The 144,179-nt window shown below is 37.3% G+C and overlaps 1 protein-coding gene and 1 long non-coding RNA gene across 2 annotated transcripts; one reads left to right on the top strand and one right to left on the bottom strand.

Annotated features, from left to right (window-relative positions):
• Positions 1-30,005: 30,005 nt before the first annotated feature.
• Positions 30,006-71,442, bottom strand: ELL2 (elongation factor for RNA polymerase II 2). The gene is made up of 12 exons (XM_083354566.1): positions 71,161-71,442; positions 62,212-62,259; positions 55,873-55,994; positions 51,006-51,169; positions 49,116-49,375; positions 45,241-45,365; positions 45,029-45,122; positions 41,380-41,944; positions 38,008-38,074; positions 34,039-34,210; positions 33,316-33,360; positions 30,006-31,391 (listed from the first exon to the last, which is right to left on the bottom strand). Exons 1-12 carry the CDS (start codon positions 71,290-71,292, stop codon positions 31,275-31,277), a joined length of 1,911 nt encoding a protein of 636 aa, XP_083210692.1. The 5' UTR covers positions 71,293-71,442; the 3' UTR covers positions 30,006-31,274.
• Positions 71,443-71,530: 88 nt separating this feature from the next.
• LOC310633525 lies at positions 71,531-117,156 on the top strand. Its single transcript, XR_014491019.1, has 4 exons — positions 71,531-71,632; positions 95,868-95,951; positions 109,666-109,884; positions 114,137-117,156. It is a non-coding gene; the product is annotated as an uncharacterized lncRNA (long non-coding RNA).
• Positions 117,157-144,179: the final 27,023 nt, after the last annotated feature.

The raw sequence follows: 144,179 nt of genomic DNA, 5'->3' as shown, positions 1-144,179 counted from the left end.
TTTCAGTGCTAGATATACTCATTTTCCTTTTTCAGACTTCAGTTGTTCCTCGGTCTCAGGATTAGAATCAAATCAGGTTGAGAGCAACAGAGGATATGTTGGTCCAAGCTCCTTCTGTTGGCAGCTGCAGAGATTTCTTTGTGATAGAAGGATATTTTCTGCAGTGGAAATGATTTATTCATGGAGTTTCTCCACTTAACTTAGGTCTGAAAATTCATGTTTCATCTGCAAATGAAATGCAAGCTTAGCAGATTTGGACAATAAGTCCAGGTTAGCAAGTAGTTTTCAAAGGTCTGATGCAACTTCCTGAGAGCTCCAAAAGTTGCAATATTGTACAGGCAGTCTTCAACTTACGACCACAACTGAACCCGAAATTTCTGTTGCTAAGCTAAACATTTGTTAGCTGGATTTTGCCCCACTTTATGACCTTTCTTGCCACAGTTGCTAAGTGAATCACTGCAGTTGTTAAATTAAAAAAACATGGTTGTTAAGGGAATCGGTCTTCTCTATTGACTTTGCTTGTAAGAAGGTTGCAAAAGGTAATCACATGACCCTGGGACACTGCAATCATCATAAATACAAGTCAGTTGCCAAGCTTCTGAATTTTGATCACATGACCATGGTCCAATGGTTGTGGAAAAACAGTCATGTCACTTTTTTAGTGCTGTTGTAACTTTGAACGGTCATTAAATGTAAGTTGAGGACTACCTGTAATATGTACATATTGTAATATGTAATTTGTAAATTGTATTTTGTTATATGACAGATAAGGGATGACGAAATGCATATAATTGTGCATTAGTATATTTAATTTGGTTAAATAGAAATGAGAATGCAATTGCCATTAATTTTTCTCCTTGCCCTACTTTTTGAGTGTGGCTTGAGACATTCGGCTCTTACGCTAATGTAGATATCAATAGGGCACTACCTTGCCTTTCGAGAAAGAATCATGCAGAGTTAAATAATGTGTATATTATGTTTCAGGCCATATAACAGTTTTCTAAAATTTTAGTAATTGATAGGCAAGTAAGACCCTTAGATAATATAATATAATATAAATAAAGGAAGCTTGAGCTGTGGAAACATACATAAATATTTATTCTGCAACTGAAAGTTTGTTGCCCCCTAAATAAAAGTTTAAAAAGGTAACAAAATTCCCACATCACAATATCTGGTCTTGTTCCTTATAGAAGCTCCACTCCCACAAGATAAGGCAGTACCGATCAACACAATCATCTCAAACAAAGCACATTCATCCCCACCCTGTTACCAGTGCCAAAAACAGACACTTACAATAAAACATAAATGAAAGTAAATCACCACAGAAATGAGATGTCTGAGGAAAGAAGTGATAAAATCAGAAATGAGATCATAAGAGAAAGAATTGGCATAGAAACAATTTTAAACTACATACAAAACGAGCAAATAAAGTGGTTTGCTCACCTGGAGAGAATGCCATGGGATTCCATACCGTACAAGGCATATACAAAAAAGAGGAAAATGTCAAACACCAGGCAGACAGAGAAGAAATGGAGAGACAAAGTGTGTCCACACTACAACAGCACCAAATAACAATGGTTGAGGCCACCAGAAGAGCAAGAATCAGAACTTTGTATCTCCCACAACATGTGAAGTGGTAAAAGAGGAAATAAAGAAGGAGTTCCTTTTAGGAATTATAGCCTGTATCAGAAAGTTATATTATGGTTCAATATTATTTCTATGGGTAAAAAATAATTATTTTTCAGGCTTTATTAATAAATAGTGCAATCTTGCTTTTCACTACCTTCCCCAGATGAAAATAAACTTTGGACTTTTCTAGTAATCTATTAATTTCTTTAGAGGTTAATGAGAATCCATGATGGGTAAAACTGGAGATGTTGCAAAACATGCTGGTTTTGCTCAGCAAGAACATTAGTAAACATGAAAACATTAGGATTTGCTTGAACATGAGTAAAATTTTCATGATTGCAGAATCTTGAGGACCACAGTGTCTTGACTTGTATGCTAGAAAGTTTAATCTTTTCCTGAAGATCCTTTTGAAGTAGAGATTTACACATGTCCAATGTTCAAGTTTTAAAAACTATTAAAAAAGCTTGGCTTGTATGTGACTTCTGAAAAAGACCATTTTCTTAGCCTTTAGCTCTGTTTGCTCTTAAACTGACATTTTTTTCTTTTTAATATATTAATAAAGCAAATATCTTCCAGGAGGGGACAAATGGATCCAATACCACTTTCTTTTTCCCTCAGAAAGCTCTGGATAACATTAAATACTTCTAAGAATTTAAGGAGGTTTGTGAAAATATAAAATCATAGCGGGTTGTTCCACCCAGTTTTTCAACTTGAACATAATATTTGGGTTTCTTTTTCTCAGATAAAAAAATAAAATAAAAATAACTTTAAAAACATATTTGAATCAGAAGGTAACCCAAATATTTAAAAGACATCCTATTCTGTGATTTTTGTGTGCGATCAGAAAATATTACTTGGTGGAAGGAAACAACCTTGCTCGTAGCAAGTGAAACTGTGGGTTTTGGTATCATCACCACACAGATGATACCAACTGCACATCTTAAACTTGGACTACACAGGTAAGATTGTAATATATTGACCCACCATCTGGAGACTAGGTCTAAATTGTGGGGAATGGACTTCAGCTCAATCCAGCCTGGTTATTGGGCCCTCCAGGTTGTGTATATTATAAATATTGATTTTGGATGTGGCCACACCTTCCTATTTGGGACTGAAGAAAATTTTAATGTATTCTATTTTTTAGTATTTTTAGCAAGTCAGAATCTACTAATTCTGATTTCAAAGCAACTAAAGAGAAATCTTTTAAATAAATAAAAATTCACAATGAAGGCTTTTCAAATAATTTTAAAATAAAATTATTTGCATTGACTGTTATTAACAATTGGACCACAGCTAATAGAAAAACAATCCTTCTCCTCAACACAGCCAGCCTGCTGTTGAGCTTTATTCTGGAGGAATGAATATTCTGTAGACAGAATGGGAATGGTGAAGCATCTCAGAGAACGTGGGCGATGGATTAAGATGCCAATCTATCAATGGAGCAATTTTAGTTCTCATAATTCTCATAACTAAAATGCTGCAAGGACTTGCCACAGCTAAAAATAACTTATCATTGTATGTCAGCGTAGCTATTGCAACTACTTATTGTTGAAACAAAATGCATAATAAGTACATTCAGTTCTCTCTCAGGTTCTTGTGGTGTGTGATTTTCCATTTCGCTATGGATTTGGTTCCCTAAATGTGTTCTGGGGTTTTGCAATCCTCAAGGGATCCATGCTGATGCCTCCTTCTCATTTCTCTGTTGCCTTCATGTGGTGACAGTCCTATTGGCATCTATCAGGTTAGTCTGGTACTACAATGAGAGACAGTGAATAGAACAGACAGAAGATGATATGTAATATACAATTTCAGGCATTTTTGATGGAAACTAGAAAATAGGTAGAAGACACAGGAGAAGCAGAACCCAAAACCAAAATGCATGTTTCATGTCAATAATCTTTTCCTCTATTTTCATTCCTATAGGTTTTGATAAAATTAATTTAGATGACATGCAGTAATTTATTTTTGCCTTGCATGGATGAGCCGTTATAGCAAGGAATAAAAAAAGAGGAAAAACATTCAAATGTTGGGTTCCTCTACAAAAGAATCCCCCTTTTTTAAATTTATATTTTTACAAATAACCTATACCTTAAATCCAAAGCCTACCAAACAGTCATCAGACCAATATCAATGTATGGAATGGAAAACCAGCAATGGAGAAACATTGAACACACCCTCCAAACGTAGCAGGTCATGGTGGTCACTTGGTACAAGACAATGTAGACAAATGAAAACAAGAGGAATATCCTGGGCATTATCCCCAGGCCTCATTACTGAGGGGGGGGGGAAGAGAATTGCCCTGCAATTTTTCTGCTACAGAGCAAAAAAAAAAGTTTAGAACAAGAACAGCTTCAGAGTTAAATCTGGAAGGCTGATAGCAAGAAGGATGGTTGAAAATATATAGGTTTGACTAACTAAAAGATGCCATGCATCTGCAAAGCTCAGATAGGGATCTTCTTCAGACCATTCAGAATGGAGATCTCAGTGCACACTCTCATATCCATTGGAAAATAACACCCTCAAGAAGCTTGTGAACCCCAGATCTCTCAAGGTTCTGTTTCAGAGGCTAATTAGGTTTATATTCCTCCACCTGGTGATCAGAAGTCATGTCAAATGGAAAGAAGCAGATGGTGGTGGTGATGGAGGGAAACAGGACTCCTGGTTCTTCTAATGGAAACTTCTTGAGGGACAATCTACCTTGCTATGAAAGGGTCACTTAAAATATCTTTTTAAGGCACGTACAGGACTTCCTCTTTCTATAGCAGGGGTCTCCAAACTTGACAAGTTTAAGACTTGTGGATTTCAATTCCCAGAATTCCTTAGCTACTTGTATTGAATGTATTCCTTTGTGGGCTGTTCTAAGTTCCTATTGGAGAGATTCTTCCATAACAGCTTCTTTGAGCTAGTTTACAATAAGGTTGTTTATAGTAATTTGAGTTAGTTTAGAGTACTTTAAAATTTTATATTTTATGTGCTATATTTGCTGTTAACTTTAGGTACCTTATGGGTTGAAAGGCATAACAGGAGCTTTATCTTGTTGTGGTGGGTAGGGCTTGTGTGCTCTGTAGAAGAGCCAGATGAAACTTGCTCCAAACTCATTTATCTATGGTGAAAATACATCAAGTGAATTTTATGCTGGGTTGAGTGTCACCCGGCTCAACAAGACTTGCTTTGAACACTATGGCTCCTGGATGCTCAGTGAAAAATATGCTCCCTCTGCTAGGCAACCAGGGCACAGAGTTGTCAGGCGACTGGAAGATGAGTGAACAAAATGAAAAATCTGGACAAAGGAAGAAAATTACTCAGTTATGGAAGTTTATTATAGATCTGAGCTGACAAACCATGGATTTCAGTCACCTAGCTATGGAAATCAATGAACAAAGACTTATGGACAAGAGGCGTGTTATTTTGAAGCACAAGCTCTTCGCTAATTCAGAATTACAAGAGATTGCAAACAGAGCAGCACAAGATCAAGGCTCAAGTGTAACTGATAATAGAAATAATTTAGAAGTGGAACAACAAGTAGTGTAAAAAAGGAAGGAAATCAGAGAAGTGGATAAGGAACAAGAAGCAAGAGCTGGATTAGATATTGAAGAACCAACAGAGCCAAACTAGCTGAAAAAAATTAAGACTCAGATGGAAAACACGGAAAGAATTTGATTGCCAAAACTGGATCAAGTTAGTAAGAGATATTTGGTTAAATTATTGAAGAATAATTCAGTAATGTGAATGAAGATAACCAGACTATGCCAACAGAAATGTGTATATATATACAGCTAATGTGTATATATATATATATGTGTATATATATATATATACACATGTGTATATATATGTGTGTATATACACATATGTGTATATATATATATATGTATATATATGTGTATATATATATATATATATATATATATATATATATATATATATATATATATATATATATATATGAAAATCCACATAGAAAATCTGTCTGGAATTAAAAATAAAGAGAATTCAATTGGATTTAAGAAATTTGAAGAATTTGAGGAAAGGAAACCTGAAGAATAAATTCAGGTTTAGTTAAATCAGAATTAGCTTGACAACAAAATATGTTCTGGGGAAAAAATGAAATTGCAGTAACGATTGAAGAGCTAAAACAAAGATTTGTAGCTATTGCAGAGAAAATAAAGTGAAATGATAACTCAATAATGTAGTTTCAACAAAATTCACAATTTTGAGCAAAACAGCATCAGTTTTATAAGACTCTTGAAAATGGACATAGTGCTACCGGAAGTGAAAAACCTAACAAAGAAAATAGCCTGAAATTTTGGAAGTACTTGTGGGAAAACAACAAGAAGCACAATGAGAATGCAAAGTGGATCAAGCAGGTTGAAAGCACTGTAAAACTGACTAGAATGGAAGATGTTCAAATAACAAAAGAAATGGTGCAAAAACAAGGAAAGAAGATCAAAAACTGGAGTGCCCCTGGTTTAGATGAACTGCATGGATTCTGGTTGAAATCACTAATAAGTTTGCATGCAAGATTAGCAAACCAGATGAATCAGCTCCTGGAAACCCCAGAACATGAAAAATGGCTAACAACTGGAAGAACTTTTTTGATTCAGAAGGATGCAGAAAAGGAAAATAAACCTTAAAATTACAGGCCAATGACTTGTCAACAACATAAAAATTACTTACAGGCATTATTGCAAACCAAATTTATGGATATCTAGAAAACAAGGATTTGCTACCTGTAGAACAGAAAGGGTGCTGCAAAAATTCAAGAGGAACCAAAGACCAACCGATGATTGATAAACTGGTTTTGAAGAATTCAAAGAAAAGACAAACAAATTTGTTCATGGCCTGGATTGATTATAAGAAAGCATTTGATTCTGTTCCACACAGCCAGACTGAGCAATGCTTAGACATTTTTGGAATTAGCAGCAACATCCAGAAATTCCCGAAGACTTCCATGAAGCTATGGCAAACTAGGTTGCCTGTGGAGAAGAACTTGATGAAGTTGAAATCAAACAAGGAATCTTCGAAGGTGATTCATTGTCACCTCTGTTATTTGTATTTTCAATGGCGCCACTAACAAGCATTCTGAACAAAGCTAACTGTGGCTATGAATTGGCTAAAAAAAGGTCTACACGGATGAATTAAAACTGTTTGGAAAAACAAAAGCTGAATTGAGCACACTGCTGAAAAGCACTGAGGAGTTCTTGAAAGTGAACAGGTCAAGATCTTGTGGGACTTTTGAATTCAGACAGACAGACATCTGGACCACAACATGCCTGACATGACTATTGTGGAAAAGAAAAAAGTCTGATTCATTGATATTGCAATAGCAGGTAATGCATGAATTGAAGAAAAACAACTAGAAAAAATAATGAAATATTGCAATCTGCAAATGGAAATTGAGCAATTGTGGGAGAAGAAATCAATGGTTGTACCAATAGTAATAAGAGCCCTTGAAGCAATACCCAAAGGGCTGCCTAGATACATGGAAATTTTGAACTTATCAGACCTGAATATTCTGACTTTGCAAAAAAGCCAGCTTACTTGGAACTGCCTATGTACTCAGATGTTACTATAAGGACCCACTTCAACTAACCACCCAAGAAAGCAGAACTCTTGAAACAGGCATTGTCTCAAAAGGATACTTTTATTAGGGGTCAGTGACAGTAGGGAAACCAAGGTGAGAGCTGGGGAAAAACCCGTGCAAACAGTATAGTTAAGCTAGCAATATTCCTTCCCCCACCAAAGTCATAATGTCCATTTGCAATCCAGCCAATCTACAGGTGGCACTAACTCTGGCCAGCTGGTAACAGTTGGCCTGCATATCAAGGTCTTCTCCAGCTTTTGTTTTTCTGTAACTGTCTCCCTGATAAGGGAGACACATTCCTTTCTCAAGATGACAGAGGCAGAGGAGGGAAAGTAGAAAGAAAAAGTTATCCCAAGCAAAAGCATGCTCTCCCTCCCCCCAGCAGAATGGCAGGTCCCCAAAGTAGAATAACTAAGCAGGAGAAACAATGAAGGTTTGGGGACCTGACAATTACCTTAACAGCTCTTAGGTTAGGTTAGGACTTGAACTGTTAAGTTTTTACCCAACCCAGTGTGAATCAAATTAAAGATTAAATATATAACAATAACAACAACAATAATAATAACTCTAATAATTAGAGGTTGATCACAAAGGGTTAAAAGGGTTTTCATTGACTTCCCTTTCCAGATCTAAATTTAAAGAAAGTAAAGACACAGGAGGTGAAACAAATATTTACTTAGAATCAAGCAGAACTGAGGAAATATGCATATTTTTAAGACAGTATATTAAGAGAATTTGCAGCCAACATATGCAAATTTCCCCAGGACCTATGAAAAACTTAGAGGAATCAACAATATCATATGCTTCTACCCCAAACCTTTTTGGAAGTTGGGTGCATATACTGGCCAGGAAATTTGAAGAACTTTATGCATAGTCTTTATGCATAGTCTCTAGGAGGCAACATGAATATACCCAATAGATTATTCTTATGCACAAAGAATCATTAATGAAATTTAATGCTGATTTACCGGTAGTTCATCTATTTCAGACATGTCAAACACAAGGCCCGGGGGCCGGATCTGGCCCGTGAAGTGGTTTCATGCGGCCCACGAAGCCATCCTGGAAACAGTGAGGGAACGGCCCCCACTGCCTTGGCCCTGGCCCAGAGACCCTCCTTCTGCCAGAGACCCTCAGATCTGTCCCACTCCTGCCCAGGCCCCCATAGGCACCCTTGATGCGAAAGATGTAGAACTGGCCACGCCCACCCACTAGGCCATACGCACTCTAGCCATGCCCACCCAGTAGGCCACGCCCATCCAGGCCACACCCACCCGGCCCCCTGAGGGCAACTGCAATGCTGATGCGGCTCTCAATGAAATTGAGTTTGACACCCCTGATCTATTTAAATTATGTAATGCCATTTTTCCCTGCAGATGGCAGCATTGTTCCATTGTGTTACATTTTCTAATTTCTTCAAGATAGAAAAATACTGCAATTGATCAGTGCTAACTAACCTAACTTACTAATAACAGCTATTGCAAAGTTTAATGAAGAGTTTTAGTTTGACCAATTTACACCCAATTTTACCTAGCAGAATATTCAGATAGAAATAAAATAGAAATAAAACAAATAAAATGAAAACATTTTATAATTCAGAAAATAGTAATCCATGTTGCAATCATGTTTCACATAATCTAATTCTTTAGGCTCCTGATCTAATACTGGTAATGCTTGGTATGTTCCATTAATGGCCCTGGACAGACATTCACATCTATTAGTGTCCACTGATCTCAGGAAAACCTATGAGTTTGTAAACATCTGCAATCACATTCACATCAAATGTTTACATAATGTTCACTACCATATTATAGACAGAGGCTGATAGATTGTTTTTTGGGGGAAAATAATAGGAGAAAAAGTATCCAGTAGATTCCAGTCAAAGTAAACAGGGATTAAGAGTTTATGTGGCATTTATAATCCATGGGATCTATGTAATTTGGGTGTGGGCAATTTGTAGTATTTGAGATGAAGTTACCACCAGCACTGGAGAGCTAAAGCCAGTTTGGTTACTGATCAAAGAAAAGATGCGTAGTGCTGAATCATAGTTGGAGAGCCATGGGGTTTCTACTCTTCATTTAATTGGTAGTTACATAGCTATTTCCTGTATAACAGGGGTCGGCAACCTTTCTTTGTTGGTGGTCTGGTGGGAAAGGAAGGGACGGGCACCTTTATGCACACATGCGCACACATGTAAATGTGGATGCGTGCGGACGAATGGGGCCGTGAGCAAATGGGGCTGCTAGTAATGGCCCAACTCTCCTAGCACCCATGAGAGGCTCGGGGCTCTCCTAGCGCCGGTGACAGGCGGCTCGGGGTTTGGCTAGTCCTGGTGTGAGATTTGCACCTCAGCTAGTGCTGGCGCAAGATTCATGGCTTGGCTAGTGCTGGTGCAAGTGCCAGCCACTCACGCAGCCCAGTGGCCAAGAGGCCACTGCCTGGTAGTGGGCCGTGGCCCATAGGTTGGGGAGGTCTGCTGTATAACATCTGAACATTTCCTAAAAGCATTCCTAAAAGCAATGCAATAAATATGTTTATTTAAAGGATGTACATCACAAGTTAGCAACAGAGAGCTTATAGGCCATGGAGCTTTTGTTATCCTTCGAAAGAGAATGTGCCTTCCCCAAAATTAATTGTGTTACTTTTAAGACCAAACTGCAGAATTTGTGAGTGGTGTGTCAAATCTGGATTTTGTACACCCCGGATAGGATTATTTTTCCTGGTGGGAGAAAACAAAACATTGTTACGCCTCTGGGAAGAGTCTCACATAGCATTTCAGCCTGTTCAACCAGTAAACCTTTTGCAATGTTCATGCTTGGAAGGTTAGTCAAATTTAATTGGTTGTTTTTCTTCTTTCCAACCTAACAAAGGAGGAGGAGATGACTCCTGTCTGTACATCCATCAGAAGAATACTGAATAGAATATGACCAGATTTGATGATTTTGGGTTGGTGGGGAGAACAGTAAAAGAAAGATCAAGTTTTAAAAATGGGCTGAATTGGACAAGGCCATGGGGCAAATCTCCCTTCAAATTCCTTCAGGGCTTATGTATAGGAGTTAGCAAGAGACTTAAAATATTGTTGCCTCCTCCATTCTAAGCTCCTTCCACCTGGTCAAGTGGAAGCAGGAGAATGTGTAGCCTGCCCTCAGCTTCTCAGCATACCCATATACACAAATGTCTGCTCAACGCTTGGAAAAAATGTCAGAAGTCATGCTTTAAATGCTTTCCTTGCCTTATTTGTATCCTCCCTGTTTTATTTTTTTACAATAGTTCTGTGAGATGAAGTATAGTATGTTGAGAGAGTTTGGCCCCAGGCAACACTTAATAATCTTCATGGTGGAATTACGGGGATACTTAAATCTCATTTGTTGCATACAATTTTCCTTGTCTTTCTCCTCTCTGCCTCCTATCTCCATATGTCTAGAAAACATGAAGTTATGTCACACATACAAGGTTAAAATCCTCAGGATAAAGAACTTATTAATAACCAGCATCCATCTGTAGTTTCAATGATTTTGGCATGCATGGAAATATATTCTCTTAACAAACCTAAATATTAATTTACAAATTATATTTGAATAAAACAAGAACAGACTGGCATTCTGAAAACAGACACTGCCTTAGATTATCAGTCCAGCATCGTAGCTCACCTTAGCCAGGTACTCTTCAACCGTCATGTTTCTGTACTCCCCATTGGACCAGGAAATTACAGTTTTCTTCAAGGGTGAAAGCCTATGTAGTTTTTTTTTTTAAATAACACAAACTACATTTTTCTGCATAGAGTGCAGCTCTACCCCACCCCACCCCCAAGCGCCAGTAGCTGATATGGCCTTCAAAGAGCTCACTAAGACCATTAAGTCTAAAGTTTAAAATAATACTGTGAACATTTGTTTCATGAAATAAATAAAATTATAAATGCCAAGTAGAGGGGGATGTGTTGCTGAAAACATGTTTTCTTTATGAGTCAGTAACTAAGAAAAGCTTGGCTACCTTCCTAGATTATTGGCTGCTTCCTAGATTATTACCTCTTCTTTGCCCTCGAGTTAGATATGAAACAAAATTCTATTACATGAAGGAAATCCCATGCCCTTAATTGACACTACAGCCCCAGGAGCAATACTATTTTAATTAAAACAATTTTATATGTTCCCTTTAAATACTTATATATTGAAGCTGAAATGATTACATACTTCAAAATGTCTTCACAGAACTCTGATTCATACACATGTGATTCTGTTGCCAGTCTATCAACATCCAGGAGACAGGTCTGTGCATCAATAGAACAATCAATATACAATGAAGTATTCCAGTGTTAATGAACAATGAAGTTGCCATCAATGTAGGAAATACCATTCTTTTCTGTTTATGTGCAATATACTCCATGTTATAAGTAAATGGAATCATAATACAAACATTGGGAAAAGTCACAAATCATTGAACATTAGGGTAACAATCAGTAAGTTATAAATAAATAATGTTTATTTTTGAGATATACCAAGGTCAAACATTTTAGAGGTCCTCTGATATCTTACTATTTCGCCACTGGGAAAAAACCTTTCAAACAAACTGTCATCGACTAAGTGTGCTTTCATCATTGATTCCTGAAGTATTGTACCTTGACCAGACACAATCTTTCTCATGTATGTATCTGTTTTCTGTCCGTCTGTCTGTCTGTCTGTCTACCTGCCGGTCTGTATGTCTGTATCTCCCACATGGATATGAAGTGATACATTAACAAAGTGTCATCTGGTCTAAGCCATCTACAGTAGAAAAAAAATAAAATAAAGCACAAAATTCTATTATTTACATGGCAAACTGGTAGAAAAAATGTTCATTTTTACACAATTTTTGTCTCAGTTTGAAAGCTTCTATTCTACTACCACAATTCCTGATCTGCAAATTCCATATCCTATTTTCTTTTTTCCTATTCTCTCTGGATTTTTGTTTTAAAAGAACCCTAAAATTTATCCTAATTAGCCAAGTTATTCAAAGTATATTTAAATAAAGGGAATGGAGTGTGGAACCAGGTTGATTCATCTTCAAATCACTCAGGGGTTAAAACCACTAGGAGATAATAAATGACACATTATATCTGAAAGTAGTTTACTCAGAATATTTGGGAGAAAAAAGAATGGGTAGAAGACAACTAGATATTCCTTTTGAATTTGTTTGATGAGGAATGGAATGAAAAAAAATAAATTAAGAGATGCATGAGTTTTTGTTTATGCGCACACACATACAAACAAACATATACACAGAGTTAGGTAACTAAATATTATCTAATTCTTTCTCTATAATTATTAAGTATTATCACTGTATAGGAATTTGGGCTTCTTTAGCATTGAAATAAATACTAGGTGATAATAAATAAAATGCAACTCAGATTAATTTAGTACATCCTTGAAGAGCACACACTTCCTGAATGACAGGAAGCCATTATTTTTGTCCACAACAAAATATTGTGGACTCATAATCTTACATGGCTTTGGGTTTTAAGAAGCCCTATCACAAACCCTGAACCTGATGTACAAAAAAATTCTACTGCTGTTCTTTCAGATCATGACCACAGTGATTCCCTGGGCCTTACAGCCCTCAAAATTATAGTTTTGTGGTGTGTATGTGTGTAATACAGAGAGGAAGAAAAACAAAATTTCTAAAACACTTCAGTGTCAACCTCTGTTTCAGTCTTGGACAACAATTGCGAAATCTATGCTTAATTGTATCCACTGAACTTTTGTTTTTCATGTGCAATATTTGCTTTTAAAATATAGTATTTTTTTCAAAGAGTTTACACTATTCATGATGATGCAATAGGATGCCTTTAGGGAACCAGGCAAATAGGGCAAAGCAGTTTGGAAAGGATTGGGAAAAATATGACATATATACATGGGGTATGTATATGTTGCACAGCAATTGTGATTCCAAGTATTTTTCATGGTAGTGGGGATAGGTTTTTTTATTAACTCTTTTAGAAATAATGAGTTCAGTGCTAGTGAGAAACAGAAGACAGTTACAATATGGTTAATAGTTATATTTTCATTTAATTATAGGAGTCTGAGAAATCTTGCTAATTTTAACATTATTTATTTATTTGCATTGTATGTCTGTGGGTTCAGCTATTGCAGCCAACCATGGTCACTGATATTACTATAACATTATGGGGAGTTTACTCTGGAGCAGTGCTCTTCAAGCTTGGCAACTTTAAGAGTGTGGATCCTCAACTCCCAGAATTTCTACCCAGTATGGGGAATTATGATTAGTGCTTTTTTAAATTAAATATTTTTCCATTTAAACGATCTTTCTTCTCAGACATCGGTACCTGATTTCATCTACCATTGCCTCATGTTTTACTTGAAAAGTCACCTCTTCCTACTACATGGGATGGAGGGAGCAAGGTGGAGTAAAAATGTGTGTTTGTCAAAATTTACAGAGATTACAATCCATAGGATGGAAACAACAAAAGAGGCAGTATCACAATATCTGAGATCAAGCATCATCTACAATAACACTATTAAAAACGAATCATAATTGTGGCAATCTTGTGCATATCCCAGGATGATTTAGACTATATGCAAGCCAGTAGCTAATTACAAACAGGCTTTGCAATCTTCTGTCCTCCTACACATTCAGTGAAATTTCCTGATTTACCAAGTTTGAATACTGAGATTGGGCTTTCATAAATGTGCTCAATTGTTTGTCATCAGCTTCCTTGCTTTTATAGCAATGCCCTATTTTTAATGAGCTGACGCTTACTTCTAATGACTGGTCTTCTCCCTGGGAGGCGAGTAGCAGCAGAGAAAATAAGGTATGAAGTTGGGTTTGCTGAGGAAGCAGATTTACTCATGTGAACTAGAAATGATGCTCTTCTGGATTTGAAAGACATATTTCAACCTTTGGACATTGTTAAACTATCAAATTGGTAATGAGGAATGAGAACTGTAGTACAGCTACAATTTCTACATCTCCAATCTGTGTACGTATAATTCATTGCAATCACAATCCAGATAGGACCTTCAACTTAAAAACACATATACAAACATTTATTTTATGGAGAACTATTTATGTAAAAGAGTCAGTTTGGTGTAGTGTTAAGGCACCAGGCTAGAAACTGGGAAACATGAGTCCCAGTTCCACTTTAGGCACACAGTTAGCTGGGCAAGTCCTTTTAATTCAGCCTTAGGAAAAAGGCAAAGGAAAAACTATTTCCAAAAATATTCCCACAAAACACTGCAGGGACTATGCAGTCAGTCAGCAGGAGTTAATACTGACTTGATATAGATAGATTAGACAGATAGACAGACAAATAGACAGACAGATAGATATAGACAGATAGATAGATACCCCTTAATTAAGAACTGTGATGAATGCATGGTTGCCATCAGGCTATCCAATGCTTAGTGTAAGTATCTTTAAGCTGATCCTCTTCAGTTGTGTGATGCTATATCTCTAATTTGACCCAATAGGATGGACAATGCTCATTGAGAGAATAAGAATTTTAATCTATTTAAAAAGATACCAGAGTAGGAAGACTAACCTAATGGAACAAACTGTATATGACCTGAAGTTACTGCATTCCACAGGGATCCTTGGGGAGGACCAGTACAGCAAGTGATGTCACATGAATCATGTACAAATTATGCTGTTTGCATTAGTTGTGTTTGCCTGTGACATCCTTGCAGCTTATACTTATTATTTTCATGACCTTTAGGATTTCTATGTCCACCATAAGCAGCAGTCGATGAAATAAATGCTGACTGAGTCTCACTAAGCCATGGCTTATTGAATAGGCCACTATTAGCTAACTTCACACTTTGTACTAATCTATAAGTCATGGCTCGCATGATTTGCAAACTCAGCTATGGTGTACATCACATTACTTTTAAAAAAGGAAATTAACATGGGAAGGATATAGACGTATGTTTTGTAGGTCTTGGCCAATGAGCCAAAAGTGTGTAGCAGTAGCCAAAAAAGATATACAATCCTGGGTTGTATAAACAGAGACATAGAATCAAGATCACCCATAGTATTAATACTTTATAAAACCCTAGTAAGACCACACCTGGAACACTGCAGCCAGTTTTGGTCACCATATCACAAAAAAGATGTTGAGAGTATGGAAAAAAATCAGAGAAGAGCAACTAAGATGATCAAAGGCCTGGAGACTAAAACATTTGAAGAATGGCTGCAGGACTTGGGTTTGGCTAGTGTACAGAAAAGAAGAAATAGGCGAGACATGATAGCAGTATTCCAAGTACTTGAGGGGCTGCCACAAAGAAGAGGGGGTCATGTTATTTACCAAAGCACCAGAGGGCAGGACAAGAAACAATGGCTGGAAACTGATCAAAGAGAGAAGCAACCTGGAATTAAGGAGAAACTTCCTGACAGTGAGGACAATTAACCAGTGGAGCAGCTTGCCTCCAGAAATCGTGGGCGCTCCATCACTGGAGATTTTTAAGAGGCTAGACAGTCACCTGTCTGAGATGGTATAGGTCCTCCTGCTTGAGCAGGGGACTGGACTAGAAGGCCTGCAAGCCCCCTTCCAGCTCTATTCTATTCTATTCTATTCTATTCTATTCTATTCTATTCTATTCTATTCTATTCTATTCTATTCTATTCTATTCTATTCTATTCTATTCTATTCTATTCTATTCTATTCTATTCTATTCTATTCTATTCTTGAAGTTATGCTGATCCCATGTAGTAAGCAGAGAAGCTTCTTTGTACTGCCTATAATTCTCCAGTTACTATGTTTAAATGGTCCTAAAATGTACAGCTGAATCTTCTAGCACTTCTAATCTTCTAACACTTGGTTATTGTTGAAACACTTCCTATTAGCTACATCATGATTAGACTTGCTTGGCATCAGGGCTTTCAAATGACTACTGGAACAGTTCATGAGTCAGCAGTCTTTAGGATTCCCTCCCACTGAAGAAGATGAACCAGGAAAAAAAAGGCTGCCTTATATGAACAGGATTTAGAACTACCTAATTAAAAGGGCTTATGATACTGCTGCCTTGATTAATTTATGTGTACATTTAATATTCTGCCAACCTGATTTTCACCTTTATATAGGTGACCCAGGAACACAAGAAAACAGTAAAAGAGAATCAATGAAACATGTGGCTCTTGGCACAACTTGTCGAGTGCAGGATATGTATTGTCTGCTTAATCAGTCCAGTTTCATTCCTGGAGACCCCTCCCATTTTGACCCCTCTCAGTTTTAATTCCTTTCCAGCCAGCATTGCTTATCTATTAAGCATGAGGTCTCCCTTTAAACATGATGAATTTCTTAAGGAATTTCTCTCCCCCCCCTTTTTTTGCAAAAGGGTGAACAGTCCAGCTGCTATGAACATCCCATCAGTTGCCCTAGAAAGGCCACCCCACTTAAATGTCCTGTCAATCACAGGATATCAAACTGAAAAATATATATTTTTATTTGTGATTGTTTATTCTTGTTCTCTGATGAAACTCAGACCCTATAGGATTATTTTGTTACTTTGAGGGACCCAGCCCCTTGCATTTATTTGGATCCCCACATTCTTCTAAGGCTGCCAATAGTTTCCTTTTGTATGGATGGACAATTTCAAGTGCATAAGAATCCATAGATGGAAAATGAACTTGATTTTGGTTTGTAACAGGTTCAAACCCAGTCATGAAATTCACCAAGTGATTTTGAGCTAATCTCCAGTTAGGGTTTATTATGAGGGTGAGAGAAGTGGCAGGATATCATATCTCACAAAATACTGACATTTTTATTCTCCTCGGGCTCCAGGAAATAGTGGATACCAATGATGTTGACATAGAGTTAGACCTAAGAACATCCAACAGAACTGAAAGCTCAATAGACGTAGATTTAAAAGCCCTGCATTTTCTCCAATAAAATATGGTGATGATAATAGTAGCTAAATGCCATTATCAGCTTCAGTCATTAATTCAACCCCAATATTCCTGAGCTGGGTGGACCTGGGGTCTTCAATTATTTAATGAGATTATTATAATTTATTGTAAGATGGGATTCATGTTTTGCATTAAACCATAAAGTAGTCTCTGTGGTTTTGGTTTAGTATCCATCCATTGTGATTTTAAAATTATTTCTAGAGCTGGGATAATCAGACTTCTTCTCCAGGCCAAGGGCTGCAAAATTAATTTTCTTCCTATTTCTTCATCTAATTCAGGGGTGTCAAACTGCTGGCCCGCCGGCTGGATGCGTCATCCAGAAGCCGTGCCTACCCCATTGCCCGCAATGGCAAAACCATCCCGATACATTGCGCGACATCATGTGACGTTGCGAGTTTGACATGTCTGATCTAATTAGTCATATCTGACTTTCAGAAGCATTATAGTTAAATTCTATCCATTCTTTCCTATGTTTTAGAATTTAATTTTCAATTTTTTAGCACCTCCAATCATTCCTTCAGCATCCATCTAGACATGGCTCATGCTTCATACTTTTCATGTGCCAATCTTTTTATTTTCTTCTAGTGCCAACAGTTTCTTTTTGCTAGGCTTCATCAGCATTTCAGCATTTCAAGGCTGTTTCCCCTTTTGTATTTTTTTTCTTAGACTATTAGTAGCGTGTAATTAAACTGATTAAATGCATTCTGTCACATAAGAAAAAAAATTCCCTACACTGTTGTCCATTTACATTTAATGGGGAAACACAAGGGTTTCAGATTTCTTGAGCCTAAACTGTAGTTTGGGCTCTAAATTGGTGCCCTCTGAATCTTATCAGGATTTGAATGTCTAATAATACACTTTTCATAAAAAATATATTGGATTGGAAGTTTTTATTATTTGCCTGCAAGTCACTTGGGTAGCAGGCAGTGCTTTTTTTGTAAAAGAAAAAGGTGCCGGAACTCACACATGTCATACAACCCGCCTTGCCTACCCTAAAAGGTTCCATCCAAAAAAGGTGCTGGCACTCCGTTCTGAGCGTTCTATGAGAAAAAAAGCCCTGGTAGCAGGAATGAGCTATTGGCCTAAAGTCCAATTAAATATATGGTACAGTGTTTACCAAGTAAATATCTGTAGTATAAATCCTACCCACATCCCACTAATGACTAACTTCAGATTTATTTTATATAAAAAAGATTTATTTGCAATAAGTTTGTAATGAAAGCCTGCATTATTTACAAATGAAGAATAATGGAACAAAAACGCCCTTGGTCCATCAAACATATCACAGCGGAGATATGTTGAGTAAATTACCTGATGGCTAAAAATAAAGATACATATTTTTTTTAAAGATAGCAACATAAAAGAAATTGAAAAGTTAAACATTGCTTTTTTTAAAAAATTGCTAGCTTGTGCCCTGGCAGACCCAGGGGAAACAGAAGTGTAGACGTGCATCTTTAGAGAGCTAAATTAAACTCTGGAGAACTTGATAACCATGTGGCTCTTGCATGGTGACAACTTCCTCCTCCCCTCTTCCCCCCCCCCCGACATTGGATCATTGCTTCTTACCTATTTTAGAGGGTGTAAGAAGTGAAGTGAGGGCAAAGTAGAACGAAGGAGAGAAGGAGGGAGGAAAAAGAGAGCACTGCCTCATTTGGTGCTCAGAGCAACTGAAAATATCTTACCTCCACACACAGCAACAGGAAAGTAGGGCAGCAGCTTGTTGATCTTGCCAGGCCCTTCATGATATCCCTTAAGCTGAGAAGAAACAGCTGTGGGCTCATGGACTGAGGGCACTGCAATGTGGGCCAATGCATACACCTGCCCTTCAGTTGCCCAACATGGAGCCATTTCTTCTCCGCCTGAGAGCTGTGTGCCTAGCAAGATGGGCAAGTTGCTGCCCTATTTCTGGGAGTTGGTTCTAAATGAAGAAACCAGACTAATGTTCATTCATTACTTATTCGGTTATTACCTATATGGGGCTATTATTAGGAAGAATTAAGATAGCAAAATTAAGCCTGATTTGGACTATAGCACCTTTGATTATTAATGGTTAATTTATATAACTGAATGCATTTCCTGCATTCCTAGTTACATGGATTACAATTATTTTCAGCTGAATGCACATAGAATCTCTCTCTTCAGCTCTTTGTATTCAGTGTGGAAAACCAGGGTGAAGTTAGGTGAATTGGGGGAGGGAAGGAGTGGGTGTGGGTTTGATACAGTATCTCAACTGCTTCCCCACAGTTAGAACATAGAACATAGAATAATAGAGTTGGAAGGGACCTCGCAGATCTTCTAGTCCAACTCCTTACTTGAGCAGGAGACCCTATATCATTTCAGACAAATGGTTATCTAGCCTCTTTTTGAAAGCATCCAGTGATGGAACACCCACAACGTCTGAAAGCAAGTAATTTGATTGCTCTCACCATTAGGAAATTTCTCCTTAGTTCTAGGTTCCTTCTCCCCTTGGTTAGTTTCCGACCATTGTTTCTTGTCTTACCTTCTGGTGCTTTGGAAAATAGTTTGACCTCCTTGTCCTTGTAGAAGCCCCTCAAATATTGGAACAGTGCTATTGTGTCACTCGTACTCCTTTTCATTAGACTTGACATACCCAATTCCTGTAACAGTTCTTTGTATGTTTTAGCTTCCAGCCCCCTAATCATTTATGTTGCTTTTCTCTGCACTCTTTCCAGAATCTCAACATTTTTTATATTGTGACAAGAACTGGATGCAATATTCCACCTTTGGTCTTACAAGGCTTGCAAAGCAATACTAGAACTTAACATGATCTTGATACTATCCCTCTGTCTGCCTGTCTGTCTATGTTTGTCTGTCGATCCATCTATCTATCTATCTATCTATCTATCTATCTATCTATCTATCTATCTATCTATCTATCTATCTATCTATCTACCATCTATCCATCCCTCTATCATCTATACATCCCTCTATACCTCTATCTATCTTTTCCTCTAGCCTACATCAACTTTTTTGGCTGCTGCTGAACACTGTTGGCTCATAACTAAATAATTGTCCACTAAGATTCCAAGATCCCTCTCACAGTTACTGACATTAAGCCAAGTTTCTTCTAAGCCAAGTTAAGCCAAATTAGAATTTAAATCTTGTGTCCCAGTTAATTTCTTTACTTCTTTCTCCATCAATTCGTGTTTATGTATGTGCGGGCTCTTAAACTGCAACCCTGCAAGTCGACACTATCTTGATTTTAATGTTTGTATAGCACTTAGTACAAGGTTAGTACTTTACTATAGAGGTTGCTATTATTACAGACATTGAAATTATTTGCATCATGGAGGTTAAGAGAACATATATAAATCTGAAATTCTCCTTCCTTTGCCTTATTTTTATCAACACATCCATCTCTATTGCTCATTTTGAAAGACAAAAAAAATTCAGTGCAATTAATGCAATTGCACAGTACAGTTAATGCAACTGTGATAGGCAACTAGGCCAGTTCAGGAAGATGTCTGAAAATGTGCTTGATCTCTAATCAAACTAACCACACTGTGTGCCTCCAAAGGTTTCTGCCCTATTTCATACACTTTAAGGGCAAAAAATGGCATATATTGCAGGAAAGTCACGAGTAATGAAAGAAAACCCTGTTTTGGGAGAAATCTGTCCATGAATACAATTTTTTGTAAAAAAAGTTCTTCTGTTCTAAAGATTAACAAACCTATTTTTTAGGTGGAAAAAGATAATATATGGCCAATCAGCTTGTTGGCATGAGGCCAGTTTTTCATTAATCAGTAAGCATTACTGTATGCACCAAGTTCTTTGCTGTTTAGAGACCTAATTGTCAGGCTTTATGAAAAGACAATTAAGTCTTCTGCACCTTTTTCTATGGCAATGCTAGAGGTAAACAGCCACCAGTAAGAAATCTTTGATTTGTATAGTCTAAAGCAGACTAGACACAAATATATATGCACTAAGAAAGTTCTAGAAAACTTCACTGAACAAAAAGCAGATTGTGAAACAGCACATTTGTAACAGTGGATAAAATCTCTCTGGAATTTATGCTCCACAAATACTATTACATGGAATCTTGTATGACTCCACCTTACTGTACAAAACACTAATATTGTAGATGGACACAATCAATGCAAAATTTACTGTAAATAAGATGGAATTGGAAGCAGGCAATATAAGAATCCAGCTATGGGACAGCAATTACAGGAGAAAAATCTGCATAATTTTACAAAGGAAGCAAACTTTACATACTATATCTTTCTGGTTTTATACTGAAGAAGAGTGCCACTTTAATGGCATTTATTAGCATATTATATGTACCATGAATATGTTATTCCTAAAAAACTGATGAGTGTGACAGTCTAAAAATCATATCAAACAATGAGTCAATGCTACAAACAACATGAAATGCATCTAGAGTTTCAAACATGTTTCCAATTTTTTTGAAGTGCAGCGTCTTCCAGCTTGGACTACAATTTTCTAGTAGCAAAATTCTACCATGTGCCTTTTTAATCAGAGAATTCTGCAAGTGTATCTCTGTGTTTGTGTGTGCATGTTCTCTGGCGGGAGATTATTGGGTCAGTGATCAGAACACACAGACTAAATTGATTGATTGATTTGACTTTTTTTTAACCCACTGGAAAAAAAAGAGCCCTGTGCTTTTCCAAATACTGTAATCTGGCCTGATCTCTTTATTTGTCCTTTGCTCTGAAAAAGGCAGTTGCTTCCTTATTCAATGAAATATAGGAACATGTTCTAAAGTTCATTTTCCATGTTGTGCTATGAGGTTTCAAAATGCTAAGACTAAGAATCTGTGCAATTCATTACAGGCAACATCACTGCTGCAACATTTTAATATCGCAATACATAACTTTTAAAGTCACAATGTTTCACCAGTGCCTACGCAGCAATCTATGGCTCCTGGCATAACATCCCTGAATATGTAGGATTTCTTGTGTTCCTTTCTCTGATTTTGTTGTCTAATCCTATGGTTGAGGTTAATTAAGGGAAACAGGGCAACCACACCTCAAAACATAGGCCGTGTCTAGAACTGATTTAATCTCATTTGTAAAAATTGTTCTGGGGGAAAAAATCACCAGTAAAAGTGGGACAGATGACTCTTTCCTCATTTCTCTCCTGGCAATGCTAGTTTTGGAGACTGCTGGATAGGGAGAAAGTATTTAAACTTAAAAAAGAACTAAATCCTGCTTTAAAAAATGCATGGTCATGATGAATCCCAATTATTATTGGTATTATTAGCAAAGTAGTCTTATGTAGGTCCAGTTAAGACATTTACTTGGTTATTACTGCATCATTGCCCTGGCCTCAGATGTATCCTTTCTGAGTGGGAACAAGAACATAGGCTGGAGAGAGGCACAATTAGTTCTTAATAGAACTAATTTCATTGGTCCCTCAGTCTAGCGCCAAAGACTCTGACCTGACATAATATACTGTAGCCTCCACAACTGAAGAAGCAATGGTGCTGCTGAATTCAGAGCAAAGGGCAAGTAGTAAATAAGTGTCAAGTCACATTGCTTGGAAAAGCACATTGGGAATAGTCCTCTGCTGTAAAATAGTCTCCTCAGGAGAAGACTATCATTCCTGGATAGTTCTGTTTCTGCAGTCAATTCTGGTCATCATTAGCTATATGTGGGAAATAGGCATTCAAATACTGGTGTAATTTCTATGACAGTTTTACATTAAGTTTTTTGTTGCTGAAGTCTAATTAAGCTTGCTTTAAATTGCAAAGTTCATTTACTTCTGTTAAAACTTTGATAATACTTTGTAATAATATAGAACACTTTAGAATGTGTTTCTAAAAATATTTTGGAATGTGTGTGGGATATACGGTAAGTATAGCTCTTGACTGTAATTCTCGAAAGGAATTATATCTTATCTTGTGCTCAGAGAATTCTAGAATGTAAGGCTTGGAAAGCATCTTGGAGATCATGAAAAATCACTGTCATTGGCCATCCAGTCTTAGGTTAAGTATTTTCAGCACAAGACAGTCAACCACTTCGTGAGACAGTCTGCTCCACTGTTAAATAGCTGTTATGGTTGGAAACTTTTTCTGATGTCCCTCAAAATCTCCTGCCTTATAATTTGAAACCATTTTTTTCTTGTCTAAATTCCTGGAACAATGCAGAGCAAGTCTGTCCTGTCTATAACATGGAAATCCTTTGGATTTATGGAGACAGATTATCATGTCTCCCTGTGGTCTTCTTTTCTTCAGACTAAACTCATACTTTTCTTCTAAACCTCTGATTATCTTGGTTCTTTCTTCTGGAGATGTTCCAATTTGTCAATATCCTTTCTAAAATACAGTGCCTAGATGTGGATGTAATCTTCTAGTTGTGATCAGATCAAGGCAGAAGAGAAAAGAGCAACTCTGTAGAACAAAGCTTTACTTTGGAATAAAATGAGTTAAACAATGTGATTTATCTCTTCACTGAATTCATAATTTGCTTTTCTGTTCTGCTGAGTTGTTCTGAAGGGGAATCTAGAGGACAGCACAGGAAAGTTACCTTGTTATGAAATTTCTTTTGCTTTCTCTTGTAATAAGGTATACTATTTCCACTATACTTCAAAGCTGATTGTATAAATGAATTAGGATGGTAGTGCCAATTCAACTGGAGTTTTAAAATTCTTTCTCACAGACCACTAAAATGAGTAATTAAATTATTGATCTTTCCCATATGGTAAGTACACAATATGGCATTTTCATTATGAAACAGACACAGTACTAATGTAACAGTATACATAAAACATTTGTTTGTGCAGCATTTAGGATTTGGGGACCTGAGATGGAAATAGCAAGAGACAAAGATAATATTATCTGATGAATAAGAGCTAGTGATCAGTCACGTTCTCCTTCCTGTATCCTAGGACTATGCAATGCTTTAGATTTAATTTGGATGATATGTTTTGAAAGTGCAGGTGAACAAACACGGCTTGTGTCAGCAAGTCATGAAAGCACTGTGCTTTTTTTCACAACAATGCAGCTGTGGTAGGGAGGTTTCAATAGCAGGCATGCTAGAAGCAAATGTAGCAGCCTCAATGACTGCGTATATGTTGCCATTGTACTCCCATGTCTTCTAAAATACCTCAGCTAAATTAAATCGAAAAAATGTAGAGACTTAATAAATACCACTGTTAAAAAACTAAGATCTGGCCATTTAAATGAAATAAAATAGCATGTTCCAAGCAAATGTATAATGAATTGCTGCATGATTTCCATTTTCAATTCTGGCTTCATTGGCTCGTAAAATGCAAGTAGAAAAATAGGGACCACTATGGTGGGAAGGTAACAGCATTCCGTGCGCCTTTAGCGTCTAGTCATGCCGGCCACATGACCACGGAGACGTCCTTGGACAAGCACTGGCTCTTCGGCTTTGAAATGGAGATGAGCACCGGCCCCTAGAGTCGGAAGCGACTAGCACGCATGTCTTCCATGTAAAATTCTTTGTCAGCAAAAATAAAAATTTGTATACACACACACACACACACACAACCTGCACATTCGGTATTATCTCTATAATCAAAATTATTCAAATACATTAAGTATGTCTTAAAAGTGGATTATGCAGGTGGCATACGTTTACCTGGTCACCAGAATAGTAACTGACAAAATTACCATCTGTCAATTGCAATAGACAGCTTTACTTGGAACAGTTTAAATCTTGTGATGATACCTTTAACACACTATCAAACAACAACATTTGCCTATTCCAGGTCTTTGGAAAGGAGTCAGTAGGGGGATAAAAACGCCAAATCCAGTATGAACATCTGTGTGACCAACCATAAGAGTTGCTATGATGTGAAAATGTTAAGCTATGTTTTCCCTTTAATGGGATCAGAAGGCTACAAGAAGTGAAGCCAGCAGTTGGAATAAGAAAAATAAAGCCACCAATGAGAAAACAGATTATCCATAAATTTTACAGGACACGTTTGCAAAAGGAATTACAACTTTTTTCAATACTATGAAGTTGAGCTAATAGCAAATCTGTTATCATTGAAATGTGAGAATGGTGTAAGAATATAAGCCAGAACCAATTTGAGAGGGATGCAAAGGACTCATATGGACATGTCAAAATTCTCAAGCCAACTATGTTACAAATCTAGGTTTTTATACCATTCTACTAATTTAAAAACAATAACTGAAGCAAGACTCAAATGATACTAGAAAAAAAATGACCAATTATCCAGAAAATTTAACCTAAATAAGACATTAATTTGGAGTTTCTGACATGGATTGAGTTCAACAAAAATTCAGTCAAATGTCAGAAATATAGGTTCACCTCTATACTGATACTGATATAGGAAGACTGTCAATCTGATAATCAGAAAGTGCTATTATCCTACTAATTTAGGTATCCTATGCTTTCATAATCGTATCAATTGAATCAACTGGTATGTGATTTCAATTACCCAGGTAATACTAGGCAGTTTACATATCAACATTTTTCTTAACAAAATAAAATATAAAAATTTGGCATACTGTGTCATATTGTGCATCAGGGAAGGGCACCTATGTCATATTCCCAAATCAAACATTGTCTGGGCACTGGTACTGACAGAATAAAGAGAGAAAATATTTTTGTTTTCTATCATGAATACAGGTGAAACTCGAAAAATTAGAATATCGTGCAAAAGTTCATTTATTTTAGTAATGCAACTTAAAAGGGGAAACTAATATATGAGATAACTCATTACATGCAAAGCAAGATAGTTCAAGCCGTGATTTGTCATAATTGTGATGATTATGGCGTACAGCTCATGAAAACCTGAAAGCCACAATCTCAGAAAATTAGAATTTTGTGAAAAGGTGCAATATTCTAGGCTCAAAGTGTCCCACTCTAATCAGCAAATTAAGCCATAACACCTGCAAAGGGTTCCTGAGCCTTTAAATGGTCTCTAAGTCTGGTTCAGTAGGAATCACAATCATGGGGAAGACTGCTGACCTGACAGTTGTGCAGAAAACCATCATTGACACCCTCCATAAGGAGGGAAAGCCTCAAAAAGTAATTGCAAAAGAAGTTGGATGTTCCCAAAGTGCTGTATCAAAGCACATTAATAGAAAGTTATGTGGAAGGGAAAAGTGTGGAAGAAAAAGGTGCACAAGCAGCAGGGATGACCGCAGCCTGGAGAGGATTGTCAGGAAAAGGCCATTCAAAAGAGTTGGGGACTTTCACAAGGAGTGGACTGAGACTGGAGTCAGTGCATCAAGAGCCACCACACACAGATGGATCCTGGACTTGGGCTTCAAATGTCGTATTCCTCTTGTCAAGCCGCTCCTGAACAACAAACAACGTCAGAAGCGTCTTACCTGGGCTAAAGAAAAACAGACCTGATCTGTTGCTCAGTGGTCCAAAGTCCTCTTTTCTGATGAGAGCAACTTTTGCATCTCATTTGGAAACCAAGGACCCAGAGTCTGGAGGAAGAATGGAGAGGCACACACTGCAAGATGCTTGAAGTCCAGTGTGAAGTTTCCACAGTCTGTGTTGATTTGGGGAGCCATGTCATCTGCTGGTGTTGGTCCACTGTGCTTGATTAAGTCTAGGGTCAACGCAGCCGTCTACCAGGAGATTTTGGAGCACTTCATGCTTCCTTCCGCAGACAAGCTTTATGGGGATGCTGACTTCATTTTCCAGCAGGACTTGGCACCTGCCCACACTGCCAAAAGCACCAAAACCTGGTTCAATGACCGTGGGATTACTGTGCTTGATTGGCCAGCAAACTCGCCTGACCTGAACCCCATAGAGAATCTATGGGGCATTGCCAAGAGAAAGATGAGAGACAAGAGACTGAACAATGCAGAAGAGCTGAAGGACACTATTGAAGCATCCTAGTCTTCCATAACACCTCAGCAGTGCCACAGGCTGATAGCTTCCTTGCCACGCCGCATTGAGGCAGTAATTGCTGCAAAAGGGACCCAAACCAAGTACTGAGTACATATGCATGCTTATACTTTTCAGAGGTCCGATATTGTTCTATGTACACTCCTTGTTTTAATGATTGCATGTAATATTCTAATATTCTGAGATTGTGGATTTAGGGTTTTCATGAGCTGTATGCCATAATCATCACAATTATGACAAATCATGGCTTGAACTATCTTGCTTTGCATGTAATGAGTCTATCTCATATATTACTTTCCCCTTTTAAGTTGCATTACTGAAATAAATGAACTTTTGCAAGATATTCTAATTTTTCGAGTTTTACCTGTATGTGATATGAAAATTGTGATTTCTTAACAAGGTGTTCATTAGAGAAAAATACAATTCTTTGTAATTGGCTACAGGTTTTCCCTCATGTTACTTTCTTGCCAGTGAAACATACCAGAGATTTAGCTTTCAATCCTCATCTTACCCAGAAGGGAGGCCTTAAGAAAGATTGGTGTTCCCTGGGCAGAGCCAGGAGCATGGATGGCTGTGTGTGTGTGCCACCTCTTGAGTTCCCAACACACTGCAGGATTTGGTAAAAACTTTTGTTGTTGTTAGCTGCGAAGTTGTGTCCGACCCATTGCGACCCCATGAACAATGTTCTTCCAGGCCTTCCTGTCCTCTACCATCTTCTCGAGTCCATTTAGGCTCACGCCTACTGCTTCAGTGACTCCATCCAGCCACCTCATTCTCTGTCGTCCCCTTCTTTTCTTGCCCTCAACCTTTCCCAGCATTAGGCTCTTCTCCAGTGAATCCTTCCTTCTCATTAGGTGGCCAAAGTATTTGAGTTTCCACTTCAGGATCTGTCCTTCTAAAGAGCAGTCAGAGTTGATCTCCTCTAGGACTGACCGGTTTGATCGCCTTGCAGTCCAAGGGACTCGCAGGAGTCTTCTCCAGCACCATAGTTCAAAGGCTTCAATTCTTTGGTGCTCAGCCTTTCTTATGGGCCAACTTTCACAGCCATACATTGCAACTGGGAAGACCATAGCCTTGACTATATGCAGTTTTGTTGGCAGGGTGATGTCTCTGCTTTTTAGTGTGCTGTCTAGGTTTGCCAAGGCTTTCCTCCCCAAGAGCAAGCGTCTTTTAATTTCTTGGCTGCAGACCCCGTTTGCGGTGATCTTGGAGCCCAGGAAAATAAAATCTGTCACTATCTCCATTTCTTCCCCCATTTGCCAGGAATTGAGAGGGCCGGATGCCATGATCTTGGTTTTCTTAATGTTTAGTTTGAACCCAACCTTTGCACTCTCCTTCTTCACACACAACAAGCAGCTCTTTAGTTCCTCTTCACTTTCTGCCATTAGAGTGGTATCATCTGCATATCTTAGGTTGTTGATATTTCTCTCAGCAATCTTAATTCCAACTTTTGATTCATCTAGCCCTACCTTTCTCACGATGTGCTTTGCGTATAAGTTAAACAGGCAGGGCAACAGTATACAGCCTTGCCAGACTCCTTTCCCAATTTTGAACAAATCAGTGGTTCAGTTCTCACTGTTGCTTCTTGACCCGCATATAGATTTCTCAAGAGACAAATAAGAAGGTCTGGTACTCTCATCTCTTTAAGAACCTGCCAGAGTTTGTTGTGATCCACACAATCAAATGCTTTAGCATAGTCAATGAAGCAGAAATAGATATTTTTCTGTGGATCACAACAAACTCTGGCAGGTTCTTAAAGAGATGAGAGTACCAGACCTTCTTATTTGTCTCTTGAGAAATCTATATTTATTTTATTTTATTTTATTTTATTTTATTACATTTATATACCGCCCTTTCCCGAAGGACTCAGGGCGGTTTACAGGGTAATTAAAAACCAAAATACAAAAGTTAAAAACAAGTTTAAAAAAAAATTAAATTTGTCCCTGTATAAATAAAACCCCAGTTAAAATAAGATTAATCCTCAGCCTGGGCCAGAGAGCTCGAAGAGCCAGGTCTTCAGGTCCCGGCGGAATGAATGGAGGTAGGGGGCAGTCCTCAGCTCCACTGGCAGCTGGTTCCAAAGGGCAGGCGCCCCCACTGAGAAGGCCCTATCCCTGGGTGTCGTCCGCCGGCAATCTCTTACCGGTGGCACCCTGAGAAGACCCTCCCTGTGGGAGCGCACTGGACGAAGGGAACTTGATGCTGGCAGCAGGTGTTCCCTCAGATATCCCGGACCCAAGCCATTTAGGGCTTTATATGCGGGTCAAGAAGCAACAGTGAGAACTGAACACGGAACCACTGATTGGTTCAAAATTGGGAAAGGAGTCTGGCAAGGCTGTATACTGTTGCCCTGCCTGTTTAACTTATACGCAAAGCACATCGTGAGAAAGGTAGGGCTAGATGAATCAAAAGTTGGAATTAAGATTGCCGAGAGAAATATCAACAACCTAAGATATGCAGATGATACCACTCTAATGGCAGAAAGTGAAGAGGAACTAAAGAGCTGCTTGTTGTGTGTCAAGGAGAGTGCAAAAGTTGGGTTCAAACTAAACGTTAAGAAAACCAAGATCATGGCATCCGGCCCTCTCAATTCCTGGCAAATGGGGGAAGAAATGGAGATAGTGACAGATTTTATTTTCCTGGGCTCCAAGATCACCGCAAACGGGGTCTGCAGCCAAGAAAACTCCCTAGCTTTCTCCATGATCCAGTGTATGTTGGCCTTAACTAGGGCTTATTTTTGGGGTAGGGCTTATATTAGACCTACCCCCAAAAATCAAGCTAGGGCTTATTTTGGGGAAAACATGGTGGCTAGAAGGGGACAACAGAGAATGAGGTGGCTGGTTGGAGTCATTGAAGCAGTAGGCATGAGCCTAAATGGACTCCAGAAGATGGTAGAGGACAGGAAGGTCTGGAGGAACATTATCCATGGGGTCGCAATGGGTCGGACACGACTTTGCAACTAACAACAGAATTGTGCTGCCTTGTAAGATTAAATAATACACTAACTCAAATTCTCCTGTAAGTTATATTCTAGCAAGCAATACATGACAACAGAGTTGATGCTGAAGACAAGTTTATTAAAGATACTACCAAAATTTTTGGCAAACATTAAAAAAAATTAGATTTGTAAACATAATGCTTCCCTTTTCAATTGGCAGCACTTTGAAAGAAATATATTAAGACAGAAAAGACAAATATAAGTCTAAGTTTTGACCAAATAACTTATGTTCCCACATGATAAAATTATGGTTTAATTAAATTAAACCAATTAACACCATGAAATGAAAGTTTGTGCTGTTTGATGATCACAGTATTTTGTAGTTAAATACATCTTTGTTATATTCCTGATCCTCAGGAAAAAAAATCTTTAAATATACATTTCATGTAGGCAATAGCTTCATTGCATATTTCTCTTCAAAAAATACTTTTATAGCAGTATATAAATAGGTCACCTACATGTTTAATTTTATAATTTTGTTCCAAACTATAGAATTATTTTTAGAGCATCAATTCATCTCTGGTAAGAAAGCTGACAAATTTGTCCTGTACTAACACTTGTTAGTTACATCAACCTGAACATTTGGCCTATGTACCATTCCTGCCCCCATATTGTGTATGCATACCATTCTCTCTCTCTCTCTCACACACACACAAACACACACACACACTCACACACACAGTAGGCCACAGAATGCCTACACAGAGGGAAGCAATGTACTTATGGTAAAATTAATTAAGTAAGTATATTTCAGGTACATAAGAAAACACCATAAGGCAACCACTGTAGTGGGGGTTGAAATCACAGGAATAAGTGTTTCTTGTTGATAGGTGTATATATATATATATATAGATATATATAAAAGTTATATACCACCTTTTAACCTTCCCCGAACAACATATCTTTTTTGTTTTATTTTGTGCAAATTTTAAAACTCTGTACCATTTAAGGCAAATAGTTTCGCATTCAGAAGAAAACAATTCAGAAAATAGACCTGTAGTTATTGAAAAGCTTTTTTTTAACTTCAACTTTTTTCATTTGAAAAATGTGTACAATCTCAGAAGTATAGAGCCTGGATCCCCATTACCCAATGGTAAAATGATTTCCATGGATAAACAAGTAAGAGTTAAGGAAAAGGGGACCAGAAAAAAGCAGCTTCAACTATGCAGAGAAGCAACATCCTCCCCATCAACAAAACAACAAATTCAGACTGCTAATGCTCCTGCTGCCTTAGAGAATGTTCACTTATTTTTAAATCTTTAGAATAAGCTGTATGGAATTTTAAATAAATAATCTTTAGTTTATTCACATCTTCTGGTCCAGAGCCCTAGTGCCAGGACCCTGCTTGTTGTTGGTCAAATTCACCTATACGTCTTTTGATATGAGCCAACTTGTTATGAAGATATTCGCATCTGTACTTTTCTTCATGGTAGTTGGGACTAGACTGTAACAGCAAATAAAAATAAAGTAAATTTTTGACAAAACATCATTCTTTTAAACAAATTACATAGCTTTATTTTTAATAAACAATGCCAAAGCAGCTAAAAATATCATTACTATATTTCATACATCACACAACAAATACAGAAGTAAGATAAATTCATTAATTTCAAAATAGTAAAAAATAGCATTTTCTGAAATTTACTTTAAAGAAAAGAATATGTAGTGTATATATAGTCAAATTTCATTGAGGAGAGGTTTTAATGGTTTCATACTTATGATTTATCTGATTTAATATATCTATGGATGGAATTGCATCTTTCCAGAAATATTTTTGTTTTGAATTTCTGAAAAAATGATTCACTGTGTTAATGCTGACTGGTACAAAAGTATAGGCTAAATCTATGGGTGAAAACATTACTACTTCCATATTGCTATGTGCATTTATGGGGAGGTACAATAAATATGAATTTATTCAGAAATATATTATGTAAAGTTTGAAAAACATGAAGCATGATAAAAAAATGTTGAGTGTTTCCAAATACCGTTGGAGAAAAAAGGGTTTAACAAGCTTAAATGCTTAAATTATATTCTTTAACTTAGCATGTGATTTAGACTCTATTTCTGGAGTCTTCCCACAGAAACCAAAATTTTGTTTAGAAATATATCTTAGCAGGAGTCACTTTGTTAGATTTATATTCCTTGTATCAAAGATCTGCTTGTGGTCACTTGCATAAAATTGGGGAGGTTTTCCTATTTTTCTCACTTTCTTTATCTGTTTCCACAACGTATACATATATGCCCCAACTGAAATTTCTGAGTTGGGACAACTAGATTTATGCAATTTCATTGGTCTCATTCTCAGCCCCTTTTCCTCTAATGTTGTGGTTACCTTCAGATATTAACAAATATTTAAGTTAGCTTCACACAATTTTGTTCTTTAAAAGTTTCTATGGCAACTATATCTTTCTTCGGTCCTGACCAATACTGTACCCAGGACTAAGAAAATGATGGCAATATCAAGTGTATTTAAAGTGTTCCTTTAAATTTAAAGGCTTCCTTTAAGTTTAAATCATTTATCAGAAAGGGACATATGGCTAAGTATATTATTAAAACCTCATTTCTAAAATGCTCCATTCAAACTCATTTATTTTTAATTTCAGATTAATACAAAATCTAGTATTATTTTACTAAAAATATACTTGTACCCTAACCTTCTGAAAATACTCAGCTTGGTAGAAACATTCTGAAAATAAATGTGCATATAATGAAGTAAATTGGGGGAATTAGGCAAGAACAGTTTGCAATCAACATAGAGCCTTAATGAGTGTACTGTATATATGTATACAGTATAGTGGAAAGTCATAGCCCTAGTGATACAAGAAATAGAATGAAAAATTTGTTCATTATTGTTCTACAACTCCTTTTCCAGAGAATATACAAACCCTAAAATATACTAGCAATGTGAAAGTTTCACTAGTTCAACCTCCTCTTTGTTTTTTATACCCTCCATCCAAATAATCTCTATTGAAACTCAGCAACAATTTACAGAAACAGCACTGCAATGACGCACCTAGAAGCTGCTGTATGGTTTTATCTATGCGTCTTTATATTTCCCACAAATATAAGCAACACAAAATTTTTACCCAGATTAAGAAACAACATAACATTAAGCCATCCCCTTTACTGAAATGATAAAATGGCTTCTGTTACACTAAGCTTGCTTCTCAGTCTGACTAAGCTTTTCTAGCTGCTACTTTAAATACATTACCAGCTAAATATTTCCCAGGACATTTTTTATATTTTTAAAAGTAGATTTAAATCAGATCAAAGAAAAATGGAACTTATACAGGTATACAAATTAGACTATAACAACGCTAACTTAAAAATCCATACGGTGTATCATTTTTAATAGCAATTACACCAACCTGTTTAATCTTCCGATATTCTTGTAAGACTTCCTCATGAAGGATCTAGAAGTTTGAAACAATTATAATTCAATGGCTATAAAGTTCAGATAAATCTGTAGCACTTTAAATTTAATTTCATAAAGATGTACATCCAATTTTTTTCCTGGGATTTTACAGCTATCACATGATCCTGGGGAAGGATGTGGTTGCTTAAATACAGTATATAGTATGTAGATGGGTGCTATATTCACACCCCTGTGTGCACCAAAGCATTTTTTGGAATTGAATCAATACAATTTTATAACTTTTAATTATTAACAGTTTCTTTGAACTAAGTATGCAGTGTAATTCAATATTTTGACTACTAAAAGTCTTGTCAGAAATATAATAATAAATAAGCAAGCAAGCAAGCAAGCAAGCAATGCAATCTAATTATACCACTGTTGCAGGAGCCTTAAAGAAAAGAAAGCAAGATTACAACATTACAATATATAAATCAAGTCTACATAGTAGGAATCACTAATAATTAAATATTCTTCAATAAATATTTTTTTATGAAGGTTTCTTTGTAGGAATTGTTCATTCATTCATTCTTTTGTTCATTCAGCCACTCCATGGATTCTTTTAAAAAAAGCAAAAATAACTCGACTTCTGGACATTTGTGTAATCCAGTATTATTATCTTAGTCACAATGTAGACTTTCATGAAGCGAGTTTTAACAGTTGAAAAGGCAACCTTTACCTGATATTCCTTAGATCCTGGAGACAGTAGTTTACGCTGTGCATCTAGTTTCATAAATCTCCTAGTTACACTCTCCATCCTTGCATGTAGGGTTCTGTACTCATCATATTCTGCATTAAAATCATCCTTGTAACTTTGACGTTGCTCATATGAGACAATTGCTATGTATTTGCTGTTGCAAATAAAAAACAATGTTTTTATAATATTTCCATGTCCTAGATATTGCAGTAATTCTTCAAATCATTATCTAATACATCTATATTCCTTAATCCATAACACTCATTGCATAATTATTATTAACTAAATGTTATTTTCTATACTTTAGATATAGTTCATTCTTTCCAAGGCTTCATACAATGCCACCTAATAAAGGTAACAGTTAAGATGATTCAGATAAGGTTCCAAGAACATTTAAAGAGAGTTAATTCTTTAATCTCTCTGGGAATGTATGATCAAATTTTATATTTTCTAGAATTAATATAACTGAATCATTTAATTTCTAAAAAAACAATTCTCATTAGGTCAACAAAGTTAATAAAAAGCCCAACTTATTTAAAGCAAAGAAACTAGGCGGTGAACAAAGAAAGCTGCCCCGACGACTCTGGAATGATGGTGGTCGTTTTGTTCGGTTTGGGGAACACCTTCTAACCCAACAGGAGAAATGCTGGCCACACCTCACTGGTCAGCCCAAGCTACTTGCAGCCGAAGTCCAAAGGGACTAACCAGCACAACAGTGAACAGCATGCTTGAAACTGGGTGAGGAATTTGATCCTTCTCTCTTCTATTTTATACCTAATTTTCTGGAAAAGATCCTTAAGAAGCAAACTTACTGATCTGGAAAGCAACTTGGCAAAAGAAGATCAAAGTTGGAGTCAAGAGATGTAATTCAACTTATCAAATGGAATATTATATGACTAAGCATTTGTTTGAATGTGGTTTATATATATATATATATATATATATATATATATATATATATATATATATATATATATATATGCATCTATATCTATATGTATCTATATCTGTATCTATCTATATCTATACCCCCCCCTCTATCTATCTATATATATATATGTAATTTTTTTGGATTGCTAACAAAGAATTAAAGGGAGACTGATAATTAATTAATTCTTTGTTAGCAATCAAAAAAAATTTACACAAATATGAGCTGTCACTGCTGTGACTTCTCTCTCTCTCTCTCTCTCTCTCTCTCACACACACACACACACAAAAGATTATTAGATGGTATATTATAGGCAGTGCTTTTTTTGGAAGAAAAAAAAGGTGCCAGAACTCACATCTTGTTAATCTTTTATTTACCTTTTGCATGTAGTCAATCACTGTACACACACCCACACACATCAGTTGTGTAACAAAACATAATGGTCACCCACAGTAAGCACTCAGCACGTGACCACATGACCAATCACAAGCCAAGCAATGCCCCAAGCCGAGCAGCCAGATGAAGTATGCATGCATTGGACGTGACACACAAGCAGCCTGCATGCACTGTTTTAATGATTTTTCCACTGACCTGCTACTCTCGACAGGGTGATTCAAGTCCATGTGGACCAAACATCAAATTTTCAAAAGTTACTTTTAAAACTTAGAAAATCTGTCAAAAAAAAAAAAAAGTGCCGGAACTCCGTTCCGGTGAGTTTTATGACAAAAAAGCACTGATTATAGGATTAAATATTGTTGGAATATAGCCAAAAGATAAAGCTTGTAAAGGGGCCCTATAGTAAGAGGAATAAGATATATAAGTAGTATAATATTTTTAGAATATATGAAATGTTAAAGCATTGAGAGGGTCTATTTAAATGAAATGTTTGGATATTTAAAGGTAATCAATTTTGAGAAAACTATGACTGATAAAGAGTGGTTTGAATACTGAGGGAAAACTAAGCTTCAATAAGAATCTTGAAAGCAGGACATATAATGATTTAATAAGATGACTTTTATATATACAGTGGAAATTAGCCGATTAAAACATGTTATATGTTTATATGCATAAATACTAAAAATGCTTATATTCAACTTGGTTTGTACTGAAAATATTAAGAATTATGTTTAATGTAGACAAAAGGAGAATATTACAGGGAGAAGAGAGGATCAAGAAATATATTACCAACATATTAGTTGTAGAAATTATCATTGATTGTTTTAAATACATGAACCCAGACAACACACTGTTCACAAAGCACTAAGATTGTTATTGTAAAAAATTAATAAAATATGTTTTTAAAAAGGAAATAATTATCCAACTGTATCAGAACACTCAAGACTTCCTTTATATGGAAGCCCTCAGCTCCAATAATGCAGCCAATACTTTTCAGTACTTGCTGCACTGCTGTCTTTAAACGATTACAGATTTTTTTTAATGGGGCCAGCCACTTCTGTTTCTTGTATTTCAAACTGACAAACATAAAACTATAAAGATGTGTGTTTCTTAAAAGCCCTCCTAAAAGCTGATTTTTTCCGAGTAACAGTCTTCTAGTTCTAATGACTTACTCTAAACCTGAGTGAAGTCTTAACAAATAGCGTTCCTGTTTACTGTTTCCTATGTTTCTGTCCATTTCATCTATTTTTTTTTGTAGTAAATCTGTTGATATAAGAACCTTCAATCTTTATGAAATGCCACATGAATTAGTCAACCCATTTAGAAATGCCAACAAACAAAAACATTGTTCTACGTCTATTTTCAGAAAATATACTTTCCTTGCATAATGTTGTAAGGATGAAAAACAAAAAAGCAACATGCAACAGTCTGTCAGTATTGGTTAAAAGCAAACTTCCAGTGATTTATCTCTTCCATCAATGCTATTAATGTTATCATTATTAGAATTATGCAAGGTTTAAAATGTTATATAAATGCAAGATAAATTTTCCCAAGTGGTGGTGGTGGTGGTGCAGAAACAGGGCTCAATTCTATTTGTAGCTGATATGCTAGATATATACAAGCACTATCATTCTAGGGATAAGGGTCCTGTAGAGTAGCATAACCACCGCTGAGCCAGACAAGTGCACATTAAAATTACTAGGAAAGTTATGCCAGCCTGCCAACTCAAGCTATTTAAAAAGACAAATCACTGGGGAAGAGCAGAAAATGTATACACTTTGAGAGCAAGCAACTAAATTTCATTTTTAATGCATGCCATTGTGCCCACAGTAAAAAAAGACAATAAACGTTATCTAAAATAACATTCCTTTTTTTTTGGCAAAAGTTTTATTCAGTTTTCCTTTTTGAAAGCTCCTTCTGTATAGGGAAAAGTAATTTACTACAAATATCTGGACACAAATTGGGAGGAAAAATGACCGAATTCTGTACTATCGTCAAGGTGATACCGGTAGCATCAGAAGCCAACTTGTCTTGCTTGGCAAGCTGTCCAAACGCTTTAGCGAATAGTTATTTTGTAAAAGCCAGTGGTAACAAAAGCAAGCACTTCAGTCTGGAATACTATTTGTGATAGGTGGCATGTATACTAAGAAGTTTTTCTATATACCATAAATTGCATAATTGTGCAACATTTTTATGCAGGTGTGAAATAAAAACCCTGGTAATTCTTACATTTTAAATGTTCATCACTCTAGGCCACAGTCTGCAACCCGCGGCTCCGGAGCCGCATGCGGCTCTTTCAGCCGTCTCCTGCGGCTCCCAGTCCTCTGCCATGTGCAGTCCAAAAAAAAAAAAAAAGTGGGACTAAAAAGTTCAACCAATCAATTTAAATATGCAGGGTAGGTGCATATCTTGCCTTGGCTCCACTCTTCAGTCAAACCCTGTTCTGCACATGCGCGCATGTATGTGCATGTGCACACATTTTTTATGGCTCCCAGTTTTTCCTTTTGTGAGGGAACTGGTTCCGAGTGGCTCTTTCACTGTTTCAGGTTGCTGACCCCTGCTCTAGGCAATGCTGCAAAAACATGTTTTTTACTGCCCCACCCCTTTCTCCAAGATTAGTCACTTACACAAAGAAGTCTGGTAGTTCACTTGTTGAAAGAGGTTCTGTAGCGGCAGTGCGTGTCTCTTTAACACCTATAAAAATAGAAGTTTCAAACTTTGATAATGTTCAAACTTGATTATGACACTACTCCTTTTTACAGATTAGCTTTAAGCAAGAATTAAGAGCAGCTTTTCCTGCTAATCTATTTATACCACAAGATGTATGGCAAAATTTTAAATAGCCAGGGGCAAAAATGCAAATGTAGAAACAGTTTCAGCCTGCATACAATATCCCAACTTACTAGACAAGTCTCTCATAAGTTGCAGCATCTCCCCAGCTATTCAAAAATTTGACATATGTTGGAATTTTTACCCAAACGTCCAGCAGAACTGCAATAAAAAGGAGTGGAATGCTTAGTGTCTTGCTTTTCATGGATTTTTCTCCTTCATCCAATAACATAAAAATTATGTTCATGCTAGATTGTCATGTAATTTACCACAAAATAATATACAGAAATGAGAATGCATAGTATAAGGTGGATCCATTACAGTAATCTTTAAAGTGGCAGGGTTAAAATAATGGTCTGGGTTCCAAACAAGTTTTTGTATAAATGAGATGTGTCAACACTTTCAATTTTGCTGCAATATCATGAAATGCTAAATACTGGAAGAAGAAAACACCAATTATATAAGGGATATCTGTATATTTTTCTTTTAAAGTGTATGTAGCTATCTTCGATAGTTTGGAGTATTATTTTGTGTTATTAAACAAGACTATCAAAGTATCCACAACCTATCTAAGACAACCATATCAAGAGCTCCAGTTAATAAAAGACCTATTATATCAATTCAGTTATAAATTTGTACCGATTTCTTATTATAACTTTTCACTTAATGTAAGAAGTTTGTTTTTAAAAAAATATTTTTAGTCACTAGAAGTTGTTGGTGTTCAATAAGTAAGCAGCTACTACCTTTGTTCTCTACCTATTGTTTTCTACCCATTGGATCTTTCTGAAAAAGCAGAAGATAATCTTTAGCAAAAATAGTACAATACAAAGATGGTGTTTACAATTATCAGTAGAATGCTGTATTTAAGTTCTATCTTGAGATCAATTTTATTTGCTAAGACAGAGTTCCCCAAGCTTTCCAGCTTTGTGGCCCGACGGGGAGTGGAGAGGGGATAGTTCCGTGTGAGTGGCAGGCAAGCGCATGCTTGCATCTCCATTTGTGCAAGGAGTGGGCATGCACAGCTTGTGCAAATGGGGATGCATGTGTGCACATGTGCCTGCCACTTCTGCGGCCCAGTTCCAAACAGCTTCAGGCCTGGTAGTGGGCCACACCCAAATCAAGCCTGCCTCGAGGCCTCTTCTCTGATTAGGAGTTGTAATAGACTTAATCATATCATAATAGTAAAGTTGGAAGGGACAAGGGGCTTATTTTGTGTTCTGATTCCAAACCCCCTCCCATGTTTTCTTGGGAAGAAGCATGGTTCTGGTGAATGTTTATTTTTAGATAAGCACCAAAACTAAACTAAACTTGTAAACTACTGCATAGGAGATATTTTTACTGGTAATATTATTCCTCTCCTTTGCTGAGAAATAAGAGAAACTTAGAATCACAAATGCATGATTTGAGGTTTGGAGAGCAATTGACTGCACAGAGATTTAGTTTTTAATGGGTTTTTTTGTGTGTAGTTAAGAGTTAAGGTAAATAATAAGACATTTAGAAGTGAGCAGCAGAAGACCAAATTTAAAACTGATCAATGTGAAACTGCTAAAATGTATAAACTTTTATTGAAATTTGAAACAGAAGAACAAGTGAAAGACTACATGATAAAATGGGCTAAGAACTTTGGATATTATTTAGTGATGGAACAGTGGAAAATATGTGGGTAAAAAGATTGAAATTTACATTATGGTGTAACTTAAAATACATTTTTTACATAAAATGATGTATTATAGACCATTTATAAAATGATCTATCATTCAGAAAAAATGTCTAGAACGCATAAAGGCACTTCAAATTTATGTTGAAAATGTGGACAACATGAGGGGTCATTTTATGATGCATGGTGGACGTGTAAAAAAATCAGAAATTTCTGGTTTTAAATACATATATTGTTAAAAAGGTTAGCATTCAACTTAAACCAGAAATTTTCTTGCAGGAATTAATGGATAATCAATTTGAAAAGGAGCCATGGAAAATTACTTTTATGTACGATTACTGTGGCGAGACAATTATATGAGCAAACATTGAAACAATCTTAAATATCCACAATGGAAGAATGGTTGGTGAAGATAACAGAGTTAGTAGATATGGCAAAATTAACTTATTTTATTAGAGAAAGATCAACAACTACATTTATCTGTGACTGGAAACCCTTATGGACTTTTTGCTGAAAAAAAGAGAAAAATGAACTTACAATTTATGGGTTTAAAAATTAGAAAGGGTAGTTATTTAAAGAAAGAAATTATGATGTAGCCTTAGGGAGAGGGGTAAAATATAAATACACTTATAATCATTATTAAAATGTTTGGAAGCTGCTTCTTTATAATCTTTCTATTTTTTCTGACTTTTTCTATTTTTTTCTTACATTCACTGTTCTTATTTTTTTTGTTTCCCCCCCAATACTTGTATTGTTTTGATCTTGTTAAAAATTTCTTCAATAAAAATTATATTAAAAATTATTCCTATTCTTTCCTATTAAATACAAAATAAACGTGATTTGTTTATAGAATGGAACATTTAAATTCAAAAGATGGTTATAAATCATTCCATTATTTATAGTGGTTACTTTACTAGTTAAATAATCTAATGCAGGGGTTCCCAACCGGGGGTGACTCTGGGGGTGTGAGACGATATTCCAGGGGGGTGCAAAAACTTGGGTTTAGAAGTTTCAAAATTATAATGTATATGCATAATTATTTTGAACTTTTGTAAGGGGTGTGAGAATATATCAGAAGCGTTCTAGAGGTGTGGGGTATAGAAAAGGTTGAGAGCCGCTGATCTAATGCAACCACTTAAAATAATTAAGATTAAATGATTTTAAACAGCATTTTATAATTAACTGGAAAAAAGAGATAACATTTGACATTTCTATTCATGTAAATTTGCACAGGAATTTGTTCTAATTAGCCTTTCAAATTCAGGAAGTACACATTAGATTCCTATGCCATTACTGCAACATGAGTGATACCTTCATGAGTTGTTACCACCACCACCACCCCGGCAATAGAAATGGTTACATTCTGGAATCAAGTGGGATCAGAGGTATCAACAACCTATCTCTAGTCTTTCCTGTATACAGATATTGGCAAAATGCTCTCACATAGCAATGCTAATGTAATAATCTGGCTTAGCTCCCTCACAGTTCAAAGTGAGATGCAAAAACAATATACCTTCACTCATTTTCTGACTGGAATTCTTCAATTTGGTAATTTCTTGGCTTTCACAGTCTCTCATTTTCTCATCTTCCTTCCCAGTGTTATGGTCTTTTATTTGGTCCTTCTCCTTATGCTTCTTCGATTTCTTTTTGGACTTTTTGTACAGTAATGAATGTTTTTCATCTGTAGACTTTGGGCACACTGACAGATTTTCAGAAGGTGCTGGGATTTCCAGTGGAGTCCTGGAAGTGTATTTTTGATGCTGGTCCTCATAAATATTGCCATTCTGGCTTAAGGTATCAACAGGCAGGTCTTGGGTACCCCGACCTTCGGGAGTGCTTGGGGAATTGGAGTTAGAACTTGCAGTCTGGGGAGGATTTGAAACAGTGAGACAAGTTGAAACAAATGGTGGAGCAGCTGGTGCTGCAGCAGGTGGTGGTGGTTGAGAAGTTTCAGCATTTTTTTCACCAGAAGTAGGCAAATGGCTACTTAATGTTGGTTGAACTCTATTGGTAAGATGAGATATCCTTGGTTTTTTACTCATTAACGGATCAATAAAGTCAGAATCCAAAAGCCGTTTCTGCAATAAAATGTCATACATATGGTTAGTTTTCTCTTCATTAAAAATTCAGTTTAAATTGTAGACCCTGCAATTACTAGGTTGTTTTACCCTGGTGAGGAATAAAAAGAATGATAAAAATGAAGAATAACTAGGAAGAATATTAGTTAGACATTTATAGTTGATTGCTAAACTGGGATATTAACTGGAAATCACTAGTGGTCCCTGATGTAATGAATGAATAAATAATGTTTCTATTATTTTTCCTGTGGGCTGAACTTTTGGAATTACAATACAGGTGCTTGCCTTAATCATATTCATATAACAAAGCTGGCCCAAGCCATCTTCTTGATACGCAGCATCAAATCTCAGTCCTTCTTCACGCCATGTATAAAGTCATCATGCTTGACTGTGAAGCTGATCTTATTTTAAAAACAAAGATTGACTCTGTGCCCAAGAAGATAAGGATACACATTCTGGCTGTGTGCTATTTATTAATTCAGAAGCACCTTGATGCTACTTCAAGATACTTTGTTGTGGGATTGCTAACCTAAAAAAAAACAACAATGGCAAGCACATGGCAACTTAAGTAAACTGGTTGGCCTTAGATCAGTAGGCACAGGGATTATTTCAGGATAATGCAGAAGCTTCCAACAGCTTTATACTCCAGAATTCAGTCCTATTTTTCAGGGGAGGCACAAGACAGTGAAACCAGCAAACCAAAGAGACAAATCCCTCCACTCTTATATGCCTTTCTGTTATATGCCGGGATGATCCTTCATAAAACAGCTGATATAGAAAAAGTTTTACGAACATTACATTTAAATTTCCAGTATACATCCATAACTCATGTGGAAGTACTGAGTATACCTTGTTCGTTGTTAAGAAAGGTTTCAAATAAAAAGAAAAGTAGTACTGTGCTTTTTAAATTAAAATTATTCTTTGTACAAAGGATCGTTATAGTATAATACAACTTAGGAAATAAGATTTTTAATATTTGTAGACAAATCAGAAGCAGACATGCATACACACTTCACGTTGTGGCTCTCATGTTGACATAAAAAATGAAATGCCGTGAGAGCCAGCTATCATTTGATGCAACACTGATGTGGCAATAGCTAAGTTGCAAAACATGTTCCTAACTCTGAAGGTAATGGGATATGTCCTAACGCTCCACATATAGGATGAAAAGAGCTTTGGACTGCATCTCTAAATAAATCAGTTTTAAAGAAATAAGTGAAACATATAATACAAAGTCTAGCCTTTGGTGAGATGGGCAACATATAAATTTAATAAATACTGTATCAAATAAAACATTCCAAAAATCAAACAAAAATCTATTTGGAAAGTAATGGAAACTGGGGATTTTGCTACACTAATTAATCTCATTTGTAACTGTAATTATACAATTTCTATTCCAACTGAAACAGTACTGTGCTTAAAACAGTTTTTACCACATGTACAGTATGTAGTGGTGAACATGACATTTAGCCAAATTATATACTAAACTGGACTTAAAGATTAAAGGGTAGGTTGTTTTTTTTCCAAAACAGAGTCTGAAGCCTCCCTGGGTTTCATTCGTGATTGAAGAAACACACTCTAACTGCAGAAATGAATTTCAATCCAGGTTCCTCATACAGCAAAAATATCAAATATAATTTGTGATTGATATCTCTAATTCCTAATTGGTGGTGGGGTTTTTTTTTAATGAAAGGATCTGCAATGATAGTGTTTTGGGAAAGTAAATTGAATTAACACATAGCACAACAGTCCCAGTGCTTTCTGCTAGTTTTCTCTTTCTAAAGCAGCGTTTCCCAACCTTACGAACTTGAAGATGCGTGGACTTCAACTCCCAGAATTCCCCAGCCAGCTATGCTGGCTGGGGAATTCTGGGAGTTGAAGTCCACGCATCTTCAAGTTCCTAAGGTTGGAAAACGCTGTTCTAAAGGCAAGAATTTTAGAAGAGGTTTGATGTAGGACCTGAGGAGTGGGTTCTTGTTTGGAAATAAATGGATGTTAAAGTTCGTTTTTCTTTCAATTACTAGTTTCATATCCATTACCAAAGCTGTTTTAAGAATTTTCTGTGGGTTTATGGTCATAGCATAAAAGAAGCATCAAGAAGTTTTATTATCCAAATTCCAAAGTCTCTGAATCTGTCCTTCAGAAATTTGCCATGTATCTTGCTTAGGGACTTTTATGAGGCACTTCATTTTCATAGAATTAGTCAAAAACAAAAGTATACAATACAGAGAAGGAACAAGGAATAAACTACCATAATCCTTCTGAAATATGGTATGTTTCTTGGGTAGGTTCATTTCTCCCTATTATATTCTCATAACCATCAGCCTTTGGAAAGGATCCTGACTACTTTTTTCTTTCTTTTTAAATGTATTATATTAATGCCATCTTGGAAGGATTTGTATCCTCAAGCTCAGGATATAAACTGATAGCCCAAATTCATCTGCAAGAATACTTCAGAGATGTTGTGGTAAGGATGCTTATCTATGTGTTAAATTCTTATGGGATTACCAAATCTTGCAAATGACGTTTGTTGTGACACTTGAAATCTTATGAAATATTGCTATAGCCTCAGCAGGAGTAATATATTTGCAAATTTTATTCAGTTCTTCTAAGATACGAAATATCTATTGGTAATTTCATTTTACTTTTTAAAATTAACATTTAAAGGAACTTAGTATTATTTCTATTGCACTAATTTTGATGAATTAATAGGTTTCCTTCAGCATGTACTGCTACAAAACCAATAATTTTCATCATTATATCAAAAAGAGAAATGCTATTGTTAACTGTCAGTATCTACTGAAATTGATTTACAGATGTAAATATTAATACTTTGAAAATATAACATATCCTTCTTTCAGCCAAACTATTTGTGCTTCTTCTGTAGTGCTGCCTATATTAACTAGCAGCAGGTCTTTCAATCCAACCCATATAAGCAACAGGACTGTACACAAAAGATCTTAAGTTCAGATAAAGTCTCCATCACTCATGCATATATCTTCTCCAAATGTTTCCTTCCTCCCATCAACTTTTGTCACGTGTTATTTAGTACACGATATAGAATTAAAGTGACAAGGAAAATACCTGAGAAGGGGAAGCAGATGCAACCTCTTTGACAGTACTCAAAGGAGATCCCAAGTTACTGGTGGTGGTGGCATTCTGAGATGAATGTAGTTTTCTGTAAAGATTATCCACATTCAGTATTACGAAGAAAATCAAAATGCCCTAAACTAAATCAAGATTGTAATTTAATTTTTCTGGATGTCTACACAGGATGTGAAAGGGCTTGAACTTACCGAGAAAGTATTAATTCCAGTGACTGTCTATCTATTTCATTATATCCAGGCCAATCTTTTTGAACTTCCTTATAAACATATTCTTTCAAAGTGTAAGAGTTGTCCTTTGGATTCAGATTGGCTACCTATAGATTAGAGATACAAATACAAATGCTTAAAATTAACTGCAAGATGAAGTATCTGAAAATATTACACTTAGTATCTTGAAGTTTAATAAATTAATTTTATGGTTATTATGGTCCATAATTAAATATTTAATTGGTAAATTATTAAAACCATGTTCATCAACAACAAAGATTTCTAAACAAAAAGAAGAAACATAAAATCCACTACTATAGTTTTAATATGTTTTTCAATAGAAAACCAGTACTAATAGAATAATAGAAAGAAGCCATTCTATTAATCGTGGATCTACTGCAGGGTCACACTTCTGGAAAATTACCTAACCTGAGAGGATTACTAAAATCTTTCCCATGAATGCTGGATTTAGATTTTAAAGAAGAAGGCAACTCAACGGTGATTCTGCCTTACGAATTAAGTGAGCCTGGATTTCTGGCATGGTGGCTTCAACAACTTCAGCTTGTCATAGCCTAGAGGCAGTCCTTCAGCTTTCAGTGCTTCCTGCAAACTGTCGGGATTCTTTACTCCCTCTGGACCAAGGAAGGAGCTGGAATCTAATCCATTTGATCATTGGACAGCTGCTCCTTGTGAGTGAATTGCAAAAACAGAGGTTCCAGTAAACAGTCCACAAGTGAAAAGGTTTGGGGATGAGGAATACTATGTTGTTCAAGTTTGAGGTGCACACACATTTCTAGATTATTTTTGGATTTGTAATCTTGGACAGAGTCTTCTCTTCAGTGGATAAGGATTTCTTTTTCTGTGTTTTTTGGGACTATTGAATCTTAGAGATGTATTAAATTAACCTTTGTTAAAATTTCTCAAAAAAAGCAGAGAAAGCAAAATGATATCAAAAAATATTGGGGAAAACATCAGGCTTCCCTTTAATTATAAAAATAAAACTTTATGTTTTTGGTGAATCTGTAGTTTTAAACTTATAATTCATAATCTGAGGGAAATAGATGATATAGAAATAGGAAATATAAATGATTTAATTTAATTTAATTTAATTTAATAATTTGATTTCTATACTGCCCTTCTCCCGAAGGACTCAGGGCGGTGAACAGGGCAATACACAATAAAAATCGAATACAAAAATTAAAAAGCCATTAAACATCATGCCCATAAAATCAATCCATATTAAAATTAAAACTAGTTTTAAAAACCCAATGAATGAATGAATGAATGATTTTTATGTGGACTTTGTCTTCCTATAGTACCTCTTGTCCTACTCTACCTGACTGGATTGGCCTTGATTAGGAATATTATAATTAGCTCAGTCTGTGCACTGTGGACTGATTTAGTTTTAGACACTTTGGCTGACATCTGCTGGCAACTGCTGATAATTATAACATTAAAGTTGCACTTTAATTTTTTCCTGGCTTTATTTTGTTTTTATTTGCTTGATCATTTTAGAATGGCAGCATGTATAGTATGATAAATCAGAAAACCCTCCATTGAGTAGCCGCTGAAGGAGAAAAGGAAATGCCAGTTAAATCTATATTAATTAAATGTTTGAGGAACTAGAAGCTACATTGCCTGATTCACATGACTTTAAACTGGATACTAAGTTTTAATCATTTGAAAGCAAGTTTGAAAAAATGGGCAACATGGATAATTTTGTAAAACAAATGTCTGGAAAAAATGAAACAAGTATCAGGAGAAATAAAGCAAACTAATGACAGATTAGAAATTCTAGAAATAAATCAGAAATCTGAGATATAAAATTTGAAAGAGGATTGGATAATTCGGCTTTAATTGTAGTTTGGGAGAAAAAGTTCTATCTGAGATTTAGAGCTATTTCAGAGGTTCCAAAGTATATCAGAAATAAGATGGTTCAGGCTGTCAAGATCTTTTAGACTAGCAAAAGAATGACTTTGAAGAGTAAATTGAAAAAGTGTATCAAATCAATTCATTTGCTACAATAAGACATGTGCCAAGATATATTTTAATACACTTTATAAGGAAAAGGATAAGAGAAGTTTTCAACAGAATTCCATATCAAAACTTAAAATTGACAATGAAGAGATAATCATCTTAAATAAAATTCCCATCCAAATTTTACAAAAAAGAAAAGAGCATTTTTTAATTGAAACACTTAAGTGGAAAACTATCCCATTTCATTGGGAAAAATTAGAAGGGATAACTTTTACTTTTCAACAAGAAAGATTTTCATTAATATTGTTCAAAGGACCAGATATTTTTTTGAGGAATTTAAAGTAGATTTGCAAGACACTCAAAAGGAAAGCAGACTGAGAATATCGATATGAAATTTGACAAAAAAGCAGAGTTGTATAAGATAATGAAAATGATAATTTAGAACCTAGTGGTGCAAGCACAGATTTATCTAACCCTAACCCTAATCGAGTTTTTTGTACTACCCCAATTAAAATCATAATAAGTGATAACTGATATCAGTTATTAATAATAGCTGATCAAGTTAGTAGATTTGTCAGGGTGGAAATTCAATTACAAGAATGTGAAAACTGTGTTTTGGGACTTTATAAACAACTTATGGAACAATTGATAAACCTTTCATATAGAATTGTTGCCTGGTGGGTGACTGGAACAGTGCTGTTTTCTCCACAGTTAGGAAGGGTTTTTTTCTTCCCATACTTTTGTTCCCACATCAGGGAACAAAATTAAAAATTAAAAACACCCCAGGAAAATTACTACTTTTTTATTTGATGGACATTTTACCATGTTTCCCTGAAAATAAGACCGGGTCTTTTTTTTGGGGGGGGGGCTCCAAAAGAGGCACCAGGTCTTATTTTCGGGTGGTCTTTTATACTCACCTCCGGCACCGACAACCCCACCTAGCCGGTCCACTTCTTCTGATCGAAGTTACAGCTTCATTCTGAAGCTGCATTCCGGCCTGCATTTTGCAGTCAGGTCTTTCCGGAAGGCCTATGCAGCCGAGTGCCGAGCTATAGATTCAATCCATAGCTCGCTTCTCAGCTGCAGTTTCCTTCTGGAAAGGCCCGTGACTGAGAAATGTAGGCCTGGCTGCTAGGTAATTGGGTGCGGGGCGTGTGAGGCAGGTCTACCCCCCCACCCCCGCTTGATTTTTAGGTGTGTGCCTCGCCCCAAATTAGAGCTTATTTTTGGGGTAGGGCTTATATTAGAGCCACCTCAAAAGTCAAGCTAGGGCTTATTTGCAGGGTAGGCCTTACTTTCAGGGAAACACAGTAATATTAATAGAAATATAGAGACATAAAATGATAACTCTGGAGATTATAGTTATTTTTCAGGAAGACATCAATCATTCTCAAGAATAGATATGATATGGATTTCCAAAAAACCTGTTATTCAGGCTCTAAGTTTTACCAAAGAGTTTTTCTGATCATAACCTGGTGAATTTGGTTTTTAAAAAGAAACCCACAACTTTTAGACAGAAATTAAATGAAACATCATTACTGGAAGACTAGACAGTTAGATTGGAAAATGAAATTTTGTGTATTCCATTTATCTTTTTGTAATGCATTCACTATTGTTTAATTTAGGGTATACAAATAATAGCAGAGTAAAAAAGGAAGAATGGGGGATAAATAGAAAAAAAGAATCAAGATAGTTCAAAATATAGATATAATATGCCTGCAATGTCAAATCTTCAGTGCTATATGGATGAATTTCAACATGGTCAAATTAAACCACAAGCTCATTTTGATCTCAGCAAAATACCATTTTTGAACCAATCCATCATAATTGATACAAGTTATAAAACAAAGGAGAAAGCAGAAGTGTAAATAAAATTTTACCTGCTGAAGAATAGCAGCAAGGGAATTCCTATCTTTTTGACTAACGCCATCTTTTAATAAGCGGGCAAGAAGTTCTGGTTTCTTGTAAGTCTTCAGTGCCAATAAGTGAATTATTCTATCCTTATAAGGCCGCTGTGAAATACTGTTGTTTGTATGGGTCTTTCGTATTGTACTTGCAGGGTTGATGGGGGTAGACCTTTTCCTTTCAGGAACTGCATCTGGAATACTTTGTGGTGCTTTTCGAATTTGTACTCTTTTACCTACAAGCAATAAAAACAAAACTTTTTTATATCTTTATATCTCAGAAAAACCTGAAGTTTATTTCCCAACAAAACTGAAAAAGAAATTAACTCAAATGCAGAAATATAGAGTTTTAAATATATTTAGAAATTATGAAGTTTACATGTTTAATTTATATAAATCATAAATTCACTTCATGACTCTCATTGCTCGTCAGAAATAATCATCTCTGATAATTTCAAGCACTATAATGTCTAACCAGCAACCAAACAGAATTATGAAATTATATTCTTTAGTGACAGCAACATGTAATTAAATGGAATAATCAAAAGCTATTTTTATTGGCCAAAACCTATGGGGCTCCTAATAGTTCAATAGTGCTTCAAAAATAGTAATTTAAGAATGCATGAGCTAATAGATGACTAGCTGAAGAAAAATGAGACACAAATTTCTGCTCCCTAATCTCTTAGAATGAGCTTAAATGGACTCCAGAAGATGGCAGAGGACTGGAAGGCCTGGAGGAACGTTGTCCATGGAGTCGCAATGGGTCAGACATGAGTTCGCAACTAACAACAACAACAACCTCTTAGAAATTCAAGACAATCCACAATTGTCTTCTATTCTCAAAACACTTAGAATCATAAGAATGCCATTTAATCACTACCCTACCCTTAAAGTCTTAATGCAAGTCTTGAAATAATAAGTGAAAAAAACCTCATATTTTAATTCCCATTTCACCAGGGAATTTGCCATAACGAGGGAGACAGGAAAAAAGTGTGTCCCCTTCCCTAATCCATATTCTTACTTTCTCTTTAGTGAGTTTTTCTGCTTATATGCCAAAGAGAGAGGGAAGAGAGTAAGTGATAGAGCGTGTGCATAGCTCATACTGTGGGAGCTGAAAACCTGTCACCTCAACTTTATCCTATTACAGAAGAACAGTAAGACAAAGTTATGTAATGGGAGAGAAGTAAACCATCATCAAAAACTCAGGTTTTTCAGAGAAAATGCCAGATGACTGTGGCTTCTAAAAGCGATATGAAAGTGGCTTTGAATTGGCAGTTTTTTTGTTGGAATTACAATTCAAGTAATACTATTTGACTATAGAAGAAATTAAAGACTGTTTAGGAATAGTATAGTCAAAAATTACTTACAAAATTGATACTATAATGTAGAAGAAGAACAGATTTTTTTGGATAAAACAGAGTAAGGCTGATCTGAATGGGGATCTGGACTTCAAAAAAAATGGCAGATTACAAAAGTAACTAAAAAAGATGTTATGGATTTATGAAAAAGATGGGACAATGGATTTACAAATGAAGCCAGTTGATGACTGGATAAGTAAATAATTATTAATAATTATTACTTTTTAAAAAAGTAAATAGTAGTATTAATTATTAGTAATAATTAAAATAATAAAATATTTTAATAAATAAAGGAGACATACAAATAGTACAACCGAAGAATGATCTGGAAAGCTTTCTTATATTGGATTTACAAAAGAAACATGTTAAACTACTGAAACTATTACTGAAAAGAGCAAAGAGAAAACGACAAAAAATCAACTTTACAGAAATTACAATATATTGGGTATTAAATGATACATTAATTAGAATTTAAGCAATTGTAGAAATGAGAAAAATGCAGTCATACCTACATATGGTCCACCTGGTTTTATGACTTTTGTACTTCGATTACGAGACTCTTCTTCTGCCTGGGTCATACGTTCTCTGGTCATTTGGTAAGAATCATTTGTTGCACATACAGTAATTTTATCCTGTATAAATCCTAGGCAACTGAGCTGTGATGATCCAGTACTAAGCAATAAAGGAAGAAAACAATTTTATTTGCAACAAATATGCAAAATGTATTATTATTATTATTATTATTATTATTATTATTATTATTACTACTACTACTACATTATATTATTGTATTAGTAACACATTATTGTATATTAATACAATATTAACAACAACAATAATAATAATAAAAGTTGGAAGGGTCATCTAGTCCAACCCCCTGCTCAGGCAGGAAACACTGTACCATTTCAGACAAATGGCTGTCCAGTCTCTTCTTAAAAACGTCCAGTGTTGGAGCATTCAACGCTTCTGGACGCAGGTTGTTCCACTGGTTAATTGTTCTAACTGTCAGGAAGTTTCTCCTTAGTTCTAGGTTGCTTCTCTCCTTGACTAGTTTCCATCAGTTGCTTCTTGTCCTGCTTTCAGGTGCTTTGGAGAATAGCTTGACTCCCTCTTCTTTGTGGCAGCCCCTGAGATATTGGAACACTTGCCCTTCTCTTCATTAAACTACACATACCCATTTCCAGCAACCATTCCTTATATGTTTTAGCCTCGTCCCCTAATCATCTCTGTTGCTCTTCTCTGTGCTCTTTCTAGAGTCTCAACATCTTTATTACATTGTGGTGACCGAAACTGGATGCCAAGTTTGGCCTTACTAAGGCATTGTAAAGTGGTATTAATACTTCACGTGATCTTGATTCTATCCCTCTGTTAATGCAGCCTAACACTGTGTTGGCTTTTTTGGCAGCTGCAGCACACTGCTGGCTCATATTTAAGTGATTGTCCACTAGGACTCCAAGATCCCTCACAGTTACTACTATTGAGCAAGGTACCACCTACTATACCTGTACATTTGGTTTTTATTGCTTAAATGTAGAACCTTACTTTGTCCCAATAACATTTAATGTCTTTCTATACAGTTAATGGTAGTTATCAACTGTAAGGTACTATTCTGCTTTTTGCCAGTAATATAGGAATATCTGTAAATTTCAGCAATCTTTAAAAATGTCTATATGGCTTTAACTAGAAAGTAATTAGCTATTAAATCAAATGAAGTAATTTGCTACCAATATTAAATGAAATGAAATATAAAATGATTTATGAAAGCAAATTAATATTACTGAAATCAATTTCACTTGGATAAGGCTTTTTAAAAAGTTATTCCTGTTGTTGACGATCAAGGAACTGGTATTCCTTTCTGAATCTGGAGGAACCATACACTGATTATGAATTACTACCATGTTATTCAGTGACAATAGTAAGTAATCATCACAATATTTTATGATGAAAAATCAAGACTTTGTTTTAGAACGTATTTTATTTTGTTTGTCCTTAAAAATAAACTAGACTGAACTATTGGTGAATACATAAGCATATCTATGCTATTATCTTTCTGTTATCTTCAAGGCTTATTTTTTAACTTTTTAATCTACTTGTAATGTATTTCATCTCAAGCATTTGGAAAGAAGATGTACATTAATAATGTTTAAATAAATAAATAAGCATTTTTCACAAATGCTGATCACAGATATTTATTTCTGACTGATCTTTACCAGAGTGCTGGTAAAATTTCAGGATTATTTTGGCTTTGAGTTAAAGAACTGATTTCATATTTCTAATTCTACATTTCAATCTTAAAAAACTTATTTCCTTAAAGGATGCTTATGACTTACATCCTCCATACTCTATTATATAATAGCAGTATTTATATTACTTCAAGTCAAGTAATTTTCTGTACAAAATAACTGTTGAAAGACGGCAATGTGAAGCTTAAAGAGTGATTTAGTTCAAAGGAGATTAAGTCAGTTAGATTTTTGATTATAATAAAATCTTCATATTATAGTGAGGCATTAAAGCAGGCATGTCAAACTCGCAATGTCATGTAATGCCGCGCGATGTATCAGGACTTTTTGCCCATTGCTGGCAATTGGGTGGGTGCGGTTTCGGCGTGACGCATCCAGTCCACCAGCCGGCAGTTTGACATGCCTGCATTAAAGGAAATAAAAAGCCCAGGAATTACTTTAGAAAGACTGGAAAGTGATTTGGAGTTTTGATAGATTTTCTTATGCTTACTACTTTTGCAGCCTCGAACATTATTGCAGCTTTGCCTAACAAATGCAGAAGAGGAGGCTTCAGTGATACAAGAGGCTTTCTTGTGGGTTGTTTTATTTTCCCCCCAAAACTCCTCCTATCAAGGAACCTAGAGGAGGAGAACTGCTCTGCTGCTTGTGTCTCAGATTCTGCTAGAATACCATAAAAATGACAGTAACTTGCTGATCATGTAAAAATTAAGGAAGGTGAAACTTGTTTGATCCGCAGATGCAAGATCACCAAGAAATACCAGGGTAGATAGAACAAAAACCCTAATAATGGTAAACAATTTCTATACTGTTCCCAATAAAACTACATGGGTGTATGCATAAGAATTGAATTTGATTCACAGTAGACCACCTTATCGTCTACTAGAATTCATTTAGGCAATGGGGGAAGAGAGAAAAAAAGTGACTCAACTTGATTCTTCTTTTTTCTGGATTGGATATGTACTTTCTTGTGTAATTCTCTACCTTGCTCGAATCTATTTAAATCTAAAGCAAAGATCCCCAACCTTTTGGGCACCAGGGACCGGTTTCTTGGAGAGAGGTTTTTCCTTGGACTGGAGGGGGTATGGTGTTGTGTGCTGCCTGCATCCCACGGATTGGGCTTTGCTTGTTTGTGCAGCCAGGTTGCTGGCATGCTGTGGCCCGGTACTGGTCCACGGACCAGGGGTTGGGGACCACTGATCTAAAGGATAAGCCTTTTATACTTATCCTTCATTAACTCTCAAATTACTTTATTTGACCCACCCTAGTGACTACTTTGGAGTTCTTTGGCTCTTTCATTTTTAACCACCATTCCTTCATAGACTATTTCTTCATACACATACTGAATTGTAACTACTAGTATTTCTTGATTTGATGACTATTCAGAGTTACAGTGGTCTCAGAAATGGTGCTTTATGGCCCTTAAAGCACTTCTGGCTGTTGTCAAATGTCTCCCCCAGTCACTTGATTCAGCCACTTGTTAATAGGCTCACATTTATGATTGATTGCAGCAATTTGTGGTTAAAAAAAAGTCCATTTGGAGAAATCCTTAAGCACTAGTAAGACTGCATGATTCACTTAATCATATTTCAGAGTTATGACGGTGTGATTCTTTTAATGACCACTGTAAAAAACAGTTGTAAAATTGGATCTGGTCACCTGGGTGCCTCTTACAACTGAAATTCTGGTTCCAACTGTGGTTGTAACTCAAGGACTACCTGTACAATAGTGATAACACATCATTTTTTTCAGAATTAATTTCTGAAAAATATATTAAATATATTATTTCTAGCGATTAGCTCTGGCTAGAAGGTCCCAACTTAGAATAGTAAAATCACTCAGAAGAGGACAGGCACTTTAACTTTTAGTAAGAGTTTACATTTAAGCAGTATTTTGGGAAAAAAGAATAGGTCATTTTTTAATTTGTTTCAGCATTTGTCTGTTGTTTTGGACTATATGGAAATTATCAGGACATATTTTCCTCAACCTGTTATTTTTCTGTTAGAAAAGCTGCAGAAGAAATATTTCAATAATTTATTACTGTGAAATCCCTGAACTGATCTGGCAGGATATAAAGATCTACCATTCTTTACTTTCATCCCATCCTACCCCTACATTTCAATCTTTTCTGATTCCGGTCGCAAGTTGGTTTAGATTTAATCAATCTCCTATTCAAGTTAAATCTCAGTTTTGAATATTAAATCTTGGACTCTAGTGTTAATGTAATAACTATATTTTTACTTGGCTTTCCTGCATCAAGTTAGGTAGTCGAGTACATCTTTCTTTGAATTAAAGGTACTGAAAGGTATAGGAATAAGTATTAGATGAGCAAAATGCAATGAATCTTCCTTTTTAAATACATTTTAGGTACATTACAAAAGGTATCATCTAACAGAAATAATGCCTTCATCTATAAAAGTATATTTCAGAAACAAATACTGCATATGAATTTTACATCTTTTACATTTTTCTTGAAGCTATGTAAACACTACTGTTAGCTTTTAATTTTGTTGTATTTGCTTATATATTTGTTCCTTCCTTTCTATCTTTTTTTTATTATCAATGTTCTGATTCTCTTCATCGTAGTAAAAATTCCTAGATTCCAAAAAAGGTAGTCTGATACCATCAAAATTAAGAACCACAGCATTTTCTCTCAAATTCCAGATGTTTTTAAGTATACATTTAATGTATGTAACATACACACACACACACACACACACACACACGTACACACACACAAACACACACGTTTGATCATATAATTATTTCATCCTGGATGCATGCTCCATTTCTACAAGGCTGAGAAATAAAATAGTTCTTTCTCACTGTGAATGTCAGCAATGTGTGTACTGTTACAAACGGAAGAAATTGCAAAGTAGACAACATAATTTGTCATATGTACACAACAAAGGGGGACCAGAGGGAGAATTGGCATTTTCCATAGACAGAATAATGAGATCTAAACAAGACGATTTCCCTAACTGTATTTTTCAAAAGACTACAATTTTAGAACTAGGGTTTACACTTAGTATTTGCTGTGTTGAATTCTTTTTGACTGCTCATTGCAACAAGGCTACAGACATCAGCAACAATTAAACAAAACAATTTCACTTTTATTCCCATTAGTAAATCCTTTACCTTGAAACAGTTTGCTGGACACAGTCAAAGCTTCCCTGAGGATTATCTTTGCCAACATTTGACAGATAGAAATCAAAGGTATGGACTTCATTTGGGACATCAGTTTTGGGAATCTTTACAAGCTGAAACACAAACAAATACAAATCTTTATCTATAATGCTATAATTATGAAACTAAGCAGATACTTTTTCATATTTACAACTAATTTACAATTAGGACTTAATAGGATTCTGATATAATAAATCAGACATGTCAAACCCGTGACGTCACGTGACGCATCGGAACTTTTTCCCCATTGCTGACAATGGGGTGGGCACAGTTTTCTGATGACACGTCCGGCCCGCGAGCCGGCAGTTTGACACCCCTGTAATAAATGAAACCTTAGTCTGCCATTGATATATCCATTGAGCCCAAGAAAGAAATGGAATTTAATTCAAACATTTAATATTTAAATTCAACAAATTATCTTTGGGGGTATAAAACTTCTAACAGTATTATTTTTACATTTAGAAATATTGTAAGCAAGCTGCCTCTTCCACTGAGAAAACTTAGAACAAATAATTCAAGCAATTTTGTCGACTCTTATCCCTGAAGATACCAAACATATAACAGTAGTCCTAGAGCCTGCTTTTTCATAAGGATGTGTTTGCAGCATATTTCCTTCTCTTCTGTTGATGGACAAAAAAAATAATAATCAGATACCATAACAAGTCAGTCCTATTTGTAATATATTGCAAAAATTTGAGAGATTACGAGAATATAAGGCACTGATGCCAGAACCTTTTATTACTTCTCATACAGACACCCATAACCATAGGAGAAATTAAGTTGGCTGATAACGTCATATAATATCTTATGTCAGATCTCTGGATAAATTCTTCCATTTGATTTAAGGAGATATCAAGCAATAAAGGGAAAACAAGCCAAAGCTGCTACTCCATAACGCATACTTTTAAATATGTGCATACGTATCAGTAAGCAATGCTCCCCCAAATCTTTTAAAAATATATCCAGAATATCACGTTGAATTTTTTAAAAAATACCAAATGTATTGCTCTTCATTTCAGCATAAATTATTCCACAGAGAGGCGAACACATTTTTTCTAATCTAAAACCACTCCCTTAGTCAAAATAAGAATCAACCAATAAGTTGGCAGCCATCAGTCAATTATATTGCTGAGACAGAAGAACATGCCTGTATATTACTTCATAGTTTACTTGACAAGAACTGAATGGGTGTAAGATACCATTGTTTATGAAACCTATGTGAAACAGTTGTCTCAAAGAAGGCAAATGATAAGCAGTAGGCTGAGGTAAGCAATACCTGTGTTTCACAAGCTTGATCTGCATCCTAAGCTAGTCTACTGCATTCAGTGTCTGAAAGTTTTGTTGAACTACCAGAATTCAAGTAATAAATGACTGCCAATCTATGTAGTTGGCTTCTATACATATTTATATAGGGAGGGGCTTTTCCTCAATAATATAGAACACACTTTATATACCTAAAAGAAAAATTCTTTTCTTTAGTATATTCAGATAATATTGAGAAAAGCCTGTCTGAGAAACTGCTCCTGCTGATCCTAAGATAAGTAGCTATGAGTAATCTATGTTTGGGGTGGGAGCGTTGCATACACAAAGAAAGAAATGATCTGCTGTAACTATATTTTCCAAAGGTTACCATAAAAAAATGTTCTCAGAAGAGCATTAGTTGCAATTATAGATAATACCCTTTACTGTTCTATTATACACAAAAAAGAATAGCTGAAATGACAATAAAAACTAAACATATTTGCATATTATGATTGATAGCACAATATGGTTCCAGATTTGATAGTGAATATTAACAGGCACAATCCAGCATCAACAATCCATATAACAAGAACAGAGAAATTGCAATGTGAACTTGTTTATAAAAAATAAAGAACTGAAATTTAACATGTTGAATAGGTAACATTCTAAAAGTCTTTAAACTAATATGCTATAAATTACAAGTATTATTTTGTAGCCTAATTTTTGCAAAAAAATTATTGCTGAATCTTCTGGTTATAGGAAAGATAAGAGTAATATGATCTGCACACTTGATGACTGACTGATCAATGTACAACTCTGGTTAAACAATAACTTGAATTCACAAGTAGGGATAGAAGTACAGTGGATGGAAACTAACCAAAGGAAGAAGCAACCTAGAACTAAGGAGAAATTTCCTGACCATTAGAACAATTAACCAGTGGAACAACCTACCTCCAGAAGCTGTGAATGCTCCAATACTAGGAAGTTTTTAAGAAGAGAATGCACAACCATTTGTCTGAAATGGTATATGGACTAGAAGACCTCCAAGGTCCCCTCCATCATCATCATCATCATCATCATTATTGATCATCTCACAGTCGGCCAGATGTTCAGACTGGATTTGGCATTTTTGTCTATCTATCGAGTCCTTACCAAAGGCCTGGGATAGGCAGATGTGGATGTTTGATGGTATTATAGATATCGTCGCAGGATGGAAGCAGTTCCTAGTAAGGCCACCTTTTGCAAAACTAATGGCGAATTTGTCAATGCCACTGGTGTTCAAGTGGTGCTCCAGTTGAATTTGGTATTGCACCCAAGGCACCTATTACTATTGGTACTACCCTTGCTTGCCTTTGCCACAGTCTTTCTATTTGTAGGTCTTTGTATTTTGTTATCTCCTCCTCCTCTTTTTATTATTATTATTATTATTATTATTATTATTATTATTATTATTATTATTATTATTATTATTATTATTATTTCTCACCCTTATCCTGATATTTGATTTCGTTTTGCTCTTTCCCATTATTTAACACTGGTATTGCTTTAGAATAAGAATTATGGTCTGTTTTGGGTGAATTCCAAACCTATGGCAATTTATGAAAAATCTGGGGCAGAAAGAACCAGAAACACAATTTGTTCTACTTGAAAGGATTTTCCAAAACTCTACCCCCAATATTTTGATTTGGGTAGTAGAACAACTGATTGTGAAGATACTTGATAGGAAGGGGAAAAGGGGAAATAATGTACTTAGCTTATATGAAAATTGTGATTAATCCACCATTGGTTATATCTATCGTAGCCTTTTGGACAAGAGATAATGTAAAAGGGGGGGGGGGGAGATATAAATTTTTCACTTTATTTTAAACAATATATTTTTAACAATATATCCCATTGAAATAATAAATTATACTAATAAATTATTTTAACTAGTTTTTCTATATGAAAGACCAGTGCTTTTTTTGTAAGAAAAAATATGCCTGAACTCAGCCTCCCCCCCAGCCATTCCTTGATTGGCAACCTTTTACTCCCCTCCCGAGCCAGACTGCCATGCTAAGGTGGATGGGATGGGTGGGGTAGGCCCAGTCCCCCTCTGTTGTTTCGAAGCCAGGGGGGAGTGATGGTGAATGACTTCGCTGCCACTGTGCGCTGCTGGAGGGGCTTTCTTTAAGCTTTGCCCCAAAGATCACCTGCCTGGGCGCAGCCGCCTCCACCTTGTCCTCCACCAACTCTCCCGTGGCTTGTGCCATGACCGGGTGGCACAAGCCTCCCCAGCCGCCTCCCTCCACCAGTCCTTTGTCACCTGTCTCATGGAGAATGGAGAACATAGCAACTCTGCGCAGGGATTCAGAGAAGAGAACAGCAATTGCTTGCTGCCCTGCATTGCCCCACATCTCCCTTCTGGAAATGGCAGCCCTGTTTCCTGCCGGTTCTCCTCCTGGCGCAGCTCCTCCCTCTTCCTGATAACATTTCTTTCCTAACCTGCTTTCCAACTCTGGCGTGTTTCTCTTCTGCTGCAGGGAAACGTTCAATCTACTTGAAAAGTTCAGTCAGACCTTCCAACTTCTTGTGAGATCTTTTTTTTTCCGCCAGAAGTTGGAAGGTCTGATTGAACTTTTTTTAGTTGCAAATTCCGTTGAAAAAAAAGTGCCGGAATGTTGTTCACTGCATTCTATGACAAAAAAAAAAGCCCTGTGAAAGACATTTTTCTACATGCCTGTTTTCTTCGTATCATTTCTCTCCATAAGGGGTAGTCCCATTCAGTTTTGATCCTACAGTATTGAATGTATATAGTTTAGTATACCACTGTGGGATGACCTTTTCCCCTTTTGGCATCCTTATTTATATTCTGCTTATGTTCTATGTTTGACTCTTGTCATGCACAAGACTCAATCTACTCTGCTATAAAATTAAGCAGCCAATATTTGACCCCGCTAAGGGCTACCTTGACTGAAACTTCTCAGTATGCAAATCAAGAATGGCATATAAACAATGAGGAAATAGTTTGAGCAAGCAATTTCAATGGTCAAAAGGGTATGTATTCCACTCTTCCTCATACTTATTTCTTTGAAACATGACAAATTTCATCTCCCCATAAATATCTAATTATCATGAGAATTTCATCATGTGCAAAGTACTTTAATTTAATAAACTATATTTTAAATAAGCAGATCACATATACAATCAAACAGCCTATATTCATTACCCCATAATAGTCTGTTTCATGTTTTTCCCCTAGTTCAAGCAAAAAAAAAGATCTGCACCATTTTATATAATGAGAAAATGTTTTCTAAAATAATACTTGGAACCAGGAACTACTAGAATGGGCTACCACCAGACCAATCTGGTGCATGAAAGGCTATTTCTGTAATATTAAACACAATCCTTGAAACAAATTAATCACTCTATAACAGATCCAATAGGAATACTGACTAGTGAGGCTTATTACTCATGGTAACAATTATTATAACTATCACTATGAGCCTAACTAATTATAAAGTCCAAGCCAAGAGGGCTGTGTAACTCCTTGAAAGTAATTTAAAGATGTTCAAAATTAATAGAAGAGTGGTCTGCAACTTTTAAAAACAGCTGCACCTCTCCCCAAATCACGAAACTGTCCTCTTTAATTGCCACATATTGGGAAACAACACAGCTGTTTCAATTTTGAAACTTAATATAAAGTACTATACAGCTATAAAAGCCAGTACATAAAAATTCCCAAAATGGTCTGAATGTTTTTCATGCAAGCAATAAATAACTCAGATCTGTTTTGAGGATAAAATACATGTGAAATTTAGTTATTGATATCATTAAAAGCAAATTCATGAATACAGGATTTTTCATGTATGTGTGTGCTTTTTATTTAATTTTTCTTCTAGTAATCATAGCCATAACATTCAAAGCATCTCATCCTTATAGAAAAAAGCTAATCTTCTATTCCATATTTCCAAAAAGAATTAAGAAAATGCAGATAGCCAAGAGACAGACAACAAATAAATAATCCGGTAGCCGTCATATGCATACACCTGATATTTATAGACACCTATTAACATGAATATGCTTACATGCCACATTTTATTGTATTTTACTCATGGGTTATAATTATTATTTTACAACATTTTATAACATCTTATTACATGCAGCTTGTGTAATTTTGGTCACAGTTTATGTTCTATGTTAAGTATTACTTGAGTTCATATTAGGCAGAGAGGGAAAAGTGTAGAAAAAGAAAACTGCCAATTATTATATTAAAAATAAATACAAGAAGAATTTGGTCACATATGTAACTAGAGTCCATGTTGTTTCTAATTTAATGCCTGACATCTTTCTCCTAAATATTTAAACATTTGTCAAAAAATAAGTAATATGGCTGATAAAAATGTTCATATGGATAATAGCATGAGAAACATGACAGACAGTTTTTTTCCACAGTCCAACTGATCAATATTTCAACTGATATATTGTAAACAAAAAACTTTAAAGAAGTAGCATAAGCCGGTGTAAATAGTAAATAGTAAAAAGCCAATATTAAAGATATATCCAGCAATTATCAGAAATAATTACATAGCAAAACTTACAGGAATTTTGACTAATTTTAATTTTTTCAATGCCATTCTGCCTCCCAATTTTTAAACTTACAAACTATTTACATTCAAAATCAATTAAAAATTGCCAAAATAACAAGTACAAGAAATTGCCATGAACCAGTTGAATAAATAAATCAACCAGGTGTCTCTGAGTTTTAGTCTAACTTAAGGTGGGCCACACACTCTTAACTGAACCCACTTTATAGGGATCTTGGAGGTAAATGGGAGAAGGAAGCATTACTGTCTGACAAAATTAAGATATAAATTTAATAAATGAAGAAATCAAATGCTGTACTTTATCATTTGATCACAGTAAGATTATAAAACAGGAAATATTTTCAAATATACTTTTATACATAACATATTCAATACATAAAATAATTTAAAACAGATGTAGCTTATTACTTAATATAACCTACTTTAACTGTAGCTAGATAAGGATTTTTTAATAAAAAATACATACCCCCTGAAGCCCTTGAAATTGTATTGAAGGTCGAGAAGGAATTAAATTCTAAAGGAAAAAAAGTAAGATTGTTACAAAACTTAAAAAGTAAAAAATATTTTAGCAAAACACTATAAAGGATTATGTAAGTAATGCATACTTAACAGAAGTATGTTAAAAAGTACCATAAGAAATTATATACTAATTTCTAATATTATAGAATTTAGATATGGAATTTCTGAAATAACCTGTTTTACTTCTAGTTAAAATAGAAATACTGTACTGATGCAAAACAAATAAAATTTAATTCATTTGGTTTGAATGTAAAAGACAAGCTATTAATTTGCTATTAATATTAACTAATCTGGGATTTATTTGAATAGTTGCTAGACACATAATATTAGTTTTAGAATGCTCACACAATGAATAGCATTTAAAATATTAAATAGTAAATACTTGTTAAACTGTTATAGAGTTCTCTCTTTCTCTCTCTAATTACCTAACTGCATATACAGTGTCTATTGTGGTAAAAGGAAACCAGTAATGAATATAAAAAAAACAGAAGGAATGGCTTTGAGAATACTAAAGTCAATACAAAAAGTTGATAAAGCAGCAATATCTAATTATTAAAGAATTTATTTGTCCCTCAGGAACTATAATTTTTGTTAACACAAAACTCAGACTATAAACCAGCAAATTATTTCTATGTACTAAATCTCTGTTCAAAATTGTTTTTGACTGTTTGATTTCTATAGCTACCCCTCTCAATAAGTGACTTTGGGCGGCATACGTAATTTATATGCTGCCTTTCATATTAATGAAATATATTGAAGAAAAAATACTTATTTTAATTGGGTTTTGATGACAATTATGGCAATGCAAATCTTTCAAAAGAGATGCTGATAAACACTTGGGAAGGTATACAAAGCACATTTCTCAAAATGTTAACATAACTACATCTTTTTCCTGACTCCTACAGCAGTTTTAGAAGCTATTCCTGTCTGTCTCCCCATTGGTAATTGCTTTGCTAGGCAAAATGTTAGCTGTATGAGCTTGGGGAAAAAACAGCTTCCTTAACATTTAAAACAGTTAAAATAGCTATATATTGTGAATACCTCTTTTGAAGAATTTAAACAGCCCTAATAACAAAAACTAATTTAGTTATTTCTTTTAAAAAATACTTCACAGCACCTCAATCATTTCAGAAAAATCAATCAATAAATAATTCAACAGCTATAAAAATGAAATATTTTATATTTTTGTATTGTTAAAATTAATTTACAGTATTAGAAAAACCAATTGTAAGAAATTTACTTTAAAAAGTAATCTCCCCTCTCCTTAGCTTCAAACCCAGGGCTTTTTTTGTTAGAATGCACCGGAATGGAGTTCCAGCACCTTTTTTCGATGGATTTTCCAGAGTTGCATTCTTTTCCTATTGTTTACCTTCCTATCCTGGTTTGTTTTTGAAAATGCCCTGCTGGCGATATGGTCCCTCCGGCACTGCCTGCCTCCTCTAGGAGGAGCCATGAGGTGCTGGAGCACCACAGCCAGAGCGTGGTTTGATTGGCTGGGTCAGACCATGTGGTGTGGAAGCCGATGGTGGTGGTGGTGGTTGGAGACACATAAACACGGAGGCCATCTTTCATGAGAGGGTGAGTGAGCCTTTTGCCTTCCCTTACAGAAGGTGGGGTGTGAGGTTAAAAGGAGGCGAAGTGAGAGGAAGGAAAGGCAGCTGGCGTGCAAGCTTGCCCGACAGCGAAACTTTGCTGTTTCAGTTCCTTGGGTAATTCAAAGGTTGGGATGTCTACAAAAATCTCTTTTTAGTCTTTTATACTTTATATTCAAACTGCAGAGGGGAAGAATAAGAATAAAGCCAATCTTGTGATTTTGAGGTATTAATAATATATATTATGTATTGGTCAGATGTACAGGTAGACCAACAGTATGAGGTTTAATCAGATCTATTTATTAAATTGGGTTTAACTTAAAGGGTAAATTAAAAGTAATCTGTTCACTGACAAAGTTTCAACTTTAATTTGTTTCAAGTCAATATTCATATTAAACTCCAAATTTAAATTTTTCTTAATTTTTCAACTTATTTAATTCAATCTTTTACAAGCAACCAAATTTTGTTTTATTGGGCCAATGTCATTCCACATAGAAAGCTGACATTTCCACTCATTAAACTAAATGGGTATGCCAATGGTAAATGTCCAAAAGATTAATAAAATGCCTTCTTGTAATTTAAAGCCACACAGTGCATGGTAAAATTAATAGTACTAACTTATCTTGAATAAAATCCTAGTCTTTTAGATACACTAAAAATTGAAGGGTGTTTTTTTTTCCAACTACAAAGGTAAACTTTGTAGGATAGGCAAGGCAGGTTGTATGACGTGTGTGAGTTCCAGCACTTTTTTTTAAAGAAAAAAAGCACTGTTCAAACCTATAAGCTATCTCCTCCCCACAAAAAGGCCAATTTCTAGAATTTAACTCAAGCAACTTTAACCACTGACAGAGATAGGCAATGGAGTGTTTTGTGTGTGTTTGTGTGTGTGTGTGTGTGTGTGTGTGTGTGTGTGTGTGTGTGTAGGGCTTGGCTTCAAGAGCAACACTAGAAAATGTAGGTTTGGTTTTCAACTACAGCAAACTAGTAAAACTTTAACTATTTTATCATAGAAAACAAACTTCATAAAATGCATTTGTATCCTTCCAACTTCTTTTTGCAGCTCTGTCAGTGAACAGAGTTGAACTGGAATACCAAAACAAGGGTGGGCAACCTGTGATTGCACACAGCCTCCACACAGCTCCCAGCCTCATTTCTGCAGCTCCAAAGGAGGTTCTGTATTACTTATAACATAATCTCATTCTACTCAATTTTAATCTGAATGTAAAAAAGAAATGCTGCTTATACAACAAATTTTAATAAATTAACAATTCAGTCCTATGGATATTAAGAACATAACTGGTTTGCTAGATCAGGCAAAAGCCCATAAAAATGTAGCTTTCAAAAAATCAGATGAGAAATATCTAATTCCTGTTACTGTTCCCTTTGAACAGTATTTAGAGCATACTGTCCCCAATCTCAAGACAAATAGCCATTTTACAGTTGGTACTAAGTTTGTACAGTGCATCAACAAACGTGTTGTCTGTCCATGGACACCCATGTGCTGACAGTCAGCTTTTGAGGTAACCATTTCAAAGCAGTTTTTTTAACCCTTTAAGGAGGGACTTTTTAACCCTTTATGGAGGGATATTTCAATCAGATTAATTTTGAAAAGCAAAGCTTTCAAACACACATTTGCTCCGCTCAATTCATTATTACATTTAAAGTGATTGGGCTATTTAAAACCATTTTAAAAATATTGCAAAATAAAAGAAATCCAGGCTGATAGGAACAAGTAGCTGACCTTGGCTACTCTTGATCAAATAAATTCTGTTCAGTCAGGCCTGATTCATATTTGGACAGGAAGCTGTCAGGAAATACTAAGGATGCAGGTTAGAGTGGGAAGTTGAAAAAAACTTTGGCAAGAAAGCATCGGCAAACAAATTCCGTATTTTTGCCAACCAAGGTACATGGACATGTCCAAACAACTCAAGAACTGAAAAATTGCGCTGCTACTTTAAGCAAAGAGAATTGATTGAAGAGAACTAACTAAAAACGCAGATAGAGATGTATATACCCAAGGTATCAGGCCCAAAGAACCAAGAATGACATGTAGAGTTACTTCTGAGTAGCTATTATTATTGTTCAGCTATTAACAAACACTTGCCACACTAGAGCAAGCTATCCGCAATAACTATTAGATACATTCTGTGAACTCCTGAGGGAAGGGGGGAGGTTGCCATCTTTGCCCTTTTCCTGCTTTCCAGAAATTCCAAACTGGGAAAGAGCCACTCCCTCCTGCAACTCCGGATTACATTCCATCACATAATCACTAGGAAACTGGACAACAGCACTGCAGTAGATTGCAGTAGATTATGTGCAGAACTGCTGTAACTCATTTTCTCATGCATCATCCAGCTTTTGGCAATGTATGTAAAATAATGCTAACCTATTTGAATCCTACAGAAAGTAGGATTCAGAAAGTAATGTTTTTAAGAATATGAGTTATAAATAATACCTTTATTCCTAGATTTTATTGGTAGACAGAAAATTTAATGCTCAATCACAAATCTATATGCATCTATTTAATAAACAAAAATCCAGATTTCTGAACCACAGGCAGCAAACCATTTCAACAAGGGAAGTTTTTAAAAAAGTTAACTATGAACTCTCTTCTTCTGACTGTATATGTCAAATCATTAACAGAGCAGGCTTTTCTATTGTAAAGCGATTATACATTTTGTCTGCTAAAGTGGCTTCCAGAAGAACTTGAGATTATTTTTTTTAAAAAATCCTGGGAACACAGATATTATAATTCATCTGGGGGGGATAATTCCTTCTCTTCCCCCTCTTGTGGGCATTTATGTTTCTCTTCAATCTTCCTTAATTTCTAGGGCTCAGCCAGATTGAGTAGGGGCAATTGAACACCTGCCCTTTTCCTTGGAAGCTTCTGTGTTCTGACTAGCTCTGGCAAAATGATCATGGCCATATGTGGAAATTGAGCAGAGTGACTAAAGTTACCTTTGCTAGTGATAAGAGAAGCAACATGCATACAAACTTGAAATCAAAAGTAAACAGAGGTTTGTCCCTGCCATAGCTAGCAGCATTAACAGAGGGTTGCAGATAAAAGAATGGATGCAAGTGAATAGCTAATCCTACACTGGAAAATCAGAAAAGTTGGAAGATGTGCACTGTCTTTAATCACAATTTCACCATTTATTTTAAAATGCAGGATATTGATCCCACATATAGTCAGTGGAAAGAAGTAACTCCCTTCCGCCAATAAGCCTATCACATTTACACCTATGACATTTAAAACAGTTCTGTATACCCGAGTACAGAGATCTACATATGTAAGTGGTATTTAGATAGCTTGGTCTGTAACTAATTCTGAAATTGGTTTCCGAAATCCAGGTAGAAACTTAATCAGTGCCAGGATAAAAGGTAAAAAAATCAGATGTATATGCATTTTTGTATTGATCACAACTATCAGATAAGAAGATAAAAAGTCCTGACATTTATCAAATTCTGACAGCATTTATTTTGAGGCTTATCTTCAAGAGAATGATTACATTTAGAATAGTCCTAATTAGAATAGTATTAAAGTATGCTTAGATACTAATATAGTAAGACTGATCACAGATTAACAACAGAAAATGCTGGTCACAGAGGTACTCTCATCATTATATTTAAATGAAATTAAAAGGGTTTTTTAATTGAGGAAAAAGTCAAAAGACAGACTGTCATGTATTAGTATTATTTTATTACTCATTGCAGAGATGACATTTCAATATAGCTTAAAAATTTGAGTTTCTTTAAATGACATATGCATTTCATAGCTACTACTGTCCACTTATCAGACAGTAATAATGTGAAAGTTGCAGTTTCTATCTTCTTTATGCTATAACATATTATAAAGCATATTAAAGGTGGCTGTATTTATTTTGAACGTTACCCTTTCAGTTAACATCTAAATCTCTTTAATGTATAACATGCCATATTAATAACAGGCACAAAGGCCTACTAAACTAAGGAATTTATGTTAAACTTTTACATTGTTTTAAATATTCATTGGAGTCTGGCTATAGTATGGTTACAATAGTGTTAAATTAAGATTCTTTTAGAATGGATGGCCATAATAAATACAATTCAACAAATAAAATTAGTTCATATTTATTCCTACATTTAATTATAGCAATTATTTCTTCCTATTTTATTGATTTAGGAAACTTTTGCTGTTGAATTAGTTCAGTCAATGGAAAACCTAATGTAGATTACCTTTTCAATATAAGCAAGGCTAAATCTGATTATTGGTCATTTTTAAGCTATCAACAGCTAGTTAATAACTCTATAGATAACTGTTTAAATAATGTGCAAGTTCCTTTCTATCACAAGTTCTTTGAAAATCACATTTTGAAGAATTCAATTTTTAATACCATTTCGTAAGACAGGTAGCCAAAATTAGATGGATCATTTTATGTTTTTCAACTAGTTAAGGAACCTGTTTATAATTAGAAATATTGTATTTTTACAATATAGATTTATATATACATGCTCAGAAATATGTTCTAGATTGAAATAACATTGTTTGTTCCTCAATGTATAAAAGATTGTACACTTAGTATAATTTCTAATACTTCAGATTCCCTATCATCCTTAGTTTTTTAAATTAATCATTTGAATTGTACATGGCAAGTGTAATTATTTTTCCATATAAAAAAGCTGAGATTAGAACACATTTTATGTATTCATGAATGTGTAACCCATGCCACTGCTTCAGATGAAATAAATTATTTTCCTGCTTTAGGATATATTTTTAACAATTAAAACTGGATTGTTTAACCGAAAACAATATATTTTAGAACAAAGTTTTGTGGACTCAAAAATATTGTTTAAAATTTAATTTTTATCTTTATGTAGATTTGGTATTTTATATGAAGTTTTTCTGAATGTTTTATTTTCTGTAAAATAAACTGCTTCAAAAATAACTCCAAGTGTATGACAATGCAGAATAATTTTGATTATAGAATGTTAAAAGGAATTCGAAGATAATCTGAAATGAAGTGATAGTAATTTTAAACCTAACCACATACGCAATACAGTAAGATTAGATTTTCCTGATACAAATATTGTTTTTTCTAAGGCAGAAGGAGAAAACTCTTTTTACATTTCATTTAGGTGAAATAGAAGACACTAAAAGTATCTATAATGGTGTAAACTTTAAGGGACAATTTTCTTCTTTAAATGTTTGATTTAGAAATCTAGCTAAACTATTCCAGTTCCAAAAAAATAAAGAGAAGGAAATGTGGTTGCTACATTAACAACAAGCAGAATTTTCTGAAACTGCATTGTTCTTGAATACAAGCTTCATGGTAAAATAAGAATAACTGCAGTTTCAATTCTTCAACAAACATATGCTATAAGCTAAAGCTCCAATCTGAAGTTTATTTGTATGGATTATTTGGCAGCAGTAATAATTTCCACTCATGCTTAACAAGGGAAAGATCTTGATGTACTAAGTAATTATTCCATATATATATATAGACACACACACACACACACACCAGAGTGGCTGTAGTTTGCTGAATGAGGAAAGAAAGTTGACCGAGCCACACAACTACAGAAGAGTCAGATTCATTGAAGGAGGCTTATTTTGTTCACTATTTTAGATTTACCCTGCTTATTATGAAAAACAACCATTAGTCATACTAAAAGGCACAATTTAGAGGTCAATTCTCAGAAAACCAGGTCTGAGTCATCTTTCTGCAAGAAGAACAGCTAGGAGAAAACAGGGCGGAGAATGGGAGAATAGTCTGCCATCTGTCAAGAACCTGTTATTTAAATTCTGTCTGGTTTAGTTATGTTCTCAGCTTATCTATTGCTCTTAGAAGGTTTGAAGGGAAAGCCCTTTTGGGAGAAGCCTGCTGGCACTACAAAATGACTGGAGTATTTAAAAATAAAAAAAAGTTTAATCAGCACCTTCTCTTCTTTTTAGAATCTCTGCAATTCAACAATCCCTCAAGATTTCTCTGAACACTCAAAAAAAGCCAGTTAGAAAAGGAACTAGGCAAAAAGAAAGGGAAACAAATTTAATTTGAAATTCCATGTTAAAATACCAGTTAATTAGAGCTTAGTCCTTCTTACTGGGCACAGGGTAGCACACAGGAACTCTAATATGCTTTGAACAAACACAAATGAGGGCTCAAGTTTCCACTGGAAAGCTGCAGTAAGATAATAAAAGAGATCAGCAACTCTCCTGCCTCCTACTTCTGCAAAAGGAGATTAACACAGTTCCTACAGGTCACTTTTTGTTGATCTTATCTCCAATTTTTTTTAAGTGTCCCCAAGACACTCATATATGAAGCTAATGCATCTTAATATGCAATCTTTTTTTTTTTCAAATTAAATATACTGCACTAAAAATTTGAATAGCTGTTAATGCCATTTCCAATGATAGGCACAATTTGGCCCCATTTCGGTTTTTCACAGCTGCTAATGGGGATGGGAAAGGAGCAAGAAAAAAGCCTATGGGGGAAGGGAGTCTGGATAGCAGGAAGATCTAATATTTCTGACAGCATTATAATGATGTGCAATAAAATCTGTCAGTGTTTACAACTGTCACTTAAAAACTCAGCCACCAAACACGCTTCAGAAAAAACAAAAAGAAAATCGAGTCCCCAAAGGTACCCACAACCTATTTTCTCCCCCACACATTTAATGGCAGCGACAGGCCAAAGAGAAAGAAGAGCAAAGCCCATAAATAAATGACAGCTCAGCAGAAACTGTTTCATCTGGGAACGGCCGGCACTGGTCACGGCCAGCTCCGGAGGTACAAGCTGGCACCGACACCCAGAAAGGCGACTTTCTTGGATAAATGCCATTTTTTAAAGATGGCATCAACCCCAGGCAGCGTCACCCTCCTGTCCTTTCGGCCTGAAAGCAGCTGCGGCTGGGGAAACTTTGTATCCCGCAAAAGTTTTCTTTTTTAAAAAGAAGGAAACTAGAAGAGCAGGGAAACAGACTTTAGGAAAAGTTAAGGCTTTGGGCGTATCGGGCAGCCGTAAAAGGAAACGGAAGAGAATCCTTCTCTTCAACAGAACCGAAATTGGCTCCCGTAGTTGCTTTCCCTCAACCCTCTTTTCCCTCCAGCCCCATCCGAGGAGCCAAAAGCCTTTGCCTCTCGGTAGGAAGGTTACTGCCGCTTCCCATCAGTTAGTTCTCTATTTTTTTTTAAAAAAAAAAGCTCCTCGCTCTTCGCGCTGCTCTAGAACTCCAGGGTAATCCCCGAGGGTCACCGACCCTCTACCCCAGCGAAGCGTCGCCTTCTTCGGTGGCTAAGACCAGGTTAACCGGGGAACTCTTCTCACCTTGCTCCCCTGGTAGTTCTCCAGCGCTCGAAAGGCGGTCTCGGTCAGTTTGACATGCAGTACGGTGATATTGTCCTGCGTGACTCTGCCGCAGGACACGCCATACCTGCCCCCTTCCCGCAGCGACGCCATTTTACGCCACCTCTCGCCCCACAGCCACCGCCGGGGCCGCGAAGCCGCCACCGGAGGCTGCTGCTCTTGCTGCTGCAGCTACAGCCACTTCGGCAGCAACAGCCATCCTGCCGCTGACGTACCAGGCAACGCGCAGCCGCTGCCGCCGCCGCCGCCTCACCCCGCCCACTCAGCCCAGCAGCAGCCTCACTCACCGCCCCATCCCCGACACCCCAGGAGCGCCGCCCCCTTTCCCCACGCGCCCGGCCCGTAGCCTGGCCGTGGCACGCGCGACCCCGTCCCACGCGCAGGCGCCAGGCCCACCGCTCTTTGCGACTCCGCGCGGAGGGGCTTACACGAGGTCAGCGGGAGGGGGAGGGGGGAAGGTGGGGCTTCCTGGTGACGTCAGTTCATACGGTATTTGATCACGTTTCTATCATTATTGACGCTGGGGATTGAGTCACCTGGGTTATGTACGCTTGGTCTGAGTTGCCCTGTGTTATGTGGGCTCCCGTTTCCTTCCCTACTTTAGGTGCCGGGATCAGTTGTAAAACCTTTGCAGTCTAGCTTCCTTCTAGAGCAGATTTCTAAATTTTTAAATAAAATAAGGGGATCAACTTGTCTGAAATGGTACCGGTATAGGGTCTCCTGCTTGAGCGGGGTGTTGGACTAGAACTGGGGTAGGCAACCTCGGCTCTTTTATGACTCATGGACTTCAACTCCCAGAATTCCTGAGTCAGCATAGCTGACTCAGGAATTCTGGGAGTTGAAGTCCATGAGTCATAAAAGAGCCGAGGTTGCCTACCCCTGGACTAGAAGACCTCCAAGGTCCCTTCCAACTCTATTCTGATTGAACTTCAGAGCAGCATTCCCCTTTATTGCATCTTTTGCAGCAGCACACCTTATGCGATTAGGACTACTATAGTGAATCCCTGAAAAATGCCTTCTGCGTGGTGTTTTTTTCTTTCTGGAGTTCAGGTGCCGTTATTCCCTGCCACGTATGTGTAGAATTTCATGTGGAGTGACCTCCTGACTAGGCAAGGTGTGCGCGCACAACCCTCCCTTTCTAAATCATTCTTGCTGAATGAAAAAACGTTGTCGCTCCTTGAAAAGTAACAATTGTATCATTGTGCATACTTTTGTGAATTGATAATGTATACTTAAAAGTGTCATAAAACTGTTTTTTGCTGCAAAAAAGTAAGGGCTCCCTGATGTACCTGATTCACGGGTGAAAATAGGTATGAGGCAAGGCAGGAGTACCATGACTAAACTAGGAGTGCACTCTTAGGGTTGTTTTTTCAGTAGTACAACCTTATTCCTCAGTGCATCCGTTTATCTTTTTTAAATGTGTGTGTGTGTGTGTGTTTTGGGGGATTATAGTAAGTGTTAAGGCACCACAGAGCAATCTCTCCTCTGCCCCTAAGTGGATTACTTTCATACTAGTAAATTTGTTTGTTCTAAAGTAACCTCATTCTTCTTGGTCAGAGGTAAGCAACCTCAGCTCTTTTATGACTTGTGGACTTCAACTCCCAGAATTCCTGAGCGAGGACAGCTGGCTTAGGAATTCTGGGAGTTGAAGTCCACGAGTCATAAAAGAGCCGAGGTTGCCTACCCCTGTTCTTGGTGAACTTGTGATGATGCCCCAGTATGGGGCAATCTCTGTTATGACAGACTCAAGTTATTTTCTTCCTTTGTATTTGATGAAAATAATCTTAGGCTGTGCATATATTTACTGTTTGTTCCCTTTTGTCATTTCTATTCTCTTCGTTGTTTTGTTATAATAGTCAACTTCCTGGAGATACTTATTTTGGATAAAAAGTATGGAAGCAGCAAATATTTAATAAATAAACAATAGGTCTGAGTTCTGTGGTGTAGTGCAGATAGTGTGTTTAGAATTACAGTTTAAATGATCTCTAGAATTAACTCTTTTCAGCCTTTAGTATAGTGCTAAAGTCCCTAAATCACAGCTCAGTGTCATTTTTAAAAAAATACTGATCCATTTGATCTTCTGCCTTACTATCTTGTGTCTTGCCAAGTCATATAGAAGTTCATATTTAACTTACCAATAATAGATTTCTTGGTATCTTCAGCAAAGCGAAAGCAAAAAGTGTGCCTTCTTGTACTTAGTTTAAAACCAGAATGGACTGTGGTTCTAATTCCTGTATATTGCAGAGTTTTCTTCCACTTGGCTCACTCTGCAATAAACTAATAAACTGTATGTTTTGTGGCAATGATTGAACGTGGCCAATGAATTTAAATAACAACACCATTTAAAGATCTTTAACAGTTGCATGTCTACACAGATGTGTTTATTCTGTCTAAAACTTTTATTTGGAATAAGGATCAAATGGTGTAAACAAGTTATTAATATGCTTTTTAAAGGTATTTTTGGAAGCTTAGTTTCCAAATTTTTATATTTATACCTATTAAATGGGACGTATTTCTACACAATGTTTAGTTTCAAGACTTAAACTCTACTAGAATGTAATGTGACATGAAAGTAATTATATTACTGTTATGAGATTGGCTACTACATTGGGTACAAATTTAGAACCACATAGCTTTTGATACATATAGTATACGGAGAAAGGGAGGTGGTGGTGATTTGCTGGGGGTGGCTGATTACAACAGATTGGTTGCATAATCCTATTTTTCTAGGATTAAGTACTGCTTCTTTGTGCATTAGCATTTAATACTGGGTAAGTTGTTTTCCAGAAGTTTGATAAGAGATATATTATGATTGCACTCCACCAGATTCCCAGGTAGCATGGCTATTAAGGTTAAAAAAATATATGAATGACTTAGGTTTCAGAAAGATTTATGTAAGGATTATTGGAAATAAACACATTTGCATGTTATTGTATTCTTTGTATAGTTTTATTGTGCATCCACCAATTTTGAGGAGGGTCAAGAAATTATTGCAGAACATTAAAAACTACCTTTCTAGCTTCAAAGGGGAAAATTTATCAAGACAAAAAAGCTGCTTGGGTGCCCAATTAGGATCAAAAGCATGGGTGAGACTTTAAGTTTGCTTATTTCTACCTAAGGTTTTCCACAAGCTTTTGCTTGGCACGGAATAGTAGTTCCTCTCCCATTGGAAGTATATAATAAAATGAGGGGAAACATTTTCACTTACCGGTATTCCATGAAAAGCAGTATGAATGCAGCATTTCCATATGCCATGGTTTAGACCAGGGCTTTAAAACCGGTGGTACGTATATCACCACTGGTACTTTGGCATGTGGCAGGTGGTATCCGACCCTCCTAGACAAGTGTAGCGGGGGAGGGAAATGAGCTGAAGCAACCCAAGCCTGAGGGAAAGGCAGCTGGAGCTGCAGGACTGTTGGGGCTCGGCAGGGCTCCAGCTGATTGGCGCTTCTGGAACCAGCATGTATCTGGAGGTGAGCTGAAGAAAAGGGAGTGAGGAGAGGAGAGGATATAAAAGGAGGTGGTTTTGGCATGAAAGGGGGAAAAAAGACAAGGAAAGTGAAGGGGATGGAGAAGAAGCTGTGGAAGTAGAGCTCAGCTGGCAGGGAGGAAAAAGAGGAGAGGGAGAGAGGAAGAAGGGCCGACCAGCCGGCTGGTAGTGGTGCATATTAATAAATATGGATAAATTCATCATACATTTGTCAGTGCAAAGGGAAAGTGATTCAGCAAAGGAACTGCCACCAAAGAAATTAAAACTGGTACTTTTTTCCTTTTTTTCTACAGTTTGTAACATTTTATTAGATTATAGAATAAAATACAAAAATGCAAAAGCAAATAGTAGGACACAGTGGGGAGGAAAAAGAGGAAAAAAGTGAGGGGGAGAAGGGAACAAGAACAGACTTCCTCTGTTGCAGTAGAAGAAAGCATTAACATCGAACCTCAACTTTTTACTTTTCCATAGTATTATAAACTACTAGCCATTTCTAGAACAACACATCTAACCAGTAAAACCCCAAATTCCTGCCACTTTTTTTAGTCATCAAGTTTTTGACACCTTGCTAAGCACTGGTGGTACTCGAATATTGTCATGGCCTAAAAGTGATACAATCTGTGAAAAGGTTGAAAAGCCCTGGTTCAGACTATGATCAAGTCCATCTAACGTACAGTTTTAAAAGATAATTTGAAGCATACTTCAATGTCACTTGACATTGGTCCTATGATTTTTAGCCCCAGTGCCTCCACATTTTTGAACCCATTTTTCTAAGTACTAGAAAATTACCATTATTTAATGAACAGGAAGAGAGGGATACATTCCAGTTGTATTAAGTACTGTGCAACCAGGTCATCATGATAGTTGTCTGTATCCATTTTTGAAGTACCCTGTGTGGTACTGAGCCAATCGCTCTCAAAATGCCTGGCACGATTGTTGCAGAGATAAAACGAGAAAAACTTCCTGTCATGTGCTCCTTATAGGAAGGGTCATAGGAAGTATAGGTAGTAAGTAATGGCTTTAGCAAACAATATCTGAGCTTTTTAGAATTTTATTTATCTTTATGGAATGGCAGCAGAAGTATCTTCCTAATGGCCTGATAAAAGCTAGAAGGAGAACTGGTGGAAAATATTTGGATATAATAAAGTTGGAAGGGCCCTGTGAATCATTGACACACCCCTACCTTCTTGAGGAAGTTTAAATAGCTTTACTGCAGTTACAGTAGAGATAGCCATTTTGAGTAATAATTACCTGGTCATTATTCATTTCCTTCATTTTTTTATAGTATGTGTTCAGGGCTTCAGCTTTGGAAAAAACTACCTCTAATTGAATTTACAAGCTGTGGTGGCACAGTGGTTAGAATGCAGTATTGCAGACCAATTCTGCTGACTGCTGGTAGTCAGCAGTTCTAGTTTCACTGTCTCAAGGTTGACTCAGCCTTCCATCTTTCCGAGGTTGATAAAATGAGGACTCAGATTTTTGGGGGCAATATGTTGGCTCTGTAAACTGCTTAGAGAGAGCTGTAAAACACTGTGAAGCGGTATATATGTCTAAGTTGCTATTGCTATTACAACAAATAAAATTAGAACAGGAACTGAAAATGGGAGGGAAAACAAAGAGTGAAATTGCTGCCAATTTTGCCATTTTTAAAATATGTAAGTGATGAATACTCAATGGGGCAGTTGAACAGGATTGTCAGGCACAAAAGAGAATTAAAAAATTTTTTTTTGAATGGTATGGTGAGAGAAGGATTGTTATCTATATAGTAGTATATTTGGCTGACCATAAATATTTAACTGATATTTATCTGTATGGATATTTTTCAGCTTTCAATAGAGGGTGAGATATTTGTGTCATATTTCTATCAGAATCTGACTCTATTTAATAAAGGCCACTCACCTCACAAAAGGGGAAGGAGGCAGAATGAATTAATGAACAAACAGACAAAAATCTTGTGGAATACTCCAATTTTCCTATCTTGTCAACCTAGGGTTGCCAGTTTCATCTGAATGACTTCTGTAGGACCAGGACAAAAATAGTAATTGTATTAATAAATTTTGATTAAAATTAATTGCCTCTTAAGTAAGGTCCTTTATTGATAACATTATTTTTCTTGTGCATGTACAAAACATTTTCTTTGGCGCGCATATAACCTCAAGAGTGTATGTGTTTATATGGGTGCATGTATGTTCCTGCGTACATAATATACAAATATCTGTTTAAATTTACACACATATGCATGCGCACATTTTTTTCTTCCATTTGAGAGAAACAGCCCCACAAAAGAATTTGAATGGAAATGTGCTAAGAGGTAACTACTGAACGGAAGGGAAGAAAACAAAAAGGTTAACAAAACAGGGTGGTACAGTAATAGGATGTAGGGAATAAATATTTGCAAGAGAGAAATCTTGTGTAGCCATCACAAAAGGGTTAAAATGCACTGGGAAAGCAGCTTCAGCCAAAAATTGGTAATCTTCTGGCTCATTTGTAAAGGCACCCAGACTTCAGGATCTGCACCTTTGCCCATTCAAGCTCTTTGTTTTTAAGAGCTTCTGTTTTTATCAGGGAATGCGAGGTGAATGTAGATTCCTTCACTGGATAAGGGTTGTTTTAAGGAAAAATCTTCCTACTGTATGGTAAATACTGTACTTTTAAGTTAGACATACAGCTAGCCTTCCTTCTCCTGCACTCCAGGCTATTTTTGCTTCCTTTCTTAATTTTGTATATGGCTATGGAAAATGGGTAATGGCTTAAAAAGGTTATCGCGATCAGTATGGGTCTGAAGATAGTGACAACTTCTGTTTTGCCACACCCTCCCATCCCGCATAGCCTGAAGAGTTTTTAAAAAATGATGTCTGCAAAGTTATGGTAAAAAAAAAAATCACTGTGGCAGCCACAATGCACATAAAAAACAGGCAAAACCACCATCTTGTCTTCTTTTATCATACCTTATTTTACCATACCCTCCTATATGTATTCAGTTATGTTTAAGCTACACGCAAAATTCTAATTTTTCGTTGATTAAAATTATTTCTGCTATGCAAACAATAGTGAATAGGTGGCTCAAAGCTGTAAATAATATACTCAAAGTAGTTGTATTCTGAAAGTAATGCATAATTGTTTCTTTCCATAATGCTGTAAAACTAAAGTATATATATTTTAATCCCTTTTCAGTGTTTCTTTAACCTTTCAAATACTGTCAGAAATCTGCAATGAAAATAAAATGTTTTCATTGGATAATGCTGCACGACTATTTAAGATCTCTCACATATAGCATCTATACTAAGTGTGCTCCTCTTTGAAGAGTCTCTATTTTAAATAAATATTTATTTCAAATATTTATCCCAAATCCAAACAATATCAAACAATATTGTAAGGTTGAGGGCAAGAACCGTTTAAGAGACATGACACAAAAGGAAAATAGATAGCAAGAGAGGAGGAAAAACAGGTTTGAGCACAAATTGCATTTTTAAAAAAACAATATTTCTGGTTCTGTGATAAATGTAAAAACATGGTGGAAGAATTATCATATTTATAAAGGCACCAATGATGGCAATCTCAAGCTTGACACAGGCCAGCAAGAAAGCCCTTACTGTCTATCAAAAATAACAGAAATCTGGTTTTCCCCTTCCAACAGATATTTGAGTAAACTGAAGCCCATTGATTTTTGAGGAGCTTATAGGTCATTAAATTTGCTGTTGTGCTGAAGCTATAGGATTGTGGTGGCTATAGGATAAAGCAATTGAGATCCCTTAGAGAATAAAATGAATTGTACTGAAATAGATTTCTTGACCCCATTTGGCCTAGCATTGCATCTTTTAGGAAGAGTGCAGACTGACCTGATTATTTCTTTTACTTTCAGAGGAGCACTTTGACTCCTTAGTAATCAGTGCTTTTCTTTTTGGAGGAATTATTTTCTTAAACTCTCAGAGAAAGCCAAAAGAAAAATGTTTGCAGCGCATTCATATTCTTATTCGTTCAAAAGAAAGTTCTAAGGCTTAGTCCAAAGCAAACATGACAAAGATTACAAACATAGATGTACAGATATAGAACAATTCAAAAAAGTCTTTGTAAAGCTAAAGGATGAAAGCAGTCTCCTGCTCAATAACGCATGGTTAAAAATCTATCGAAATCAATATAATAAATTAAATCTTTGAGGCAGAGCGTGCAGAGTTCCACGCTGGATTACTTTATGATTTATGTCTCTTGCTGTTATCTTCTTAATTCCTATCAAAACTGTATGGAGGTGATTCCAGTTTTTTGAAATTTGAACTCCCTGTGAGTTTGAGAGAATAAAAGTTTAGCGAACAAGCACTAATGGCTGGTTGTGCAACTTTTATTTGTTTGTTGGTTTGGGATGTGGCTGGAGTGCTGACTTTAGGGGAGTAAAACAGGCTGCATTTGCCTCAACACAACACTCCTCCCCCCTTCCATTACAAATCAGAAATACTTTGTTCAGGACAAGACAAAAGGCTTAGAATCCTGCTTCGGAAAGTGTTTTGTCTATGGAAAGGGATTTCCTAAAGTACTTTAGCTTCTGATTTAGAGAATTCCCATCTGGAGGGGAGTATTGTTAAAGTCATTTTGGAGAGAACAGTGATAAGGACTACAAAAGAGATCAGGGAAAACCTTCCAAAAGTCAGACAAAGAAAACAAAGAACTTCTATAGTGGAAACCAATTGGATGGGAGCGGTCTCTCCCAAGGTCAGTGACACATAGTGCACATACATCATTGGCAGCAGACAATTCTAAAGCTTAGATTTGCTAGATTAAATATGTTTTATGTAAGCTTTTCACCTGCTAAGCAAAGTGCAGTACTGTGGTTCACTGATTATTTTTTGTTAATTGTTTACATTGAATCATTGGGTGCCTGATCCTCACAAAATAAGTGTAAAGATGGCTGGTAAAGAAGCTTTCCATGAAGTAATTTCCACATGATGATAATAAGATGATAAACTGCTGCTAGATCATATCCAGCAACTAACTCTTAGGATAAAGTAAGCTGCCACAGTCTTGTGTTCTGTTAAAAGTAGGAGAAATATTTATGTGCTGTCAAAGGTAAGAGAAATATCCAGGTTGACCTGGAGTGTCAAAATATTCTGTCAGTCTTGGGTCTGATTCCAAATTAAAGTAAGTTTAATTAGTGAACTAGATTGAGAGTACAAAGAAAATGAGATGAAATCGGCAGACGATATGAGAATAGTTTATGTTTGCAGTTTATTTGTTGTACAATTACCTTTGTTATATTGAATTTTATCTTGCTGCGTGGAATTTGTTCTTAGGTTATAAAAAACACAATTGTACACAGCTCAGTTAAGCTGAAGCAGCGAAATCTTATACATGTCTGCTCAGAAATCAGCCCCACTATATTCAAGAACCCTTTCTCCCAGATAAATATGCAAAAGAATGCAGTCTTACACAAATGTGTATTCTTCTACATCATAAATAGGTATTTCCTCTTTTTAGTACAAGATGTGCCTTATTAACCCTACATTTCAACAGGAAATCATTGCCCTACTAGAGGGAAAGCAATTAAAAAACCCACACTATAATTGCTTTATTTCAGGCAGTCTGTAGCATGTAGGTAATTTAGATTGAAACAAGTCATTTGGTTTTCTATTCTATTTAAAAATATGTATTTTTACCAAATGTTGAGATAAAGTTCCATAAATGGAACCTGTTCTTCTGTTTTTGTATGGCCTTTGAAGCAACATTTATTTTGTTTCTTCTCCAAGAAAAAAATGCAGTCACCACTTAAATCTACATTAGTTCTGTCAAAACAGTCTAACTGCTATCATATTTTCTAAGATGTCTGAACTTCAGCTGTGCTGGTATTCATGCAATTGAAGCTTGTAAAGTGGTCCTTGGATGGCTTTCATAAATAGTGTATTAAGGAACCGACAAAATGGAGTTGTTGAATAAAGTGTAGACCTTCTTTTGTGTGCATCTTTTATTGCAGTTACCTAATAAGAAGTTGAGATTAAAGTCTTGGGAAACCTAATAAGGGAGTAAGCCAATCTCAGTGACCACAAGCTCACTCATTCTTGTTCTATTTTCTATCCTTCATAGCTGCACATTTTTATAATTCTTGAGCCTGGGACAATATACTTATTTATTCATTCTTCTCTACTTCCTTATTCTTATAGGTACTCTTCAACTTATGAACAATATGGAGCCTGAAATTTCCATCATAAGTCATGATTGTCCTAAATTGAGGCACCCACTTCATCAGAACCAGTTTTATTACTTCTTTTGCAGCGGTCATTAAGTCAGCGACACAGTCATTAATTGAGTGCAGTGATCATTAAATAAATCAACGTATTCATCTAGGTGCAGTAAGCCAGCCCTAAAGGTGAGCCAGTTGCCAAGTGCCCTAAATACAGTCATATGACCATGGGGTTCCTGTGTACAGCAATTAGAGTTCTGGAACTGGCTCATAAATAGCTTTTGGGGGCTCTGTTATAACTTTAAATGGTCAATAAATGATCAATTGTTAAATGAGGACTACCTGTATACAATTCATTATATTAGGGTTTGGGGGCCATTGAAATCAGTAACCTAGTATACAGGAAATGCTGAAATAATACATATTTAATGTATTAGACTTTCTTTCCTGAATGCAAAGAAGAAAAAAACCCTTACCCAACAACTAACCACCATCAAAATAAAAACCTGCAAAATAAAACAAAACATATTAAATTCCCGAAAATTGAATTATACTTTAGTTGAGGCCTCCTTCATGCATGAAAGAGATGCTTTTGTTATTCCTCCCTTTTAAAAAGACCTTGCTTCATAGAAGCAAGCATGTCAGAAATCAGTTTCTGTATGTCACATCTTGTATACTGCAAAGCCTATTTGACTTTTGTTGAATCCCAATTTTGAAGTTGTCAAATTTAAATCAGATTGAGACTTAAATATTGATAATTTATTATCTCAACCTGATTAGGATTTCTAAAATTTTCAACCACTGGAAATCTTATGAGTGACTAAACACATTTACTCATTGCATTGTAGACAATAGCAGACAAATAGATAACTAGCAGAATTGTGAAGATGTTTAGAATGGAGTCTTGGGAATAGGCTATGAGGCCTCAACACTAACATGGCACATCATTTTAATTTTCACAGAATGCTGCTTTTTTATTTTTGAAGATGATATATATTTGTTTATTATATACTAAATATGCAAAATTAAATTACATACATATAAAATGAACTTCCCCTTCTCCTTCCCCATATCATAGTTTGAAGAATTGCACACTATGTCTAAAAGAGGCTGAGATAGTTAAAGGCTGACAGATAAATTACAAATTTGTAGTTCTACTGAAGTTGTATGTTTAAAAATAGCCAGTGGGTGAATTGAAGAAATGGTGCAAATAATAGATATGGGGCCTAGCTGATAGGAAATAATTGTTCTATTCTACTCTGTCTTGGTCAGACCGTACTTGGAATATTTTATACAATAGTTTTGGCCATAACAAATTGATGATGTTTCTAATTGATGATGTTTATTAATTCTGGCTATGTCTTGGTCCATTGGAACGAGTGGATAATGCTGCCCTTGAAAGTAATGGAGATACTGTGACTCTGAGCATTGTAGTTCTGTGTTACAGTGGTCAGTAAACAATGTTAAAGAAACCATCTCTTAGTATGATATGAGAATCAGTCTATATAAAAATAAGTGCTGCTGAGTTCCAAGAAATTATTCCCAAAAAATATGGACAGAGTACAGTATTAGATAGAGGTTACACATATTAAGACAGGACCTGGTTAACCTTTTTTGAATAAGCTGCATTAGTTGTGTTTACACATCATATTAAGCTTTAAGCCAAGATTATTTAACACAATGTATTTACACATTGCACTAAATTATAAATAAGTAATCCATATTATGTGTTAGACTTTGAATGTAAGTTCTGAATAATTATAAGGAAAATGTCTGTGGGTATACACATGTGTACACACACACACACACACACACACACAGAGAGAGAGAGAGAGAGAGAGAGAGAGAGAGAGAGAGAGAGAGAGAGAGAGAGAGAGAGAGATATTTTGCACACACATCTGCTTGCAGTCTTTCATGTACACCAGAATGCAACAGTTTTGTGTTGGGTCTTTCTGTAGTAAACTGTGGAGATTCCCTTTGAAAATGCAAAGCAGTAATACTGTTTATGATGTTCTTCCTAAGTTTGTAAGCAGATCCTAAAGCAATTTTATAGAGGTTTTTAATAGCTCAAAGATACCATTAATTAATGTTAATTACTTTGTTTATTCAAATACATCTGATATTCCAATAATTCATCAAGCTTAGTATGTACATTTCCATTTTCTTCATTTTGCCTGGTGTTTTAGCATTCTTTATAGTATACAGTATTGTGGCTTTAAGATACAGGTACAGGTTTGGGAATCAAATATTTTCCTGGCTAGTGTAATCTTGCTGAATTTCTTAGCTCTTAAGATTTTGGGGTAACTAGTTATTAATATAAAATGTGTAAAGTTTTTATTTTTATTAAAAGCTCAAATATACTCTATTAATCCAGTTTCTGCTATGTATTTCTAAATCCTTTGAGGCAAAGCTGACTCTTGGTTTACTCAGGAGTCTCAATGTTTTATATTCATGGCATTTCTAAAAAATAAAAAAAATGGCACTTTATTCTAATTTTTAATTTTTCTGATTTAAAAAGAAAAAATGAGAGATTTGAGATTAGCAATTTTTTAACTAAGGGAGGGGAAATGCTAATCAGAAAAAGCTTGCATATACAGAATGATTAAAATATATTTATCTTAATCTTGTTCATATATTAGTTTAAAGCATTAGTCTGACAAAAAAGATCAATAGCAAAATAGGACTTATTCCTTGGGAAGTGACATAGAGTTGATGTGTACATTTAGATGTCTCTTTAACTAAAGATAATAAAGTGAGTTTTACAAAAAAAATGTACATCTTGCCCGTTATTTTTTTAAATGCAAATATAGTCTGTGACATACTTAAGAGTACTGTCATATAAACTACCATTACAAGGATTCAAAATTAATTCTAATGAATGGGAAAGTTACATACATTCTACACTCTTGTTTTTATTTGAAGAAATAATAGATCAAAATGACATCAGTAAGTCACTCCATATTACGTAGCAAGGGTTTTAATGAAGTTAATAGAAGGCCCTAGTGCTGTACAATTCTGAGTTTTTAAAAAAATATATTTTCCCATTTTAGAATGAGAAATCATTATAGTTTTATTTGTACAATATACTAATCCAAAGTCAAATGAATAATGTTTACTGAATTAAACCAACTGCTAGTCTTTGCACAACCCACTGAGGGACGAAATAAATATACTTGCTAAATTCACATAACAGGTTAAACAGCAAATCAACCAATTACATTTTAACCTACAGCAAGGCATCAGGATACTGTTTACAATATATACACATGAATAGTGATAGAGTAGAAATTCTGATTTTTGGAGGCTTGATTAGACATTTCATCATTTTTGTCACAAACACGTTTGTGACAACATTCTGTTTCCTCAGAATGAAAGTCTACGGAATTATATAGAATACATATTACTGAAATATGTACTGTAGGAAGTTCCACTGTACTGAGGCTTACAGTGAGCAACATTTGCATGTCATGTGGAATTCTAACAAAATGGGTTTTCTCTCTTTCTAAGAAAGCTGCACATATATGGGTTAAAGAACAAAAATCCCATGAAATAGCATAACTTTCTTTGTGGCAACATTAAGTTCAGATTTCTAATACTGAGAAGAAAATACACTGAAAACTACCTTCAGTTGCATTTCATCATTTGGTTGTCCAAATAGGATGCTCTGTTAAAGAAAGATTTACCAAAGGAACCAGGAGAATTTTATTTTGAATTTTGCTATTTCCCCCTTACCAGATGGATGTCCAAAGTGCCATTACTCTTTGTGTCCTAGATTCTTGTGTTGATAGAGCTTGAAGTGCACAGGAATCTGATATATTTTGCTTGGTAGCAAACCTGGAAATGAAAAATAGTATTGATGCTGGATGGGAATTTAAGTTCATTTGAGTAATTGATAAGTTGTGGCTCTGAAGTCCTTCATGTCTAATCTCCTTGAAGTGCTTTTGGGGTTCCTTTTGTATGTGGTGAACCTGTAGCAATCTTTCCAGCATATTTCCAGTCTCTAAGATTGGCTCATATGAAAAGAATCAGAAAATTTGGCAACATTATGCTGGGACACGTGTGTGTTACTTCAAGGACAAACTCATTATAAATCTATATTGAGCAGTTGTTGCAATGTCTAACTGCTTAGGAAGCTGAGCCCCCATAGTTATTCTCTTCCTAGTTTTCAAGCTCATATTTTTTCCTGGCTTGAAAGAAATGTGACTTTTGTGATTTTACACAAAGGAACTTTGCTAAAGTTGTTTTTATATTACTGTATTACTAAAGCTTTTGTATTCCAGCGTTTCAATCTAGCAAGCACAAAAATTGGCAATGCTGCCTAGTTGCAGCGATAGTCCAACACACCTAGTATCTTTAATGCTGGTTAAGGCTGGGGTCATAGGCAGTAGATAAGTCAATTTTTCCATGGCTTACAGCATTGCATTTTCAAAAATCCATGTATTATTTTTCTTTTGCATGTCACAAGTGACATATCCCGTCCAGAACAAAACAGCTTTAGCATCTTGGTTACATTCTCCAAGTCACTGCTGTTATGTTGCTGCATTACCATCTTAGTCATCACAACCTTTGAAGTCTTGTTCCCAGGCAGGTTTGTGGGGAAAGTTTATTTACACATTTATAAAAGCCAGTGAGATAGATTGAAAAAAATATATAAGGAGACTGCAGCTTTTGGTAGTGAAGGCGGGTCCATTCTTGTTCAGTACTGTTTCAAGTTGGCCTTGGGTCAATCCCTCTGAGGTGACTGCTTATGATTAGCTTTTGCTCATCAACATGATTCAGCATGGTTATACTGAGGCATTTTTCAAAGGAAGTCAATGCCTGTAGGGAAAAATGTTATACAGTTTTTACAGATAGTATTTATTTATTTATTTATTTATTTATTTATTTATTTATTTATTTATTTATTTATTTATTATTGAATTTCTATACTGCCCTTCTCCCGAAGGACTCAGGGTGGTGTACAGGGCAGTAAAAGCTTTACATACAAAAGTTAAAATGAAATTAAATTAATTAAGCCCTAACAATAAATAATTAAAAATACCCCAAACCCTTAAACCAGGCCGGCCTGTTTAAATAAATAGGTTTTCAAATCCCGGTGGAAAGAGCGAAGGTCGGGAGCCATCTGGAGCCATTTCACATACAGATGCACCATGCACACACATTATGCTACTTTTTACAAATTGCCACAAATGCTTCACTTGACAGAATTTGGTCATCTCCTCTTATGTCATGTCTTTTGATATCTGATTAAATTACTACTGTACTTAGTTGTGACTCAGGCAAACTTTGCTCCTGTGAGCTCTTTCTCTTCTTCAACACTATTTTGGAGAAAGTAGTCTTTTTGATCACCATGCTATCTCCTCTCTATCAGGAAGCACACTGTGAAGTTTTGCTGACTTGCAATTTAATAAAGCAGTTATAAAGAACCAGTAGCAAGGTGGATAGGCTCAGCTACAGGAGCAATGGGTGCTCCATTGAAAGACCAGGTTAAGCACAGATTGTCATGAAAAAATGTACTGTATCTGTGCAATTGCTAAGAATTTGATGGTATGTAATTGTTTAAAAAGAAAGAGCAATCAAGTAATTAAAATAAAAATGTTTCCTTCTAAAATATAGGTATTAAATAAGCATTAAAAAAACCAAGTAAAATACTGAAAAAAACCATCTTGGTTAACTTTGGTGCTTTAATTGTGCACTGATATTAATAGACCTTGGCAATAATATTTTGGCTATATGATTTGCCTTTATCTTATACCTAATGCATAAGTGTGATAGGCTTAAGATTCAAGGTGCTGGTGATGACCTATAAAGCCCTAAATGGCTTGGGTCCGGGATATTTGAGGGAACACCTGCTGCCGGCATCAAGTTCCCTTCGTCCTGTGCGCTCCCACATAGAGGGCCTTCTCAGGGTGCCGCCAGTAAAAGACTGCCGGCGGATAACACCCAGGGGGAGGGCCTTCTCAGTGGGTGCGCCTGCCCCTTGGAACCAGCTGCCCGTGGAGCTTAGGACTGCCCCCGACCTTTGGTCATTCCGCCGGGACCTGAAGACCTGGCTCTTTGAGCTTTCCGGCCTAGGCTGAGAGTTTTTAATTAGGGTTTTATATTTTTCAGGGATCAAATTTAATTATTTTTAACTGTTTTTAACTTTTGTATTGAATTGACGTTTTTAAATACTTTGTATACCGCCCTGAGTCCTACGGGAAAAGGGCGGTATATAAATTCAATAAACTTAAACTTAAACTTAAGTCAGTCCCATTTGTACTGGTATTAATGTCTCTACTTTCTCCCAACAGTTACAAAGTGTGTAAAATCTATTATACTTTGCCAACTATTGTGTCTTTAACATACTGCACATGCATAATCAGCACAGCAGCATTTGACATTGACTCAGTATTGTAAAGTCAGGAAAATGGGGAACAGCCAAATTCATGCCAGTATACTTTTCTATCACCCAACGTAAGAATAGGTAAATAGCAGAGAATGATAATAATCAATGCCAACCATTGGTGATTTGTTACCAGCCCATGAACAATTGGGTCTTTTAAGTACATCTGAAGAAGTGAGCAATAATTCATGAAAGTTTGCACCTTTTAATAAAATTTATTAATTGGAAAAACAGCTATCAGACTTCTGATTGTTGGCTACAGTAACATGACTCTCCTATAATAAAATAGGCTAGGTTATTACTGAAGATTTATGAGAACAAGAACAGATAAAGCCACTGATCTTTGTTAATAGTTAACTTTGTTAACAATTTTCAGGATTTGGAAAACAAATTTATAAACTAGAGAGAAGACATTTCCCCCCAGATAGATTGGACTTCAATCCTTATCACTCTCAGTTGCCATGTTAGCGACTGGCCAGGATGATGAGAATTGTAATTCAGACATATCAAAGGGATTTGGAAGAAAGCTGTGGGAAGGGATGTGAAAGAGAATTGTAGACATTGCACTGTTAATGTAACTCTCATCAGAAACTGCAAAAAATAGAAGGCAACCTGCTTGTCACAAAAAATTCACATTTTATAAATAAGACAAAAGGTAAATTAGGACCTCTTGCAAATATCTTTCCAAATGATAGTATGCCATTCATTGCACTATGTTCTTTTTCATGGTATGCACATTGGTTATCATTTAATGGATGTTCCTGTTTTTTCTGTAAAGCTTCAGTGAATCACTTATTTACCCCTTGGTGACTAACTCTGCTACAGTTTGGTCCATGGACTTTGTAGATCCTCTTGCCTCTGGCAGGGAAGTGACCTGATCATTCCCAGCTCAGTGCTGATTCCCTGCTGTGGGCTTTGTACCATTTCCCCTGTGGGATTAACAGATCTAGATGAACAGAGGTTAAATTGTTTTAGTTTGAAATAAGTTAAAAGGAAGACGTGCTTGCCTGACACTCTGACAAGTCAAATGAAATTACAGCTCTGAGCATTGGGAAAGAATGAAAGAGCAATCTTGATTTTCCTGTTTAATCATCCCTGTGTACAAACATTGTTATCAGGCTTTTGCCTCTGTTAAATGTCAGCAGCAGCACACTCATTTTTCTATACACTACTTTGCTTCATCTGCTAAGTAAGAATAGGTGGATTAGGGCAGTCCTGAAGGTAACACCCCAGAGAAAATACATTCATATTCCTTTTTAAAAACAATTATGGTGTCAGGAAATACGTTGGGAAGTTTTCACTTCTCCTTTCTCTCAAAAAATATGACGTAGCACCCAGTGGTCAAAGGCAAGTCATTTCAGTGAATCTCTTGGCATATATGTGGGAAAAAGAACTAGTGTAGGAGAGAGGCTGTTGTTGCCCAGGTCTCTTACACACAGTAGTTAGCATCACTAGGAGAAGATACCGAATCCTGCTTTAAATTCTTCAGTTTCTATAGCTAAAATCCATCCATCAATTGTTTACCCTGTTGGCATCACTAGAAAAATATGGGAAGTGATAGTAAATGTTGACCTTCACTTTACATTATGAAAACTAAATAGGAAACAGTGCAATCTTAGGAGAGACTTCTTAGAAGGAACATTATGTTATTTTAATTTTTGCTACACACATGAGTTCCCTAGATGCTCTTGCCTTCTAAAGTAACTTAAGGTTTGTGTTCAAGAGAAATGAACTGCACATCAGTGATGCTTCTAGAATTAATTTAAACAAAAACAGAAATAATTCACAGTTACATTTGATGGTTCCTCCTTTTTCACTGTGTGATATAATACATTTTTAAATATCTATCTTTTGGTCTATCTGTGCATATTCTGACCTTCAGAGACTTCTTTACATGAAAGATTTCTTGTAACCAGTCCTATAGAGTCTTTATTTTAGATTTTTACATTTTTGTCATGTGCCTGCAACTCTTAAACTCTGGACAACCTTGTTGTTAGCTGCGAAGTCGTGTCCGACCCATCGCGACCCTATGGACAACGTTCCTCCAGGTTTTCCTGTCGTCTACCATCTTCTGGAGTCCATTTAAGCTCACGCCTACTGCTTCAGTGACTCCATCCAGCCACCTCATTCTCTGTCGTCCCCTTTTCTCTTGCCCTCAATCTTTCCCAGCATTAGGCTCTTCTCCAGTGAGTCCTTCCTTCTCATTAGGTGGCCAAAGTATTTGCGTTTTAGCTTCAGGATCTGGCCTTCTAAAGAGCAGTCAGGGTTGATCTCCTCTAGGACTGACCGGTTTGATCGCCTTGCAGTCCAAGGGACTCGCAGGAGTCTTCTCCAGCACCATAGTTCAAAGGCCTCAATTCTTTGGCGCTCAGCCTTTTTTATGGTCCAACTTTCACTGCCATACATTGCAACTGGGAAGACCATAGCCTTGACTATACGCACTTTTGTTGACAGGTTGATGTCTCTGCTTTTTAGTGTGCTGTCTATATTTGCCATAGCTTTCCTCCCAAGGAGCAAGCATCTTTTAATTTCTTGGCTAAAGTCCCCATCTGCAGTGATCTTGGAGCCCAGGAAAATGAAATCTGTCACTACCTTCATTTCTTCCCCATCTATTTGCCAGGAATTGAGAGGGCCAGATGCCATGATCTTGGTTTTCTTAATGTTCAGTTTCAACCCAACTTTTCCACTCTCCCTCTTCACCCGCAACAAGAGGCTCTTTAGTTCTTCTTCACTTTCTGCCATTAGAGTGGTGTCATCTGCATATCTTAGGTTGTTGATATTTCTTCTGGCAATCTTAATTCCAACTTTTGATTCATCTAGCCCTGCCTTTCTCATGATGTGCTCTGCATATAAGTTAAATAGGCAGGGTGACAGTATACAGCCTTGCCGGACTCCTTTCCCAATTTTGAACCAATCAGTGGTTCCGTGTCCAGTTCTTACTGTTGCTTCTTGACCCGCATATAGGTTGAGTTTTCCAAATTTGCTGGCAGATTGAGTGTAGCACTTTTACTGCATCGTCTTTTAAGATTTTGAATAGCTCAGCTGGAATACTGTCACCTCCACTAGCTTTGTTGTTGCTCACTTTTTCTAAGGCCCACTTCACTTCACATGCTAGGATGTCTGGCTCGAGGTCAGTGACCACCTCATTGTCATTACCAGGGCCGTTAAGCTCATTCTAGTTTTGTCTGTGTAATTTTGCCACCTCTTCTTAATCTCTTCTGCCTCTGTTAGGTCCCTGCCATTTTGGTCCTTTATCATGCCCATTTTTGCATTAAACGTTCCCTTCATCTCTCCAATTTTCTTGAAAAGATCTCTGGTCCTCCCTATTCTATTGCAATTTCTTTCCACTGTTCATTTAAGAAGGCATTCTTATCTCTTCTAGCTATTCTGTGGAATTCTGCATTCAATTGGGTGTATCTTTCTTTTTCTCCATTGCCTTTCATTTCCCTTCTTTCCTCAGCTATTTGCAAAGCTTCCTCAGACAGCCATTTTGCTTTCTTTGCCTAAACTTAAACTTTGCAATGAGAAGCTCATGGTCTGAGCCATAGTCAGTTCCTGGTCTTGTTTTTGCTGACTGTATAGAGCTTCTTCATCTTTGGCTGCAGAGCATATAGTCAATCTGATTTCTGTGTTGACCGTCTGGTGATGTCCATGTGTAGAGCCGTCTCTTGGGTTGTTGGAAAAGAGTGTTTGTTATCACCATCGTATTCTCTTGACAAAATTCTATCAGCCTGTGCCCTGCTTCATTTTGTACTCCAAGGCCAATCTTGTCTGTTATTCCGGTTATCTTTTGGCTTCCTACTTTAGCATTCCAATCCCCCATGATGATAAGGACATCACTTTTTGGTGTTAGTTCTATAAGGTGCTGTAGGGCTTCATAGAACCGGTCAATTTCATCCTCTTCAGCATTGGTGGTTGGGGCATAGACCTGGACTACTGTGATATTGAATGGTTTGCCTTGGATTCGAACTGAGATCATTCTGTCATTTTGGGGATTGTATCCCAGTATTTCTTTTCCTACTCTTTTATAGACTATGAAGGCTACTCCATTTCTTCTGAGGGTTTCTTGCCCGCAGTAGTCGATGTTCACTCTTGTCATCTCTTGTTTGACCACGTCCAGCTTGCCTTGATTCATGGATCTTACATTCCAGGTTCATATGGAGAAAAAATCTTTACAGCATTGGCCTTTCCTTTCACCACCAGACACATCCACAGCTGAGCGTCCTTTCGGCTTTGGCCCAGTCGCTTCATTCTTTCTGGCGCTACTAGTACTAGCCCTCTGCTCTTCCCCAGTAGCATATTGGACGCCTTCCGACCTGAGGGGCTCATCTTCCAGCATCATATCGTTTTGCCTTTTGGTACTGTCCATAGGGTTTTCATGGCAAAGATACTGGAGTGGTTTGCCATTTCCTTCTCCAGTGGATCACGTTTTGTCAGAACTCTCTGCTATGACCTTTCCGTCTTGGGTGGCCCTGCACGGCATAGCTCATAGCTTCATTGAATTACGCAAGCCCCTTCACCACGACAAGGCAGTAATCCATGAAGGGGCTGGACAACCTGGAACAGAGTAAAAATATAAAATTAAAACAAAAAGTAAGGTATACAGAGAAATCCTCTAAATAGTGACCAGAACCTTTCAGTATGGTTAGTAGTCTTTTAATGGAATCTTTCAATGTTTCTGGGACTTACTTTCTTTTTTAATAATTATTGCCAAATTATTAAAATGTTTTTATTTTACTGTGTTTCTTAAAAACACTTCCTGAATGCCACCCAGCAGGAAAAGCTTTATTATTCTATTATACCATTATAATAATATCAATCATGCAAGCATCAACTTGTCTGTGAAGCTGAATTCTATTTGGCTCATACCATCAATTTGCTTAGCTCATTTAAATTGATTGCTGTTTGTTAAAGTTTATTTCTGAAGTTTCTATCGTACAATTTCTGTAGGCATTGCAGAATTTAGACAGTACTCCTTCTTCCATTTTCCTCCCATAAGAACTACTGGGCAATGTGGAATCGATTCAGTTATAGTGTTTGCCCCAAATAAGTAAATGAACTTCCATAGCTACCTTGTTATTAATGCTGGCAATTATATTTACATTTAATTGTTGGATTGTCAGAGATTCTGATAAATTGAAATGTATTACTTTCTGGTTACATTTGTGTTCTACCTTTTGTAGCTACCGACAGTATACATAATTCTCTCTCTCTCCTAAGTTTTTCCTCCAGCAATAATTCTTGATTGAACTCTTCCAATGTCTGTCCAATACCATAATCACAGTATAGTATACTAGCTATTCAAAACAGCTGGAGAGACTGAGAGAGCAATTGTGATTTTCCTATTTAGTCATCTTTGTACCCAGATACATTTATCTGGATATTATCTGGCTTTTGTCTTTCTTCAATGGCCACCTTTAGTTATTTAATCTTTGAAGATCAATTTTAATTATTATGGTATAATTGGGTTAAAACAGTTGACTTCTGGGGAAGCTGTTTTGGTCCTTTGACTTTAATTGTAACTAGGAATGAGAAAAGAGACTGCTAAATATGGCCTTTGTGACAAAACACCTCTATTTAGTCTTACTGATTTCACTGGAGATACCGTATTTTCCGGCGTATAAGATGACTTTTTAACCCATGAAAATCTTCTCAAAAGTTGGGGGGTCATCTTATACGCCCAGTCGTCTTTTACGCCGGAAAATAGTACATAAATCAATTGAGCGTCCCCGTTCGTGCAAAGCAACTTCAAGCCTCCTTAGTCCAGTCCCCCCTCCAACGTGACTCTCCCTTCCCACCACAAGAGCCTCTAAGCCCCTTCCCCTCCCCCTTGCAAACGCTAGACCCCGGGAGCGGCAGGAAGCCCCTCCCCCTCACCCAAGCGGCATCTGAGCATAAGCAGAGCGCACCCTGCTACCCACTATCTCTCCTGGCAGTTGTCTTCTACCCCTGCAGGAGGACCCTGGGTAGAGGGGGCGGCATGTCAGGCCCGGCAGGCCCGACATTCAGTGGGGCCTCGAGACCACTCACCGGCGATCCGACGGACGCCCGCATCCGGCCTCGCAACCAGCCGCACAAGATATATAGAATGGCCTGACTGATATAGGATCTAAATTGGGCGGGGGGGAGGAGGCAGGTTGGTTATGCAAATACAGGTTCAATATGGTGCAGATGAGAAGTACCTTATCAATTAACAATTGTAATGTGTTAAAAACTCATTGTGTATGTTGAGACATTTTGAGATAAAGTTCAGCAGTCTCTTGCTCAATTGTGTTGTTAAAATCCTTTTTTCCCCAAAGTGATCATTTTGAAATCTGCAAAACAGTGGCCTGGGAGATTGAAATGTTTTGGTATTACTTTGACTTTGTTTTGAATCCTGATGTCAAACTTGTGTCAGTTAATTCTTTTGTACAAAGTTTGTGTTGTTTGTCCTATGTAGAATCCAGAGGGGCATTTTTGGTAGACTTCTTTAAATTTACTAAATGCTATATTTGTTTACATTTTTTTCTTGTCTTTTAAGAATTTAAGGGAATATTCCTGATTCTTCCCTCTCTCCTATATATCTTATAACAGCCTTATGAGTAAGTTAGGTGAGAGACAGGGAGTGTCCCTGCCCAAAATGAAGCTATGTATTTCATAACTGAGTTTGGATTGTACCTCATTCTTCTTAGTACTGCTTCAAAAGTCTGAATGAATGTAGATCAAAGTAATTAACTAATTAGATAATTTTATTTAAAAATTCTTAAGTAGTTAACAGTCCTAAAAAATACCTTGTTATATAACCAAATCACAATCTCTTATTAAACGTTCTAATTTAACCCAGAGCTTTAAACTTCACAAACTCTAGACAGCTGACCATGATACAGTATGAAGTTATAGGAATAGTAATTCATATGATTATGTTCATAAATATGGGTGTACTTCACAGAATGAAAGAGTTAGAACCTGCAGTTCAGGTATTAGAGCTCATTTAAGGTCTGATGAACAAATAGGACATCTGCAACAGATGCCAAACCAGTGAATAAGCCTAGGTGAGGGAGGAGAATAATGAGTAGGAAAGCACTTTTAATTCTTGGGCCTATCTTCTATTTGTTCTGCTTAAAGCAAAGGCTGTCATTTACTAACCTAACAAACCACATTTACACGGAGGGAAGCATGTAGTGGGGTATCTCAAGGTTCTGTCTTAGGTCTCATCAACATCTCCATAAATCATCTAGATGAGGGGATAAAAGGGGAACTCCTCAAATTTGCAGATGACACTAAGCTGGGGGAATAACCAACAGTTTAGATGATAATCTCAAGACTCAGAAGGATCTTGAGTGAGCCCTACTCATTTGTGTTTGCATTCCAACAAAATGCAATTCAGTGATGAGAAAAGTAAGATCCTATATATAAGCAAGAAAAACCAAATGCACAGATATAGAATAGGTGATACCTGGCTCAATAATAGCAAATTTGCCAGCAGCAATGTGCTGCAGCTGCCAAAAAAGCTAATGCATTCCTAGGTTGCATCAACAGAGGGATAGTTTCAAGGTCACTTGAAGTGATAGTACCACTTATGTTGAACTGGTGAGACCACACTTGGAATACTGTTCTGGAGACTATGATACATGAATGATGTTTTGACCCAAGAAAGAATGCAGAGAAGAGCATCAAAGATTATTAGGGGTCTGGAGGCTAAACCATATGATGAACAATTGAGGAAATTAGGTAGGTCTGGTCTAATGAATAGACTAGGAGATGATATGATAGCTATCTTCCAGTACTTGAGGGGCTGTAATTTGCCTACTCCAAATTACCTGAAGTCAGAACAAGAAGCAATGGGTAGATCATTAAGAGAGATCCAACCTAGAACCAAGGAGAAATTTCTTGACAGTGAGAACAATTGATCTGTAGAATGGCTTATGTTGGAAGTTGTGGGTGCTCCATCACTGGAGGTTTTCAAAAAGAGGCTGAAAAGTCATTTGTCCAGAATGGTCCTTCTTCAACAAGGGGGGGTTGTACTAGAAGATCTCCAGTGTCCCTTCCAACCCAATTATTTCACATGTTCCTAAGAAGATGAGCTGATCTCTCTACTAGAATTTATTGTTTTGTCAACATCTGCTAATTTGCAAAGGACACAATGTATTTGTGGTAATACATATACATCAGACATGTCAAACACAAGGCCGGGGGCCAGATCCGGCCCGTGACGTGGTTTCATGCGGCCCGCAAAGCCATCCTGGAAACAGTAAGGGAACGGCCCCCACTGCCTTGGCCCTGGCCCAGAGACCCTCCTCCTGCCAGAGACCCTCAGATCTGTCCCATTCCTGCCCAGGCCTCTATAGGCACCCTTGATGGCAATGATGTAGAGCTGGCCATGCCCACCCAGTAAGCCATAAGTACTTTAGCCATGCCCACCCAGTAGGCCACACCCACCCGACCCCCTGAGCGCAACCGCAATGCTGATGCGGCCCTCAATGAAATTGAGTTTGACACCCCTGATATACATACTACTGTATATCAGCCTCACAGTGTTTTTCATTTTATTTTCATTATAATAAAAATATAAATATAATGAGTATTATGAACATTAAGGTTTTACAACTTTTGGTGTTCTTTCCCTCCCCCCCTCTCCTTATTCATAGGACAGCTGTGAACACATGAGCCATCCTTTATGGTAAACGACCTGTATGATTTCATGCTTCTTCCCAGATTGCAGCAATATAAAGGTGCATATTCCTCATAAGATCTAAATGGTAAAGCATATACATCATATGTGTAATATTTCAACAATCTTTTACTTCTTCCTGATTCAGGAGAAAAGTTTTGTATTTTGCATGAATGCAGTATTTGTATTCTTTTTATTGAAGTAGACATTTTTATAGGCTTTAAGGCCAGCTTGGAAAGAATGCAGTTTCTTTAAGAAGTCGATTCCTGAAGTTAATACAGCCACTAAAGCCGCTGTGCTCCTTTTTTAAAGGCTCATGCTTTAAGGTCATCATTTGATGCAGGACCAATGGGTATATCTTGGGAGTTAAGAGTAATCTTGAGTGAGACTCTTTGCTGCAAAGGCAGTTTTTGGCACTGCTTCGTTTGATTTTATCAAGTTGCTGCATGATTGTCCAACTGCAACTTCATGTTTTCCTCTGGACTTAGGCATAATTGATTTAAATACATGCCCCGAACCTAAACACTACTTGGCATCAAAATGCTTTATAAATAATAAAAACAATTCATAGGAATATGAATATCCACAATCTTTTGCTTTTCTTAAAATGATGAAAGCAACACTATATCTCTGTGCTGCAAGCTCTGTCTCTTTTGGATATGCTGTGGCGTAATGATGCATGTACACAAATTCTTGGGCTTGTGTTGCAATGGTTCAATGTTGCTTTCATCAGGCTGACCTGTTTGACCTCTGGAGATGTCATTGCCCAGGAAAATAAAGTTTAATGACTATTCTGCTCTTCCAGAGTTAGTCATTGGCCAGCCTTTTTAATATAGTTCTTTCTTTTGCAGATCATAGTGTGCAAATACCCAGCCAGATTGTAAAAAACAAACAAACAAAAAAATACCCCTTTGTTCCAAATGTCCTTGTGTCACTGATTTTTTTCATATGAACCTTTTTAGCTGACTGTGCTTGTATTATTTCTGTGGATACTCCATGTAACTGAGAAGTTTCAAACTCTCCTTTGGCAAAGATATTACTCAGCTAAACTGAAAGCTGACTTCATACAAGAGTTATTTAAATTATCTTGTCAATTCAGAAATGGCTTCTTCTGTTGCCTCTCACTTGTACAGCACTTTGAGAATTTTGTCATGGAAGGCTGTGGGCTGTCATACTTGCTATCTTTAGCTACTGGAAACTTCAACTACTACCCACCTTTGGGGCTTTGGATTTGAGCCACATTGATTGCCTCTGGAGCAGGTGCCAAGGTTTTTCTTTGGCTATCTTTGGATGAATACATCAGCTTCCCATTAGACATAGGAATGCCATTGAAATACAATAATATGATTGTGAAATGTCCAATATGTACTGTATATTCCTTACCAACACTGATGCCATATCCTCTCGCCATGGTGACGTTGTCTTTTAAAATGCTTCACATTTCCTGGATTAGCCACAGGAGATCAGAAACACATTTGTCACTATGTTTTTTTCAGTAAGCATATGCAGTGGCTTCTGCAGGGAAATACAAGGAAAAAGTTGTGTAATAGAAAGAAAATAATAATGTCGCTTTTCTGTACACTTATTTTCTGCCTAGTAAAAGAAGGATTTTCCAAAAAAACCTTTGTTAATTCTTGTATGATATTGCATATATTTATATCTGTTCATATATCTATGTCTATATATGTAATGATTGTGTAAAAATTGTAAAAAAATTTTCACATAGTAAAAACCAGCTATAAATCTATCAATGAGAGGGAAGGGCTTTTGGGAAATTGGGCTTTCTTTGTAATCTATATAGTATTTCAAAGAGATTTTGGTCATATGAAGGGGTAGGAAGGGAGAAATAAATTTCCTCTATATTGTCCCAATTGCTCAGGCTACTTCATCATATGCCAGTTTCATTTGTCCCTGAGAGTTTGGCACAATCTCCTGTGCCCATGGATCCAGTGAGCCCCTCCCCTTTCCTTGGTTTGTTAAAAACAGATCATGCCAAATCAATCTTATTTCATTCCTTGACAAAGTGACTAAATTAGTAGACCAGCGAAATGCTGTGGACATAGTATGCTAGGGTTCAGCAAGGCATTCAACAAAGTAAACCACAACCTACTTCTTCGTAAGCTAGAAACATGTGGGATAGACAGCATCACTATTAGATGGATTTGTAACTGGCTGACAAACCACATTCAATGAGTTGTCCTTATTACTACATATACAGTGAGGGAAGTAAGCAACAGGCAACCACAAGGTGCCGTCTTAGGCCCAATATTGTTCAACATCTTCATAAATGATTTAGATGAGGGAATAGAAGGGGAACTCATCAAATTTTCAGATGACACTAAGTTCGCAGGAATAGCCAAAACCCCAGAAAACAAGCTCGGTGTAATATATTGGGATTTTACTTGAACTGTTTCACGTGTTAATTTGGATGCTGCTTAAGCTTGCTCAATTGGTGTGTCTGTGTAACGATCCCTGACTAGCCAGACTTGCTGTCTCCAAGAAGATTATTGGATGATTTGGGGCAGGAATGGGTTCCTTTAAACCCGTGGTGGCGAACCTGTGGCACGCATGCCACAGTTGGCACGCAGAGTCCTCTCTGTGGGCACGCGCGACATTGCTCCGGTCCCAGGCCTTCAGCTGGGTTTTATAAAACTTTTTCGCTTTAGGCCTCCGCTGCCGTGTGCAAAAAAAAAAGGTTCAATCAATCAATTTCAACTCATGGGGAAAAAAAGATCGATCTCACAAAGTGGGAATTGATTGATTGAACTTTTTAGTCCCATCCAGTCTGCCATTATCACCACAGCCATGCCCACCCAATGGGCTATGCCCACCCAACTGGCCACACCCATCTAATGGGCCACGCCCACCTAAAAGGTTTGCCATCACTGCTTTAAACCTATTGGCCACCGCCTAGTGGCCAACCATATAAGTAGCTGCGCAGAAGCCTCTGCTTCAGTTTTGTTCCTGTTTGCCTCAATAAAGCAATGTTCCTGTTTGCAACCTCTCATCTCGCTTATTGCCAGCAAAGAACTCACTACACAACACTGATGACAAAGGTGGGATGCTGCTTTTACGAAAGAGCTTGAAGTCACTAGGGAGTGAAGCCAGCTTAGCACCTGGCAGCGACCGCGTTCCCCCCCTCGGTCTGCCTAGCAAGCCACGCTAGCAACCACACCGCCTGCGGATCAGTTCCAGAGCTTACGAAGAGAAGCAGCATGAGGCAATGTGAGACCTGAGCCGCGACGACCTTCCACCATGGCGAAGATTGGAAAGCTTGAGGAATTTGATGTCACTCACCCAGAGAGATGGTCGTCCTACATTTCAAGAGTAGAGAACTACCTCCACACCAACCAAATTGCTGAAGATGGCCTGAAGGCCGCAACACTCCTCTGTGTCTGTGGGTCTGCAGCGTTCAACATTGTGGAGAACTTAGTTGCACCGGTGCAGCTGGAGTCCGTTACGCAGACCTGAAGAAATGACTTGGTGACCATTTCCAACTGAAGCTGTTGGTGATAGCATGGAGGCATGCCTTTGGACAGTGAGTTCAACAACCCAGCAAGACGGCCACAGAATTCATTGTGGCGTTGAGGCAAGCTTCGCACCTGTGCCAATTTTTGGACTTGGAAGAAAGGCTTTGGGACCAACTCGTCTGTGGATAAGGAGCAGAGAGTTTCAACAAAAACTTTTTGCAAAAGAGATTCTCTTGCTCCAGGAAGCCCTAAAAAAAGTCATGGTGGACGAAGCCGCCACCAGGGCTATGAAGGCATTGCAGCCCGCCAAAAGTACTCCTCACGAGGAAGCTGTCCACCACAAGGACGCTGAGCATTCAGAAGACGTTGACTGACCACAAAGTTGACAAGATCCAATGGCACCACGACAAGGAACTGAAGGCCCCTTACAAGGCAGTACTCTTCCTTTGGTGTTTGGGCTGTGGCAGCCGCCACCAGCGATCAGACTGCCGATTCTGGACAGCCACATGTCGGGCCTGCGGAAAATCTGGCCACATCGCAGCAGTCTGTAGAGGTCGCCAGAAGGACCACCAATTGGACAATCTGATCAGGAGAGGTACCGGGGCCCTGGGGCAGCATAGAGTAGGGTTCTGCTCTAGTCGTCCGAGTGTTTGCCGCACTGGAGCTCGCTGTCCCCTTAAGCCAAAACTTCGGCTTCAAGTCGAGCTGCAAGGTGTTCCTTGCAGGATGGAACTGGACACTGGTTCAGCTGTATCCATTATTTCCCTGGAGACTTTCCAGTTTGTGTGCAACCGCAGCAAGAGGTGGGCCAAGCTTAGGCCATCCAACATTCTAACTGACTTCCAGAATTCCTGAGTAGCTGTCAAAGGCGAGGCCACCTTGGCCGTCAAATTCAAGGGGTTTTCGGGGGCCTTAGATGTGATTGTGGTAGAGGGCCAGAGAACGAGCTTAATAAGGCTTGATTGGTTTGATGCACTGGGCATTCAAGTAACTGGGATCCACCGGACACAAACAGTGAACTTGGCATCAGTATGCGAGGAATTTGCAGATGTTTTTGACATGACCCTGGGAGAGTACAAGGGCCCTCTGATAGCTTTTAAGCTTGATCCTGCTGTAACGCCTATTAGGATCAAGCCCCGTAGAGTGCCATTTGCACTAAAACACAAAATTGATGCAGAGCTAGACAAGCTAGTCAGTCAGGGGGTACTGCAGCCTGTAGATGGGGATGAACTCCCATTGTCATGCCACTTAAGGCCAATGGGGAGGTCTGGATTTGTGCACCATTAATCAGGCACTACAAAGGAGTCACTCGAGCATATTGTGACCGGAGATTGGCAGCATAGGTGTTGTGATTCAGGGTCAGCCTGTGGGTTCGGCAGTTGGGTCAGACGATTCAGAGGAGGAGGAGGGGGTGTTGAAGAGCTTGCTGAGAATAATATTAAGGCTCCATAGAGCCCTCAGGCAGGCCCCTCCCATCTGGTCACGACGCAGACCCAGCTGTGTGAGCCTGACAGCGTAGATGAAGATGACCCATAGCTGGCCCTGTTCAAGGACGCCCAACGCAGGAGGCAGTCAATCAGGAGTAAACAGAGGAAGGCAATGGGGCACCTCGGAAGGAGGCAGAGAGAAGCCACGCCCTGAACTGTTTAAAAGGGGAATGTGTGGGAGGGCTGGTTTGCTGAATGCAACCGTTTGAATAGCTCCTGTTTCATGGTTCGTGTTTGCTCTGTTTGCTCTGTTTATGTTTTTATGTTAATAAATTTGGCAGGCTTAGTTCCAGCCTCTTGCCTTCTTGTAAAAGGGGTTGTCCCTTCCTTTTTTGCAGGGCCCGTAGCAGGCTGGTACAGAACAATAGGCTGGCTGATTTTTTGCTTTGCCAGCACACTACGCCTTGCACAGCAACGAGCAAGAGCCCAGCAGAGCTTCGCTGGGGGAGAAGGCTAATCACGAAACTGGACCGGTTACATCCTGACCGGGTTGCAGCAGACACCACCCGCCCAAAGGCTCCAAGGGGGTGATGGGGTGTGGACCCGGAACTATGGGCTTGGGAACTTGTCGGTGCTGGGTAAAATTGTCAAAATTTCAGGACCTTTTTATTACGAGGAGGCTATGGATGGGGGCGGTGAGTTGTTCACCACCATATTGATCAGCTGCAGAAGCGTTTTGAAGAATGGCCATTAAACGAGGACTTCATGGCAGGTCCGCAATTAGGGCTGGAAACTGGCAGCCAAACAGGACAGTTCACACGCTGTGAGGACTCAAGCAGTCAGTACAACGGGGAGGTGGTTGTAGATGAACAAAGTCCGGGAGTGCAACATGGGTCTCCTGACGGGGAAAGTCAACTCAAATACGGCAACAGCTTTGGTGACACAGCTACCTCATTGGACTTTGGGTTGGGCTGACCAGGAATGGCCAGCCAAAGGGACTCAAGTCAATCCGACTCATGTGAACCTAAGAACCGAGGTCTACCCAGCCAGGCGGGCAAGCTGGTAGACAGGAAGTTGCCTGGATCCCCCAGGCGTTCTGAAAGGTCATGTAAACCATTGCAATATTTACAAGATTATATTCTTAAATAATGTATGTACATTCTAGGGGGGAGGGGTGTAATGTAATAAATAAATAAATAAAATGTATTGGGATTTTACTTGAACGTGTCCGCTTGAATGCTGCTTAAGGTTGCTTAATTGGTGTGTCTGTGTAACGGTCACTGAGTAGCCAGACTTGCTGTCTCCAAGAAGATCATTGGATGATTTGGGGCGGGAATGGGTTCCTTTAAACCTATTGGCTGCCGCCTAGTGGCCAACCATATAAGTAGCTGTTCAGAAGCCTCTGCTTCAGTTCTGTTCCTGTTTGCCTCAATAAAGCAATGTTCCTGTTTGCAACCTCTCGTCTCGCTTATTGTCAGCAAAGAACTCACTACACAACACTCAGGATCCAAAAAGATCTTGACAGACTTGAAAATGGGACCTATACAACAAAATGAAATTTAATGTAGAGAAAAGCAAGATTTTACACTTAGGCAGGAAAAACCAAAAGTACAAGTACAAATTAGGCAAAACCTGGCTCAAAAACGGTATGTGTGAGAGGGACCTAGGAGTCATGACAGCAGCCAAAAAAGCTAATACAATCATTGGTTATATAAACAGAGACATAGAATCAAAATCACATGAAGTATTATTACTGCTTTGTAAAGCCTTAGTAAAGCCACACCTGGAATACTGGATCTAGTTTTGAGAGTTTGGAAAAAGTGCAAAGAAGATAATTAAAGGCCTGGAGACTAAAACGTGTGAAGAAAAATTGTAGGATTTGGGCATGGCTAGTCTAGAGAAGGGACGCGGTGGCTCAGTGGGTTAGGATGCTGAGCTTGTCGATCGGAAGGTCGGCAGTTTGGCGGGTCGAATCCCGAGTGCCGCGTAGCAGAGTGAGCGCCTGTTACTCGTCCCAGCTTCTGCCAACCTAGCAGTTCGAAAGCACGTAAAAATGCAAGTAGAAAAATAGGGACCACTACGGTGGGAAGGTAACAGCGTTCCGTGCGCCTTTGGCGTCTAGTCATGCCGGCCACATGACCACGGAGATGTCCTCGGACAAGCGCTGGCTCTTCGGCTTTGAAACGGAGATGAGCACCGGCCCCTAGAGTCGGAAACGACTAGCACGTATGTGCGGGGGAAACTTTACCTTTACCTTTACCTTTAGTCTAGAGAAAAGGACTAGGGGTGGGGAGATATGATAGCAGTATTTTGCAGGTTGCCACAAAGAGGAGAGGGTCAACTTATTTTCCAAAGAAACAGAGGGCAGGACAGGAAACAATTATGGAGACTAATCCAGGAGAGAAGCAACCTGGAATTAGAGAAACTTCTTAACAGTGAGGACAATTAACTAATGGAACAGCTTGCCATCAGCAGTTGTGGGTGATTCATCACTGGAGGTTTTTAAGAAGAGACTGATAGTCACTTGTCTGAAATGGTATAAGGTCTCCTGCTTGAGCAGGACGTTGGACTAGATTAGAAGACCTCCAAGGTCTCTTCCAGCTCTATTCTGATTGATTGATGATCTTTGGTCAGATGGAGGAGCTCTGTGATCTACTTGCCATTAATCCTGAAGTATAAGTCTTCCTATGAAAGCATGTTTAGAACAACAGAAATTAAGAGTAGGGAGGACTGCATTTGTGTTTTTAAAAATACAAAAACACTTGGATCCAACTTGTGCAATCACAGAATAATGGCTGTCTTTAAATTGTGCCCAAATAAGTTTTCCCATGAGAAAATTATATTAAGAAAAGATTCTGCAATTGGGATTAAATACCATGAAGTGCCTCCTTTGTCATATTTATTTGTCTATTTACAGTATTTTTTTTATTTATTTATTTTATTCGATTTATACTGTATACCGCCCTTTTCCCGAAGGACTCAGGGCGGTTTACAGGGCAAATTAAAAAATACAATATACAGATTAAAGTACAATTAAATTAATAGCCCCAACACTTTAAAATTGAATTTAAAACCTTAAAAACCCCTCAGTCCAGGCCGGCCAGCTCAGATAGCCAGGTTTTTAGGTCTCGGTTGTTGTTGTTGTTGTTGTTAGTTGCGAAGTCGTGTCCGACCCATCGCGACCCTATGGACAATGTTCCTCCAGGCCTTCCTGTCCTCTACCATCTTCTGGAGTCCATTTAAGCTCACGCCTACTGCTTCAGTGACTCCATCCAGCCACCTCATTCTCTGCCGTCCCCTTCTTCTCTTGCCCTCAATCTTTCCCAGCATTAGGCTCTTCTCCAGTGACTCCTTCCTTCTCATTAGGTGGCCAAAGTATTTGAGTTTTAGCTTCAGGATCTGGCCTTCTAAAGAGCAGTCAGGGTTGATATCCTCAAGGACTGACCGGTTTGATCGCCTTGCAGTCCAAGGGACTCGCAGGAGTCTTCTCCAGCACCATAGTTCAAAGGCTTCAATTCTTTGGTGCTCAGCCTTTGTTATGGTCCAGCTTTCACTGCCATACACTGCAACTGGGAAGACCATCGCCTTGACTATACGCACTTTTGTTGACAGGGTGATGTCTCTGCTTTTTAGTGTGCTGTCTAGATTTGACATGGCTTTCCTCCCAAGGAGCAAGCGTCTTTTAATTTCTTGGCTACAGTCCCCATCTGCAGTGATCTTGGAGCCCAGGAAAATAAAATCTGTCACTACCTCCATTTCTTCCCCATCTATTTGCCAGGAATTGAGAGGGCCGGATGCCATGATCTTGCTTTTCTTAATGTTTAGTTTCAACCCAAGTTTTGCACTCTCCTTCTTCACTCGCAACAAGAGGCTCTTTAGTTCCTCTTCACTTTCTGCCATTAGGTCTTGGAGAAACTTTCTGCCATTAGGTCTCGGAGAAACGAACAAAAGTCGGGGGCGATCCGGAGTTTCACCGGCAGCTGATTCCAGGGGGCAGGCGTGCCCACCGAGAATGCTCTCCCCCTGGGAATCACCCGCCGGTCAAGGAGTGCCTGAGGAGACCTTCCCTGTGGGAGCGCACAGGACGATGGGGAGTTGACGCTGGCAGCAGGTGCTTCCTAAGATAATCCGGACCCATGCCATTTAGGGCTTTATGTTCTAGTTATTCATCAAGGAAGTGAGATTTACATTCAATTATTTTACAAACATTTTTGAGAAGTGGTAACCTAAGAGATAGTGGCTTGAAGAAAGACTTTCATGATTTGCTTTGGGATATTCCCACCCCAATGCCCCACTGTTGAAGGATATGTGTTAGGGTGCCAATATTCAAATTACATTTGCAGCTCCCCATTTTGATTTATTATTGCGTTTGTTCCCTGCAGTCCTATAAACATTCTGTAGACTTCTCTTAAAGGGTTACTATGTAATCCACACTAGTAGACTTATTTACCAGAAAATGCTTAATAATTAATTCAAGAGTCCCATAACTCATGCAGCTAAAGAACCTTTACAGACAGATATTTGTGAAAGTATTTTATATGGCTGGTTTTAGACACAACTAAAATTGAATCTTAGTGAACAAATTGTTTGAAGTGTCCTGAAAGAAACTAGTTTTCTAGAGGTGGATAAAGAAAAAGTGCCAAATGTCAGAAAAGCAGCTGCAGAAAAATTAATCTGGAAACCTAGAAGTATATTCCTCCAGAATTGTATGTAACCCAGAACTGCTTTATTTTGAAAGCTGATGACATGATCTGACATTTTGAGATGGAAACCCTCAAAAATACTAGCATAAATTCTAAAATTAGGTTTATCATAACAATTCTGTTTTTTTTAAAAAAAAAAACAAGATAAAAGACAGACCAAGTCCTGCTGATATTATCAAGCTATCCACTTATTACCTCCCCATCAAATAATCATCCATTCTTCCTTTTTAAATATGTTCTAATCTGGCAATCTCCCATTGGAGTTTTAATCTAAATTCAAATACATTTTCTTACTTGCCATAATTTCACAATTCAAGGCAATTATTAAGCAAACTATTTCCCCCGTGGAGTGAAGATTAAGCCTTCAAACTGTTCTTTTTCTCTATTGGGCTTCTGTTCAAGATAAAATCTCTCCTCCAATGCCCTACACATATAGTTCTGGAAGCATTAAAAACAGATTTCTTTGATTTGTTACTCTTTGCTGAAAATGGGCAGTCACAATTCTGGGAGTTTAGTTTCAGTACAACTAAATGATGCCAAACTGGAGAAGGCTGGATTAAAATACAGTGGAAAAGTGAGAACAACACGGCTATTCTGAGACCTTATTGTACATATTCCATTATTATAGATTTTTTTTCTGAAGTGTAAGATATTGCTTCTTTCAGAGTTATAAGGTCATTGAAGGTTACGGGAATATTAGATGAAACATTCTTGTGTTTCAGCAGCATAACCAGAGGAATATTTATCAGTTCAGCACTTCAGAATAAAGCCTAGGTGGATCTGTTGAATGGATACACCCAGTGTGTTTATTCTCATGAACTAGAGGAGTTTTTCTGGTATAACATGCATCCAAAGCATAAAAAGGGTTTAACCATTACTATTAGCACTGCTTCTGCTGATCTGTCAGACTAAAACGCCTAGTAATTTCATTTGATGACTATGCCTCATCTTCAAAAGTTTGTTTTCAAGGCATGTAAACTTCTGTGGATTCACAGCAGCATTTGCCAGTTGTTTCCCCCCCTCCTTGACTAGGGCTTCTATTGTGTGGTTGTTTGTTAATGACTAAGAAATTCCCTGCAATTAGCCTAGGCTGACCAAGAATTCACAGGAAAGCACTCTTCAAATATTTGAAGAGCATTCACAAAGCAAAAGACAAAGACGTGTTATCTGGAAGGCAGGAGTAGGTGTAAGATTTAACGTAACAGGTTGATAGATTTCCACTGAACTTTAGAAGAAGCAGGCAAATAGTAAGAATACTTTGGCAGTGTAACCAATAGTGAAATATTGTGGCAAACTCTCCCTCACTGGAGATGGCTGAATGGACAGCCATGAGCAGCCATGCTAGAATGCTGTAAATCTGATTTTCTGCATCAGACTCTGGATTATCAGCCTATCCGCCTGACCTCAATACCTGGGAAGATTCTGGAAAAGATAATCAAACAACAAATCAGCGAACACCTTAATGCAAACAAAGTCATCACTAAAAGCCAACATGGGTTTGTCAAAAACAGATCATGCCAGACAAATCTTATTGCATTCTTTGACCAAGTGACAAAATTAGCGGACCAGAGGAATGCTGTAGATATAATTTATTTGGACTTCAGTAAGGCATTTGATAAAGTAGATCATAACCTACTACTTGATAAGATAGAAAAATGTGGGTTAGACAGCATCACCACCAGATGGATTTGTAGCTGGCTGACCAGTCGTACTCAGCATGTGGTCCTCAATGGAACCGCATCTACATGGAGGAAAGTATGTAGTGGGGTGCCCCAGGGCCCTGTTCTGGGCCCAGTGCTCTTCAACATGTTCATCAACGATTTGGATGAAGGGATAAATGGGGAACTCATCAAATTTGCAGACGACACCAAGCTGGCAGGAATAGCCAACACTCCAGAAGATAGGCTTAAGATACAGGAGGATCTGGACAGACTTGGAACACTGGGCGCTATCTAACAAAATGAAATTCAATGGTGAAAAAAGTAAGGTTCTACATTTAGGCAGGAAAAACCAAATGTACAGGTATAGTATAGGTGGTACCTTGCTCAATAGTAGTAACTGTGAGAAGGATCTCGGAGTCCTAGTGGACAATTACTTAGATATGAGCCAGCAGTGTACTGCAGCTGCCAAAAAAGCCAACACAGTACTAGGCTGTATTAACAGAGGGATAGAATCATGATCACGTGAAGTATTAATACCACTTTACAATGCTTTGGTAAGGCCACAGCTGGAATACTGCATCCAGTTTTGGTCATCACGATGTAAAAAAGATGTTGAGACTCTACAAAGAGTACAGAGAAGAGCAACATAGATGATTAGGGGACTGGAGACTAAAATATATAAGGAACGGCTGCTGGAATTGGGTATGTCTAGTTTAATGAAGAGAAGGGTGAGGGGTGACATGATAGCAGTATTCCAATATCTCAGGGGCTGCCATAAAGAGGAGGGACTCAAGCTATTCTCCAAAGCGCCCAAAGGCAGGACAAGAAGCAGTGGATGGAAACTAGTCAAGGAGAGAAGCAACCTAGAACTAAGAAGAAACTTCCTGACATTTAGAACAATTAACCAGTGCAACAACCTGCCTCCAGAAGTGGTGAATGCTCCAACACTGGAAGTTTTTAAGAAGAGGCTTGACAGCCATTTGTCTGAAATGGTATAGGGTTTCCTGCCTGAGCAGGGGGTTGGATTAGATGACCTCCAAGGTCCCTTCCAACTACTACTACTTCTTCTTCTTCTTCTTCTTCTTCTTCTTATTATTATTATTATTATTATTATTATTATTATTATTATTATTATTATTATTATTATTATTAATTTTATTTCAAATGTTTTCAAACTATAGTTTATTTCCTAGAGTGGTGTACTTTTTTTAAAAAAAATCAGACAGGTTTACTATAGTTTGTTTAAGGATATTGATATGCCTGAGAAGAGTGTCAAAAGAGACAAAAATTCTATCCAGGCTTCGTGTCACATGGCAAGAAGATAGACTAAATTTGATCTAGATTCTAGACCAGACCAGACCTAATATTCCCAACAGATAGAATATTTGTCTGATGTGAAACAGGATGATCTTTTTAAACAAAAATCATTTTGTGTAGAAATTTGAGTGAACTGTTTTATAATTCTTTACTTGGTGGTCTTGTGTGTTCCGTTCTTCAGCCATTTTAGAAAGTAATACTGAGAGATAAAGACAACACAGAGGAGGAACATCAGGTCACTCAGTGAACAAAATACAGTGTGCAAAATTTTGATAAACCCTTCCTTCCTTCCTTCCTTCCTTCCTTCCTTTCAAATAAGTGCAAATTGGAAATGAAAAACCACTACTCTTTGCTAGCTGAGACAGAGGAAAAGCTGTCTGGCCTGTAGCCAGCACTACAACTGCAATTAAATAAATCATAACTTAATATAGGAATGGACAGCCTTTTATGGTCAAAGGCCACATTTAACATTTTATTGGTAGGGTAAGGTCTTCAGTGGTGGGTCACTGATGCACATTGGACAGAACCAGCTTTTTTCCTGGGGAAGAGAATAGTTTGGGGAAGTATTTTTTTTTTGTTTTCAAATACTTTTTAACTGGATTTGAGGGTTCAGACTTCAGTTTACATATATTTCCCACCTTAGAATAAGTGGAAAACATGCCACATTTTTTACACTTATAACCATTGCAGCATAGTCAGCTATGCTGGCTCAGGAATTCTGGGAGTTGAAGTCCATGAGTCATAAAAGAGCCGAGGTTGCCTACCCCTGTACTAGTGTAATGTTTTGAAAGAATTATAGCTATTCTGCTTTACAGTGGCATGTTTTAGAAATTGATCTGTTACTATTTAGTTATAGTCTGTTATTTTCCCTAAGCAGAAAGACAACAAACCTGCAGATATTGCTGTAAACAAACTCCCTGAAACCCCAGTGGTGTGACTAAAAGTAAGGGCCATGAACACGATAGTTCAGGCAGGATTTTGGAGGGCACAGGTTCCCTGTCTCTAAATGTAGGGTTTATTAATTTTATTTCTTACGCAATTTATCTACTACCTCAATCCTCATGCTTTAGGCAGTTTACAGATATTAAAATAGCAGCAATTGTACAGTGCATTACAGTATTAAATCTTCTGTAATAAGAATCTAACATATGATAACAAATCATCCTGTCTATCTATTTCTCTCCCTCTCTGAAATAGATATTGGTGGCTCTCCTGATAGTCCTGAAAGGCATTCCAGAAAAGCCAGATTTTTGCTAGCCTTTGAAAGGCTATGAAGATGAGGGCCATTCTTCCCTTGGGATACAGGCTCTTCTACAAGAGGGGAGCTGCAACTAAGAATGCCTGCAAAGGACCCACTCCTGCTGAATGTCCTGGTGTGTGGGGGGGAACCCCTAGTAGTGCTCATTGATTATCTGGGTAAGATGGGAAAATCAATATAAAAAAGGCAGATACGCAGGTACTGAGATGCATGGGGCTTTAAATATAGTGACCAGGCTTTGAATTCTCCTCAGAAATATCCTGGCAGGTCTTCATGAGCAGTAGATCATAGCAGTACTGCAAATAGCCAGAAAGGAAGTAGCCTGCTGCTTCTGGACCAGTTGAAGTTTCTGGTGGTTCTTCAGGGACAACCCAATTGGAGTAAAATTCAGTAACTTAATTGGGAAGGTATAAGGGCATCAGTGGCAGTCCTCAAAACATGGGAACTTGTGGAAAAAGCATCTTTGCAAGGTTCATTAAAAGGAAAAGAGGAACTTGTTTGAAATAGGCAAAAAAAGAATTCCTTTGCATCTTCCCCTTTCCTTTTTTTTCTTTTCTTGTTTTTTTATATTTTATTTTTTGCAGAAATTTAATAAAACATATTGAAAGAAGAGGAACTTGTTGGGAATAGACTCAAGTACAGATAGTCCTCGACTTGCAACCATTCATTTAATGACTGTCCAAACTTACAACAGCACTGAAAAAAGTGACTTGACAGTTTTTCACACTCACAACCATTGCAGCATCCCCAGGGTCACATGATCAAAATTCAGAAGCTTGGCAACTGACTCATATATATGACAGTTGCAGTGTCCTGGGATCATGTGATCACCTTTTGCGACCTTCTGACAAAGTCACTTAACAACCATGTGACTAATTTAAAATTGCAGTGATTCACTTAGCAACTGTGGCAAGAAATATCATAAAGAGGACAAAACTCACTTAACAAATGTCTCACTTAGCAATAGAAATTTTGGGCTCCATTATGGTTGTAAGTTGAGGACTACCTACAGTAATGCTTATGGTTTATCTTATATGGACTGAATATTCTCGTATCTTTAGGAAATATCCCAAAGATGCTTTTTCACAAGGCAACTGGACTTTCTTGTTTTTCTTCGAAAACATTTCGCCTCTCATCCAAGAAGCTTCTTCGGCTCAAGAAGCTTCTTGGATGAGAAGCGAAACGTTTTCAAAGAAAAACAAGAAAGTCTAGTTGCCTTGTGAAAAAGCATCTTTGGGATAACTATGACCTGGATGACTGAGAATCTCGATAGTCATTTCTCTAGGAAATACTTATATAGTAGTGAAGTTCTCAACCATATTTGCTTCTAACCTTTAGCACATAAGATGAGTAATCTTTTTATTTTTCTTTGAATATTTTTCTTTGAATATGTTGTTACCTTTGAAGCCCTTGGGTTTACAGGACTGAATTTCTTCTTAAATAATATACAGGTGAAACTCAAAAAATTAGAATATCGTGCAAAAGTTCATTTATTTCAGTAATGTAACTTAAAAGGGGAAACTAATATATGAGATACTCATTACATGCAAAGCAAAATAGTTCAAGCTGTGATTTGTCATAATTGTGATGATTATGGTGTACAGCTCATGAAAACCCCAAATCCACAATCTCAGAAAATTAGAATATTGTGAAAAGGTGCAATATTCTAGGCTCAAAGTGTCCCACTCTAATCAGCTAATTAAGCCATAACACCTGCAAAGGGTTCCTGAGCCTTAAATGGTCTCTCAGTCTGGTTCAGTAGGAATCACAATCATGGGGAAGACTGCTGACCTGACAGTTGTGCAGAAAACCATCATTGACACACTCCATAAGGAGGGAAAGCCTCAAAAGGTAATTGACTTCATTTTCCAGCAGGACTTGGCACCTGCCCACACTGCCAAAAGCACCAAAACCTGGTTCAATGCCCATGGGATTACTGTGCTTGATTGGCCAGCAAACTCGCCTGACCTGAACCCCATAGAGAATCTATGGGGCATTGCCAAGAGAAAGATGAGAGACAGGAGACCGAACAATGCAGAAGAGCTGAAGGCTGCTATTGAAGCATCCTGGTCTTCCATAACACCTCAGTAGTGCCACAGGCTGACAGCTTCCATGCCACGCCGCATTGAGGCAGTAACTGTTGCAACAGGGGCCCAAAGCAAGTACTGAGTACATATGCATGCTTATACTTTTCAGAGGTCCGATATTGTTCTATGTACACTCCTTGTTTTATTGATTGCATGTACTGTAATATTCTAATTTTCTGAGATTGTGGATTTGGGGTTTTCATGAGCTGTACGCCATAATCATCACAATTATGACAAATCATGGCTTGAACTATCTTGCTTTGCATGTAATGAGTCTATCTCATATATTACTTTCCCCTTTTAAGTTGCATTACTGAAATAAATGAACTTTTGCACGATATTCTAATTTTTCGAGTTTCACCTGTAGACTAGTGACATTTCTGAAGAAGACAAGGTGGAGAATCCAAAGATGGATCAAACCACATTGAAAGTAGAAAGCAAAGACTGAAAGCAGTTTCAGATCTGTGCTTCCTTCAGATCTTACTATGAACTCAGTCGAAAATCAGAGGCATATTTCAGTATCAGCCACCTATTTCATCTATCTTTTTTGGCACCAGAGATCCCAGACTTTAACAATAAAAACTTTAACTGCTGTGCTGCTTTGTACAGTGTCTTACCTGATTTGCCTGAAGCATTATCTCAGGAAATAATATTTGAAACATCCACACCCAGAATATTAGGTCCCCAGTACAAATACCACACACAAGTTCTCACTAAATTGTCACAAAATACCTTTTATCCAGGGACCAAATTCTGATACATCTAACAAGACATAGTCTCTATCATACATTAGCCTTCCTCAATCTGGCATGTCTAAGATATGTTGAACTTCAGTTCTTATCATTGCTAGTCAGTCTTACCACTAACACTTGAGAATGATAGGAGGTGTGGTCTTAGAAGCAGCAGATTTGAGCAGGTTTGCTAGTTGAGGACAGGTAGTCTTCAACTTATAACTACAATTGGGACTGGAATTTTGGTTGTTAAGTTGGTGTGGTCATAAGTTGAATCACCATGTGACCAGACACAAATTTATGATGGTTTTTATGGAAGTTATTAAGCAAATCTCCACAATTGTTAAGCAAACCATGCAGTTGTTAGGTGAATCCTGCTTCGGCATTGTGTCAACCATCCCACTCAGTCATCTAGCAAAGAGACTCCTGGCCATTTGTTTTGCCATGAGTGTACTTTACTGAAGCTTAAATGGTTGCAGAAGTAGTGTAAGTTGAATCTGAGGTTTTCCCATGCAAACAACACAAAAAAAAGTTCCCTGTTCCCCCCAGCCATCCCTGGTTATCTTCAAATGTCCAATCAGGTGCCTGTATATTGTTCAGGAAGCAGGTGCTCGGTTCCCAGCTCTGCATATCGTCACTTGACCTTGGTTGACTGGAGCTTGTCACATGGCTCAGCTGGGCTTCCATCCTCCCCTTTCCTTACATTCCAATCTGCCCCCCTCCCATGCTAATGTCAGCCTGTCAGCTTATGAAGCTTGGATAGGTGAGGTGCAGCCATGACATTGGATGCTTTTTGCCTGCAACCAGCAAAGGAATGTGATCACATGACTGCATAATCCTGCAAGTGCCTGAATTGCGATCACATGACTATAGGGGTGGCATGACAGTCACAAGTGCAAATACAGGTTGTAAAGCACTATTGCTGGGGCCATTGTAATTTTAAACCATTATTAAATGAATGACTGTGTCATTTTCATTATTTCCCCTCCTCTCTGAAGGAAAAAAAGTCCATTAGATAACTTAAAAGACAGAGCTCTTCTTTTTCACTATGATTATATTCAGAAGGAAAACTTGGGATTCCCTCCCAGGGATTTGAACTACAGTTCCTATCATCCCTCAGTGCTAACTATTTTGACTGCACCTATTTGGAGCAACGTATTTGTCATTGGAGATTATATCCAGGGTGCCAGATATAATCACCCTTTTGAGTGTAAAACGTGACATTGGCCTTCGAGCAGCACACCAAGGGCAACTCTTGAGAAGTAGCAGTTTAGGCTGGATAGAAGATGGATTTGATTCCATTTCTTTTTCTAAGTGGACCTGATTTGGATTGGGCTTTTCATTTTTGTTTCTTTTGAATGATGTCATGCCTGTTTTAAAGCTTACAATACACTTTTCATGTCCAGAAATTGGTGGGAAACTGTGTTGTTAATTTGGGGTAAGCCTGTTGTGAAAAGAGGGCTTTTAGTCATGGGTTGTCCATTCCTGGGTAGATAGTCACCATTAATCTGATGTTAAGATTGTTCAGTCATCACTTAATTTTAATTAATAATAGAATGCCAGATTATTAACCTTGTTTTATGTATCTACAGACAACAAATGGCATTGTTATTATCCTGCTTGTATGGAGGCAAATTAAGATTCCTGAAGGCAGAACACAGTATAACAGCTGAAAAGCATTTGCTTTCCTGACAATATTTCCTCCCTTTTTCAAAGCAGGAAAAGACCTCTCAGTGTAACAGATAATGGAAGCCATTTATTTATAATCTAATTATAATCTAATTGTCCTACCTCAGGGAAACTCATGAGTCAAAGCCAAACAGAGAAAATAATAAATGATTATGTCATTGGATTCAACTGATTGGTAACAAAAGAATCCCAGAGCAAGTTATTCTCCACTGCCTTTTTCCTCTCACATGATGTACAGTTTGTATCCGTCAGCAGAAAAGCATGTATAGCTTCAATGATGCTCAGAAACGGAAGAAGCTTGTTCAACCTGCTTTAAATATTGTCCTTGTGTAAGTCAGAATCGTTGTCAATAAGCACATTTTATGTTGGGCTTGTGGGGTGTAATTTTGTCCAGTATGTTTTAAAGCACTGTCTAGGTCTCCAGACAGTGACCTTAGTGAGAGTTTTTGCTTCAACTTTGTCACTAATTTAGCTTTGCATCTAGATACAGTCTGTGTGGAATTGGACCTTATAAAGCACACAGAAAACAGAGTCTGCTTGACTTCAGATGGGACTGATTTACATAGATATTGATTACTGTGTAATGAAAAATTGATGTGATTGGGGTTTTGAAATTGGACAGTTGGAGCAATTCCATTGTAGGTCCTTTACAAAGTAGGCACTGGGATGACTTTTTCTTTTTTTCTTTAGGAGAACATTAATTCACTTTCAAAAGTTCTAAAAGTTATTACTATTCCTATGTAGCTACCATTTCTTCCTCTTAGAAGGGAATTTACTTCAAGGAAGTGCAAATAACTTCAGCACCTTAAATACTTAACTCTTATACAAAGTGGCTGTTTAATCTGGAAGGCAGACTTTCTGTAAACACTTTTGACACAAAGGGGCAAATCTGTTTATTCTGGATTGTTTATTATGGCTGACACAAAAAAGACAACTTCTTCACTGGGAATGTGTAGCACAAAACTCTATTGGTATTTTGGAACAATAATAAAGCTAGACAATTGTTACATTGCTCCCCATTGTTCTCTTCCAGGCTGCATTTCTTCTCCAGTGTATGCATTTTCCCCAGTTGAGTTTTGTAACTTATGTTTATTCCTCTTTGCATACTGTTCAGTAATTTTGAATATAAATAACCATACCATAGTGGTTCTTTCGGTAAAAAAAAAACCCCAACATTTCCCAAGTTATAATAAATATTTGGGTAATTCTCAGTTAATTCTCAAGTGAGAACTTGCTAAAATGCAATGGGAGAATCTTTGTAAAACATAGGCATATTTTTACAGTTAGGAAAAATAACAGTAAATCACAGGTGGCTGAGCAAAACTACAAGTCTTAAAGTTGCCAAGTTTAGACACCTTGATCAAAAGAAAGTATAACATAAAAGGACGAGTTTTCCAAACTCAGAGGAGGCAGATTATTGCTGTTACTACTTTTCCATTGAATATTTTTACCAGGTAACTAATTAGGAAAAACAGTGCTACATAAATCTGACATTAGTAAATTTCAGTAGATAGCTGAAGAGGACAGATAATATGCACTGAGAATTTGCACACCATTTTCCTCTTTATATTGTGCTTTGTTTGTTATAACTCTGTAATCTGCATGATAACACTATCAGTCTTGGCCAGTATATTTAACCCCACATTATGCATTAAGGCTGGATTTGAGAGAAAAGCTTGGCTTAATAATCTATTTCCAAATATATAATATGGGCTAAGATTTAATCCAGGTTTTTCCAGATCATGCTAAACATTTTTTTAAAAAAAATTGGGTGAATAACCTCTATTGACTGATGGCATTTGGAAGACCTTGAAAAAGGAGGTCTGATTCTGAACTAAAAAAAAGAATTTGGTGCCATTTACTTTTCAAAGGTGTATGCCTCTTGCCTTTAAGGTATTTTCAAGCTTACTGATAACTTGTAATTTACTGCAATTGCTCTTTAAAACACAACTCAGTTTAATTCAGTTCTGAGTAGATATCAGCATTTCTGTGAAACAAATTTAAGAAGATACTCACTTTGCTAACTTACAGTGTAACCACACATCAATGTGGAAATAAATTCTTACTGTACACAAGTTATATCGCTGTATTGATGGCAAAGTGATGCTATAAATAGTAGTTGCTGATAACAGGTATATTTGAGATTCTGAATACAATGGCACTTTTAAGGAGTTTCAACCCGGAAGGAGTACTCAACCCGGAAAAAAATCCATGTTTCGGACAGGAATAGGCTCTAATTGAAGAACGAAGGATTACAATAATGTATGAAATTCATTGTAGTTTGATGTTCTTACCTCACCCTAACTCTGGTAGATATGGGCAACATGAATGTTCAGCTGTAGAATTTGTAAGGTTTATTGTGATGTCAACTGAATTTATTTTCATTACACTGTGTTTAGAAATATCCAGATTTCTGAAATGCTTTTTGATTAAAACTACTTTTTAAATTTCCCTTGCCATACAAATTTAGATATTTCTTTCTGCCATTGTTTAAAAGGCACACTAGTTTCAGGTATTGTCTAAAACAAAAATAATATTCTAAGTAAAACATTGGTCTTTATCACAGAAAGTCTACCTAAGAGTGACAATAATAGTTTATCCCATCTTGACATATTTTTTAAACTTCATTTCCCATCTTAACATCATTATTTTGAAATAACGTACAATTCATATTTGTCATAATTATATCCAAATATTTTACATTCCTTTCAATTTTAAAACCCATTTTATTCTGAGGTTTTTTATCAATTCTGTTTGCTCTTGTAATCTTTGTCTTCTGTTTATTAATCTTGAAACCTTCTAGTGACCCAAATTCTTTTAATTTACTCATCAAAAATGCAATTTCTTTGGCAAAGCCAAAATCATTTCATCTGCAAAAGTTCTTAATTTGTATGACTCTTTTTAAAATATTTACATCTATGATAATCACATCTTGTCTTATATCTCTTGTTTAATATTACAACAACTAAAATAAAAGAAGTGAGCAACCTTGTCTTGTACTTTTTTGAATCTCACATGTTTTGGTTAAATCCCCATTAATGATTAGTTGCGCTGTTTGTGAAATAGAAATCAGTTGCACCCATTTTATAAAATTCTCTCAGAAATTCATATCTTCCAAGGCTCTAAACAAAAAAGTCCAGTCCAAATTATCAAACACCTTCTCTGCCTCAAAAAATAAAATAAATGTAGCTTGTTTTTCATTATGATTTTCCAAATGTTCCAAAATATATGATACAGTTCTAACATTATCTTTTAATTGTCTTTTAGGTAAAAACCCACATTGATCCTCATCAATAAATTCTTGCATAATTAATTTCAGTCTTTCAGCTCCAATTGTTGTAAATAGCTTATAGTATAGTTTAATAATGATAATTGGTCTGTAATTTCTTACTGGAGTAAAATCTTATTCCTCTTTAGATATTGATATTATATTAAACTCTTTCCATATCTCTGGCATCTTCCTATAAAAAGAGAATTCATTGTGCTTTGTAAAAGTGGGGCTATTGGGCTATTGTTTTCTTCCTATTTTACTTCTTTCTTTGTCCTCTCCTTTTTTTTCAAATAACAACCAGAAGCAAGTTCCTATGGGAAGGTTATCCTCAACTTCAGATACCCTGGTCACAAGCCATTTCGATTTCATATTTAATCAGAAGACTAAGGAGATTTAAGATGACTAATTAATAGATAACACTGAGTTAGAGTAGAACTTATAGGAACAAGACCATACATCTTTTAAAGCAAATTCACCTCTATGCCAGGTCATAAAGTCTCATCTATGAGAAACAGCGGGAATGGGAGGCAAACTGGGACTGAGTCAGAATAATATACGGTAACTGGAAATTAAGAAGGAAAAAAGATCTTACATCCCATCTGTATTGAATGGGATTAGAATAAGGCAAATAGAAATTTGATTGATTGGTTTATTATGTGCATTAGGTTGGTGTCTACTCTTAGCAACCACATAAACAGGTTTTCTCCGTGACAATGTGTCCCTTGTCCGTGACAATCTTTCAGATCTTCCAACTGTATAATCACTAGCAGTGAATGAGCCTATCTACCTTGGTGCTGGTGCTGATTATCTTCTTTCTTTCCACCTTTTCCAGCACAGAGCTTTCTTCACAGACTACATCTTTGTATAATTTCTTCCAAATAGGATAATTTGATCCTGGTCTTTGTGCCTTGAGTGAAAAGTCTGGATTGGGTTGCCCGATTGTTTGAATTCTTGCTATCCATAGGAGTCGCAGCACCAAATTTCAAAGACATAAATGCTCGCTCTATCTTGCTTCGTCAATTAGATAGGAACTGACTAGTTTGCAGCAGGCAGCAGAAACCCTTGATACCAATACTGGAGATTATTATTTGATCCATACAGGAGAAAATTTATAGTCCTGCATTTAAATAAGATGAAGTTTATTATTGTGAGCCAGAACACTTTACTATGGGCCACAAGTAGTCTATTAATCAAGGGATTTCCCATCCTGGAATTTTAAAATTAGTTTTTTCCTTTAACACATAAAAGCTGCACAATAATTTGGGCTCACACCTTTAAGAGTAAGACATGCAGTTTTTACAAACAGATCTTACTCAATTTAATGAAAGTGAATTTGTTTTAGAATTATTCTCAAAGAAGCAGCAATTTTGGGAAAAATGCTCACGGGTGCAGGTATTGTAGCTCATCTAGTGGGTCGGTGGCCAAGAATCTTTCATTTTATGTACGTCTCAGGAGAGGTTGCTGGAGAGAGCAGGATCAGACAAATGACCAAGCAAACATTGTGATGCAAAGTCCTCCCTTTTTGTATATACATTGTGATGGGGTGAGCATGTATGCAAAAGGGGGACTTGCATACCATGCTGTAATAGACATTTTTCCATTTTGGAAGAACCTCCAGATTCAGCAGATGCCTGTGCAGTATCTCTCCAGATTCTTCAGCTTCTCCTTTAACTTCTGGCACTTCAATTAAATCCTAAAGGAAGTACTGTAAATATGAGCAAATCCTTTCTCTGTTTAGTTTAGTTTTTGTTTTTCAGTAGCTGTGCTGGAGAATTTCTCCTTCCCTGGAGAAATTGAGAGAAATTATCTATTATTTATTTGGGGAAGAATTTTGAATGACTATTTGTGTTCAACTTTTAATACAGATAATTATATTCATTTATTTTAAATATATCCTCTCTAATTATACCTATAATACAATCAGCCCTTCAATGTAGGCAAAGTCAAGGAACGGGCATGCCAGAGATTCCAGAATGCTTTTTATTATTGTAAAATAGAATTATAAAATCTTGACAGTCTGTCAGAGTTTTTAACTGCTTCATGTTATTCCACACAAAATAAGTTTGTGTTTCTTTTTCATACTTTCCTCTTTTTCAAGACTAAATAATCTTTTCTGAAATCCTCCCCTTAACAGTTTACCCATTCCTTCCCCATTTCCAAGGCTAGATCTACATTCTTTCACAAAGTATATAAGGTTATATAAGTGAAAGAGGGGATATGATTATTTTCTTTCAAAGTGTTCATCAACATGAAATAATTTTCTATTTAACAAAATGATCTAATGAATCAATATTTAATTATTTCACGCAATCATTGCAGAGAGCTTGGACTGAGCAATTAATATACCCCAGTAAGGGGTGGGTGGGGTTTTTTAATATCTACAATTGCTTTATTTCTTGACTCTTTCAGTAGCAAGACTGAGCATGGAAAGAATTCATCTTGCACATATTTATAATACTGGTCTGAAACTCAGCACATCCGGATGTCTGAATCCTGGGATTGATGTAATGCTCGTTAATTTCTGGCTGCTAAATTCTTTGGGTATTGGACATGAAAAAGTGCTCAGGAGTCTGTGGTTTTAAGTGGCAGATGTTGAAGATATAGAGATCTTAAGTTTTTGAAAGTAGAAACGCGGGAAAATGCGATTGAAGTGAAATTTATGTTGGTATTCTATTAGTTAAAAAGCACATTTTTACTTGACAGCTGTAATTTGGCATGCATTTTAGTTCTTATCAGGCTAGACACTGGATCACTCCTTTTCAATTAAGTATATGAAATGCTTTGAAGATTAAAAGCACTGTATAAGTATTATTGTAATTATATGAAGAGATGAAGCCATTATATAAGTCATTACTGTCTGCAAAGCACCCAAGCTTCAGAAGCATCTGAGAGGATGTATAATTCTAATATCTGGCTATATGACTCTTAACACTTTCCATATTAATTATGTGACTTGCTATGCCACTCAACTTAATCAAACAGGATTCATTAAAAAAGAAAGAGAAAACTCTAATTTTATGCACCCCCATTTGGAATTCTACTGTATCTGGCTTAGTTACTTGACTTACATGTGTTTCACACAAATAAAAGTTTATTCCATTTTCTCATCTCAATATTTTGGTCAACTTAAAGCTGCTATACAAGATGATTATACACCCTGGTTATATGTTCAATGATTTATTAAACATATTGAAGGCTGGTGTTTAATTTTAAACTGATACGTGATTTTCCATTTAGTATGTTTGAGTATTCCTTTATAGTATAAAGTCAGGACTGTAAAAAAGGGCTGTTTAAGAAAAAAAAAAGGCTGAATGTTGTTTAATTTCTAGATAGTGGTAATATTTAGCTCTGGTTTTTTCCCCTACTGGTTATTCAGCATAGTGTGGCAGTTAAACAAATGTTTGCAAGCCACTATTTTTGACTCATTCCTAAGAACTTGTATAGTTTATTACATGGTTCTTTAAACCAAGGAATAAAAATAAACTGTAAAAATAATGTCAAAAAGCAACAGTGGAAATTGAGTAAAATTAAAATAACAAAACTATTCTTTATCACTCTCTGAGCCAGAATAACCACAGCCATCTAAAACAAACAATTGGTGTACTTCCAAATAACAATCAATTCCTGAGTCAACAAGTCTCCTTAAAGTTTGAATTGCACAGTTCTGGGACTCAGTTTCTGCACTCAATATTCTTGCAAAATATTAAGGGAGAAAGAAGTCCAGTGTATCTTTTTTCATATTTTTTGTTGTGTTCCTTGAACCCATACTTCTCTTTCACTGCATATGTCTTCTTTATCAGGAATCTTGCATAGTAATGTCTCAAAATTGACAGCCAATCACATAACTTTGTTAATGAATGCAAATGAAATACACTGCCTACATTTCAGTGACAGAGTGATTGAAGCAACTGGGTAGTGCTTCTGATTTCCCACTTCACATTGTGTTGGTGTTATTATCAGTACATGAACACTGTATGGCTCAATATATTCATTAGTAGTAGCCTCAACAGTGCAGGATATATTTTCTGCCTCACTTTTGCTGTAGAATGGACAATTAAGACAGGGAACACAGATTGGGAGATCTGTTTGGCAATATGGAATGGGCATGCAACATGGTGGCACATACAAAAAGGAGGCAGGGTCTGCACTATTATGTTGCAATGCTGCTTTTGTCAGTCAGCCCCTCCTTGCCATTTTTGTGGATCCAGCTGGAATTTTGGCTCATCTTTAGGAACAAATCCAAGAATACTCTATGGATCTATTCATTTCATATTGTAATTTTTGCTTTCCTGGGTCTATATTGATAGAATCAATCAGTGGTGGGATTCAGCCAGTTCACACCACTTCGACAGAACCGGTAGCTAATTTTTTGTTGCCCAGACCCAGAATGGCCTTCCGGAAGCGGCATCCACACAGAGAACCGATTGTTCACATATTTGAATCCCACCACTGGAATCATTGCTAAAATCAGACTTTGTGTTGTTGGAAATTGAGTCCAAATTCCCCGATTCCTAAGTTCAATTCTTTAAAAAGTTACTGTATCATTCAGAGAATTTATTCCTCTTTCTATCTATTCACGTGAATGGATATCATTTGTTGATTGTCTGGTCCAATTTAGTCTGATTACATGAGCCAATATTCATATGAAGAAAGTCATATAGGAAAACTATTGAATCTTAAAGATTGCCTTAGCTAATGGACATACAGCCATTGTCATGGAAATGCATTCACTGACTTCTTTTACCTTTTGGGCGGATAACCTTGTTCTCTCAACAAAGGCTAGGGCTGCAGAGGAGGAAGAGATAAATGTCAATAAAAATCTAAACTTCAGGGCACTGTTAACATTAAGCTGGGGAATTGTGAGCCATAGATTGTCCCTCTGTGTTAGAGCCATTGAACGTTGGGCAGCATACCCATCTAATAAATAACTAAATTCATTTTCGCATACTTGAATACAGTTTGGAAATCTGGATGTTGCAACTTCACCTAGGCAATGGAACAGTTTAATTTTGCCTTTGGTTATCTATCAAAAATTACAAATAAGAGTTCAGGCATGTCATGCAGGTGAAGCAGAAACAAAGGATGAGCTGGAGTAGTTCTTTGCAGTCCTATTCCTCTTTGGGGTCATTACCGATTTTGCATTTCCAGTTCACTTTCTTATTTTCTTTTCTTACTCTTCAAACAACAGACCCTCAAGAAAGGGAAAAATAGCTTTTTCCAGAAGTTTAAATTGACCACATGACGGTTTTCTGAAATTAGGCTGAGAGCTACATATGGCTTGAGGTGTAGGTTGCCCAGATTTGAGTGACACTTTATTGCAAACATTGTGGGCATGAAAAATAGTAGCTAGAAGCAACCACTTCTTACTGCCAGGAATATCAGGCCCAAAAAGGAGGCCCAAGCATTGTGGGTGCTGCAATAGCATTGAGATTGCCTGTAACATATTGGGTGTGTCAGCTGAAAAGACAGCTATGGCAATAGCTTATGAGGCCAGATATAATTCAGCTAGACTCAACCTCTATTAAATTTAGAGTTTGCAAATATAAGATTTTTTGTATGTATAATTATGCATAACCTAATATGTATACATTCAATCACTACTTCCCTTAATGTCCCCCATTTATGGTAGAAATAGCAATAGTTGTCCACACAATGTTTATTCATCATAACTCAGAAATTAGTTTAATGCTGTTTTAAAAGATATGGAAAGCTCACTTTCCTATTTGTCATTGTAATCATATCTAAAGAGGACAAGCTTTAAAGGGCAAACAAACTAACTCTGAACAATATGATAAAAGAAAATTCTTAGAAAATATCTCCTCTTCTTTGCTATGTGAACTTGACCTTTACCTAGATTGCTGCTGATAGAAGAGAAAGACAGTTCCATTTCTACAGAAGATGTTGCAGATGCATGCACAACTCTCTTATAGATATTGTTGTTGGCCCATAAAGAAATTAAAAAATGCCCATCAATTGGAAAATGAGAAAGTCATTTTTCAATAATTTAGCTGCTGCTTGATTACAAAAAAAGGGTTTGCCAGATTATTAGAACATTTTCAGTAAGACATAAGTTTATTTAGAGGAAGTAATACTTGACAATTGGACTAGAGATGATGGAGATACAACCATCACCGCCCTGAGTCCTTCAGGAGAAGGGCAGTATACAAATATAATAAAATAAAATAAATAAAATAATAAATCACAGAGAAAATGAATGAATTTAAGAATAAAAGGATTTTGTTGGACCACGTTAGGGGTGACTGTTTTCATCTTTTCATTTCATCCTAATAATTTTGTCCTAACAGTTTTGATGTCCATTTTATGATAAAGCAATACCCTTTTTCAGAGTAAAATTTTATATTAATTTTTCAGATTAAAAAGGATCCAAAGAATTGAAAGAATGCAGAGAAGTGATAGTGAAGAAGGACATCAATGCTCAGTTTAGATGTAGAGTAAAGAAAGTGCATTCATTTCTGTTTCATGTACAGGGCAAAGGCTGTACAATGTTGTTTAAAATATCACTAACAAACTCCTGGATGAAGAAGAACTGAAGCTGATTGTTGTGGTTCACAGTTTGTGCAGTCTTGTTTTCAGCTTGGTAAGTGGGGTAGTTAAGCATAATGTTCTGTCTATCCAGAACATCCATCTTGGGGGGGCAGCTCTGTTGTCAAGTAGTAGCTTCTCTGTGACAAGAGATGACTTTGGAGGTCCACAAAGCCCATAAGTGTATGGAGGGAGCCTGGTGGAATGTTTTGAATGGGCAAGATTCAAGAAAAGAAACAGAGACCCTTCATATCATCTCACTAACAAAATACATTAGGAGACTTCCAGATTAGACAAAAATAATAAAAATATATTGCTGGGTTTCAGGATTGAACTATTAGTTCAAGTCCTGCCCTAGTGATGAAAGTCAGCTGGGTGGCTTGGGACCAGTCACTCATTCTCAGCTCAACCACTTCACAGGGTTTTGTTGTGTGGAAAGTAGGAGAAAGAAGGTGCATGTAATATGCTCACTGCCTTGAGTTATTGTAAAAACAAAGCAGGATAAAATCAAATCAATAAATCAAAGCTGCCAAGAACATTCACAACTCATTAACATCAGCCATGAAATGAGTTCCCCTGTGCTGCCAAGGCCTCAGATTGGCTGGCAAAACCAGGATTTTAAGGCCTTGCAAAAGGCCAACAAGGTTGGAGCAAGTCTAATCTCAGAAGGGATGATATTCCTGAAGGCAGGTACCACAGCAGAAAAGACACTTCCTGGGTCCTGCCAGGTGCCAGATGGAACTCTCTAGTGGACAGGACCTGGAACACACTTCTCGTACTGGATCTAACAATGGGTAGACACTGTTGGTAAGAGACAATTCCATAGTAATCTGGCACTGAGCCATGAAGGGCCTTAAAGGTAACCACCAGCGCCTTGAATTATACCTGGAAACATATAGGTAGACAATGCAGCTTGCGGAGCAAAGGTGTCACCCATAACTACCCAAGCCACTGCATTTTGCACTAGTGGAATCTATCCTGCTTTGGTAGCTCCCTGCCTCATTGTCCAATACACTATTAAGGTTTATGTTAAAGCAATTTCAGTGGCCACAGTTGATTGCATTGTTTTGGCATCTATGGCAAAGGTTACACTAGTAAGGGTGAAGAGAAATACAGTGCTATTAAACTAAAGGATAAATCCTGGAAAGGCATTGTTTAGAATACGCTGTTCAGTTTTGATTATCACATTTTAAGAAAATGATAAGAAATAAAGTGGGATTTTAGCGTAAGAACAGTTTATTCATTTATTTAAAAAATATATAGCCACCCATCTTATATTGAACTCTGGCTGACTTGCCAACCAATAGTTAGATCAATAATAAAACAACATAGTATCTATCTATCTATCTATCTATCTATCTATCTATCTATCTATCTATCTATCTATCATCGGCACAAATATTAAAAACCTAGCACCAAGGCTAAGTTTTAACATGCAACTAAACCCTGACAAATTCATTCATACATCCCCCCAAAGCAAAATTAACAGCCCCCCACTTTGATCTACAATTTTTATGCTTACAACTTAGTTTCTATGACTCCACAGGTTTTTCTATTTGAAATGTAATAACTTTAAGCAGGTAAAATGCACCCAAACAAAGTGGTAGCATAGTCTTAGAGATTGAAGATAATACTTGAAAAGGTATAATAAAATAAAACAATCCCTAGTATTGGGAGTGGCTATTGTGTGTGGCATAAAGTAGGCATTCCTGAAAAATGTGTCCTGAAAAGTGGAATGGAGCGGCCAGAAAAAAACCTTGTTGATTACACTCTCCTAATTCTTGAACGCAAAGATATCTGGAAACGAACCTTGGCTATAAACTTAATGAAAAGTATCAAAGCCATTTTTATGCTCAAGAGAATTATCTGGGTTGCATCTATCTTGGTATAGAAATCCAAGGTTGTTTCAGTGCCCCAACCAATCTTCACAGTAGATTGAAATAAATTTGGAAGTGATCAAAACAATAAAGATGGGCTGGAATTGTCCAGCTCAAGTCACTTAGCCAAAATTGTCAGGAAAGCCACTCACCTTCTTCTAACCTCAGAATATTTCTCTAATTCTAATTCAATGAATATTAGATTGGAAAGTGATAAATCCCTATCCCAAGCTTTTGTCTGTGTACATTTTTGGACTTATCAATATTCTGCTGGGTAGTTTAATCCAGAATGGGAACCCAGAGTGGGATGGTACCCATCAAATAATTTATTTCATGTTGGTGGGATGAGTGGGTGGGGGATGTTACTGTTTCTTTATTTTATTTTTTTCTATACTCTTATTTTATTGCTTGTAAGCTGCCTAGGATCTTTGTGAGAGAGTAGGCGGCTAAATTTTCTAAAATAATTAATCAGATGTGATCTTGATCACCTACAATAAATAGACAATTTTTAAAAATCACTCGACAGATTATCTTTTCCTAATATTCAAGCAAAGGCAAGTATAATCATGTGATCAGATATCAGTAAATTAATTCAAAGACGAATCTTAATAAATATACTTAAAAACAGAGTCAACATTGTTTTGAATATCTAACCATTATTCTCACCTTTTCCACCAGTAGTTATCAAAACATAATTCAACCCTGTGCTCTTTAAAGTCACAGAGCTATATGTTCTTATTATTTCACTGTTTATAATCTTTCAGCCACCAAGTTGACTGACCACTTCTGTCATGCCAGGCAAATGCCTGGGCTTCACTAAACACAAAACACACGAAGGGGAAAATTATAAGGGTTAGGGAACAATACGGCTCAATCCATTTCTTTCTTAAACTATTTATTTATTTATTTAGTTTTCTATACTGCCCTATTCCCGAAGGACTCAGGACGGTTTACAGGGCAATATTTAAAAGACAATATAAAATTAAGATAAAAATAGAATTAAAAAGAATTAAATTAATAATAGCCCAACAATAAAATAATGTTAAAAACTTAAAACTAAAAACCCCCTCAGTCCAGGCCAGATAGATCGAAAAGCCAGGTTTTCAGGTCCCGACGAAATGAGTGCAGGTCGGGGGCAGTCCGGAGTTCCACAGGTAAATCATTCCAAAGGGCAGGCACGCCCACAGAGAATGCCCTCCCTCTGGGGATCACCCGCCGGCATTCCCTGACCGGCGGCACCCTAAGGAGGCCCTCCCTATGGGAGCGCACAGGACGATGGGAAGTTGATGCCGGCAGCAGGTGTTCCCTTAGATAGTCCGTACCCAGGCCATTTAGGGCTTTATAGGTCATCACCAGCACCTTGAATCTCACCCAGAGGGCAACTGGAAGCCAATGCAGCTTGCGGAGAAGAGGTGTTACACGGGAGTATTGGGAGACTCCCATCACAACTCGTGCGGCCGCATTCTGCACCAGCTGAAGCTTCTGAGTGGTCCTCAAGGGCAGCCCCATGTAGAGAGCGTTGCAGTAGTCTAACCAGGAGGCCACGAGCGCGTGAGTGACTGTGAGTAGTGCATCTCGGTCCAGATAGGGGCGCAACTGGCGCACCAGGCGAACCTGGGCAAAAGCCCCCCTGGTCACGGCTCCTATATGATCTTCCAAACTGAGCGGTGAATCCAGGAGAACGCCCAAGTTGCGAGCCCTATCAACGGGGGGCTAACACCTCACCCCCCCCATAGTTAACAATGGACAAAACTAGCTCTAACCAACTTAATGAAATACCTAAAGCAGAACAGACTGTTTTGGCAATAATGCAGCTCAAAGCCTAATTAAAAGTTTTTAAATTAAAGTGCTTACATTCTGACAGGTTGTCCATAAAGAAAATATTTTAGAGTTCCCAGTAATTACAACCACAGAATGTGGAGAACATCAAGTTGGGGAAAGTCCTTTTGTGATGAAATTCTCTGCTAATAAAAGTTAGTATTTTCAAAACACTGCAGAACAAGAGGTGGACATTTCTATGGTATCACATAAATGATAACCATGTTCCCCATTAAGCCAAGATTCCTTCAGATATTCACATATTCACAATTAAATGAGAACCAAGTAACAGATAGCTTGTTTCTAAGTTTCTGTAAACTATCTTTTTGCTCAGTACGATAAATCTGCCTATAGATCTTGAGAATCTTTTTTTCTGGACTGTAAGCTCCTACAAGGAGACTGACATTATAAGCTAAGAAGAACAAGTAATGTTAACAATATTTCTGAAACAATTTCTAATGTATCAGTCTGAGCTGGAATAAGATTTGATTATTTTTATTTTAACTGACTATATTTTTATGACACTTGGATTACAATTTGCACTGCGGTTTGGTTTCACTTTTTGAATGTTCTGTTCCTAGCTTCAGTCTTTGGGGAGGAGTTAAGGAATCAAAGAAATAAGTATAGAACTAAAAACATATTTGTAACTAAAGTTTAGTGAAAATAAAATGAATATGGACTATGACTGAAGTAGTCTATATGACTCAGTGCTCCATTTTCTTCCTTGTGTCTTCAGTCTGCATTTGCAGGAAGGGATTGGGCACTGTGGCTGATATTTGCGGGCTGACAAGGGGACTATGTTTGTAATCTAGCTCTAGGTAAAGGTAAAGGTTCCCCCACACATGTGTGCTAGTCGTTTCCGACTCTAGGGGCCAGTGCTCATCTCTGTTTCAAAGCTGAAGAGCCAGCACTTGTCCGAGGACGCCTCCGTGGTCCTGTGGCCGGCATGACTAGACACCAAAGGCGCACGGAGCGCTGTGACCTTCCCACCATAGCGGTCCCTATTTTCCTACTTGCATTTTTACGTGCTTTCGAACTGCTAGGTTGGCAGAAGCTGGGATGAGTAACAGGTGCTCACTCTGTTACGCGGCACTCGGGATTCGACCCGCCAAACTGCCGACCATCTGATCGACAAGCTCAGCATCCTAACCCACTGAGCCACCGCGTCCCTTAATCTAGCTCTATTAATTTGTAAATTCTTAATTCTCCAGCCACGTTATTGACGTTATAAAATGGGTTGATTACATGAAATTTAGTGAGTGTGCTTGCCACCCATTCATTAAATCGTACACGTGCATCACTAAACTAAGCTTTTTTGCTCAGAAATAAGTCTCTTAAGTAACCATTCTTGCAGCTGAAACAAAAACAGAGAATTAATTTAGGTTATTTTTTTTTGGGGGGGGGACAGATTTTGAATCTGAAAAATATCCATCATATAAAACTTACATTATCAGAAGAAGTAATTAGGATTATGCAACATTTCCAATTAAGTGATGTTTAGATGATATTAACTATTAATATTTCAAATACTTTCTACTATTTATTTAAAAGTTGGAAGGTAATTTTTGTTAAAGTGTAATTCAACTGCTGAAATTGCAGTATCCATATGTATGATCTATATTATAGTTTTGTAAACCTAAATAACAGTTACCAAAATTGTCTAAGAATTCCCAGATGGCATCTATTCATACAGTTTTATTTGAAGCATTGTGGGCAACTTTTCAAGTGAGCCACAGTTTGACTGTAAAGCTTTGGCTGGCCAGAGATTGATTATATCATTGCTAACGTTTACTCTATAATTACTGTGTGTCTTGTAGAAGGCAAAGCTTCTGACTTAGAGATACCTCTGGTATGGCATTCCAATTACATTTAGCCTTCCCTCTAGTGTGTCTACTTTTCTAGTGCCACATATAAGTCAAACTCTGTGTCTGGAAGACTGATTTGCCCATATCCAACCATATACTGATGTTAGTCTTCAAGGTAATTGATAACATATCAAGTAGAAACTGTAAACAATAGAAACAGTAAGGTAGGAACTTTAAAAAATGGCTAGGTGTAACAAATTTAATTGGTATAAGGCTATTTAATTAGGATAGGAATGAGAAGTTTGGAATTGCCAAAATATTCAGATTAATCACCTATCTCATTCAGTTGTAGCTTCTCCAGCAGCAGAAGCTTCTTAAAGTCTTAAGCCAAATTCTTTCCCAACTCTGATAACTAAATTATCTGAAGGGGAAAATTTATAGAATAGAAACCACTTGAATTGTGAATTTACCTTGATAATTTTGTGCTTTGTGCTATCTCTTTTTGGCTTGTAAAAATGAATCAGATGTAACTACACTTTAGTGGAGATCAGTGTGCTGGAATTGATGCAGGCATCTCCTAAATTGAAGATCAGTGATGATAACTAAGGGACAAGAAAAATGTAGTAGCGAAAATGTACTTTTTAACTTTCTTGCATAAACTTAAATATTTTGATTGAAGTATACATTATAGATGAATCACAAAAATAATCTTTCGGTTTTAAAAGTTTATACTTTAAAAGCTGGGATTGCTCTAGTGGTTAAAGTACCAGGCTAGAAACTGAGAAGCTGTGAGTTCTAGTCCCACCTTAGCCATAAAAGCTAGCTGGGTGACTTTGGGCTAGTCACTCTCGCTCAGTCCAATTCATCTCACAGGGTTGTTGTTATTAGGAAAATAGGAGGAGGAAGAGGCATGAGGTATGTCATCCACCTTGAGTTGTTTATTAACATAATAAAGGGATATAAATAAGTATCACTGAATTATAATTTCTGCTGTGAAAAACATTCAAGCCATTTGGCATATACTTGCAAGGGATCATGCTGGGTAAAATGCCATTTGGACAATCAGAGACTGCCTAGGTAGGATTTCAGACCATTTAGGTGTTTATAATGGAAGTGGGAAACCTGCTGCTGTCCATAAATAGTTATACTTGCACAATAGACATGGTGATTAGGGCTAATAGTCCAACAATACCTGAGCAGTTATTCAGAATTATATATGTAAATATGCATGTCACAAGGTCATGTGTGCACCCAGGCTTCACAGAATTATACTGTATAGTAACAGTTTAATTTATGCTCTTATTGTATGTTGAGGTTGCTGAATTTTGAAAATGGAGAGATCAGAAAAGAATGAAAAAACAAAAGAATTCTTCTGATTTGAGCTTAAATCTCTGTTTCCCAGTTCTGTGTGTAAAAAAAAAAGTCTGTGAGTCATTCATTCCTTGCCTTTCCAATAAATTTGCCTTCCAATAATCAAGACCATATTTGTGAAGGAGCAGGATACTTCTCTTGAGCCTCTATTATATTACCAATAAAATGTATCAGTTTAAAAATTTCTTGGAATGTCTGGGGCTTTTTAGTTCTTTTGATATGAAATGAAAGCATAAATGCACCAAAGAGCCATCACGCTTTGGAAGCCAACTTTTTGTCCTCTTCAAAATGTGCCTTGAAATCCTTCCAGGATACAAAAACGTCTTTACTTTGCACCTTTGGAAGAAATAATGGCAAAAATGCTGAATGGTTCGTTATAGAAGGCTTGCTTTTTAATTTATGACATCTCTGCATTCCAAGATAACTTTCATTTGTTGAAATTTAGTACAGGGAGATAAAAATTGCTAAATATATAGGATGAGCCTTAAAGCACTATTTAAAATACTGTACTCTGAATCCATCCTAACTCTTCATCATATGAAATGGAGATACATGCCTCCAAATAGGCCACATGGATCAAATTCATGTTGCTAAGAAACCAGCTTTTGGCAGTATTATCCAAAGGGGAAATGCAAACCATGTTTATGTATGTTTTGGCTTTGAATGCTTCCAGTTTTTCTAATGTTTGCATTGGCTCTTAATTATGTTAAGCCATGTCATTTTATTACAGTTCTAAAATGTGACAATAACCTTGCATGAACTCTGGGAGAATCAATGCATTATTTGTAATGGAAGTTAAAATTTCAAAGGTGGCCAAGTTAGTTCCATTTCATTAGCTGGACTGCACTAGGGAATGAGTCAGTGGAGAACAGAAAAGACTCAGTCTGCAATATCTTAAAACACAAGAACTTGCTCTTGCTAGTAATCCAGTAGAATTCTGGTTTTTTGCTTGGAAATATGCCTACCTGCCTAGTGAAATAGGAAAATAAGCTGTGTTGTAATAGAGAAGATCCTGTGGGCTAGGAAAGTGATCCGGTATCTTTATATTTTCCTTTTTATTAACTAAGTATATTGTAGCTGGCTGTGCTCGCCTTTGCACCCATGTTGTAAATAAGTAGTCCCTCTCTAGAGTAGCCATTCTACATGTGTGCAGGTTCTCAGAAATTAAAATCTGCTTGTTGGACCCAAAGATTGCAGATTCCTGTATTTGATTTAGATTTGACCTAGATATGTCAGCTTGCACTGGAAAACAGCTGAAAACTGTGTCCAAAGTAGTAGCAATTTGGACTGTTTTGAGAGCCAATCACACCAAGGTACATGAAAGAAGGATGACTTAATCTGGAGTAAACAATAGGTAGTTTGGTATAAATTTCACAGAAAAATGCCTAGAGAACCTTTGTTGCAAACAAACCAAGACCTTAAAGAATAAGTTTTCCCAAAACAGATTTCTTCCACTTAACCTGAAGGTAGGCAAGAATTACAAAATTAAAAGTGTGGAGGGGGTACATACGTTGAGCCTTACCTGCAACTTTATTGTGTCTGTTATTTATTACATTCATTTTTATACTGTCCCTCTGCAATATGTTAAAAAATTCATAGTTAATACCTTATAGAAACAAATATTTGAATCACAAATATCTCAACTGGACTTCACACACACTCTTGCAGTATTGAAAATCAGATTATTAAACCAAACAGAAACCATATCCCACAATCCCCCATTCATATCCCAAAGGCTGACAAATAAAACTCTTTTCTACACCTTTCCAAAGCTGAAAAGTGGGTGGACAGTCCATACTTGCAGAAGCAACGGTTTCCCAATGATGGAACAATCACCAAAGTTTAACTCCAGGTTGCCAACCCCTTCACTTCATGAATGGAAGTATCTGAAGCATTCCTTTCTGGGATGAATATGATATGTTCCAATATCTCAGGGGTTGACATAAAGAAGAGGAAGTCAAGCTATTCTCCAAACCACCTGAAGGCAGGAGAAGAAGCAATGGACGGAAACTAATCAAGGAGAGAAGCAATCTAGAACTGAGAAATTTCTTGACAGTTAGAACAATTAATCAGTGGAACTACTTGCCTCCAGAAGTTGTGAATGCTCCAACACTGGAAGTTTTTAAGAAGAGACTGGACAACCATTTGTCTGAAATGGTATAGGGTTTCCTGCCTGAGCAGGGAGTTGGACTAGATGACCTCCAAGATCCCTTCCAACTCAGGAATTGATGGATGGGGCTGATGTGAGCATACGCAGGTCCTCTTTATACTTCTAATGTCTGTATAATTTATAATTGATAATGTCTATATAAGACAAAGAGACAATTACTCCTCAAGAAACAGTTGTTGAGTCAGTATAATTGTGAGTATAACTTTTTCCCCAATCCAGATGGAGCCTGAGTTTGAGACTTAGAAAGAATTTAGTGCGTGGAACAAAAGGAAAGCTTGGCTTGGCAATGACACATGATTTATAGGAAAAATATCTTTTTGGGGATTGGCACTGAATTATCTGGAAAAAAACAACACTCATTTTGAAGGCGGAGTAGATAATGATTTACATGAGTCTGTAAAAAGTGATTTACCTTATTAGAGGAACTGAACTATATATTTTATAGTTTATTATATTTGTATACCGCCCTTCTCCCGAAGGACTCAGGGCGGTGAACAGGGCACATATAAAATACAAAGAACAAAAGTTAAAAAGAGAATTAAATACAAAGCCCAAGCTAAAACAATAAATAATAATGTAAAAAACCACAATAAAAAACCCCAACACATCCCCCATCAGGCTAGGCCGGCTTGTTCGAATAAATAGGTCTTCAGATCGCGTCGGAAGGAGCGAAGGTCGGGCGCCATCTGGAGCTCAACCAGCAACCGATTCCATAAGTCCGGGGCACCCACAGAGAAGGCCCTCCCCCTGGGGGCCACCAGACGACATTCTCTGACCGGTGGCACCCTGAGGAGGCTCTCTCTGTGGGAATGCACAGGGCGGAGGGAAGTTGACGCCGGCAGCAGGTGATCCCCGAGGTACTCCGGACCCATGCCATGTAGGGCCTTGAAAACCATTACCAAAACCTTGAATCTCACTGTATATATTGTATTTTTATTATTTTTTTAGTTCTTTTTAACTTCCCTGCAGTGGATTTCAGTGTAGAGGGTCGAGAGGTGTTTGAAATGTCTAAGGCAGTGGTCCCCAACCTTTCCGGCTTTGCAGACCAGCAGGGGGAGAGGGGAGGAGATGTAATAGTTCTGTGTGAGCAGCAGGCATGTGTGTTTCTGCAGACAGCTCCATTTGTGCGAGTGGCAGGCACTTGCATGCGCATGCGAAACTCCATTAGTGCTTCACACACATGCATGAGTGTCTGCCACTTGCGCAAAGGGAGCCACATGCACAAGTGTGCAGGCCTGCCACTTTTGTGGCCCAGTTCCAAATGGGCTGTGGCCCAGTACTGATCCTCAGCCTGGGGGTTGGGGACCCCTGGTCTAAGGACCAATCCCTTACATGTTTTACCTTTAGGACAGCCTTCTCCAGTTGGAAGTGATGCAGGAAAATCACATGGGGATCTCCCCATTTCCATGAGGTATTTAGCATGAAGGCTGTAGCCACTGCTTTTCTACAGCAGCACCTATACCAGTGGTGGTGAACCTATGGCATGGGTGCCAGAGGTGGCACTCAGAGCCTTCTCTGTGGGCATATGTGCCGTTGCCCCAGCCCCACCTCCCCCCGCAGCCCCCTCCTCACCAGCAGCCCCCCGGGAGGAGAGTCAACGCCGGGTGTGGCTTGTGTGCAGCAGCACAACCAAGGAAATGGCAGCCAGGCAGCAGGGACAAGACTCTGCCCTTGCGCCCCATTGCGCGCAGATGCTGCTGCGGGGCATGGGCAGAGAGCACCATGGCACTGCTGGGCCGCCTGGGCGATCTACTGCAGTGGGCGGTCCTGCAGGCGGGTAGGGTGGAGCAGAGCAGAGGCAGAATGGACAAGGTGGGGGCAGAGCAGGCATGGGGCGATTTTTGGGCACTCGGTGTCAAAAAGGTTCGCTATCACTAACCTATACTCTGGAAAAGGCTCCTATTAGAAACCTGGCTAGGTTATCCTTACAGGTCTACTTTCTCATAAAGTGAAAATGAAACTCTTCTGGAAAGCATGTCACAATGCACCTAATTTGAGTGATTGGTAAGTTTGAGTCTAGGATTTACCTAAATGGTTTTTTAAACCTTACTGTGGATATTTTACTTTTATATGTTTGTTTGTCAATTGCTCTGGGGATTTGCCAAAAATAAATACATAGATTTAAATACTATGGACAAATAAACAATTATAGCAGTTTTAGTTGCGCAAGAGTTTATGTGGATCTTTTTGGAGTAGCATTAAATAAATTTGTTTCTGAATATACTAACAACTCTGAAGAGACTAATGATATAAAACTCATTTATATGGGACAAAACTGAGAAGTCTAATGATACAGAAGAAAAAACATTTCTTTTATATGGGACAAAACCGATATGAAGATGCCAATTAATTTAGTAATTTCCTTTTTGCAATGCAGTTCTGATGGCTTAGATTAAAAGTGTTTTTATCCTTGCATTATTTCTCTAATGCTGAAATTAACTCAAGCTAAGAAACTGTCCATGCATGAGGTCAAGGTGGGATTATGAGGACAAAATTTTTTGAGTTGTTTGTGAACATTTAGAAAGTACACTGGGAAACTAAATAGATACTTGTCTTTATGAATATAGTCACATGCACAAGATTGGGACAATGGCATGTACCTAAGATTGGGACATTGTGTAAAGGGCAAAGGGTTTGTCTTTTGTTTTGTTAATGATGATGATGAGAATGAAGAGAGGGAGAAGACATTTTCAGGGCCAGAAGAAAATGTGTTGCTGGCTGAAGCAAAATGTCCCTACCACCACCTAGTGCCACAAAAGCCAGTCTAACTGAACAACCCTGGCCATAAGACATTGTCCTACAGTGACCTGAAGACAGCAGATTAGACCATATGAAACGTACAGCTCTTTCCCTGAAGCTTCCTTGCTTCTAAAGCTGAAAAAGCAATAGCCTCACCTTGCCATGTGGCCAGACCACCTCTGGGTCATGGAAATATTTGTTCTAAAAAAAAGTACTGTAACAGATAGAACACACACACACAAAGACACACTTGTAGTAAACCATCAGGCATGTTTGATTAATACATTGTGTGCATTCAACTTCTGTGGTTCTAAGAATTGACATACAGCTTGGAGATACTGTGACTCAAACAAGCCATCATTAAAACAAACTGCAGCTCATTGTAGTAATCATCCCAGTGTATTACCTCTTCATTAATTTTGTACTAAATATGTTTATCTCCTTGTTTTAGGAGAAATGATGGCCTATCTAGAAGGCAAGACAATGATCCCAAACATACAAGTAAGTCTACAGAAAATGGATTGGGGAAAAAAAACAAATTACATGTTTTGGAATGGCCAAGTCAAATTCCAGAGCTAAATCCCATTTAGCTATCTCTAAAGTGTTATGGAAGGACCTAAAAGAGTAGCTTGTTCTAGAAACTTCTCAAATATTACTGTAGTCAATGAACTGAAATTCCTGCAGTGTGATGTGCACTGATCACCAATTACAGGAAGTCATAGACACGTAGCTAAAAGGTGTTGCAACCAGTTTTTGAATCTAAGGAGGCAATTACTTTTCCACACTGTCACATCCTTTGTTTATAAAGTAAACGTAGCAAGTACCAAACTTCTTGTGATTGTGATTGCCAGTGTTGCCTCCCAGCTTCCAAAAAGCATCATCAATGGGGAAACCAACAGGAAGATGGAAGTCTCAATCATGTAAGGTCCTTGCTTAACAACTGTATATTCCTTGTTTAACGATGGCAACTGGGACTGCTGGGATTGCTGACAATCAGCAATGTGGTTACAGGATATTGTGCTTTACAACCACATTGCTTAGCAATGGAAATTCCAGTCCCAATTATTATTATGGCTCAAAAACTACCTGCATGGAACAGAAAGTGAACATTGGTTTTTGGAAGAAATAAGCAGGTATTTCTGTTTTTCAAATGTGTTAAACCTAATTTATGGCTAATTATGCAGTTCTTGTGTTCTTTTTCCCCATATTTTGAGAATCTATACCAATTGCAGCCAGTTATGACTCTCTTGCAGTTAGGGATGCAAGAGAGGGCACCACGGCTACATGGTCTGAGACCTCACGTTGCCTGTTGCCAATTGAAGCCATAATGTGATTTGTTTACCGGTACTTTTGGTTAATGCATTGTGGGAACTCAGCCACTGTGATTTAGTCAATAAGCCATAGTTAAGCAAGCCACGGATTAGCATGGATTGCGAATCCAGATCGCATCTGCTCTGCTTGCCATTTCACCATGAGACAAAATCAAATGGCAGACCAAGAGATTTAATAGAGCAATATTATGTGTTCTGCTCCTCACATTTAAATGTTTTGAGGTTTCCTTAACTAAACCCTGGAAACCCAATGGCTCATATTGCTTAACAGCCTTGTTTGTTGTGATGCCTAAATACAATATTCTGGGCCAGCAGAATTGCACAGGTTTCTGCAAGGAATGTCATACAGAAATGATTACTTCCTATTTTATTCAGTCAATATTGTGCCATGGAAGATCCATTTGCATGTGAAATACGACATGAAGATGAACTATAACAACAAAGCTTTACACAAATTGCAGCCTACTTACACAACCAAATTGTGCAGATGGTAGTTCCTAACAGTCTCTGTAAAGCAAAATACTTTTAATGCTACTGATTTTCTTTTAATAAGCAAACTGCAGGTATTCATGAATGAAATATTGATTTTCAAGATTTAACTGCAGATGGTCAAAACAAGAGGACTGCCCTTGTATTTTAAGAGCTTTAGGATGCTTTCAGATTCAAGCTTCCAGCAGGGACAAATGTGAAATTAGATACTGGGGGAAACAAATGTCACTACTAAACTTCAGCCTAAAACCTGCACATTAGATTTAACATACAGGAATGGGGCTTCCTTATCAAAGGATAACCCTATATTTTAGATGGCTTTATATCTTTTTCTGCTTCAAGCAAAACATTAATATATCAATTCAATTAAATTCTATAGTTGTATCTGACGGTACTAAAGATCTTTTGGGCATAGCTTAAATCAGTCTTCCTGTAGTCCAATGGATCACAAGCCTAATAATTCTTGGCCAGCAAATAAGAGGAGAGAACAATGTCTGGGAAGACTAGTTAAAGAGGCATTTTAAAATTGCTGTTACATGTATTTATTTATTTATTTATTTATTTTATTGCATTTATATACCGCCCTTTCCCTGAGGACTCAGGGCGGTTTACAGGGAGTTAAAAATCAACCATACAAAAGTTAAAACCCAATTTAAAAAATATTAAATCAACCCTGTACTATTAAAAACCCCAATTAAAATGAGTGTCTCCTCAGCCTGGGCCCGAGAGCTCAAAGAGCCAGGTCTTCAGGCCCCGGCGGAATGATCGGAGGTCGGGAGCAGTCCTCAGCTCCACCGGCAGCTGGTTCCAGAGGGCAGGCGCCCCCACTGAGAAGGCCCTATCCCTGGGTGTCACCCGCCGGCAATCTCTTACCGGCGGGACCCTGAGCAGACCCTCCCTGTGGGAGCGCACTGGGCGAAGGGCGTTTGATGCCGGTAGCAGGTGTTCCCTCAAATACCCCGGACCCAGGCCATGTAGGGCTTTATAGGTGATAACCAGCACCTTGAATTTCACCCGGAGGGCAACCGGAAGCCAATGCAGCTCGCGGAGTAGAGGTGTTACATGGGAGTATCGGGAGACCCCCATTACAACTCGCGCAGCCGCATTCTGCACCAGTTGAAGCCTCCGAGTGGTCTTCAAGGGCAGCCCCATGTAGCAGTCCATTACAGTAGCAGAATCATGTCCCCTAGGTTTCTAGCATGTTATCTTTTTTCTTTGGATATATTGTTAGGATAGTCTGGATCAGTCAACATCATGATTAATTATGATTTGTTTTAACCATGGTTTCTTAAATAAGCTGTAATTTTGTATAATCACATTTTAGTTTAGACTCTAGAGTAATAACTGAACCTATCCAGAGAATTAATTTTTAGATTATGTTTTAACAAGGTCAAAGTATGCAATGTTTCTTGCTTTCTCTATATGCTTATTTCATTTTAGCAGTTACCTCTACCCCATTGGATCATTGTTTCAGAAAATTGCCCTTATCTAAGCAAAGAAACAATGACCATGGGTTGGAAGAAATCAGTAGGAGTGGGAACAACTTCCAAATTCCTATTGGCATCCCCATTGAATGTCTTTGTGGGAAGCCAGAAGTGAGCATTGGGAACCTCCATCCAACGTGTGTGTGTGTGTGTGTTTGTTTCTGGAAGAGTATGCAGGGGTGAACTAGCAATGCTGTGGATTTGGGAACAATATGTGGGTCTGCTCAAGAGATGTCATGGGTGTTGGGAAGGGTACAAATGTGGGTGGCATGGATCAAGAAATTAACATGGGGGTCGTGGGGATATGTGTGTTCTGTTCCAGCCTTATACCAGCCCTGCAGAAAAGGCAGGGACAACCCCTTTACAAAAGGCAAAAGGCTGGAAGTAAGCCCACCAACTTTATTTACACAAAACAGATCCAAAACAGAGCAAACTGAGCAAAACAAAATACAAACCACTAAAACAGAAGCTGATCAAACGGTTGCCTTCAGCAACCAGCCCTCCCACACATTCCAGTTTTAAACAGTTTCAAGGCGTGGCTTCTCTTTTCCTCCTTCCGAGGTCCTCCATTGCCTTCCTCTGTTTACTCCTGCTTGACTGCCTCCTGCTTCGGGTGTCCTTGAACAAGGCCAGCTGTGGGTCATCTTCATCCAAGCTGTCAGGCTCACACAGCTGGGTCTGAGTAGTAACCAGATGGGAGGGACCTGGCTGAGAGCTCTGCGATGACTCAGAACTGTCCTCTGCAGGCTCTCCAAACCCCTCCTCCTGCTCCTCCTCTGAATCGTCCAACCCAACTGCCGAACCCAGAGGCTGACACTGAATCACAACAATGTGAGAGTTATGTGAGTTGAGGTTATGTGCAGATTAGGAAGGGTGCTTTGGGGTGTTTGGGAGTAAGAGATGCTGTGTGGGATAGAAATGGTGTGTGCGGGGTAGTGCAGGTTAGGAAGGGTGTAAGAGAGGCCACATAAGTTGGAGAACATGGGAGTGCAAATTGGGATTGGTATGTGGTGGTGCGCAAGGGGTGCCACAAGGGTCGGAAGGCATGAAGGAAGGTGGCACAAGTTGGGGAGAGTGTGAGGGGAGAAGCATGGGCTGGGAAGTGTATAGGACTTTCTCCTTCCCTCTCTCCCTCCCATCTTCTTTCCACCTTCCACTGTCTTCCCTTCTCCCAAATCTGATAGAAATATATTCTCATGAACTTTGGGTGGCTTACTTCTGAAATGTATATAAATGTATATTGTCTGTCTTTCTAAAGCAGCAGAGTTGGGACATATTATTGCAAAGACCTTCACTCAACATAATAAGTCTTAATGAAGAACTTTGAAGCATAATATATTTTGGCATTTAGTGCCTTGTAAATGCCAGGGTCTGTGCTGTTTATGAAATGAATCCAAATAGGGGCAGAGCTGGTTTGTTTGTGGACAGGAAGCTACCAAGAAGTCATAGAGCTGTAGATGAGCACAGGAAGTTAAAATAACATGCTGGAAAAAGGCAGTGACAAACTGCTCCTGTATTATTGCCAAAAAGCCTAAATGGTTATGTATTTCTAAAAGCTTGATTCAAAGGAGTTTTTACCTTTAGCCATGTGTTTCTATGTCTATCAGTAAAATGTTTTTGAGATTAGAATAAGAAAAGTTTTTGAACTTTTCAGAAAAGTTATTTTTTTATGAATAGTATTTTTCATGATCAAAATCATATTGCATTTTTTAGGCATTTGGTTCCAATATGGAGATTGTGGAAAACATTTTTTTTTATGAAAAGGAACAATTCTTTGGCACATTTGTTGTACTTTAAAAACAATTATCCTTGATAATTGCTCCATATTATGGTGATTTTATTATGATTTTATCTAAAAATAATATTTTATCTTCTGTATTGTATTGTCCACATAACATACATACACACACACAAACACACACACTTGCTGATGTTTTATTTAAGCTAAATTTGTATATCAATGATTGCATGACCTTTGTAGATGCCATACGCTAAATAAATAATTATCCCTGAGTCTCCATTCCCTTCATCTCAAATGCCCTACAGATGAAATGGTTCTCTTGAGAACCATTAAGGGAGGCTTAGGTATAAACACAAATAATTTTAAAAGCAAATATTTAGAAAAGCAAGTACAAATCTTCTTTGCCAGGATCAATTTGACAAATATAGAAAACAAGAAATCAAAGCTTTTATTTGTGTATTATGTATTTTTGAAGACCATTATATTTTCCCAAATAATTCATACAAATTATTTTTGCCAAGTTATAGAGCAGACTGACTTGTTTTATTACCAGCTATGACATATGTTAGAAATACTTGAATATTAATCCTAATGCACTTATGACATTCATAATATTTCATTCCTTTTTATATATTTATTTGACAGAATAAGAGAATAAATGGAAAACACCTGAAATATTGGAAGGGGGAAACACTGATGCATATTTTTATATATGTAGCTTGATTGTGTAAGCTGTTGATATTGATATTATCAAACCAGTCATGCTGTCATTTACTAAGGACACATGTTTTAGATAGAAGTAGGACATTAGAAGGCTTGTGTTCTGGGACTTAGCTGAACAGAGATAAGTTTTCATTTTCCCCAAGTTTAGGGTTCTTCAAGTCATGATTTGAACACATATTATCTTAGTTATCATTTTTCTTTTCTGTCCTTCCTCCCAGGAGCTTGGATTGTTAAGCCCTACTACTACCACATGCTCAAAGAGACATTTGTTTGAGAAGAATTGGGCAAGTGTCAACCAGTGAATTTCATGACTGAATAGCAACTGCAGTACAGTGCTACACTCCCATCCTTTTCTACCCTGGGTTTTCCAGATGTGGGAATTGTTATGTACTGGGCTCATTAATAAGACCATGTGGGTTGCTGGAGCAGCTAACGGCTCTCCAGCAACCCAGACTACAAGTCTCCAGCGTTATAATTGGCTATCCCTAGGCAGCAATGGTTGTTTCAAACCTATTGGCTGCTGCCTAGGGGCTAAACTATATATTGCGGCTAGTTGCAGCCATTTGCTCAGTACAGATTCTGCACGAAATAAAATATGAGTTTCCCTGTACTCAGCTACCTCGTCTTCATTCCTGCGCCAAAGAACCTGCTATTTAACAGGAATCATAACTCCTATCCTCTCAGCCAGCAGAATCCATTGTGGGGGATGGTACCCTAGCAAATTCTGAGGGTTCTGGGCTGCTTCCCCCAATTATATCATAAATGCCTACCTAACCTCATCAAGGAGTAATGTGTGTGCTAGCTGCTACCTGAAAAACCAGTAATTTTATCTGCCATTCATTTATAAAGTTCTGTGAATATTTTTTAATAAAAAAGATATTATGAGTTCTGTTTTGCGGTTCAGAAACCCCCCCCTCGGGAAAAGAGGGGAGGGGGAGCATTCAGGTAGGGGTAGAGCTCCCCTAGACCCCTAGAATTGTTATTCTGGGGGTTGAAGGGTGAGAGCCCCCCCGTAGCCTGAATTAGCTCTGGACTCGGGAACTTCTCTGTTCCAAGGCTTTGGAACAGAACAGGACACTGCAACCATCCCTGCAATCAACATTGTATTTTGGATTACTTGGATGCAGGCAGAGCTGTGCAGGAGAATTTTGAAACAGCAAGTATATGATCTTTAATTCCGGTTTATACTAAAAGAAAGGAAGAAAGATGGCGCAGGAGTGAATTGTTAGTGAAAAATAAAAGGACAAGGAATATATTATAAAATATAAAGACTGAGAAGGAAGAAATTGGTTTTTTTAAAGTCACTCTGCACAAAATATTTGAAATTGGTTTACAAGTGAACTTAAGGATTTGTATATTTAATAGGGGAGAAACAAAGTTGCAAGCTGAGTGGAAAAGTGAACGTGCGCAACGAAGATTAATTGGGTGTTAAAATGGCCTCTAAATCAGCTAAAGCTTCTGCTCCTAGAAGTACTGGTGTATCACCAGTTCAACATTCTTCATTACAGGCACTGATGCCACCCCCTGCGGTACCTGCACCTGCATTAACATTAAAAAATTTACAAGATGCTTTAAAAAATAAATCTCAGCAAATATCTGAACTTATTAATGAGAAGAATAAAGAAATACGAGAGGACATTTTAGTGGCCTTTCAGGGGCTGGCAGTTTGCATTGAGCATTTGGATGAACGTGTGGAAGAGGTGTATCAAAATAATTTGAGATTGGATGTTAAAATGTCAGAAGCTGAGAATAAAATAGATAAGACTGAGGATGAGGTGGTTATGATACAATATAGAGATATGGAGTTTGCTTTGAGGATAAGAGGATTGAAAGAGGATTCAAAGGAAAACTTGAAAGTGTTACTGGCAGAAGCCCTGGAACCGATTTTGGGCTGTCAAGCGGAAGAAATTATAAGGGATATAGATAAAATATTTCGTGTTAATTCTTGGATTGCCAGGCAAAGAAAACTACCTAGAGATGTGGTTGTTTATTTTACAAAGAGATTGCTCAGAAATGTGATTATCCAAGCTTTTTATCACAATAGATTTAAAGTTGCTGATCAAGAAGTTTTAAATTTGAAAGAAATTCCACCGAGAATTTTAAGGAGAAGGAAAGAATGTCTTTTTAAAAGTACTCCGAATTATGCCAGATTGCCTAAATCTTTTTTTGAGATGAAAGATGATTTGGAATTGAGAGACATTTGGAGAGAACGAAATTTGGAAGAAAAAGATTTAACCTTTTTTTCTGATCGACATCAATCCTTTTCTAGGATTGATTTTGTATTAACTACTAATGATTTTTTCTAGGGTCAAGAAGATTAAGATATGTCCAAGAGCTTTATCACATCATAGTCCAGTATGGTTGGAATTGGATAAGGAGAGGAAAGATAGAAGATCTTGGAGATTAAATGAAAATTTGTTTAGATATCAAGAGAATGTGGATGAATGTAAAAAACAGTTGACAGAATTTTTTAATATAAATATGCATAAGGGTACTCCTATTGAAATGGTTTGGGATGCAAGTAAAGCCTATATGAGAGGAGTGTTAATATATTAGAATAATAAATATAGACGTAGATTGGAAT

This window comes from Vipera ursinii (genome assembly GCF_947247035.1).
Source record: "Vipera ursinii genome assembly, chromosome: 2".
Classification (NCBI taxonomy): Eukaryota; Metazoa; Chordata; class Lepidosauria; order Squamata; family Viperidae; genus Vipera; species Vipera ursinii.
The sequence above is the reverse complement of the archived record's forward strand: the minus strand, read 5'-3'. Positions and strand labels throughout refer to the sequence as shown.

What these genes read in the sequence shown, in the direction of transcription:
- ELL2 (XM_083354566.1), bottom strand. Translation starts at nt 71,292, where the DNA reads ATGGCGTCGCTGCGGGAAGGGGGCAGGTATGGCGTGTCCTGCGGCAGA. An exon ending in GTCCAGCAAACTGTTTCAAG is followed by an intron (nt 51,170 to 55,872) that starts GTAAAGGATTTA and finishes TTTATTGCTTAG; the next exon opens with TACTGGATCATCACAGCTCA. An exon ending in CATCTGCTTCCCCTTCTCAG is followed by an intron (nt 41,945 to 45,028) that starts GTATTTTCCTTG and finishes ATTTTATTGCAG; the next exon opens with AAACGGCTTTTGGATTCTGA.